We start from the raw sequence: 144,179 nt of genomic DNA, 5'->3' as shown, positions 1-144,179 counted from the left end.
CAGAGAGGTGGTGGAGTCTCCTTCTCTGGAGATATTCAAAACGTGCCTGGATGCAATCCTGTGCAATGTGCTCTAGGTGACCCTGCTTGAGCAGGGGGGTTGGACTAGATGATCTCCAGAGGTCCCTTCCAACCTCAACCATTCTGTGGTTCTGTGACAAAAACAGTAATATTGGATGAACTTTTCTTTTCTTAGACTAGAAATTACTAAGTTACTGTGGGGCCCAAGACCCACCTGGGCTGGAGAAGGAAGTTGTTATGCTCAGCTTTCCCTGGGTGACCCTCACCTCCTTGTGCTGAAAGTTACAATCCCTTCAAATTTTCCGGCTGAGCTTCCCAACATCTTATTTTCCAAATTAATCAAATTAGCTCCTTTTGAGCTACTCTTTATACTGTTTCAGCTAACTTGACTAATTTGGACCAAAGCAATTTACAGAAGACTCATATAAACAGCTTTTCTAGCAACACAAAGGAGACACTAAGCTCTACAAGGTGGGCAAACAGGCAAGTTTGAGTACAGGCAGGGGGACAGCAATATCTTCTTCTGCTGGAACTGCTTAATGTGCCCTCACATTTGCCTTCCTCCTTCTTCCACTCATGTCCAGCTCTAAGTACAGCCTCTCAGAAAGATAAAGTAGGGATTTTATTTGGAATAACCTATTTTGTAGACAGTGAGAATAGCTAAAAATTAAAGAAAATGACAAATGTTTTGTTTGAAGGGCCTGAAATAATATTTGAAATGAAAATAACTTCCATTAATAGCTGTCATATTAGTTTCTGATCCGAAAAAGAAATATATGGACCTTTCAATCACTGAAGATGACCCATTAGGACTGATATAATATAGTGGACTGGAGTGGATCTGTCTTGAGGTCTGTGAATGTGAGGTACACACACAGGCTTGCACACTTGAATATATGTTTGTGTCTCCATGATCAGTCATTGTGATGGGGAGAAATTGCAGAGTAGCGTGCATGGGAATCAACCAGATGAAGAGGAATAGTTAAGGGACCTGTAATTTGCATATGCTACATCTTGTACAGGTTTGGAAACTTTACAAAGAATGACAGATGATGCAAAATATAGTATGCATTTGAAGGAATTAAAATAAAAAGTTATTCTCTCAAAGCTAAGAAAAGGAGAGTGGGTACATGTCTGTACATAAGTGGATAACTGTAAAAAAAAAAAAAAAAAGTAAAAGGGAATAAGTTAAGAAGACCAACTGCCAGAAAAATCTAAACAAAACCAAACCCCAACAGCAAAAAATGCATTGAGACAAGTGAGAACGATCTGATGCAGCTGCCTGATTTAAACTAAAAACTAAATTGAAAACGTGCAACAGCAATGCCTTGTCAACACTAAAACAGAATATGGAGCAAAATGCACAGAGATAATTGGAGGTTTTCAACACCTCTCGCCTGAAGATGATTTTTAGTTGGCAATATCAGAAAGGCTCCAGCGATAGCCAACCAAGCCTATGTATAGAACGCCATCTGGAATGCTGCGGCTGGTAGAAAACTCAAGAGCAGACAACGATTTTCAGATCATTTCACTTTTATAGCATCTTTATAAGCAACAAGCAGGAATGTTACGGACCCTATCTATCACGAAGTCAAAAAATATCAGCAATCTTCAAACCTAGGCCCTGAAACAACTTCAACTGGAAAATGAGGTGAAGGACCTGGCTGCAGACAGATGGAATGAATCAAAGAAAGATCAAAGAACCAAGAGTAACCTCTCTTTTCTCCAATCCTCCTAGAAATCCCTCATGTAGTTTAATTTGCATTTCAAAGGCTGATGTTACAAAAAAGAAGGTAAATGGAGATTCACACAAAGAGCAGATCCTAAATTATTACATTTAGGGCGTAAATACAGCAAGGGATGTTAATGGGGTCATGCTCTTGTATGCTGCATTTGGTTCTCCTGGTTTTTCAGAACATAATCATGCAATCTTATGCTGCTCTTAAATACATTTTCTGTATGAAATTACATTTTTAAATGGTAAAATAGAAAGCTAGTAGGATTGAAATGTAATATTACTGTCTTGGAAGAGGGCTTGGCAGTTTCAATCATGAAAATAAAATTCTAGCATTTCTGACATTTTTATTTTGATTGACTGACAAATGACTTTTTATGGCTTTAAAGGAGAAAATTATGTGTATGGTTTTGGGATATAAAATACTCTGGCTAAGTGTTCAGAAATAACAGACACACAGCTCTTCCAAAATCTCTTGTGTCCAAATTTAAAATACATTATAAACAAAACCAAAAAACATGCAAATGTAAGAAAAAATTTAAGATACCATAAATGCAGCAAGTAAAATTAAGATCACTAGCCTAACAATAGAGCAACCATTAGAAAAGCAAGACAAATGGTTACATGGCAGTACAATTTGAGTCTCTCTTTACAAAAGAGCTGCACTGTATTTAGCAGGAGAGCCCTGGACCCCAAAACTCTTCTGACTGTGGCTGTACCAGTAGAAGAGCAAACCACTCCCTGCTTCTCAGTACTACCTACTGTCAGATGACACTGCTGCTCCCGGATGAACATTTCATCTGAGCCCAAATTACCCAAATTAGCTCCAAAAAGCAGTTTCAATAGTAGGTCTTTCAGTCATTTGGCTGAAACAGGTTACAGAAGACTCATGCAAACAGCTGTGCCAGGAAATCTCAGGGAGAAGTAACTGCTGATAGAGAGCCAGTGATGACAATTGATAGCACGAACCAATCCACCTGGCAGAGATGCCTCATGAAGAGGATGCATTTCTACAGCAAAGAGAAAATCCTTGTCTTGGAAAGCTGACAATATAAGTGGGCCAGACAGAAAAAAGTACATAGAAAAGTGTTGATATTTTTCCAGAGAGGAACTAAACAGTGGTGGGATTATTGCCTCTGCTCCACAAGCCACATGCACTGCGATCACCAGGACATAAATCTGCACTCAAGCGTTCTGCTCACCTGTGACCCGAGTGATTTACTTGAGGTCACTCATGGTGCACGTAAGAATCTAGTTCAGTTTCACGAGTCTTAGTCTAGTGTTTTATTGGAAACACAAACTTCCTCTCACCAAAAAAATAAATAAATAGAAGAACAGGGCTTTGGGCTGCAAAATTAATTTGGCTATCCATACTCTAGCTCCTGTTAGCTGCTAACAAAGGCAGTGTTGGGCTTTATCACTCTTTCGATATGCTTGCATCTTTTAGACGTGCTTTAGGCTGATTCTTCACTTAGACAAAACACTAAGAGCTTGTCTATATGAGGAAATCCACTGGTTTAGTTACTGCACAATACCTCTGTCCCTCCAAAGGCATTTTATTCTGGAATGTTAATTTATCTTTCTTTATTCTGGAATGATTTCCACTTTCACAAAATACATTAATTACTCTGGGGTACCGAGTACACACAGGGAGCTATTTTATGAAAGCTACTCTGGTAGTACACAGTACTTTGAGGGTGCACTAAACAAACATAGACTGAATAACAAAAAGGAACACAGATTTTTCAGAGAACACACCCATCTAAATCTTTATGAAGAATTACAAAGTCCAGTTATATATCTGAATATTTAAAAGTCTTTTATTTTTTGAGATCCAATCCACACCCTTTTCATTCAGAAATACTGCATTCTCTGTAGTAACTAGACAGAGGTATATTCAGTGTTAGCCAACTCCTGGTCTGGCAGGCAAAATTAACATCTGTTTCACGCCCATATTTTTCATTCTTGTTTTAGCAGTCATAAACACTTTCTCAAGCTGACAAAGAACAGAGTTGCAATTCAGATAAGTTAAGATTTCTGAACTCTGAAAGCTACACTTATTCACCAAATCAAAGGAAAACTGATTTTATTCCCAGAATGTCACATTCTATATGAGCACTAGACACGGTTTCGACAGTTTTGCTCACCACTTCGGTTTTGAGTTTTGCAGCCTCAAGAACACCAGTGACGATAACCTTCAGGACCATACAGTTTAATGACCTCAGCCGCAAATATACAAATAAGCACTCCAAAGTGTGGCTGGAAACCATGATTTCTTCAAAATAAGAAAATTAGTAAAAGTAAGTTGATCATCAGTGCCTTGAAAGTAGAGGATCATCGGGAAACTAACCAAATTCTTAACTTATCTTCTGCTAATACTCACAAAGTTGAATTAAAGTATTCATCTAAATATAAAGGAGCAAGGTAAAATCTGTCTTTTGAATTTCAGGAGATATGTATATCTCACATTCCTCCACTCTGACGAAAAAAATCACATAAAGACTTACCTATGGAATACGAGCACTGCAATAGCTTTCAGGAGGAAAAAATACAATTGTCAGGGAAATATCATATTGTATAAAAGGAAAAGCTGTATAGAACATACAGCCACCTCCCTTCATATGTGAACACAGATTTTGCCCCAGACAGAAAAGGATCAAACTTGAGTGATTTCATGAAGTTGGGCCTTAGATGAGTCTAATTTAAAAAAAAAAGTATACGTCCTCTCCTATGATAAAACTTTGAGTTTTGCAGGCTGCAGAGTTTTCATCATTACCAGAGATAAAACAACAAAAACACTTTTATTTCCAATATGAAGAACATTCCTGCACTCCTTTTCCCACGATAACACAGAAGTCCTGCAACATAACTATTCTCATTAAGATTGGACTTTTGAGAATTGTAATCACTTCAGTCTTACCTGCATTCCAAATGTCACCATGTTACAGGACTCAGATAAGACACCATCCTCTGAAATATTTGACTTACCATTTCATTTTGTAACAGAAGGAGCACAAGGACTGAACTGCAGAACCAGGCTAAAGTCCTAGGAAATCTAAACAGATTTAGAATTCTAAACTAAAGAAAGAAAGAAAGAAAGAAAGAGAAAGATATATATATATAATATATATAAAAACATATGTATTTAGTCAACAACACTATAATTACATGCTTTCACATAAATTATAACAATGCAAACAAGTGTGAGTTAAAAAGGAAGAGTAATAACATCTGCTGAGAAAAACTGCTTTAAATTGGATCTCAACCAGTCTAGAAATATATTCTGTAATGAACCCTTTAAACAATTGCAGGATTCTGGTTACAGTTAGGTTGAAAACACCAATTTAGCTGAGAGTGACAAAGAAATCTGTCCCTGGCCCCCTTTCCTTCTTCACGTGGCTCTATCTGGCCTACTGTAAAGACAACTAACCTGAGTCACAACCTTGGAGTCTGACCTCTCACTTTGGAACTACAGCTACCACTGGCATTCCCTTTTCTGTCTATTTAATTTAAAGAGTTTCGTTAACAGGTTTTCCAAAGCTTTAAAAAAACATTTGTCAGGGAGCTGGGACCAATCTTCTTTTCTCATATCGCTAAATGAGAAAAGGAGTTCTGGAAGTTTCCAAAGATTAAGAGGGAGAAGTGGGATGGAAAGAGTAAAAACAACTAGTTTCATAAACATGGTATATGATGATTTGTATGATATACAGACTTCAGAAGACGACAAAACTACATCATTGCCTGCGTGAGCTGGATGAACCACAACTAGGTGGTAGTGATGAATCATATCAGCAAGCTGATATCTAAAAAAACTTTTGTCAATAGCCAAAAGCAAAAGACAGGCATGAGAAAGGCTGAGAAAGATGTATACCTTTATCAGGTAAAACTGACACCTAAAAAATCAAAATCTTACAAGGCACTCAGAGCAGACTGGGAAGGTGGCTGGCACCAGCTGCCCGCAGAGCACACACATTTGTTACTATATGAGATGTCCACGCCGTCTAATCTATCCCACCCCTTCAAGATCACAACCAGAAGGTGTATCACGGCCATCGAGACTTGCATGCTGCTCTATTTCTTATGTACAGCCTATATTTGTAATGCGTCCTGTTTGACAGCCCTTGTTAAACACCTCAAGACATTCACTAACTTCTAATGAAAACAAGTTGGAATGACAGAGCTGGCCTGATGCAGTTCAGCTATCCAAAGGAAGCGAGCATGGGAAGTCAGCACCTACTCACATGTGGCAAATGTCTAGTGATTCTCTTCTAGACTGTAACAAAAGTTCAACAATGCAATACTGAATACAGCCCTGAAAAATATATTAAAATAAACATATTCAGTAAAGAAATCTATGTATTGACCTGTGTAAAATCAGCACCCATCTCTTTACTAACAAGGGTAGCCTTCAAGGTATACTGGAAGCCTTTGCAATTTAGCATGTTTCAGATCTCTAAAGAAGCAAGCTCCAAAATGCTCGCATGAAGCCACTTGCTCCTTCATTTTTATCCTGATATTGGAAAGGGAGTGAGGGAGAGATTATCAAAGCACAATTGAGTTAGGTACTGAAGTTGCCAAATTTCCCATCTTAAGCTGATGGAAATTTGGTGGCCAGGTGCCTTTGAAAACCTCCCCTCTAATTGTTTTCTTTTAATTAAAATCTTGTTGTAATTAATACTTGCTATAAAAGAATCAAAGGTCAGCTAAAGGACTGTTTTCTTTATTTCACTTCCGGGTTATATAGTATGTATTTTTATACAATGTGAATAGCATAAAATAGATAGTGCATGACCTACAGTAAGTCTGTAGAATCTCATTAATTCACACTGGCAAAAATACTGTTTTTACATTTCAAAATGTTGTTAATGTAATTCATGCAAATGAAAAAAAAAAAAACTAAAAGGGATCAGTGATTTTATTTAATTGGTTTTCCACAAACCAGGATATGTTTCCAGAGGCAAGTGTTAGTCTTTCCTGTGGTAACAGACTTTCTTTTGTGGATCCTTTTCCCAAGCTGCCAAAAATGTTTGCCCCTTGGCAGTCAGCCAGCATGGATGTTAGCTCCATAGCAGGAGTTATTCTCTCATGTGGTTGCTTTCTGTTGAGAGGAGCTTTCTCAGCATTGTGTTCATGGCTATTGCAACAGTCAGAGCATTCCTGGAAACATGCTATGGATGGATCTAAATTAGGGATGAGATGCTGAAGTATATAGCTCTAAATTTTGCACACCTTTCCTCAATAGTTTTTGAAGCTTTGAAAATGTTGCAAAATGATCTTCCTTCTCTATTGTTTTCCTGCAATTAAAGATCTCCTTGAAAGCACTGGCAAATGGCACCAGGACCAGGTAGCCCCCCCCAACCCGACCCATTGCTCCGGTCTTCCTCAGTGCAACGTCTCTTCCTTCCATCTCATCGGATTTCCCCTCAGTCTCTGCCAGCCAGCAATACTGGCTGAAAATCAAAACACCGGCTGGGATGTCAGCACAAAATGTACACAGTTAATAAGGAACAGCCTTTAGAATATATTTTTCTTAATGCAGAAAAAGGTGTGAGGTAGGTAGATAGAGCAGGGGAAAAGAAATTCTTTCCCCACCAATTAAGAACAATTTGAGAGAGAAAATACCTTCTGCACTTGCCTATTGCTCTGCCAATAGGCAAATTGCTGCTGCAAAACATGACCTGGTGCTTGGTAGCAGCTGAGAAGAGTCTTACATGCTCAGAATTTTTGTGATTTTGAGAAAATAGGTTACCAGGACCCCAGTGTGACTTCCAAAACATGACTCCATATTTTGGAAGGATTGCTCATCATTTCTTCACCACCCATGCAAGCTCATCCCACAGGAATCAGGGTCCCTATCATCCTATTTTATAAACCATCCTTTTGTTAATAAGCATAGTCGTAGCCAAATTCTGTTCTCTTGAACTACAGCCACTTGTACCACAAGCGTGGTTTTGCATGGCTTAGCTCCTGATCTTCTGCTATTTCAGTGAATTGCTTTATTTGACCTAAAAGCATTGCAGGTGAAGTTCCTTGGTGAGTGTACACAGCAAAACACCATATCATAATCAATAAGTAGATGTTTGAATGCTGAAAAAAGCTCAAACCGCCTTCTTGAAGACCTTTGGCAAGAATTCTCAGGGAACAAGATCAGATAAGCAGCATTAATCCTTTCTCTTCCTGTTGAAGAAAAAATACCTCTGCTAAATCTGTTAGAGAAGAGTTATTCATATTCCTCTGTGTCTTCCCCTGCTCCCATCACCACAAAAAATACATTTAAAAACCCTATTAAAAAATGACTGTTTACAATACCGCAAGGGGAAGCATCTGCAGACTTTCATTCATTTTGGATTGTCTGCTGTATTTATTTAGAGAAATGAACACTGAAGAGAGAAAATCAGCTTCATAACCATATTCAGCTGATGGTTTTCTTTGGCCATTAGAAAGAGAAGAACCAATAACCAGAATATTCCTGTTCTGGTTTTGTTTGGCTTAAACAAGGAGCTCTTTGTTTAATTGTGAGCTTTGTCTGTTTTAAGCGTTTCCTGGCAATTAGTTTTAGAGATTGAACTATCTTGAAGATTGCTCATGTCCTTACCAACTAGTCCAATTACCATAATAATTATTTTTAACATCATGAATCCTTGCTCCTGATTGCAATTAAACATTCACCTATTTTCTGGAGAGTGCAGACCAAGCTGTCTGTATATAAGTATAGTCCGTATAAACAAAAACTGTCTCCACATTTGTATCTTTGCATTTGCAGATACGTATTTACATAACATATATATTATATTTTTGAGCATTCTTTTCAGCAACATATTGTTTATATGAGAATTTTTTTTATCATTTTTACCACCTACATAGTATTTCACATTTGATTTGCTTCTAAAGCCAATAAACCAAAACTTGTTGTCTACCATTTTTTGTTCTGTGAAGATGAAAACAATTTTTTTTTCTTTGACTATTCTTATTAGAATTCCAAGAGAGCACTTTGCAAAATACATTTTCATAACCTCGGTATTAGTTGCAGAGCCATACGAGCAAAGTTGCTTAAAAGTACAACTATAAAGCGTAACTGTATACTCTAATCTCAGCCCTAAACCTGAGGCTTTTTTCCTAGGCAAAAATACATGGAAGTAAAAGGTAATTTGCCCAAGTGAAACCAGGTGGAAAGCAAAAGACTGTTCCTTTAAGAAAAATATGTCATTCTGTATCATTCTTAATGGTTGCATTACAGCTCTGCTACTTTTGTGCTTCAGTTGAGCAAGTTACAGATATTAAACAGAATGGCACATCACAATAGGACATGAAATAAATTATAGCATAATGAGTGAACACATCTACTGTATTATTATACATAGTCACCTTTTATGTATTATGTAAAAGAACCCAACTTGAGAGATCTAGCTCATTTTTAAATTCAAAAGAATTTTGTAGAGAACAGTTATAGTGTCAATTACTTCAGTAATAAATAGCAGATTTTTTTGGGAAGATGAGAGGCGAAGGAGGGGCAAGGAGAGGCAAGTACATCACCAATCACTCGGACAGCACCAATCCAAACAGGCAGCTGCTAAAAGCAGCAACAATAAATTTCAACCCCGTTTTTGCTGTCCAGCAGCATAACCATGCTGCGTGGGATAAATTCACATTGCAGTGTCAGGACTGACAGGCTACACGGAGGTCTCCCTGGCATCTGGGGAGGAGCTTCACAGTTATACCCACCATCCTATTTTACAGGTAGCTGCCCGCACTGATAGGGGATTTTTACTCAGTAAAACCAATGTCCTGTGGAAAATAAGGCAGAAAAAACATTCCTTTCCAGAAGGAAATACCATTCCTAGCAGTAGTTTGCAAAAAATAAGGTTGCCTGCCGCAAAGAGCGAGGCAGATTATAACTGATCGCACCTTTAAAAAGACACTACAGCGTTTTGAGGATTTCATATCTTCTGCTCAGAAAAAAATAGAACATTGGTTACTTGGACTATCAGCTACGCATCTGTGCTAACACCCAGGCCACCCAGAGACAACACTGCACAAGCTGAAACCCATGCCCATCAAAATTTACATGTACTTATATAGAAAATTATGTTTTACCTTGACTTCTCAGATTATAAAGGCCCACATGACTTTGTGCTGCTGATGCTAATAAAGTGATGCTTCACTTATTAAAAAAACAAGAATTCGGCCATAAATAAACCATCAGAAAAATGTAAAGGACAATGGAAACTATAAGCTAAACATGGTGCCTCCAAATGAAATTAATAGCTTTTTTGTTCAAGATAAAATGCTTGGTATATACTTGTCATTCATTTTTAGCTTATCTGCATACAACCAAAATGACTGTCGGATAGGTGAAACACTCAAATAGGCTAACAATCTTTATAGAGCTGGTAGCAGCTTAACCTCTGCAAGAAATATGGTTCTCTTTACAGAAATAACTTTTCGGCAACTTTTATCTATTGAAAACTGAATATATTTTAAGAAAATTATAAATATTCCTTTTCTCTTACCATGATGAAGAGTTTTACTGCAAATGTTGACGTAGCTACTCACCACACATAATTTATAATAGAAGAAGAGTTTGAAATGCTTTAATGTAAACAGTCACAGATATTCCTATGGCTCAAAGGCTGTTTGAAACTCCTTGCAAGTGACAGCGGATCTCAGAGAACATAGTTTCTGGCAAACTTCAGCATTTCCTTTACCTTTTTGCACAATATTTACCTATTGACACAATTTTTGCCTCATATCATCATGTAAACAGTGTCTGTAATAAACACAAATACATTTTTACCAGTTTCTTATAAAGCAGGCTTTGGAATAGAAATGCAGCCAAGTATGCCAATAGCTTACACCAACAGAAGCATCTTCCAACTCCTACCAAACTCCTCATCAAGGACCTTTAACCATCTCCACCCACAGAAAACGGCACTTTTACACTAACTCACTAAATAGAAAATATACTGGACTCCAAATATCATATGAGCACCAAATTTCCATCACTAACAACACCTGTTATTTTAACTGATGAGCAAAGATGCACTCAAAAAAAAAAAAGAAGCAGTTAAACACTTGCTAATAAAACTTTTATTCACATAGTAAGGACCAGAGAAGGTTTTCAACTACAATACACTCTTTGGGCAAAAATCCCGCATCTGGAATCTGGGGTCAGAAAAGGAGAAATGAGACTCCAGTTGTGATCATTATTTATTAGAAGGCTGCTCAGAGACCCACAGTAGGCTTCATATTTTAAGTTTCTGGTCTGCCTGGGAAACTTCTCCAAGCCTCCATGTTACATTAAGTCCTCCTCAGAGACTAGTATGTCTGAGAGTAACATCACAGTGCAAGGCAAATGCCAACTGACAGACATTATGATATGCCTCAGGGAGGTACCTCATTTTGCACATGATATTGCATAATGAGACACAACGTGCAATCTTTCTGGGTTCTGGAATCTCTGTAGATGTGTCAGGTTTTCACATTAGCCTGTCTTTTGGTCTCAAGTTTCCTGAAGCAGAGACGTTAAAAATATGTTTCTGTTCTCTATATAATCATCCACTGAAACGCTATGTTATGTAGCTTACAAATGAATCCCTAAGTAAAAGATAATAGTCAAACTTCCCACTTTTAATCCATGGATATCAAAGTGTCTCATAAAGAAACAAATTTATTAATCATGTTTTAATAATGGATAAAAGTTAAGTTAAAACAGTTTCATAGAAAAATGTTTATAGGCATTAACGGAGGGCATTATGAGAATATTTGGCCACTGTGGAATAATTGATCCATTATGACCATGACAAAAGAAAGGACATGATTAACATCAGTCTAATATTCCCTGCTCTGACTGCAGTCACAGCTGTGGGCATATATAAAGTAACAGAAAGCAGTGTCAAATATGCTTTTAAGATCTTCTAGCCTGGTCATAATAGGATTAATAGGATTGATACTATGCCTCCTAACCCCCAAGACAGCAAAAGGAGACCCAGACCCACAATATTCAATTGATGAGAAAGTTTATTATAACACATCAACAGATTAAAAAATGGCTGATGATTTAGAGAGCTAGACTGAACCGTGGGCCTCCTAAAGGTCCCTCTGGAAAGCCACAACCAGAATCTGACTTTTATTGGAGTTTTAGTAAAGCCTGAAGATCTCCAAGAGGCCCATGCACCACACAAACACATCATAAGCCAGTCCCCAGTTCCAAACAGGGCTACAACCTAGGAAGAGAGATAGGAAAAAGGTAGACATGCAGATGTATAATCTGATGGCTAGGGTCAATAGCCTGCCGTGTTGGCAATATCAGGAGTTCAGACTCCTGCTCTGTGTTTAGAAGAGCAGGGAATTGAACCTGGGCTTGCTATATCTTCCTATATCTTCCCTGTTGAAACCATATGGGTACTTATGTGGGAGTGGAGCTCTTCATTTCAGCAGAAATTTAATTTGGAGTCATGAGAAAGCTTCCAGATGAAAATTTGTTTAAAATATAAATTTCAATTTAAAAAATGAATTGGGTTCCATTATCTGAGGTTTTGTGAGGGGAGAACCGTAACATTCTTCTAGTTTTTCTTTTTTTGTTGTTCTATTTTCTTTTTAACATTGTAACTGTCTATAATCTGATGCATCTGCAGTCCTAGAGACAATTGAACATAAGGATGACCACTAACTTTATCAAGGACATGTTTCAAAACCAAGGAAAAAGACTCTGATAATAGAAAGACATTCATCTAGATTGGCTGGACAAGAGAAGTATGCAGCTAACACCCTGTGACTGAGTCACACCACTGAGAGGCTTGAACAGTTAACCTGGAACAACAACTCTTCTTTCTTTTTTTCCTAAAGAATATGTTGCCATGATTCTGCAGTGGGCTAGAGCACCATGTAGATATTGGGTAAAAGGTGAAAAATATTTCCCTTCACCTCCAATTGTAGAAAGGCTGCCACAAGTTTTGAATAACTTCAGTGACATTCTTCAAGAGATTAACTTTCTTACACTCTCTTGTTTGGTGATGCCAGTCTTTACAGAAAGAAAAAACAATTATGAAAGCATTTGTACTTTTTGAAAGCAAGCACAGCAAAACCAGAAGCTGCCAAACTACTGAAATGTTTTGGTTGGACACAATAGAAATCTGCACCAAGAAGCTGAAGGGCCTTCATAAAATTTATTCTTTAATAGAAGAAGAATATCAGAAAGGGATAGAAAAGAACAGACAAAGTACCTTCTGCAAAAGACTTGTCAGGATTATAGCTCAGAGGAAGGGCATATTGCAGACAAGGTGGAGATGACTGAGAAAAGCCCTTGTAAAGATTCAGAATACTCCCTTCTCACAAGAAATCCACTTCCACAACAATTTCAGGTCCTTTAGGGAAGGTAAAGGTCTTGACTCTCATACCATTACCATAGGCATGGTAATGCCCATCAAACTGGAAGTAATAGAGCTGCAGGTGAATGCAATGGGAGGAGATTACATTTGAGTAATCAAGATTACACCAGGGTGAAAGCCATGCAGTATTTATGCCCCAGAAGTAGAAGTCCCTCTGTACCAGTCATGTAACACCAAGTGAGGACAAAAGAATGTGTGGAGGAAAAAGGATGAGCAGGGAGGCACTGCGGGGCGGAACATGGGAAGGTCGTAACGGGCGGAGCACTGCTGCCGGAAAAGAAGGCAGGGCTTTACAGCTTTATAAAAGAGCAGGACGTGCTTCATTAAACGCCATTTTGCCACTCCTCATATTGGTGTCTGTGTGGTGATGGTCCGGGGTCTGGGGGAAGGCCCCGTGCCTCCTTGGTACGAGCGAGAACGGTAACAAGTGGTGACCCCGACGTGATACCGAGGAGGCGGCTCGGCCGGCGCAGGCGCCGGAAGCGTAAGGAAGGGATCCGGATCCGGAACCATGGAGGCCATATGTAAGGTAGTAATGGCCTGCGCCAAGGAATGGCGGGCGCCGCTGAAGGCGGGCGCGATACGAGCGTGTGTAGAGAGGCTCGTAAAGGAGGGAGCGATTACTTCTCCTGTGGAGATTCTGTGGGAGGAACTGTGGCTGCAATGCACAGCAGCGCTGGCGGAGTCCCCGATGAACGGGGGATCCGCGAGGGAGTTAAAGGGGTGGGGGCTGATAAGAATGCTCCTGCGGAGAGCGAGGGAGGAACGGGAGACGTGGAAGGCGGCTAGAGAGGCACTTAGAGGGAGTGGGGTACTCGCGGGGTCGACGGAGACGGAGGGAGCGGCGGAGGGGGCGGAGGAGACGGCACCAGAGGGGGGAGAGGAGTGGGTCAAAGAGCAAGGGGAGGAACAACGGGACGGAGGTCTGGTGATGCCAGCCGGGCTGGGAGAAGAGGATTCGCGTGCCCCTCCACCACACTACCCCTGGGACGAGTTGCGACAGGCAGACAGAGCAGGACAACCTTGCCCCATCGCGCCCAGTGAGCCCGAGGGGGAAGGAGAAAGGGGGGAGAATGAGCGAGAGAATGAGCGAGAGAATGAGCGAGGGAGAATACGAACACCGAATGAGTGGCTCCCCGGGGCACTCATGGTACCTGATAAGAGCTGGAATCAGGGCGAGTCGGCGGCCAAAGATGGCGCCGGGGACAGAGAAAGAGGGCGGAGGAGAGTCACCTTCGATAGTACGAGACGAGCCAGTGGGAGGGAACGGGTGAGCGAGGATGAGATGGACAGCCTTACAAGGCGGTTTCAAGAAGTCTATCGGGGGGGGGAGCGCGAGGGAGGCGTGAGAGCAGAGGAGGTGGAGGAGGATGTGGAGATAGGACTGGAGCAGGCGCTGCGGCTCATGCGGAGGCTGGAGAGAGAAGTACAAAAACAACAGCGGATGCTGCAGCGACTGGCCGACACACGATCCCAGGACGGTTCCAGTGGCGAAAAGCCCTGAGCCGAGTTATACCTGCCAGATTGGCAACTATCAGCGGGGGCGGTGACATTACGGGGTCTTAAACTCACGGCACCCCCTGAAACGCCGTCGGCGCTGCCGGTACGCCTGGCGCCCGGAGGGCTCATAGAATGGACACCCATCAACCCAAAGGCCGTGAACCATCTATCGAAGTGCGTTGCGTAGCAGGGCCTGAAACACCGGGACACACAAGCGGCACTAGACACGGTGTTCTCAGCATCCCTGACCCCCTCCGACTGCCGAATGCTAGCACGCGCAGTACTGGCTCCCTCCCAGGTTCTCCTATACAAGGACATGTGGGTTGGCCGATTGCATCAGGAGTTGACTCTGGGAACTCGCGATCCGAATCATCCACTTTACGGGTCGACCCTGAACCGCCTGAAAGGGAGTGATAATGCCATGACCACTTCGCAACAGCAGGCCGCCTTACTGACGGCCGGCGAAATACGAGCCATCACGACGGCAGCGCGCGCGGCGTATGAAGACTTAGCGCGCGTGGTGACAAAGACGGACCCATGGGTGGCAGTAAAGCAGAGGCTGACAGAGTCGTTCTCTGCCTTCTGCGATCAACTCTATGCCGCCATTGAGAGCGCTGAAGTCCCCGAAGCGGTGAAGGCGTCACTGATGCTCGAGTGCCTGAAGAATCAGGCCAACGACGACATAAAAGAGATCATCCGCCGAGCCCCGAGGGACCTGGGGCCTACCCAGTTAATGAAGTACGTGCTGGAAGAACAGAACCGGTTGCCCGTGAGAGAGATCCGAACCGTTGTCGCCACAGCCATGGCAGCACAGGCCGCGGTCGTACGATCAAAGACATGCTTCGGATGCGGCCAGTTTGGCCACATCAGGGCGGCCTGTCCGAAGGCGCGTCAGGGTCCGAGCACCACCCATGCCCCACAGATGACATGCTGGGCCTGCGGCAGGCCGGGGCACCGGGCACGGGATTGTCGCCGCGCGGCGCCGGGAAACGGGAGGAGGGGAGGCCAGTCAGGGACCCCTCCCCACCCTCAAAGGAAAGCCCCGGCCGCAATGTATACCCAAGAGGAGAGGGGAAGCTCGACAGGCGAGAGCCCAGAGCAGTGGCCCTGGTACTAGACTGCAACCACAGGCCCGGGGCCATGGTCACCCTGGAGAACCCCTGGGCCTATCCCCAGAAAACACGGCTCAAAATGTTGGTGGATACTGGGGCTGACGTCACTTGCATCCCGGGACGCATGTGGCCGAAAAACTGGCCGACGGACCAGGGAGGAAGTCTCACCGGGGTGGGAGGCAACGCGAAGGCGTACCGCTCGCGGTTCGCATTGAAACTCACCCTGCACGATCCTGACGCGGAACGGCACGGCGCGCCAACACAGGCGACAATCACACCTTACGTCACCGAAATTGCTGACCCGGTACTGGGCCGGGACGCGCTCAGCCAACTCAACATCAAGATCAGAAATTTTTGATGGGGGCCACTGGGACCGCCGCTAGTGAGATCAGGGCTATACCCTTAAAATGGAAAAGTGATGACCCAATATGGACTGACCAGTGGCCCCTGACTTCAGAAAAACTGAAAGCGGCGCAGAAGATAGTGGCTCGCGAACTGGAGCAAGGGCACCTAGAGCCCAGCAAAAGCCCTTGGAACTCTCCGATTTTCGTGATCCTAAAAAAGACTAAGGACAGCTACCGGCTATTACATGACCTGAGAAGGATCAATCAACAGATGTTTGACTTTGGACAGTTACAACCGGGACTGCCGGTACTGACGGCAGTTCCTGAAAATTGGCCAACTATGGCCGTAGACATCAAAGATTGCTTCTTTTCTATCCCGCTGCACTTACAAGATAGGGAGAGATTCGCATTCACAGTCCCATCGGTGAATAAGCAGGAGCCGGCGCGGCAATACCAATGGACGGTGCTCCCACAGGGCATGAAGAACTCACCTGCGATTTGCCAACGCGTTGTAGCCGACGCAATAGACCCGGTACGAAAACAACATGCGAAGGGGGTCATGATCCACTACATGGATGATATCTTGATGGCAGCACCCAGCACAGAAGTGCTGCAGGAAATGGCTGCTGACCTGAGGCGGTGCTTGGCTGCGGCCTCGCTGGCGATAAACGAAGCAAAGGTCCAGAAGGGACCAGGCATTAAGTTCCTAGGGCGGAGATTGGACACTCGCAGATAAAGCCGCTGCCTATAACTTTGAACCCAGACGTCCGCACCCTACATGACGCTCAGGCGCTAGTGGGGAGCCTCCAGTGGCTCCAGAATATGGTGCCTATAACACCGAGCCAGATGCAACCGCTGTACGAAATGCTGAAGGGCAGGAACCCATGGGAGGAGAAGCAACTGACCGCAGAGGCCAAGGAGACTCTGAAGAACATCTCTGAGATGCTGAGCCACCCATCGGTGCAGCGCTGGGACCCTGCTGATAAGATCATGCTCTACCCAGTGCTGAACCGGCAAGGTGGCATGGCTGTGCTCGGACAAGGACAACCAGAGCGGATGCAAGTGATCTGGTGGGTCATGCCCACGCGGCCGGCTGGAGCGTTTGTGCCGCATTCCAGCCTCTTAGCACGAATGATCACTAAGGGGCGGAAGACATGTATCTCTGCATTCGCACGTGAACCGGACGCGATTGCCCTGCCTTTCAAGAAGGGCACCGATGCACAGACAGAGACCTTCGCTGCGGCGATGGCAATGGCCATGGAAGGATTTCCAGGAGAAATCCAGCATTTCCCGCACCTCCAGCCATTGCGGCACCTGGACATTATAGAGGTTGGTGGGCCTGCTCGAGTGCTTCCTACTCCGAAACCGGGGAACACCGTTTTCACGGATGCCTCCTCAAAGACCCAGACAGCGGCCGTCGCCTGGCAGCAGAATGGAGAATGGAAAGAGGCCACCTTTCGAGCGGCAGACGTCAGTGTTCAGTACCTTGAAGCCAAGGCTGTAGACATGGCCTTGAGGATGTTCCCTGATGACCACCTGAATATCGCCACAGATTCCATTTTCACGTACAACCTGGTGAGACAAATGGCCACGCGGGGCTGGGCGGGCACGCCGATCGCCACAATGTTAGAAGACGCCTTGCAGGCGCGGACTGGCACGGTTTGTATTACGCACGTCCGGAGCCACAGCAAAATACCGGGCTACTATCAAGAAGGCAACGCGGAAGCCGATAAGGCGGCCGGCAGAGTGATGACCCTGCGGGAGGCCAGGGACCTCCATGAATGGCTGCACGTCGGAGCCAAGGCCCTGACCAAGACTTGCCACATCCCCATCTCTGAAGCCAGAGGCGTGGTCGCCACGTGCCCGTACTGCTGCAGGCGGCCTTTGCAGGAGGGAGGGACGAACGTCCGAGGCCTGATGGCGAATCAAGTCTGGCAGACCGACTTTACTTTATGTCAGAGGCTCCGACCAGATCCCTGGCTGGCAGTCACGGTGGACACATACAGCGGCATGATCGTAGCCACGCAGCACAGGAAAACCACGAGCCGAGCGGCCCAAAAGCACTGGGCGTACGCTATAGCTGTGCTGGGGCTACCTCAGACCATCAAAACCGATAATGGATCCGCATTCACATCGGCAAGCACCGAAGGGTGGGCGCAGCGATGGGGAATCAAAATAGTCCACGGCATACCATACAATAGCACGGGGCAAGCCATAGTCGAGAGAGCCAACAGAACTCTTAAACAGAAAATTGATATGTTGGGAGAGGGGGAGGGCATCCCCGAGCACTCAGCCATCCCCAGAGAGAAACAAACTGAAATTTTACAAAAAGCACTGTACGCCCTAAACCATCACCATCTACGACCATGGGACCCTGTTTGAAGATCAACAACTGATGGCGAGAGATGGGATCCACCTCACGAGGCGGGGCACACAGGTCTTTGCCAACAGGTTGGCCAACCTGGTAAGGAGGGCTTTAAACTAGGAAAGATGGGGGAAGGGGAGAGTTATAGTGACAGGGTAGTTGGCAAAAGACTGCTCAAGTCAGGATGCCTCCAACAGGTGAATGCAGCCAGGGAAGTGCACATGGGATGGGGCTATGGAGGACCCTCTTTTAGCCCTCCTGGGAAACCTGCATGCTCGATCACCTCCCTGAAATGCCTGTGCACCAATGCACGCAGCTTGGGGAACAAACAGGAAGAACTAGAGATATCTGTGCGGTCGCAGGGCCATGATCTCATTGCCATTACAGAGACATGGTGGGATAGCTCGCATGACTGGAGTGCTGTCATGGATGGCTACGTGCTTTTTAGGAAAGACAGGCCAGGAAAGAGAGGTGGTGGAGTTGCTCTTCATGTGAGAGAGCAACTGGAATGTATTGAGCTGTGCCTAGGGGTGGATGAAGAGCGAGTCGAGAGCTTCTGGGTAAGGATCAAAGGGCAGGCTAATAGAGGTGACACTGTTGTGGGTGTTTACTACAGGCCACCTGATCAGGATGAGGAAGTTGATGAGGCCTTCTACAGACAGCTGGAAGTAGCCTCACGATCCCAGGCCCTGGTTCTCATGGGGGCTTCAACCACCCCGATATCTGCTGGAAAGACAACACAGCTAGGCACAAACAGTCCTGGAGATTCCTGCAGAGCATTGGTGACAACTTCTTGACACAGGTGGTGGAGGAGCCAACAAGGAGAGGTGTGCTGCTGGACCTCGTACTAACAAACAAAGAAGGACTGGTGGAAGATGTGAAGGTTGGGGGCTGCCTTGGCTGCAGTGACCATGAGATGGTGGAGTTCAGGATCCTGCGAGGAGGCAGCAGGGCACCAAGTAGGATCGCAACCCTGGACTTGAGGAGAGCAAACTTTGGCCTCTTCAGGGACCTACTTGGAGGAATCCCATGGGTGAGGGCCCTGGAAGGAAGGAGTGTTCAAGAGAGTTGGTTAATATTCAAATATCACTTCCTCCAGGCTCAAGAGCGGTGCATCCCTATGAGTAGGAAGTCAAGCAAAGGAGGTAGGAGACCTGCATGGATGAGCAAGGAGCTCCTGGCAAAACTCAACCAGAAGAAGGAAGTCTACAGAAAGTGGAAAGGGGGACAGGCCACTTGGGATGAATATAGGAATGTTGTCAGAGTATGCAGGGATGCGACGAGGAAGGCTAAGGCCCGTTTGGAATTAAATCTGGCTAGAGATGTCAAGGACAACAAGAAGGGCTTCTTCAAAGACATCAGCAGCAAGAGGAAGACTAGGGAAAATGTGGGCCCTTTGCTGAATGGGGTGGGTGCCCTGGTGACGAAGGATGCAGAGAAGGCAGAGTTACTGAATGCCTTCTTTGCTTCAGTCTTTACTGGTCAGGCCAGCCCTCAGGAACCCCAGACCCTGGAGGCAAGAGAGAAAGTCTGGAGAGAGGAAGACTTTCCTTTGGTGGAGGAGGAGTGGGTTAGAGATCATTTAAGCAAACTTGACACCCACAAATCCATGGGCCCTGATGGGATGCACCCACGAGTGCTGAGGGAGCTGGCGGACATTATTGCTAAGCCACTCTCCATCATCTTTGAAAGGTCATGGAGGACAGGAGAGGTGCCCGAGGACTGGAAGAAAGCCAGTGTCACCCCAGTCTTCAAAAAGGGCAAGAAGGAGGAGCCAGGCAACTACAGGCCAGTCAGCCTCACCTCCATCCCTGGAAAGGTGATGGAGCAGCTCATCCTGGAAGCCATCTCCACGCATGTGGAGGAAAAGAAGGTGATCAGGAGTAGTCAGCATGGCTTCACCAAGGGGAAATCATGCCTAACCAATCTGATAGCCTTCTATGATGGAATGACTGCCTGGGTAGATGAGGGGAGAGCAGTAGATGTTGTCTACCTAGACTTCAGCAAGGCTTTTGACACTGTCTCCCATAGCATCCTCATAGACAAGCTCAGGAAGTGTGGGTTAGATGAGTGGACAGTGAGGTGGATTGAGAACTGGCTGAATGGCAGAGCTCAGAGAGTTGTGATCAGTGGCACAGAGTCTAGTTGGAGGCCTGTAGCTAGCGGTGTCCCCCAGGGGTCAGTCCTGGGTCCAGTCTTGTTCAACTTCTTCATCAATGACCTGGATGAAGGCACAGAGTGCACCCTCAGCAAGTTTGCTGACGATACAAAACTGGGAGGAGTGGCCGATACCCCAGAGGGCTGTGCTGCCATTCAGAGAGACTTGGACAGGCTGGAGAGGTGGGCGGAGAGGAACCTCATGAAGTTCAACAAAGGCAAGTGCAGGGTCCTGCACCTGGGGAGGAATAACCCCATGCACCAGGACAGGTTGGGGGCTGACCTGCTGGAAAGCAGCTCTGCAGAGAAGGACCTGGGAGTGCTGGTGGACACCAAGTTAAGCATGAGGCAGCAATGTGCCCTTGTGGCCAAGAAGGCCAATGGTATCCTGGGGTGCATCAGGAAGAGTGTTGCCAGCAGGTCGAGGGAGGTGATTCTCCCCCTCTACTCAGCCCTGGTGAGGCCACATCTGGAGTACTGCGTCCAGTTCTGGGCTCCCCAGTACAAGAGGGATGTGGCACTACTGGAGCAAGTCCAGTGAAGGGCTACAAAGATGATTAGGGGACTGGAGCATCTCTCTTATGAGGAAAGGCTGAGAGAGCTTGGCCTGTTTAGCTTGGAGAAGAGAAGGCTGAGAGGAGATCTTATCAACGTGTACAAGTATCTGAAGGGAGGGTGTCGAGAGGATGGAGCCAGACTCTTTTCAGTGGTGCCCAGTGACAGGACGCGAGGCAATGGGCACAAACTGAAACACAGACACTTCCATCTTAACATGAGGAAAAACTTTTTCACTGTGAGGGTGACAGAGCACTGGAACAGATTGCCCCGAGAGGTGGTGGAGTCTCCTTCTCTGGAGATATTCAAAATGCGCCTGGATGCAATCCTGTGCAATGTGCTCTAGGTGACCCTGCTTGAGCAGGGGGGTTGGACTAGATGATCTCCAGAGGTCCCTTCCAACCTCAGTGATTCTGTGATTCTGTGATTCTGTGATCACCTCCAAGGGGAGAATAGTCATGAACCGGTAGCAAAGCATTGGGGAGGGACGAGCCCAACGGAGGGTCCCGAGGTACGGGTCAAGAATCCCACGACAGGGGAATGGGAGACCGGGTGGAGACTACTAACGCAGGGCAGAGGTTATGCTGCGGTCGCGAGCGCGGAAGGGGGCCCAGAGACCGCGAGGTGGGTCCCCACACGATGGGTAAGGCCGCTTTTACGCAAGTTAGAAGCTCATCGAAACAACTCTGACACCTGAACTACAGGCCGTGCTACCGCGCCCTCCATCGAGTGCCAGAGGACTGCCCCCGTCTTCGGAATGTGCACTGGGCCCACCCCTGTTGCCTTTAACAGTCGAGGTTATATATGTGTCTCCGCAGATCGTGGTCCAGTGAAGGTACCCAGCAAGAACGCGAAACCTGTCTTGACTCACCATGACTCGTCCAACGGGCAGGAGGATGGGAAACCTGATGCTGGGGGTACTGCTCCCAGTGGTAATGACACTTCACAGGATTGACCCCAGGCCCAACATGTGGGTAACCTGGGCGAACGAGACGGGCCAGCAAGCGTTCTGCTTGTCACTGGCCTCAGCTACCCGACCCTTTAGAACGTGTTTAGTAGGGGTCCCAAGCTTTAGCGCGGCGGCTTTCTCGGGCTTTGCTACCGGCGATTGTAAAAAGAGTATCTCAACCGCTACCTGCAGTGCTACGCTCATTAATAGCTTAAACGTAACTCTGCCCTGGAACCTGCAAGAATTAGATCTGCTCGGGGCAATGCGTATCGGAAACTCGTCCAAAAACTGGACACAAACGTGTCTGGTCTTTGGGGGGGGGCCCGGACTTTGGAGGAAGTAGAGAGAGGATTACACCACGCAATTGGACTAATATCAGTCCTATGGACGAGCATTATCAAAACTTAAGCGCCTTTTGCGGCATCGAGGGACCCACCAAAAAACCCCTAGGAGCTTATGGGTCCGAGAACAGACCCTTCCAGGGCCCATACAATATAGGGCCCCCCAGGGCATTACCGCCTGGAGTATTTCTTATATGTGGGGACCGAGCTTGGCAGGGCATTCCTGGGAATGCGTTTGGGGGACCGTGCTATCTGGGAAAATTGACACTATTGGCCCCGGATACCAATTGGTGGAAGAGTGTCACAAGTGTGAAGATTGCTACCCGCCGCAAGAGAGCTGTTACTGGCTTATCCCCCGACTGTGATGACAGGGTGTCCCTGTTAAGCCCCACAGAGCGAGTGTTTCTATCCCTTTTTGTACCCGGGCAGCCGCCGGCGACGCCCTGAAACAGATCGGGCGTTTAGCCTGCTGGGCGGAAAAACAAGCCAATGTCACCACGCAGGTGATAGAAAGCCTGCTAGAAGACCAAAAGGGCCTAAGGCATGCCATCCTGCAAGACCGGGCTGCAATTGACTTTCTGTTGCTAGCCCAAGGCCATGGTTGTGAGGAGTTTGACGGTATGTGCTGTATGAATTTGTCTGATCATAGTGAATCCATTCACAAACAATTGCAGTGGTTGAAGGAGCACACAAGCAGAATCCACCAGAACCATGGGTTTTTAGACGAATGGCTAACTAACCTGTTTGGCAATCTACCACAGTGGCTAACAGGACTGCTCACTGAAGGCTTGCGCATTTTGCTAATCCTCATAATTATAGGCTTATGCTTGTGTGTAGTACTGAGCTGCGTTAAGAAAGCCTTGCTGAAAGTAGCGGGCCAAGTCTGGATTGCTCGAAAACAAGAAGGAGAACTTCTGGAGGAATGGCTGGGCTTTGGGGGGGGGCTATAGTCTGTTGGAACTGAGCAATCCCGCCTATGCCTTTAAGGTTTTCCCTGAACGACGAAGACAAGGACATCGCCTGCGTTAAGAATCGGGAAAAGGGGAAGCAGCACACAGCTCCGCTCATGAAGCTACTAATGCAAGGAACCACCCGATGGCGGTCCCGTCGAGACACGCCGCACTTCCACGTGTTTTGTTGCGTCCCGCTCGATATAACGAAACAACGTTGATGGGAGAGGGGGAGATGTGGAGGAAAAAGGATGAGCAGGGAGGCACTGCGGGGCGGAACATGGGAAGGTCGTAACGGGCGGAGCACTGCTGCCGGAAAAGAAGGCGGGGCTTTACAGCTTTATAAAAGAGCAGGATGCGCTTCATTAAACGCCATTTTGCCACTCCTCATATTGGTGTCTGTGTGGTGATGGTCCGGGGTCTGGGGGAAGGCCCCGTGCCTCCTCGGTACGAGCGAGAACGGTAACAAGAATGATGGCATGCTCTTTAAATTTCAGATATTTTAGTACCATCAAAACAGGTCAATACTTCAGTAAGAGATCAGCAAGAGAAACCTAAATGCTCCACAATCACTTCCTGTCCTTCCTTCTCACAAAATCTTACTCACATAGTGGGAAAGAGAGGGTTCAGAAACAAAGATGAGAGTCATGAAGGATTATCAAAACCTGCTCACGTGAGCAAGTGTATTATGGATCACATCCCTACTAACGACAAAATGTAGCTCTCCCACATTTTCAAAAGAATATGGAGTTATTTACTCTTTAATGTGCATGCTTCCTCTCTTAAATAGCTGTTTCCTGCCAAGCCTGCAATGAGCTCCTGCAATGGCTGGAGCTCAGCAATAAATAAAGTTTTTCCTAGACTGTGCCTGTGGTTTATCAAGTGCACTGAACAAAGGTGCTATATAAATGTCACTAGTTATTTCAGGTTATTCCCTAAGGGGAAAGCTGCTATAAAGGATATAAGTGTTTCCATTCCATATAAAGGAATAAGTGTTACCACATATCTGCTAGCAGTATTCATATTATCCTTTTAGGCCCCCCAGAACAATCTTCAGCAAGTCTCCTCTCATAAGCCATGGTAACAGAGCGATAAAAAGTTACACAGGAGCTACCAAGTGCAGGTGCATGGTTTCTTTTATATTCAAGGTGCAGGAGAACAGAGTGGTTTTGTTTTATTTTGTTTTGTTTCTTGAGTATGCTAGCTACTATCAGCCCCTTGGCTATTTTCAGCATAAGAAAATTCATTCATCTGCTTTTTTGTGCCCTTCTGGGTGCCCTTCTACCTACCTGTTGTATTTCAATATCAAAAGCAGTTATGTGCCTAACTTCAATTGCACCAAACTTCTTTTCCTTCATACCTAAAACCAGTGCAGGGCCACCCAAAACTCAGCTCACAATGTTCTTGTGTTGATATTGTTGCACATTTATACATTAAACAAGTTCTTTGGAAAGCTATGCAGGATGATGGGATAATGATTTCTCCAGTGGACTGATGTTCAGCTTAAGAAAATACTATGTCTGAAAAAAGAAAAAAATAAATTAGAAGATATAAAACAGCTCTCAAGGTTATCCATCAAGCCTGTACATCCATGTTCACATTTGTCCAGCTGCAGCCTTGCCCAGCTCAAAGCATATAAATACCTCTAAGAGGATATCAGAAATTTTCCTTTTGCTGGCATTAAGAAAACTCCCAATCTAGAAGACAAGGCTGGTGAGATTTAGCCTCGTGTGGGAAGGCTACCAGTGCCTCCCTTAGAACAATTTGGCTGGTAATGCCATTTTCCTCTATTCTTCCTGACGTGGTGACGGCATCCTCAGCAATCCTTGTCCTCAAGCCACATCTTTCACGGCAGTTCACACCAGGAGCCAGTACAGCCAACTGCCCAGAGCTGTAATCATCCTGCCTCCCCTCTGTGTGGCAAAAAAAAAAATCTTCCTTCTCTTCCCTTGCTCTTGTTCTGAGCAGCTTCCAGGTATCAGCCTGCATAGCAGCAGCTGGCAGTACCCACTGAGCCTGAGTGTTATGGACATGACTGGTGACAGTGCAGAGCAGCAGCATCTGCAGCCTCTCCAAGCACAAAAACATCCAAACGCTTTGGCTCATAAAAGAAACCTGTCTGGGCTGATGGAGTTCAAACCTAGAGAGTTTAAGTAGGTTAAAACAAGGTACATTAGAGCTTGAATAATGTGCAGCTTTCTGTTTAACTATTGTTTTTAGATAAGCAGTGTTGTAATAAATAGACCTGGGGAGAAGTACTCATTTTTCAGCTGCAGAGAAACACTCTGAATGAAAGTTTTCTGTTTGACAGTCCTTCTCTCCCACCTGATTCTCCCACCTCCTTTCCCTCCCTCACACCAAACTTCTTTGCAAAATAAACATCCGTTCATTTCATTACCATTATACACTCTTTATTTATGCAATTTGAACATGTAGCAATGACTGGAGAGAGCTACGCCTGTATTGAGGGATCTAGTGCCCTATTATCATACGCACTCCTTCATGAATGTATCATACTCCATCCTAAAAGCAGTTTGCTTTTTTCTTCCCCAAAGCTGGATTGGAAAGTTGCTCTAACTCCCCCCTGCTCCAACAGGATCTTCTTCTAATTCCAGGCTACACCTTTTGCCCCCACTTGTTTTTTGTGCTGGCATTACCTTTAAGCACCTTTTCATCCTTGGAGATTAGACACACGAACCATTTTTAGACAACATCCATACCTACTCTCAGTCTTCATTTGCTAGATTAAAAGAAAGTAAGCTCTTCTTATACAAAATGCTCTCCGTTCCCTTGATTTTCCAGTATTCCTAGTAGGCCCTTCTACCAGTCTCATTTTCCATTAAGTATTTTTGAACGTGGGTGACCAGAGTTGTACTCACTATTCCAGATGAGGTCTCGCCAGTGTCTTGTGAAATAGCAGTAATACTTCCTTATCTCTGCTGCAAATGCCTCTCCTGATACATCCTAGATCACATTTGTCTTTTTCATGGCCGTATCATGCTGGTGCGCTGTGCTCAGCTAGGACTCCCAGGTCCTTCTCCTCCTCTGTCATTTCCAACTGATGAGCACTTGTGAAACTTGGTAAAGCAGAAGGGTCAGCAAGACAGAGGACAGCTTGGATCACGTCTCTTTATTTAAGACTGCTCAGAGGAAGAAAGAGGCATAAATGAGCCTCTAACAGCTATCACAGCAGTTGTTATGGCCATCCAGATCCTGTGAAGGCTTTCCACTCCCATTCCTCGAGCAACCCAGGAGATCAGGACCCAGCTACAAGCTGCAGCAACTCTTGAGTGCTGAGCACGAGCTTCAGCAAATTTCTCAATGGGAGAGGAAGGAGTGGGAAAATAGCAGTCTTGTCACGGAAGAGAGTCATTAAAAAATGCTATGATACAGAGAAGCTATGCTGATTATTTGTGAAAGGTCTGAGAGAAAATGATGCAAATGAAACAAGCTAGTTTGTGAGGGAGGTGTGAACTTTTTAAGTCAAGTGAAGTGTACATAGGGAAACAGGAGGAAGACAGTAATGTTGCTTTGGAAAAATATTTTCACTGAAAATATTAACATTGCAGTCCACACCTAGGAGGTAATACTATAAAATGAGCACAATTTTTTTGTGCAATACTGCTTCATGTGTTGTAGGGGAGAAAGGCTGGTAAACTCCTTCATTCTTTCAACTTCACTATTCTCTGCAAGATGAAAAAATTTTGAATAGCCAGCCATACCATAGTTAAAATCACAAAAGCATTCATGTTCATTTATTTTAGAAGGAATACGGACTGGACTTCATACCTAATGCCTTAAAGCCATGTTGGAACACAAGAAAGTCTATTATCTTTATACCATGTATTTTAGGATTTTTTTCCCACCCCATTAGCAGCTTCCAGCAATTGGGCAGAAGACTGACAGTTTATAAAGCAGCTGTGCAACTGCCTCTTTTGAACACTTATCTTGCTTGATAAGGGGTTGAAATGCTCGATTCCTCAGAGGTCCTCCTCTTTCTTTCCCCAGCAGAAAACATCTCTCTGTATTTCAATTCAGCTGTGACAAATTTTTTTATAAATAAAGAATATCTAGCATTTAGATAACGCCTTTCATGCAGAAGAATGTAGAAACACTTTACACAGGACACGTACAAATCATTTCATTACACGCCAAGCAGCAGAAAACACAGCCTGGAAACAGATATGGGGCAGCCACTCTCTACCCTGCATCTCCTTCCTCCGACCTTGGGCCCCTATTCATCACTGAAGTACTGTTCTCTGGCTCAAACAAATCTTAAATTACAGTAAAATATTGAGACAGAATTGTTGAAATCCAGGAAAACTTGGTGAATTCCTTCATTTTGCAGCATAACCATTCTGACTATAGAACACAGAAACAGCAGCAAATTTCCGAAACCCACACTGGACAGACATCAAAATGCGTTCAAAATGTATCACCAAAAAATCCAGATTATTGTTGCTCTTGAAATAAAGTAACACCTATGATCACCAAATCACACTGACTTTTTAATGCCAATAGCACTGTTCAAAGTCCAATTTTTTTATTATCAACCATATCATTCATCCCCATTTACAGCATTACTGAGCCACAGCACATTTGTTATAAAATTCTTCAAGAATGATGATAATACAACCCAGGCAATTACTCCTCCAATCACTAACGTTGGGGTATTTTTTTAAAGAATGAATTTGATTGAAAGATAAAGATTAGCTTTAAATTCCTCCACCCCTTCCTTTATCTGAATATGAAAAGAAGGTGTAATACTGATGCTTACCTTGATATGACATTAAAAGACAGTTTGGGTCAATATAATTACTATAGAACAGGGGATTTTTTTTAAAAAGAAATCCTTAAACATTTGTACTCACTGATTTTACCCGTCAGATGCATTTTAGGATACTGAGGTAATTAGCTAAATCCAAACCACGGATACAGAAGTAGCTACTAGATGGTCCCTCCCTTAATTTGTATATTATGCATACAATATCATAGGTTAATCCCCCAAAACACGAAAAAAAAAGTGTTTATGCAACAATACTTTAGAACAGATCCATATGAGTTTAAGTGGCCCCCAGAAGAGCTTCCTTGCACTTGATGGCAGGTTTATGGACATGCTGTAAATGTCAGACTACACCTTTTTTAATAATAAACAAAGACACTATAATACTGTTTCCTTGTAACCAGGACAGAAAATCATTTGGTAAGAGTAAGAACATTTATTGGTTTTGACATAAAAATTTCTTGCTGCAAGGTGGAAATGCTGTCCTCCAAATACTGGAAGAAATGTGAAATCTCAAGGGTTATGTTCAGTAACTCTTGCTTCAAAAGCAGACGCTGCAGGTGCATTATTTAAGAGCTTGTCAAAGATGATCTTCTGTGGCACACTACTTCAGGATTCATCTCCTGCTATGCCCAGGAAGGGGAATCTCATGTAAATATATGGCAGAACTGGCTAGTTGTAGATCAAGCCCACACTGCCTGTGCTACTTCAATCCCATTGTGGTCACTACAAAATGTTAATATTAGAAAAGTTCTTCAATACTGGATGTAACTACTCCTCCCACATACCCCATGTAAGTGGAGTTTTATGGCCAAGCTTTTCAATATTCACTTGCTTTGAAAAATTCAAAGTGACAGTTCTCACAGTAGCCATACTTGATGTTCTTATGCCTATTTTCTATTGCTGTATTCAGTGTTAATTTGGTGCAATACAGATGTAGCATACTCAATGCAAATGAGAAACAGTTGCAGTCCAAGCTACTGCTTTGAATTTCCTGACTCCTGTACACACAAAAACTTGACTATATTTTATTTAACAATTTTTTTGTTTTTCATTCTTTCAGAGCATAAATCCTTGAGCAGAAGCTAGCCATACCAGGATTTCAGTTAGGATGATCACAAATAAACATGCTAGAAGAAAATCAAAAGGGGCTCAAAGGACCAAACTGTCAGAAAAACCAAATGGGTTGACTGTGTTCCATATGCAATAGACAAGAAGCTAGATTTTCAGCTGCGTAAGTCATGGGAGCATTGCTGCAGGTATGTTCATTTGCATCAAGGATCTGACCTGTGTTTCTGTAGAAGACACTCCAGGTATACATAGATCTGCCGCCATAGATAGCTGCCTTCATGTTTCTCTCATACATCAAAATCAATCACCATTTCAGGGAGGAGAAAGAATTTTATGTGTTTTGGATGCCAGAGTAAAAACAAATACACAATCCAGTTTGAACTACTCCTATAAAGACCAACAAATCCCTCATATGGAAAAATCACAGCTGGTAAAATTCTTTTCATACTTAACTGAGTAGCTTAAAAAGAAACAGAAGACAAAAATCACCTTGGGCTGAAAGGAAGCAAGAGAAATATAGCTTAAAATGGCATATTTTTAGAAAATACCATTTTGCTGGAAAGTGCTTCCCCTAAACATGTCTATACTGGACAGTCAGAAAGGATGGAAAGGTTAGAGAGATATGGCTTTCTTAATGTATCATTGCATTAAACAACAATCAGGAGGGGAAAAAGAACACAGAGAGAGCAATGGTTACATCTTAAAGGTGGAGAATGCCAGTCACAGATTTGTGGTGCAGAAAACATTTGTAAAAAAACATTTTTGCACAAGAAAAAAAGTGCTCTGCAGCAGCTAGAGAAATTAAAGAACAAAAAAGGGAAGGTGACCTGATGGGTGCTTAAACTGAAAAAAAAGAAAGTAACTCTGTACCACTTCTCATTTGCACTGAACCCTGAAGGGAGAAAATTAGGATGATTACACATTCAACCACAGTAATCCTGGATTAAGGCATTTAATTTCCTAGACTGTTTGCAAACCATCAATACAAACAATAATAAGCAGATATATGGCAGACTGCTTTAAAAGTATATTACTTTGCTGTCAAAACTAGCTTTAGTACAAATTCAGGAGGATGCAATGTGTTATTCTTTTTAAAGGAAGGTTTTATTTTAGGGGTTTGAAGTAATCTCTTATGCCTGAACTACCTCACAAAAATACAATCATCTCCTCTGCAAACATTAAGTAGGTGGTTGCTCTTTTGTTAGCAAATGGAGTATACCTTAGACTTTAAAATTCGTGAATGGCTTTGAAAATAGGTGTCTCCAAAATAATCTGTTTATAACAGGTAAATTATATCTGTTCATAGAAGAGTAACAATTAACAGAAAACATCTGTAGCATGTTTACCTTTATGAAGTTTTATTGTTCTAAATAGCACAGAATCTCCATATAAGTGAAAATTTATGTTATTTTGGCAGACATCTGGAAAATTCCTCTTTACCATAATTCTAAGAAACCTGATAGCTCTGAGAGAAAAAAACTTCAATACTTTCCTCTACGATCTTCTGTGTCAACAAGTATTACCCAAGCATTCACAGTGCAGGTAAATAAATGACCTAATCGGCCAAAGTCTGCTTTTGGTACTTTAGAAATACAAAATTTCTCAGTCTGGGGTTCATGTACCAAGTGGTCACCAAGGGTTGGCACTTCACAGGACAGACTGATATGGCTAAGAACTTCCAACATGGACAATGTCACTTTTCAGATACTGGTTACATGAAAAGGATTCAATTCCAATTCCACTTATTTTTTTTTTATTTCCATTTCTCCCATTACACAGAGTACAACTTTCTTCCCCTTGAATAGTGAACTAAATTCACTTTCCTTAAATCATTTTAACCTGTGCCTTAACAAAATGGAAGCTTGGTTAAGTTCTTAATCGAAAACCTACTGTAGTCAAGAGAAATCTTTTTACTGACATTAAAAGGTTTTATATCAAGTTGATGAGAAAACATGTGTGTTATATTCCAGTGCAACATCTCTCCCTATATCCCATAGGGCTCTGTGTACTTTGGCAGGCCATGGAGCAAGAATTATTCCAACTTTCACTCTCACTGAGGTATGAGATAACACAAATATTGTATCAGATGAGAAATACACAAATGGGAGGTGGCAACTCTTAGGTGGTATGGCTGACATCTTATGGCTGATGCCTCTAGGAGCTGAGAATCACTGCAGTCAAATAACTTGAGAAATTCTGAATTCATTGATTTTGCTGGGAAAATTTTTGTAAAAACACACATTGCCTCTCAATGATAAAATCTCAAAACATCCATCTCTATGACTGAATGCCAGTTCACCTTATAATGAACTACACTCTGCACACAGAGATTAGCACATGCAAAAAGGATGGGGGTGGTGGTGAGGAAAAAACTTAGAAAAATACATCTTAGAAGTTACTTAGGTTTAATGCTTAAAAGTCTGAATGCACAAACAATAATCTACCATTATAGAAGTACTGGTGGTCAATACAATGCATTAGAACTATGTACAATGACACGGTTTAGTATCAAAATCTTTCTACACTGTAGAGTATTACGAAACTGTTAAAGACATCAAACACTAAGCACTTAAGACACCATTTTTTGCTACCACATTTGGAACTTCAATGAACAGTTCATTTTAACTTGCAGCATCAATCCATTTCTAGTATGAAATTAAGTAATTTTCTACTTATACAATAAGATTTATCTACACAGGTCTTTTGATTTTGATCCATAGCAGCAAAGGCACTGTACATCAGCAGATCCACAGACTTAAAGATTTTTTTAAAGCATTCAAAAAAAAAAAAAAGTCACAGATCATAGTTTAACAGCAACAACAACAACATAAAAAGATAACACAATGTCTCTGGCACAATGGCTCAGCCTGCGTCCATTTTGGGGACATCCAATCAAGACTTGGATTGAACTGATGACAAACAAAGCAAGTCCTTTCCCAAGTGAGAATCCATTCCTTTTTTGTACTTCAGAATGAGTGCTCTTGTAAATCCTACCTCAGAGGTCCTTGCTTTTGTAGTTTGTATATTGGTAGGAATCCATTCTTATTTCAGTGCATTTTCCAATGAATATATCAAATATTTTTCATAATCTCTTGTAATTGAAAAATTGCCCAAAGATACATATCCCCATTTTCAAAGAAACATGGCAAAAGTGTCCAGAAGTAATAAAGGCGATTCTTTGAGGCAACTTTTTGTACTTCTCTCTACAATATAACAAAGAGAGATGTTATATTAAAAAAGCTACATTGACACCAAAATGCTTTACATTCATCAATAGAAAAACACTGAGAACAAATCTGTTCAGAAGATGCTATACTGACATTGGAAATAAACAAATTGGCACATTCTCATAAAAGGTATTTAATTTAGATGTGAACTGAACTAGCCATTCATCACAGGCATGTAAATCATATTGGCTACAGGTTGCAATTTCCTAAATTTCTGAGACTGTCTAAAATAGTTAAACTAAGCATCTCCCCACCTAATAATTATACTGCAATAATATTTTGAGGTCTCACCAAAGAATAGGACTAAAAAAATCCCATTTTTTTAATTTGAAGCTAGGAGTCTATTCAGTGTAGCTTTTACTATTTCCACAACATCCTTCTCCCCAATCCCTGTCATCCACCAGCAAAACCACAAAATATACAACGCACCTTTCAAACCAAAGCCGGGCCAGACAGCTTTATTTAGTCAGTTCATTGTTAGAAAGCCTTCTTTAAACAAAATAAATACATTACAGCTATAATACATAATTAAAGAGTCAAGTTCACTGTTAAGTATGCTTATTCCATCTTCTTCCAAGTAGATATCTGATGATTTGGTATCACAAGTTCTTAATCAGCATTCACAATTCCATAGCAAGTTAAAAGGGGAAAAATAAATTCCATAACTGGGAGGAGCATTTAAGTTCTCAGTTTGTGAAAGAAAAAAAAAAAAGGAATACACAGCAAAGTGCTACGAGAAGGAGTCCTATCTGCATTCAGATTTGTCTCTAATAAATAACTTCGTAGACTGTAGCCTTCTTGTCCCCAGAGCCAGTGACAATGTATTTGTCATCCACAGAGATATCACAGCTAAGCACAGAAGAGGATTCTTTGGACTACAAGAAAAAAAAAAAGAAATACAAATTAATTCTTTTCAATCCATAAAAGGACTTGAAGATTAATCAGAAGAGTTTACAGAGAGGGAATGCAAGAGAAAACTCATTTAAATATCACCACTGTAGATTCAAAGCAAAAGTAAAAGGGTGGCAGCTTTTGTTACAAAGCTGTTTCTCCAAATTTGTCTCACCTAAAGCTCTATGGCAACAAAAAAGGGCAGCAGAAAAGGAAGTGAATGTTTCATTTGATGCTATGGAACTAGAGATAACCTATCAATCCATCAAAAACAAGCAGTCCCTTCTACATACTTTACAAGAAATGAGTATTTATTAAAATTTTAAAAGTTAGTCTTTGCATAAAAATGAATCAAAAGCCATCTTCCTCCTCCTTCTCTTTTCTGTTTTAAACCAGAAATCCTCATGGAGAAGCACTACAAAGCTCTATCTACCAATAAGCACAAAACAGAGATTTCACAGAAATAACCACATCTCCTATCAGTATTTCTCCAAAACAAAAGAAAAAACCCTTGGACACAGGAATTTACATTTCCAGGGAGGATGCAAATATGAAAAGATACCACAGCAGGCGAATGGAAGACAGGTTACAGTAGCTTTATCTCCCCGAGCTTTTCTATCAACATGGAGATGGATCTTTCCTGAGATGATGTATATGCATGCACACTGTCACATTTTCCTTGCAGTTTTAGTGCATTTTTTCTCTTTATAACATATAGGTCCACATTTTCTTTTCTGCCCTTCACTGCAAGAGCTAAATACTTCCCAATCATGCTCAGTTCCTGCAAAGAAACCTCCACTGCACAGCACAACAGCTTCTTTCTCTGCCCCTCATTAAGAAAGCTGCACTGGGGAATTACATAGTTTTAAGGAAGATGTTTTTGGAAGGATTATTTGGGCGTTCTGTGGGAGGTTGTTGCAGAATACTTTCCACTAAGAAAGCTCAGACTTCAGATTTCTCGTGCCAAAGCAAACTGCACTGTCCCAAAAGGCAGAGACATTACAACTTTCAGTAAGGTGGAGACATGACCTTTTAACCCACAACATCAGGATTAACATAGTTCAAAAAATTCCCAACATAGAGGTAACTGTAGGATGAAGAAGAGAGGGATATCCCGAAAATCCCACTCTTCTTTAATGGCACTGAAGTTCTAATAAGAGTGGGCATAGAGGGATTAAAGATTAGAGAAAGGTTATGACTTCCAGTTACATTTGATAGGACTCCTCTGTAAGGATCAAGTCTTCAGCTCAAGAGTCCACCTGTTTAATCTATTGACTTTGCACTGTTAATACAAGGTATGACACCTTAATGCTATTTATCCACATACTTCAAACATACAAACTGTGAGAAAGCACTCATTAGCCTTAATTTGTCTCCTCAACATGCTGAATATGACTTTCAATATTTTAGCTACATTTTGGACCTTCAATGAATGCTAAGCTAATCATGTGACTTGGATGCTGTATTACAGCAATACATACAAGAAGGTGAGAAAGATACAGGCTCAGAAAGAAGAGTATTAAAAATAATTTCAGAGTAAAAGGTTACTTTATGGTAAGAGCTAAATTACTAAAATGCTAGTAAGGACAAAAGTGTATGTTACAGACAAATTATTAAAGCAACATAATAATTATCCAAGAATTTCCATTTAAGAACTCCTGAAGTTAATGGCAGACCCTGAGAAGCGTAGCTCTATTGTGCTACAATGTGGAAAATAGCTTTTAGGAGATTATTACCTGGAATATACTGGCGCCATAAGGTGTTCTCCAGGCATTAAGAAGGTTATCTTTTCCAGTGCTTACAAACCATTTGCCTGCAACAGATTGTTTAAATGTTATAGTTGTGTTTTGTTTTCAAAGAATGCACCCCAAGACAAAGATTAATCATAAAAGCAATTTGTCCACATATTAATGAAAACCATATCCAAAAACAGTCACATCTTCATCTGGTTAAACTAAGAGGTTCAATCACAACATAAGTAGTTTGTACTAAAAAGAAGTCATGGATTTTTTATTTTTTTTTAATTTTGATACGTAACATCTAGTTTTAAATTTCCCTGTTTTCATTAAAAGGTGATATTAAACAAATTTCTCAGGAGAGAAAACACTGGCAAAGAAAGCTTTGCTTACCACAGTGAGCAAACTTGAGTGACAACACACAGCTCTCATGAAGATGCAGCTGATACTTGTCCGGTTTAGTAACATGCAGCACCTCGACGTTACTGTTCTCCATTCCTACTGCCAACCATTCACCAGTTGGACAATAGCCCAACGAGAAGATCTGGAATTAGAACAGCACATGCTCAATCAGTAAGGAATGAGCTTGAGATATTCAAACCCGACTCCTGCTACACTGTTAACACTATGCAAAAACACATTTTGGTCTGCTACACAGTTTTAAAAACATGCTAATCCAATTACTATAATAATCAAGATAAATTAGTTCATGTAAACAAAGCTCAATTAAAACTGTAATAGTAAAGCACTGAATCAAGCTATAAAAATTAATGTCCTAGCTTATCTGACAGCCTTTAAAAATATTTTTGTAAAATATTTTTGAACAAGGATCTACAGAAATGGTAACAGATTGTGCACAGGAACACTTTAATCTGGTAATTCTTTTACAAAAACGATTCTCCACTGCTCTCATGGTAGAAGTACTAATCTGTCAAACAGAGTCATAATCCAGAAAGATGTTTAGCTGCCATATTAAAAAAGAGAGTGTGAGACTAAGTGAAAAATTCTTTTGGAGTTCTCTTTGAGTCTGCTTTTTAAAAAAAGTGTGTGTTTTAGAAAACCACGACAGATTTTTTGTAACATGCCAAAGCTTCTGAGATTGAACCTGTGATGTAAAGTCATGTTGTTGTAGCTGCCTCCCTTCTCTGAGGTCCCAGGATCTGACTGTATTGTCCAAACCTCCTGTCCAGAGTTTAGTGCCATCATTAGAAATGTCAATACAGCTGGCTCCATCTGTGTGGCCCTGAAATTGCCTGAAAATACCAAAAGAAGACACACTCTCACATTGGAAACAGTCAGTTCCGAGCATGTACTCAGAATACCTCATTTTTGTTTCAGCCTTGTACATACATCCAATAAATACAACTGTAACACAGATTCTAAGATTTCAGATTAAACTCCTGAGACAAGCATGTGAATTTTGTGATGAATTTATGAAGCAATCAGGACAGACAGCTGAGCGCTAATTTGGTTTTTAGAAGCACACATTAGGAGTCAGATATCCTGGAGATCTTTGCTGCTGACTGTGTGATATCCACCATTTGACAGGAAATACCACATTCCCCATGAAGGAATGCAGCACAATAGTCAAAATTCACTTGCTTTAAGATGGCAGGGTTTAAAACAGAGCAGTCTAAATGGGAGCATCAGCTAGTAAAACCCTGCCTTTATATGTAATATTGAATTACTACATTACACAGCGCAGTAGTGTATACAGAAGCTCCATATTACCGGCTCCTAGCTATCTGTATATTGGTGTAGAGTAACAACTCATATTCCCAAGATGTTGAAGTGTGCAATGCAGTGATCTACACACGTTTACCCAAGACGTGCTTGCTAGAGCACTGATTAAAGAGAATGGCGTGTGAGTACAGTGTACTTCGTGGAAACAAAGGAATCCAACTGTTCGAAGAACCTCCAGCAATGTCAACACCAGCTGATCTTAGGCAATTATAGTTCTGGGGCTGCTTGATAGGCCTGGAATTATGAAAGTCTCAAAACCTATAAACAATCATATACAATCTTATCAAGGTATTACCATGGTTATTGCCTAGCGATGAAATACTGAAAGTAGTTTTGTTGACACCAACTAAGACAAGCATATTTAAGCAGAAGAGCATGTAATGCTATGTCTAATTAATTCTTCACAATCTGATGATCCAATTCTGTCGACCTACCTTACTAACGTCTGGTTATGCAGATCCCAGACTGCAATGTTCCCATCACTACAGCAAGAGAAGCAGACCTTGGAATCAGGGCTGATAGCTAGGGCATAGCAAGCTGGAGCAGAAGATGTGAGCTCTGCCTTAATCCGGGGAGTTGGAGCTGCCAGGTCCCAAATGGATAATGTGCTGGCTTCCCCACCAACAATCAGGGTGCGGCCATCTGGGAGCAATCTGCAGGAACGGATGTAGTTATCTCTGTTCTGTGGAGACAGAAGCCATCAAGAGATTACTCATGAGGAAAGGAAAACAGCATTAACATGAGAGCAGAAATCCATAAAAGTATTGTATTCCCTTCTGGTTTTAATGAGCCATTTATACTTATGACAATGATAAAGTGTATTAATGCCAGAAAATTACATGACATTAGGGAAGTGCTTAAACTTGATCTACAAAATTCAGTAGTGAGAGATATTTAATCTTAATTAGCATCAAAATGCAAAGATCTGAACCCAACCCCAAACAATTCAAGATAGCTGCATTCAACAGCTTGTGTAGAAAGTTACATTTTCATACTCTGTTTATTTCAGTACATTAACCTCTCAGCATGGGAGAGTACCAAATTCCCTGCACACCTCCCCCTCTGTTGCAATGAGACTTGCTGCCACCATCTAGGAGATGTCAGAGAAAAATATTTGGGCAATTTTCTTCATTTGTGTAGCAATTTGTGTAGCAATTCATTATATGTCTACACGTGCTGCACAGTTCTCATTTAACAGCCTCTGTAACAAGAAGCAACATCTTACCAAGAACTGGTAAATGACATAAAAAAAGCTGCTAACAATGGTTCATCTTGTTAGCACATTCAAATAATTTGCTAATAACACTCAGGGATATTTTTAATTGTCATGTTAAGACAGGGCAAAGCATTCACACATACGAAGACACAAAATATGTGACAAGCTTCAAATATTCTCTGAGAACAGGGCTGCAAGACAGCAATTTTTAGCATGATAGGATATCAAGCTTTAAGATTGCCAATAAATGTCAAAGTTTATAAACAATATCTACTGTGTGGTCTTTGATCTTTCCCCTTACCAATACAATTTTAGGATATTAAGGATGTTTTGATTCATTGTGGGGAGAAAAGCACATGTACTACAAGGAACATAGTTCAAACTCAGTTCTAGAAGAAACAATAAAACTACAAATGGAAGATCAAGCTTTGATACCAATGACAGCACTCAGATAGCCACTGTTTCTTGTACTTTAACAGCACAATTTCAATCTTAACACAACCTGCTACCTTCTTCCACCATCACATGTAGCTGTTCACTTACCAGGCAGTCCAGCTGAGAGACAGGGCTCTTGTTGCCAGGATGGCTGATATCCCAGACTTTGACACAGCCCTTCCCACCCGTGTACACGTGTCTCGTGGGGTTGCTGATAGTAACTGCACACACGACTTCCCCATGGTTCAGAGTGTTGATCTGACGGGCATGGCGAGGGATTCCTGGACCGATGAGGGCATCGGGAGGGAAAGGTACAGGCTGCATCTGACCATCTGCGCTTACATGAAATGAATATGCTCTGAAGAAAAAAAATGAAAAGTGAGAGGGGAAGGACAGAGATTTAAGTTGTTCTTCAAGCCTTTCTAAGAAAAGAAAACAAGATGTGTGTATGGCATGTGTGTATACAGATCAACAGCCTTCCACTGTGGAAATGCACACTGTGCACCTACTGCCTTTTGCAATTTTTACACTAATTTGAAGAACAAACTTACTTAGATATCTAAAGTATGGATATCAGAACATACACTTGGGTACTTTTCCTTTGGATGTGGCAAGTCAAGGACCATGTACCAATCAAATGAGCTTTTACAACTCAGGCATCTATGACTTCTGGCATGAGCAAGGATACATGACACTATTCTCAAACTCCAGTGCATGGAGAGAACACCACAGACAGAGAAGGGAAGGAAGACCAGATCAGGGTCCCCTGGGAAGACAGAAATAGTAAGCTAGCTGTTGCAGAACTCTAGGGGGTGCCGAGTGCCTGGGGACATTTGTTTGTTCCCTTAGTGACTAACGTGTGAACTTCAGCAAGTATGCGGGAGCCAGAGTGCTGCCAAGCTGCCCCAGGTACCAAGGGTACCACATGGCTCAAGGGAAACTGCCTTGTGCTGTATGTAAAGGTGTGCCGAAATCACTGCTGTCAAGGAGTTAAGTCCTCAAGGCATGGTTGCTGACATCTGATACGACAGACTAGCAAAAACACACTGGGATTTTTTCCTTCTTCTGGGATTTTTTTTTTTTTTTTGTAGAACTGACACAACAACCACAAATCCCAGTTTCTCTTGCCAGAATCAGGACTCTCACTGAGAAAGAATGTGTTACGTGACTGCCAGTGATGCCACCTGTGAATAACCTATCAACAGCTTCATCTCAAAATATTTTCCAGGGAGAACACTTAGGTTGTGAAATTGTCTTGTTCTTAGATGCTCCCTGACACATCACATCTATTACATAGCACAAACTTTATAAGAGGGTTCACCTACACATACAAATGTGTGCTTAATGGAAGGCTTTAATTTCCTCAGACCTGAAAAAATCATAGCAGTACTAATGAAAAATCCATTGTCACAATGGTGAGGATGAGAATAGTTCACAAAAATATCATTTTATCAGAATACGTAGAAAGATTGTTTCCTTAATTGTTGCTTGAAAGTCACTGAAGAAGGCAGACTTCAGAATTCATTTGTTATTTAAGATTCACACTCCATTAATATTACAACAATAATTTTCAGCAGGATAAAATACAACTGCATTTTCACCTTTCTGCCCTGTTTCCAGAGCTTTTCACTCTCTCCTAATCCTGCCCTCTATTTCTTGTTCTGGCAGGTCTGAGTGACAGATCATATCATCAGTCTCCATTTTTTGACATTAAACACGTTCAGGAAAGGGTAGGAGAGACTTCTGTGGTTGTTAGAAGCAGCAAACTGTCTATATTGACTGGAATTTTGAGTTCAATTACTACTACAGAAATCTGAAAGATCTTCTTCACTATCTCCTATCTCCTTAATTCCTTTTCCTGAAGTAAAGGTACTAAAAGAAGAAGCAGGTGGTGATCTGAAATCTATAACAAAACAAGTGCAACTTTTTTATCATCCTTCCTAATTTCAGTAAAAAGGTTCAGTCACTCTCTGCAGAACCATGCTGATCACTTAATATATGATATTTTCATTAACCACAAGGATTTTTACATGCTTATAAAGTACATAGGGAATATATTTGAACAATTACCAAAAAAAAAAAAAAAAAAAAAAAAAAAAAGCTTAGTTCTGGAGACTGAGACTACATTATTTTCACCCTATTCATCATTCCATACCAGCACCTGTGATTAAACTGTTGCTTCTACTTGTTGCTTATTTGAAGTATTCTAAATACCTTACAAATATCTGACAGTATAAACACCTGATGAACATTTTTTTCCTTCTTTTTTTGTTAGCTACCTCTTCTAGGTATGTGTTGTACTCTCCTCAACTTTTTGATGTATCTTAAAACTAGAGAGAGAGTTATTAGGCAGCTAGATCCCTGATGTGCCACACACTGTTCATTCCATTTCAGCAAACACTCAATAGTGTGGAGAACTTACACAACTTTTGCTTTAAGAGAAGAGGAAGAGTAAATGAGAGAGCAACAATCCCAAATGATAGCTGTGAAAAATACTCCACTAAGAAATTATGGGATCATGATAAAATGACCATAGATTTCAAAAGTTTCAACTACAGCTGACCAACATTTAGCTGAAATTGTCCTTTAAAACAGTCATCAATATGTCAATGCAGTTCAGAAGTCTTCAAGATGCAACAGATCTTTGACTGGTTTGGTTTCAATTTGCATCACATCATTTTATTTTTTCCCCTCTCTAACTCAAAGGGGATGCAAGTAAGGTGGTCTCCACATCTGTAGAATTTTCCATTCTAAAGTCACAACAAGCAAAGCCTAGCAGGGTAGGTCACCCTTTCTGGGCCACTATATCCACCAAGGATGAGCTTGAATATTAAGAATATTTGAATATTATGTCTGGAAATTTCTATGTGCCCATTGCATGTGAAGGATGAAGATCTCTGCCCTGCAGAATTTTTAATCCAAACACCTGATCCTAGAAACTACTGTACACCAAGTTCCAAAATCATCTTATGCAGCTAGGGCAGAGTAACTAGCAGAAGGGCAAAGTGAGGTGATAACCAATGTGTGAAGTCTGAAAGAGTGGGATGCAGGTTATGATCTGTATGATACACTCATGTAAGAAAACTTACAGGAACTAGCATTGATCAGTTTTCCATGACATGTTATTAATCTTGTGTGTCTGCAAGTACACAGGCAGGCAAATGTATGCATTTATTCACATGCATGCAGGTGTGTGAATATTCTACCCACTCCCTCCCCCACAACCACATTCATACATAAGACAGAGAGAGAAGGAAAGGCACAAACTACATCCCCTGCCCTTCAAACCCTCCAATATTAGCCGGTCAGTTTCTTGCGAGTGTCACACAAGAAGTGGATCTTGAGGACCCTTACATAGAATCTGGATCAATATAGTTTGCAACACTGTTTTATTTTTTTTTTGCCCTAACTCAAGAGGAATGCAAGTAGAGAGTTCTTCATATCTATGTAATTCTTTTTCCTAGACTCACAACAAGCAAAGTCTGGTAGAGTAGGTCACCTTTTATGGTCAGTTCCATCAAGGATGAATTTGAACATATATACAATAATTCTTTCCAGTATTTTCAATCAAACAAAACATTTCAGTGTTCCTTTCTCTGCACACTGCTGCTTAGAGCAGCTGATAAGTTTGCAAGTGATTGCAAGGCTTTTGTGAACAAAGAAATTATTTCTTAACCTGAGAGGCAGAGTATGGCAGAGACAAAAAGCCAAGATACCATTCCATTTTGCATTTCTTTATTAAACCAACCGGTCAGATTCAGCATGCAACACCCAGAAACTCAGCTCCCTTCTGCATTTATCACCGTCTCTTCTTACCCTATACCACCCAGTACTTATCAGCTGCAATTAGTCTTCAAAACAAATTTACAAATACAATTTTAAGATTGAACAGTGTTTTTCCTTTCCTTGCTAAATGGCTATATTTATTCTTACAATAATTTTCAGTAGCTAAAGGGAATTCCAACTGGCAAGGGAACACAACTTCAATAAATGATTAACTTTTAAAGTTGAATGTTTGATACTCACGGTTTTCCTCCTGGGATGCCTGTGAGATTGGGAGGGATGCCTGGGACTCGCATGTGATGATGAGGATCAAAACCAACCTGCAGTTTTCCCCAAGCAAAACAAAAAGCTGTATTAAAGATGGAGTTACGCAAAAGAAGACAGTTTAGTCCATATCCTCCAAAGCCTATTACCCAACTTACAAACAGACTGAATCAGATTTAACCCCGCAGGTCAAACATTTAACAAACTGCTCTCATGCTCAGACACATCAATGGCAAACACTTACCACTGGAGATCTCCCATAAGCTGCGGCTGCTGCTGCTGCTGCAGCTGCTGCACTCATTTGAGGGGAAATGTTGTGTAGACCAGCATAGGCAGCTCCTGGGCTGGTCAGCTCACCGTTCATACCAGCATGTGGCACAATCCCAAATGGAGTAGGGTAAGGACATGGCACTGCCATAGGTGTCCTTAAACCTGAAGCTATAGAGGGCAAAAAAAGAAGAGAAGTTACACAGCCAGCCAAACACAGACAGAGCAAATATAGTTGGCAAGCAGTAAAAGAATATGCTGTATTGAAATGCTGTGTTAAAATGCTGAAGAACCAGCTCAGCATTCAGTTTAAGCAGCTGTAATATACAGCTTTGTCACTGCAGATTTAAAGGGAAACTGTTCAGGGCCGAATGGCTATGGTTTCATACAGTTTTGAATTTACTGATACTAACCTAGTGGGTCAACACCTGGGGGCTTGCCAGGCACAGGCCTCAATCCGGGAGTGGAATTGCTGCCTGGAGTTGGAGCATCAGTCCGTGGAGTTGGGGTATTTGATTTAGATACAGGCGTGGTAGATTTCTCATTCTAATCATCAGAAAAGATAATGAAAGATAGTTGATCAGTTATCTTACTTTTTGGCTTCTTGTGGCTGGAAAGAGAGCAGATGACAACTGGAGTGTGGTGTGATTAGTGAAACCTGGGTTTTGGCTTTAATAGTTAGTGGCAATGAAGAGAAGCATGCAGAGACACTTAAAAGGATAGAATAGCTTTGGGAATTAACTATAGCCTTCATAGCTTTCCTCATTTGGGTCAACAGTATGATTCAGAATAAGGTCAATGACTGAAAAATCACTACCATCTGACATATGATATTGGCAGCATATGCAAAATCTGTTGGTGGTCTCAGTCTGCTCATAGTGGACCTGTTCACATCATGAGTTTCTGAGTTTCTGAGAGAAGCCACTGCCATGTGGACAGGAAGAGCAAAAGAAAACTCACAACCAACCAAGAACTCATCCCCATATGTAGTGCTGGTAACATAGGTTGGAGGCAGTGATGGTATAAAGTCAGGAACTGCGCAATGCCATTCTTGTGAGAAGCTTTTCATTCGACAAACAGCTGACTCCTGGATCTGAGCCTGTCATTCCATCACCTTTCCTGAGCACTACCATCACTTTAGGGTTTGGGGTTTTTTTTTATTTCTTTTAAATAATCATGTACCCTGACCTTCAAAGAACTACGAGAGGAGTTACGGTGCAGCTCAGAAATGTGATTAACTACAGCAACAAACAGGATAGGCAAGAACACCCCCGACTTGCAGGCAGCTCTTTTTTGCATTGTGATTTGTGATGCAAGTCAAGGAAGGCTCTTGTAAATGACAGATTACTTTTTAGATAGAAAATAAAAATTATTGTTGTTGTATATGGCCTGGTAATTCAAACAAAGCTAACAACCAAATCACATCCAAGCAGGGAACTGAATTTGCTATAAACTACAGCACAAGAAAACAGCTCAAGGAACCCCTGTGAACTCTTATTTATTCACAAAAAGACAGTTTTTCATATGGGGGAGGAGAAAAACCATCTCTCAGCACAGAACATCCATCATCTATCCACACCATCAGTTAAAATAACCTCTTCCCATCCCAAAAAAGGCAATGGACTTTCTCCTTAGTATTTAATTAAGTTTCCTGAAAACAGAAACAAAAGGAATTTTATACTGATTTTTCATACCTGATACTGATAGCTTTAGAAATCCAAATTGTTCCTAGATACAAATCTGGTTAACGTGTGTTTCATTATATTATCACAGGTGAGGAGCATTCAGAGGCACTTACAAGGCTAAGTTCTTTGGATTTGGAGGAAGGAGTACTGCTGGAGGATGCAATAGATGCTGGACTAATTGGTGCATCTTTCTTCAGCAGTCGAGTCTTGTCCAAGCCGTTCTCCCGTGGAGAGTGTGTTGGACTTCCTCGGGGAGAGGAAGGATCCTAAACATCAACAACATTGGTTAGTAAGGGGGGAAGAAAAAAAATCATAGTAGCCACTAACACTTGTCTTTAGCAATTTACTCTTTGGAGTGAAGATCTGTCCCAAAAGGTGGCATGTTCATTCAATCTGTAAGTGATTTAGCTGATAAAATTATAAAATCGAGGTGGATAATTCAAGAAAACTGTTTTTTAAAGAAGGTCTTAAAATTGAATGCCATTAGCCATAAGAAATAATGTTAAAAACCTTCAAATTTTGAAATAGGCTAGTAAATCTCATTTTTCAGATGTCAAACTGAGGTACTTGGCAGTCTTGATTAAGTTCGCAAAAGAAGTCAAGACCAGAGTGAAAGAAAACAGAGATACCACTACAAGCAGCATCCTATCTGCTGTTCTGGACCGGCTTCAAATATCTCAAAGTAGACCTTTGGTTTGTGCAAGAAACAGAAGCTCTTTTGTAGAAAAAAGGTGTTACAGAAAGAAGACCTGACTGGATTCCCTCAGGAATTTCAAGCTCCTTTGTGAAGGCAAAGACTGGAAGCTTATTCACATATCTAATATATATGGAAATCACTGAAGACCTGCCCCCCCTTGCTATTATAAGGTACCAAAATAGCATTATGTGTACCTCATTGGAAACATCAACTACCAAGTTGTCATCACTCTTTTCACCATCACTGTCCTGCAATGACAAATCACAATGTGTAAAAATTAAATATATAATTCCTTATATAATATATGAAGTCACTTAGGTACAAAGAAAAAAATCCAATGAAATACAAAGCTGCTCACAGTTATGCAATATAGCCTTTACTTTTACCTAGCTTTATGTGGTAATAAAATTATATTTAGGTTTCCTAAAGTGCTACTTCTCAATAGGTGTCACAGCTGTAGCGCTCTTACCAGTTTGCACATAAGCGAATGAAGACAAGAGGATGAAAATACTTGTCCAAAGTCTCACAGCACTGAGAAGCAGAACCAAGACATACTCCAGAGCTACTGAGTTCTAACCAAAGGCTCAATGCTCATCACCTGCCTCCAGGCATTCTGTATTTATATGGTCAAAACCACTACAAATTCTGAGCACCTAAGTCTTCCACCCAGCATAATGATACTTGCAGACAGTAAGTACCTGTTAAAATTTGACCTGCAAATTTAAAATTAGGTATGCAGTATAAAATTGGTAAAGTTACAGAGGAGACAAGTTCAGCAATGCAAAATGTAAATGTTTTACTCACATAGCGAGCTGCTATTTCCTTCTCCTCTGTTTTCTGTTTTTTACTGTCTGAAGAGTAATCTGTTGAGTTTCTGTGCTTTTCTGCTGTTCTGAAACTGGCTGATGGAGATACAGAAGAGCTCTGCAGTTAGAAGTGGGAGAGAGAGAGAGACAGAAAGAAAAACCATCATCAGATGCTCACTCAAAATAGCTGTTGATTTGTCACTATCTCTCCACACAACTTAACCTGGTATGTCTTTGAAGTTGTTCTGATGGATAGCACTTTGGGTTTTAATCAGCGACAGCTACCCAGCAATTTTTTTTACGCTGAGAGTGCACAATGCATCGCAAGAGACACAGATAAAGGATATCAATTAACGGCTCATTGAATAGTTGATATCTGCAGCCTCATTGAATAGTTGATATCTGCAGTGTTAACAGAATGAAAGTAGAGCTAACTTGGACCATTTTATGAATACTGTATGTTGGCCTGGCTTTGGCTTGTTTACTCAATAAATACGCAGGGTTAATCCAATACTGAAGTCCTGGGGCAGGGGGTGGGAAATAAAGAACAACAACAAAGATTGTTCAAAGTAAGTCACACTCCAGCAAACACTTTTGAGAGAAGATTTCCAGCAAGGAGAGAAGCAAGGTCCTGAACAGTCTTGCAACAGGAGAAAGCAGTGGAGGCAAACATCTAACTCATTTTAATCTGATGCCTTATACAATTACAAGTGGTCCAGTGCCTGCAGTAGGCAGGAACACAACAGCTCCGACAGTCTCTCCTTGCTCTGCAGCCCTACCTGAGTAATGGTTACTACAGAGCACACTGAAGAGACAGATGAGAAAGGAAGATCATTTGTACTTTATGCACTGTCCTACAATTCTACTCTGCTTCTTTAAACCAGAAAGGCAGTATTTATCAACTCATACCCTATTTCCAGAGCTTGGTTGAGTCTGTATCTTGATATATAAACAAGAAAGAAATGAAAGATCCTAATTTTCCTCTATAATTGATTCTACCAGCAGCATCAGGTTTTGGCCCTAATTCAATAAAGCATTTAAGCATGGGCTAAAAATGTATCTCACACTGAAGTCAATGGTTAAACGTACAGAAGTAAGGATGTGTTCAGGCATTTTGCAGAATTAGAACTGACAGGAATGAAGATGAAAGTAATTCTCAATTGAAACCCTGCTGACTGTTTCCCTCTCTCTATCCTCCTTACATAAAAGGGTAAAAACAAATAATGAAGTAAGTCCTTACTGCTGGATTTCAGCCCTTCCCCCTCATCCAGAAACACTGGTTCTGGGATTCTCTTCAATGCATGTGGCCAGCTGTTGTTTTACAAAAAAGTGTGCAATACTCCACATTGATTTGTTTTTTTGGTTCAAGTGCACACCTAAACTTATTGAATAGCTGCTACCAGGAATGCAAACCAAGAAATTAACATTTACATTATGCAACTTCTGCTCCATCACTATTGCCAAATTACTTCTTTCCCTTGACCTATTACACCACAAACTTCTGGTAAGAATCAAAAAACATTTTCTCCATGTTGGACCACCGAGGTCCTGCTCTCCACATCACTTCTCTAAAACTTCCAACTGTTGTTAACAGCAGTTCAGATTAATGAGTGCAAAAATCTTGTGTCTATTTTTGACTGTCAATCATTAACAGCGCTGAGGGGAAATGGAAATTTAAAAAAAAAAGCTAGTGATGAATACAGCCTGTGTCTTTCCTATTTCCCTCCATCCTTCTCTCCTCCAGCACTGTAAAATAGTAGATGAGGATTTCCTATGTGCACAAATACATCTTAAAATGTGTTCACTGATTTACATTTAAAGTAGGCCATTATAAGAAACTATTATGCTGCAAAAAAATAAATAAAAGTGCTATTGTTTGCTCCGAATACATAACACATGTTAAGGCATTTGGAGACAGTGGTGACAGTAGGCTCAGAAGCCCTTAAAACAAGAGCCAAGTAGAATGCAACATTAAATGAACTGATGGCTTGAGAAATGTATTTGTTTACCGTAATGATATAGCATAGTCTTTTGCAAGAGATTTAACAGTATACTCCTATTACATTTATATTCATTTACAGTTTGGGAAGCAGTAGCTTATAATGTGAATTTAATTCATTATTTCTCAGCTTCACCATACAGAAGGCAATTTGCGTTAAAACAAAGAAAAATAATCATCAGTAAACTACAAATTAGAGTGGCGTCTGAAGAATTAAACTACTGCACTTAGTTGAATAGAAATATTTATTTCCATAAATTTGAAAGCATATACTTTCATTTTTCACAATCTAGTTAGCTATGCGCTATAGATACCACTTTAATCTTTGATTTCACTGCTTAATAAAGTAATAAATTAAAGCTACCTACTAGAATGATAAAGTAGTTAATTATCACTAGCACATAAAGGATGAGCACCATGTTGGGCACTGAGGCAATGCGTACTTCTTAATGGTTTTATTGTTTCAAAGGTTGATCAGACTTGGTATCAATATGAAAAAATCTTGCTATGGTATCCCACCTACATCAGAAGAAAGATGCAGACAACTAGCCTATTGCTTGCTGGGGGGGAGAAGGGTCAAATTAGTGGAGTGGGGAAGGCAGGCAGAATTTCTTTTCCCAAACTGGAATTTGGCTAGTGTACTAGGACTAATATTATTTTGCCTAAAGCATAAATTACTACAGGACAAATTAAGAAGTCTCACTTTAACTGTTTTCTCCCTTTTCTTGCATGGCAGCTGCAGTTACCCAGCAACACTCCTGCAATAGTGGCTTTTTTCTGTCCAATATGTAATGCATCTGCCATATAAAAATCTCTGACTTTATGGGATCTCTGGGACTGGTGCTGACAGATCTAAAATTATCTCTTATACTAAGTAACAATGGTATGTCATGTACTGCTCAGCCAAAAAGCTATGGTCTAGATCTTCTAATGTACCTAATCCCTACTGGTTTCAGTGTGCAAGGGACATTATTAGTCGCACCAAGTTCCTACTATGGTTTACAATAGCAGTTCAGCCTGTAAGCAACTGTAAGGATGTATTTTCAAGTGAGAAATACCTGGACATCATGGTATCCACTGACATCAGATTCCTACATATAAACCTGTACCCACACAAATCTCTCCCTGAGCATGTAAATCTACATATTCCAAGGGAGAAACTTATGTTCCCAGACTTCACACAAAAACCCCCATCAAAGCACAGCATTTATCTGTCAGACTTTGCTCTGTTCCTCGATTAAAACATCGGCGGTCTCCTAACAGTTGCCTTTAAGAAACTGGAAGAGGACAGCCACTTAGAGAAATTAAATGATTCAGCATTATGTCTTGAAAGGCTGTAACTTAATGGGCCAGAATTCTCATTTTAGTAACTACTACAATTTATAGAGAAATAAAGTCTTTTCACACTGCTGTTTTCTTCAATAAAATGTTTTAATCTACTAGAGAGAGTAGCATTTTCCCATTAACCAACACCAATTTTGCTCACATATAATAATTAGACAAAACACAGGAAAAAAAAAACTCTTTGGTGAAAGTGGGTTATATTTAGTTTCTGTTTTAGCAAAATGTACCAGGTTTTCATTTTCTGCTTAGGCAGAATATTTTTATTCATGCCAAATACACCACAAAATGCTGACAAAAACCTATTCAACGGATACATTTATAGAAAGGCTTAGCATGTTGCCTTGTTCATATAATTTGCTTAAGAAGTGAAACAGTTTCTAGTGCTGAATCCATAGGATCTTTTACACCAGACTGTAAAGCATGAAGCACGATGCTTCACTTTGTATTTTGTATAGTGTTGAGCACAGTGTTTAAAAAAAAAAAAAGAGAGAGGAAAAAAAAATCACAAAGCCCATTCAGACTTTCACAAAGTGGTGTGTTTTCTCTCCAACATTCATCCAGTGTTGCTCTAGGTGGAATATTGGTGCCAGGCACACACAGATTAAATGATCATAAAGAAGACAATATAAACCTCTTCTTAAGCTATAAAATTCTCACCAGTAGCAACGCAGACATCAGCATGCTGTCTACGCAGGAAAATTAATACTTCAAATTGCTTGAAAAAATCCAAGAATCACTATCATCATTTTAACCTGAACTTCCACTGAAAGTTACTTGCATTTAGATAGATGACTCATGCTGCAACACAGCGGAAAAAAACAATATTGTCAGACTGTGCAGTCTTCTGATCACTCTCAAACCCTATAAACCCTAACTCCACATATGCTAGCTCCTGCAGATGAAGACCTGGCCCAAGTAGATGAAGTGATAATTAAATGAAATCACTGTTAAAAGTAATGACTAGAGATGACAGGATGAAAAGCCCTCCCACATGATGAAGCTAGTAACTCTTTAAAGCATTCATGAACATGACCATTCCCTAGCATAACTTTACAAGTCTGCCACAATGATGTATTTGGAGTATAATAATTAAAACAATAATTCCCAACAAAGTGGGAATTATGAGATAATTGACCATCCTGAAGTATTAAGCAAACTGCAGTAAAAGCCAAGGATGCTCAACGCTAAGGTCAATTACAATATAATTATCTGAATGACATTACTGCTGTCATAAAGTCTGTTGAAAGTATAAAAGAAACTATAAAAATGGATACAATATGCATCACATGGAAATGACCTGAGAGTAATGCTGCTTGGTTGATTGGTGCCAATGTTATACATGAAGTATAAAAGCCAAAGTTAGGATTCAGGCATTGCTCCAGAATTTGGCTTGGCACTCTTAACTCTTCGAGATAAAACCTTATGTTTAAATTGGAAACACAAAAAATGAAGTGCTGTTACTTCTGACAAGTCAGGTTGAGACTGAAATTGCTTTGATGAATAACTAGGGGTATGAAGTGGGAAAGCTCCTACTTGGCAAGTAGCAGAAAAGAATGTAAGAAACATGCTCCCGGGTTAGTTCATCGTCCCATCTGGGCTCATATTCTGTATATGATGGTGGCAGCAATAGCGATGGCTTCTACAGAGGGCACACAGGGACAGCCACTTGCAGCAGTCCATTTCCTTCCAGCCTCTCCCACATCTACAACTGCGGTATCAAGGCTACTAGAGGCACATGCTGCCTTTTTCCTTTAGAAACTGTCTATAGACCTGTTGCTTGTGGTTTGTCTCATCTCTCTCTGAAGCTGCTGGTAACTGCCTTGCCTCTTATGGGAGCAAGTTTCAGAAGATCTATGTGAAGAGTACTTTCTTTTGCTTGTTTTAAATCCCAGCTTCCTACTAGTTTCATCAAGTGTCCCCTAGATCTAGAACTGCAGGATTTATTGAATACAGTTCACCTTATCAACTATCGTACAACTTTGTAAACTTCAGGCATATCCTCCCTCGGCCTTCAATGAAATGAAGCCCCAGAGCAAGGACATACGTTCCCTTTGGCTCTGGCCTTACATCAGATCAAGTGAAGGGAGAAACACACTCACTTTCACACAGGTCTCAGAAGACAAATGCTTGGGTCGCAGGGTCTGGGCAATGCAAAGGCTTTCCCAAATCCTGTACCACCACTCTGAGTTTAAGAGAGGTGTGAAACAGTCGAATGACTCCAGGAAACCCTCTTGCCTAATCTGTAAAATGATGAAATTTATTGTCTCACCTTCAGCCCAACTTCTCTTTTTAGAGGCAGGTGAAAATATTCTAAAACAATCTGCTGTGCCCACATTACGTACCCAGAAACAAAAGAAGTTCCCACATAATAAACCTTCAGTATGGATCTAAATGTAAGGGAACATCCTTCTGTTTAAGAAAATATATTCATTTACATACATGTACACACACATTTACATACATGTACACATACATTTATCAATCTGAGGGAGAGAGTGTGAAATTTTGTGGGCTGCACTATAGATACTATACAGAGCACTTTGAGGTCAACCATACCTCTATTAAATAAAAATCAAAAAACAAAAACCGGGAGTGTTAAACAGTCACTGTATCCACTCTGGTCTCAATGATTTTGTGATATTTGCGTTGATTTACCAACATCTCCCCTTTGCTCTACTCATCAAGACAACTGGATTTTTCCTTATCATGTCTTTCCTTTCAGGTATATACAGTAGGTCCCCAGCAGAGTGACAGATAGAGTCAGGAGGCAGTACTGCTTGGAGCATGGCGCTTCAGAAATGACTCACAGAATCATCCAAGGGTGGTAGCCAAGTATTGTCACCACATATATCACTGGTCACAGTGAACTTTTACTATATTTTCACCTCTCATTTGCAACTTGTTTCTCTATGCACCCAAACAGAAACCCAGCTCCCACTCAGCCATACCAAGATCACATTATTTGTCTCATTCATTGCCTTTTCCCTGTAACTGCATTTTCAGATACCAGTCTCAGTAATTGTTGGTGAAAAATGCTACCAACTAGCTAGAAAAGATACAGAACAAAGCTATTTTTAATATCACATGACCCTGTCTGAGCTAATTGGACTGAGTTTAATAATCAAGGATGTGATAATTAATTTTAATACAAACTATGATTAAAATGCAAACTTTGAAGTTTTATAGAGCATTTTTACCCACTAATTAACTTCACTAATTGCAAAATTAATGAAGTTAATTAGTGGATAAGAGTGTCATATAAAACATCAAAGTCTAGATGTGCAATGCTGCTGCAAGAACAACAAAACAGCCACAAAAAAAATCTAGAATAAAAAGAAAATGTGCATGCTCAGCAGTTAGCCTTCCAAACACAACGTCCTCAAAACTTTTACCTAAATAAAAGTGTATATATATGTGTATTTATAATGTATATGTTTGCTATTTCTTTAAAACTATCAATATAAACTATTTACACTGGTGATCTGCTTGCCCTGGTGGTACCACCATGACATTTAATCTAAGCTAATTAAAAGCATCAGAGTCTAGATGCTATAAAATGGTAAAATGAACAATAAATCATTTCAGTTTGCATGTTAATTCCAGTCATGTATTTCAACATACACTTATCAATTTGCTATAAGCTACATAGGCTACGCAGCAGAAGTCAGGGAGACCTAGCAATTTTGACGTGTAATTCTGCCAGCATGTGCTACTGTTTCTCTGGCCCTTCCTAGTGTACAGGTGCACAATGGCAAGAAAAGCAGGTAGTTAAAGCAACGGCGAGGGCTGCTGGCTAGCCCTTCACAGATGGATTTTTACAATAAATCCTTCAAAATACAGCTTCTCCAGTAATCACTGACTGAGGGACATAGCACACACAAGGCCTAATCACTACTGATACTGTGAGGGTCAGAGGATGGAGAGCAGAACCAATGCTACTTAAGTACAGGCAGTGAGATCGTAGAGGAGCACAGCTGTGAGACAAAAAGCAAAGACAGGTTTAGGTTAGAGGATATCTTAGCACAAGCACATGAAGGTAGTGAAATCAAGGAGTGCAGCAGGAATAACAAGCATCCTTTGGTAAGCAAGAGAGTCTGAACAAAGCACCTGGTTTCAGGAAGGAACAAAAATAAAAGAAACAGATGGGGCAGGGAAAGGAGTTAAACGCTCCTGATAGGTTTACAGAAGCTTCAAAAGTTCACAGATTACATTTACCATCAAGCCTGCTCTCATCCACATCTGCCAACTCATAAATATTGAATTTAACTGATGGTAACAACCCAGGCATTGTCAAACATCCTCCCTTTTAATCCATGAAGCAATCCACCTGATCTGCTCCCCATTCCACTCCCCATTCACCACCCCTCACTCTGATCTCCTCCCACTTGAACAGCCCCCAGACTGAGCCCCCACGTTTCAGCACACAAGAGCAGGCAACAGGTAATTTGGAAAGAAAAGATTTACAAGAAGGTGCTAACGCACAAATTACAGCTGGTATAGGCAATACAGTGAGCGAGCCTGGGGGCAAAGGCAAGTTGCAAAGGAATCCTGTCGCTAATGATGTCAGGAGAGATAAGCACCCTGCAATAACAAAGGAGTGGATGTGAGGAAATGCTACCAGACAGAGAAAACTGTGCTGCTGGCATTTGAGAAAATAAATGCCAAAACCCAGGACAAACCTGCATAATCACAGCATACAAAATCCTAAATGTTACTTTAACCTAAATCAGACATGCTGAAACAGGGAGGTCAAAGGATGCCGAGTTACGGAGATGCAGAAGGATGGAGGATAAACAATCATTTTTGTAAATCTGAAGAACAGAATGGTGCCAAGGAAATGCTGGACTGCACCTCTCCACTCCTCAAATATTTATTTGGGGTTCCAATTACTGATCTTTCACACTATTTCCTTCAGTAGAGATCTGAGACAGTTCAAGCAGCTCCAACAAAATAGAAACAGAAAAGGCAAGTAGAGCATTGGGAGTTAGCTAGGGAGAGACAACACACACCAGAGTGCGCAATCACAGGGTAAGAGAAAAAGCTCAACTAGCTGGAGCATTCAATGCAGCAATTTAATTGTGGGTTCACCAGCATGAAAGATAGATAGAACGATAACCACCAGTCTGTATTACGGGATTTGATTCAGCAGTGCTCCACAAGGCAAGGAAAAGCACTTGCCGTCTGCAAGCACTCTTCAAAAGATGAAGACTGACACACACAAAGAATTCCTAACATCCAACACATCTCCAGAATGTTAACACTAATTGCATTTGCACCGCAACTGAATTTAAGCAAAACATACCTGGTAATTTGGGTACTTTTAGACTAGTAAGAAAATACTAAAGAGGGAATGTTTTATGCTGCCCATTAAAAGCCTGTTTCGGTACACTATATTTTGTTAAAAAATATCTGTAAGAATCAAAAAATTCCTGTGAAGAATAACCAACTTTTGCTTCAAGCCCTCTTTTCAGACTGAGCACCACAGTAAAACTGTTATCCTTTCACTTTGCACAGTGATTAAAATGGACTGCATGGCACTGTGCCAAGCTGAATGTGAACACTTTCCCGCAGCTGCTCAAGGCACAGGGGTTATAAAAATCTCATCAGTACCAGCAACAGAGGTTAGGAGGTAAAAATACACACACCCACACTCTCCATAATTTCCATATTAAAGATTTCAAACCAATAACGACCAAGTTTTAAGCTTCTTCTTCTCCAGGGATAGCTAAGTGGATTCACATTTCAAGTGATACATCTTAACAATTTTCTCCTGGGATTTACATTCCCTATCTAATTCTTCATTTTGACCAGATGGATAACACCTAGCACTAATTAGCCTTTTTTGTTGCTTTAAAAACACACAGATCATTTCTGAAGACAGCCTCATAAGAAATTCCATTTAGCGCCTTTCAACAGACGTTCGGATCAGCTGCTTTGCCCAGTGCCCCACATTTTTAGTCTTGGTTAGATCTAACATAGGTTATATCCATAGCAAAGCCATCAGTTTAAGTTTTCACATTTGTGTTATCTTCCACTGTATACATACATATGAAAACTTTGGGAAGTAAAATACTTTTATTTTCATTCCTTCTGTTTATCTTTAAAGTATTTTAAAGTTGTCTTGCTGCAGAGGTGTCCTAGGAATCAGTACACAAACTAAACAAATGATTGTTTTTTACCGAATATTTCAAGGACAGAGCTAATGATCTCTTTCTACACTGACTCATTTCTGTCCCCCCTTTTAAAATCCTATTTTTGCCTAACCTGATCAGTAGGGAAGTGGTGGAAGAACTTCAAAAGCTCCCATGATTACAACAAACACCTTGAATTGAAAAGAAACAGTCATTTCATTTCCAGATTGCTTCAGTCAGAAGAAACATGTTCACGTTTGTCCCAGGTATTAACTAAAAGGCTGGCAATTTGCTCATCTCCTCCTTTGTCTGATCTTGTATAGCTTCTAAAGACCCAACACATTTTAGGCTTCTCCTGTACCTTACATGATTCAGGAAGCCAGAGCCACTGCTAAGCTCCCAGTGAAAACAGAATTCATTATCCGACCAGTCTATTGATTGGACAGGTGCATGAAACATGGCTGGGTGTTATTAAGCATTAGCAAATTCCAGTTCATGTTGATCCTGATCCAAAACATTCTCTCAACTGTCTATAAAAATACTTTCCAGAAAGTAATCTTTGAGCGCTACTGTTTGCGCCTTTACCCAAATAGCATTCAAGCCCATTACATCTGCCTCACTTCATCTACACTCACTTACTTGTGTTCCCAAGACTCTTGTTCAGGAAATTATCCTATTTCCTATTGAGGAAAGCACTCAAGCAGGTGCCAGATTTGAGGTACACACTTTGAACTGGGAGAAGTCACGAGGTAGAAAAGAAATCAGAGGAATGTATGGATGTGCTGATCTTTAGGCACCTACTTACGTGCTATCCATGATCAGGACCTTAGCTTGTTGCAAAAATAGTTGTCCCCAAACTAGCTCTTTAAATCAAGGGCTCTGGTAAGCGCAATGCATGGAGGAGTGATGGTAATACAAATTCTCCTATTAGCCTTAAAGTATTTACATCAGTATATAACAGTACATTATACACACAACACCTACTTTGAAGACTGAGAAAGTAAAACACACAGTCCTTCTGCCAGATTTTCAGATGCATTACAATCTCGTGAACTTCTTAGAGCTTTGCCAAGAGAAGCAGTAGTAGCTTTTATTTTGCTGGGCCTTTCATTATTTATATTAGACAGGTCATAATGTTAATTTTTTAAATGTTAAAAGCACAATGAAATACTAACTTCAGGCTAGTTGGAAATATTTTGATGTTAGCAATGAGCAGCTAATATATTTTTAATTCAGGCTAGAGAAGAGGAAAAGCAAAAATCTCTCTCTTGTACTCCCCCTACACTCTGCCAAGTAGTTAAGTGTGATAACTGGCATGCACACACATGACCTTCTGTTCTATTCAAATGAGTTATCTTAGATAATTTGTGAAGACTGCTCTCTCTCATTTAAGTATTGCATAAAACGATTCATCTTTCCCTTTGCTTTTGTTAAGGGAAGACTACAGTAATCCCCCTAAAGCAGCATTCTGGCAAATGCTCCTAAATTATGTAATTCACTAGGTTCAACTCTACTGTTACAATCATTTTCAAGGAAGATGGGTATAATACATTATCATTACAGCTACACAATCCTGAGTTGAATTTTCCTTGGCTGAATTCCTAACATTTTAATGCTGAAATTGATCTGTTTTAAAAACATCATGTGAAAGGTTTTTTAAATACCATACATGCTCAAGCTCTTTATTTTAAATGGTTTAGAAATGAGATTGTAGAAACAGAAAAAAAAGTCTTATGTTCTCTAATCTAGCATTAAGTACATTTTAAAGAACAACAGGCATGTTTCCAAACAAACTTGCAGTGTACAAATTACCCAGCAGGGATGGAGATAACAATACCTATGGTGTGTGTTTAGATCTGAGAAGAAGTTGACATTTCATCAAGGTTGTCTAGGAAACCACTTTTTAAATTTATTTATAAAGCAAAATGAAAGATGTTTATTTCAGTTTGGGATGCCTCTAGAGAAGCTGACATGTAACAAGTTTATTAAAATGACAAGTGCAAGATACTTTCCTTGTTGATTGCAAATAACCACACCATGAGCCAATTAAGAACATGGAGATCAAAGGACCAAGCAGCACAATAAACCTAGGAGTTACAGAGGTAAGCGAAAGTCTTCTCAAGTCACCACAATCCAGAAAATTCCTCCACTTGCGATGCACTCTGGCTAACACAATAGTAGAGATGAACATTTTTTAGCTCAGCGTGGAGTAGGTTAAACCACCAGCCCCCATATTTATGAGCATCTAAACAAGCAACTTGATTTTAGGTACTGGCAGGAACTATTGGAGTTGTGAGAATCTAAATAAGTATTAGCAGCTTGACAGGATTGATCCAGATGAGACTGAAGAAGCTAGATGGTGAGAAGGCAAGAAAAGAGTTGGGGACATACATAACTACGCACAGCTCTAATTTGTAAAATGAGTTTCTCAGATAAGAAACTTCATTAAATCCCAGATTGCAGCACTTTGTTAGTGCATTTCTTTCCCTCAGAAGCTGGCAATACCATGGCTTTTCACGGCTGATTTTCCAAAAGCTAGCCACGTTTGCTAATGCAAGACCTGACTGTTATGATCTCTGCACATGCCAGCTTGGACTTTGACATCAGCAGAGCACACATAAAGTGCTGCCAGCGAGTTTCTAGCTGGAATTTAAGAAGCTGAGTTGTAAGTCACAAGACTGTTTACTGATCAAGATCCCAGCTGCTTGAGCAAGAGACTCTGCTTCCTTGCAAAACACCTTGGTTGCCCTTAGTAAGAGTTAAAAACTGCCCAAATCACTAAGTCAGAGAAAATCTTTAATCTTGAAATGGGCCTTCATTACTGCTTCCTACCGTTAGAGGTTAGATTTGTTACTTTCTGAACATGACCTGTCCATCCCCCTCTATTTCATTATCTTACCTATTATAGGGGAGGAGGTGAAGGTAGAGCTCACAGAATTCATTGGGACTGATAAGTTCATCACTGTTCATTGTGTGTAGACTTCAGGCTTGACAGTAAATTCCCATTTAAAGACACCTACAGCACCAGATGGAGCCCTTTCACAGCCTGCGCAACTGTATCCAGAGCTCCAGCCCGCAGATGGAAATCCTTCTTCTGCGCCTACGTGCTCTGCCCACAGGGTAATTTCACTCATAGCAAAATCATGTTCACACATCCACCTATGGGGCTGCTCTGTCTGCAACAGCACAAGAGGAAATGGAGAGCCTTCGAGCCAGGCACCAGCCTGCATCGGGCACAATGCCCCAGAGGCAAAAGCAGCACAGTCCCGTGAGCACAGCCCCAAGCTGGAAGCAATGAGATGGGCAACAGCTCCAGGGTGCCTGCTGTGGGTGAGTCAGGGGGATACTCCATATGTGCTCCCCTTGCCGCGACTCCCTTGCTGCAACTCTCCCAACAGCACAGGGGGTTTTCGCCAGTTCTGCTACTTCTACAGCCCTGTGCCGTACTGAAGGATTTGTACCACACAAAAGAGAAAAGAAATCAAAACCCCAGTAAAGATGAAAATTCAACCAAAGCTTCTCTTCAGGAAAACATATAGAGATTAGGTAGTTGGCTGAAACACAAATCAGTCCAAAAGCATATAGCTGGCAAATTAACCCCACCATGAGTTACTAGAAAAAAGCATGGATTCACTTGCCATGAATAGGACTCAAATCCATTGAGAGGTTTTAAATGGAAGAACTACATAAAAATGGACCACAAGGTAATGTGAGCAAGAAACTAAAATTGGGAAGCATGGAAAACTGTGTGTATATTTGGGAAATCTAGGCTCAGTAGTCTGCTCTTTTGTCTGCTCTTGATCTTGTGAAGTCAATTAAGCCTCTTCATGCCTCAGTTCATTATCTGTAAAACAGGGATAATTTCACACGTCTAGAGAGCATTTCTTTCCCTTATAGGGTCGTTGTGATGATTAATATATTAAAGATTTGGAGATACTCCAGTATTAGAGGGATGGATTCGTTAAATACCTTAGACTGAAATGGACAAATATGGCAGGAAAAAGAAAGAAAATCAGTGCTTCTTACATCAGCAAAGAACAACTAGAGCAATCCAATTATTTTAATAGTGTGCCTATATTTAAGTCCAGCAACTAATATGTCTGCAAGTAATAATCTTAGCCCATTCTTAGTTGAATAAATCTATATCACACAAACATAAGAAATGTAAAAGAGGAAACACTTCTACATTGTACACAAAATTGTCATCAGCTAAACCCAGAGAAGCTAAACCCACCATATCTGATATGTTACTAACTTAAGACCCCAAACAAAATTTCAAGAAAAAAAACACTGGTCTGTTTCACCCCACTGCCAATTATCCATGGCTAATAGAGTTAAGCAGGAAAGCTGTTATCTGGAAGTTTGTCTTTGGAATTATTTTTTTCCCCCCCCTCAAACTAACCTTATGTATTTGAAATGTGAACAAAGCCAAACCTGCAGCTGCCTAATAAACTCAAACCTGTACTTCAGCATGCATAAGGCCATCTCAAAGACAACCAGCTGTGAGATATAACCGGATTTCAAAAATACAGAGCTAGTCATCCCCTCATCACTCCTTTTGCTATAGTCTATAATGCACATGTTGTTTTTTATTGTGTTATGCAATGTTTGTGCTTACTGAACTCCATAAATAAAAAAACAAACAGGGTGTGTGCTTATCTGATTAAAATCCAATGTAAATTACATGCAAAATAGGTGTAGCCCACTGGCTCATGGCAAGTTGCCAGTGAAGACCTTCTGTGCTGAAGGTTGTGCACCACTGATTTAGGGCATCATTTCTCTGTCATTTTTCTACTTCTGTCTCATTACTTTACGCTTTCCTACATTACATCATTTAATGCCCTTTCTCACCTCTGCTCTTATTTCTACCTGACCAGTTTAGCATTTTCTTACTGTCTGACACCAGACTATATAAGAAATCTTGCACCATGATACATAATCATTTTGTGATTTTAAGCGAGTCCAAATCCAATCTCAGTCTGTGTAATACAGCACTTATCTCTCTCCTTCTTACTCCTGTAATCATTCACAACTATTGTTACTCCAATGCAAGTTCTTTCCAGAAGCACTTTCCCGCTTCCAGGTCCCAGCTGCCTGAAACTTCTGCCTTCTCCTAGTAAAGCACAGCTTGGGGCCCTTCTTACAGCTCTGTGAGCAAAGCAGATTAGCCTAAAGAGCCAACTCTGTGTGACCAAGTACAGGGGAAAGTGCATTTCACACGAAATCAGAAAACTACTCAAGCTTGAATGAAAAAAAGCACCTAGGCAATGCCATAGAACATTCACCAGTTATTTTTTGTGAATTCTCTCACAATTTGGATGATCCAAAACAGGATTTCCCAAATGCTGTGCAGACATGATATGGGATATATTTGTTTTCACCGGTCTGTAAGTCTCTACCTTTCAGAGATTTCTCATTTTTCCTTCACTCAGGGTTGAAATTTGCTATGAGAATTTCTTGAGCCCCCTGCAGAATTGTTCAGGGTATTTCCTAAAGAGACAGAGGGAAAGAATTGGGGATTCATCATGCACAAGCTGATATTTACAGTAACACCACTCCCAGTACATGCTTGCTGGAAATAGCTTGATATTTCTTCACTTTCTTTTAATATTTGTAGGATTAATAATAAATTCAGGCCCTGATCCCGCAGTATTTAACATCTGGGCAAAATGCCCCTTGCTGACGTCCACAGGGCTCTGGGTTGGCACAATAAAAATACTGCATGTTACAAGAAACCTTAGTAATGGCAGCAGTAAAAGGCAATTTCTTCCTTACCTCTCTTTGTGCTGCCCTTCTTTTGTTGTTATTGTGAAGAAACTAAGAACAATATGGCAACCACGAAAATGGGGAATAAAAAACACTCATGGCTGATTGCTCAAAGTGGGACCCATATATGCAACTACCTTGCTACAGTGGCGTTTTTGTTTTAGGAAAACTTGAAACTGCATGAAGGCAGGCAACAAAAATTCCTGCATCAGACAGCTCTGGTGCTTTGAACCCCTACTGGCATCTCAGATATTACCAGACACACAGCGTACAGCAGAGGCAAGAAATACCTTTGTATGCCTTCAGACAGCTACACAAAATCACAGTTTCTCATCTCATTGAAGTGGTGACTTCAATCCTGTGAACTATATTTGCCACTTTCCAGTTGACCTGCATCACACTCAGATTGATTGCTACAAGAAAACTCTAGCTGGAATAACAAATATGAAGCACCTTTCCTGCTAAGTGATAAGACCTTCCAGATCATATACGAACTTCCTCCATGACCAGCCAAGGTAACTGTATTTCACAATGCATTAAATGCATTAAGAGTCCCAAGCAAACAACTTTCAGGGACAAAACTGAGAGCCTGAGAAGGCTAGAACAAGCCTGCAGCTTATCCAGGGCCAAACCTACCTTTTCAACAAAGATTTCCTAAACTTACTCTGTTCTTCTCCCTCTCTTCTCTGACATCTCTCAAGATTGACTTAAGATGAAAGGACAGCTGGCAAAAAAGGAATGACAAAACCATGAGTCAGACAGAGGTAAAAAGGTTAGACTCTGGCAGTCAGAAACCACATGGATAGGCATCTTAGATATGTGTTTTTAAATGCTTCCTTTCTCTCTCCTTCCTCTCCTCCTGAAAGACTAAATGAAAAATGAAATCATACAGAAGGACAGCCATTTCCCCCCTGTGCTCAATCACTGCAGTCACACTATGTTGTCCAGTAACCTGCATTGATAATTCCTCATGAATAAAATGCCAACATTATCATCCACAGCTATGTTGTTGACATACTTTTGCTATTTCACTAAAAATACCATTAATTTTCCGGCTTCACAACAGCTGAGCTACTCCCCATTTGAATATACAAAAGAGTATTTTGTTTAAACAAAATTAAAAGCGTTCCAGTAAATGACTTCAATTTTGCTGGCTATACTACCTCAGTGTATACTGTTCTATTTAATCCTCCCTTCTCCCAACTCTATCCCTTCTGCCTCCCCATCTTTCTTTTTCTTTTTTTTCTTTTTCTCTTTTTATACTTAATCCTTTCATGCCAGGAACTGGATTTGCCCAGCAAGACATCCACAGTCAGAAAGAGCTTCAAAAAATGCGATGCCAAAGAGTTAAGGCAATGGTGATATTGCCTCCGCTCAGTTTTTATTCACATGTGTCTGCCAAAAACATATTTAACAGCAGTGGAAACTAGGAGGAAGGGGAGGGGGAAGCACACAAACACTAAACACACCTTCCATTTCCCATCCAGATAAGTGTTGACATTCCCCATTTAAGTCAGAATGAAAAACACCATTACTGCCAAGCCCTCCTGGCATCTCACCACTTTATTTGTTCCCATTTGTATCTAATGCTTTTGTCAACAGTTCAACAAAGTCAAAGCAAACAACCCACTACAAACACTGGGGGTAACAGCAACAAGCATGAATCCTTCACAATTATCCAGCCCAGCTGCTCAGTGCCTGTCCAGGCTGCTTTCATTTACAACAGTGTCAACAAAAGGCTGAAACCCAATAACTAGGTGGGTCAATACTACCACTATAAACCCTCTAGAGAAGGAATGCTCTTCTCCTGCTTTACTGCTTCAGCAAACATGCAGAATAATTCAGTTAGACAAGCGCTTGCCTAATCATTTGTTGTGTGAATTATTCAAGGCTTTCCACGTAAACTACTAAATGATGGCTCTTCAAATATTTCCGAGGAACTACCAGATGTCTGACTGGAGAAAAGGAAACATTAGGCAAATTCTGACATAACAGAGGGCAGTGGTAACCTGTAATCTTAAAAATCTTAATGTTCAGAGGATTAATAATTTTTTATCCAAAGCTACTGGTGTCACTGTATAGAGACTAAATGTTTTTTTAATTTTTTAAATAAGAGTGTTAGGTACACACTGGTGTATCAGTTGCCTGATCTTTTTACAGCATAAACAAGGCTGCTGCCTATGAATTTTCTTCCTCTTTTTTTCATGCAAGTTGTAAGAGAGACTGATCTCCAGGGAATATGTAAAACGTAGATAAAACTAAGCACAGTAGTTAGTAAGGTGGACACAAAGAGGAAACATGCATTTATCCCCACATCTGCCTCTCGACTTCTCATGTGATCTCTTACTAATCATCCACCTTAGTGGTTCTTTCTCCTCACCTATAAGATAAATATTCACATGCTTTTCTCTAGAGGTCTCACGAGGGTTGATGTTTACATTTTCAAAGAGCAGCATAAACCAGTCATAGCAGGCAGAATGTTAAACATTACATTTTTCACCTCAATTCTCTCTTTAGTGTGGGAAGCAGCCACCTTCTGATGATAATTTCCTTGTTTTCATTGGCTTTGGTCATCACTATACAATTACATTAACAGATTATTTTTAAACTTTAAGAAAAAGGATAAGGTAGTTAACGTGGTGCTTGCTTTGATTTAATATTATTGGCAAGAATAACTCTGGATATGAACAACTGTTTTTTTCTAAGAACAGTCTACATATACATCACAGCTCAGTGTTGGACAGATATATATTTTGAGCTAGAACACAGTATCAAATACACTTATAAATATTTTATTTTTGACATCCACAGTAGCAGTTGCGCATGCTGAATATCTAGTATTCCAATGAGAATTCCTGTCAGTTTTGAGATTTAGCAAAAGAGTAGGAGAAATTCTGTCTACATGTCAAATTAAAACACATATATTTGTTTTTATAATTAAAATCCATGTCATATTTTGTTTGTAAAACAGTATTGATCGCACTGTAACAGTCTCTGGAGTTCTTTGTTGTCAACATAAAGAACCATCTTCAACTGAAAAAACTTTTTTCCTCTTCCTGCCAAAACAATTATGAAACATTGGTTATTAAGCAGCTGCAGCTCTGTCACCTTGTGGTGAGGGTAGCTATTCCTACGTATTTCAGACCTGCTCCGTGTGGTGGATGACTTCAGTTACGTTTACTATCATAAATTAAGTTATCAATGCATGCAACACTAAGTTTGCTCATCAGTATTAGTAAGACTAGTGCCTTCACTGGCATAGTCTGTTAGCAATATTTGTAAATGGTTTAGGGGCCACAGGGATCAAAAATACAGCAAAAAGGTAATAGAGAACAGAAAGCATTTGGTATCAAAGAGGTTGCAACTTGCACAGGTTAACTGGGAAAAACTGTACAGTCCTATGCTAAATACTCTAAAAAGAACAGGGAAGAGAGACAACATCACACAGAAGCATCTCCCATTCCTCATCCCATGGAACAGGAAGAAGGGTGAAAAATGGCATTTCCGGCCTTTGCCACAGCCAGAGACAACACAGTCACCAGAAAACCTTCATGAAGCATGCAAGTGTCCTACAGAAGGCCTGCTAAATATTTAATTGCTTCCAAACACCCTGTGGTGTGATATAAAGCTTTCAGGCTACCCTGGTGGTGAGCATACAGTGCTTTTTATAAAGACACCAAACTGACCCTGGACAGGCTGTCTTTATGTTGAAAACTGGGTGCCTTTGCTACTGTAATGCCAATTATGTATGCTGACAGAGCACTTGGAATAATATGTTACTTCAAGGGAATGGCAGAAAAACAGTACCTCTCTCTCCACAAGGTTTATTGGTAATTGATTTTCAAGTGCTTACTTTTAAATTAGTCAGATGCACAATTCCTCTTGCATTTTGCAGTATGGGACAGCAAAGCTCATTTACAAAATTATATTTGCAGATCACTGTAAGGAACTACTTTCTTGAAGCAGGGAAGGAAAAGATATGCAAAAGTATTTGCTTCCTCTAGGGCAAAAAATAATTTGAGAAACCAAGGTGGGATAGAAATATAGCATCAACAGGTATGAATTCAGCAAACATATCAAGAAGAGACGAGAAATATAACCACACAGTTATAATTACAGCAAGCCATTCACAATGATTTACTAATGTTGGGCACTGTAACATCACAAGGCATGTGATGTTCATGTTATTTAGGTCAACGCTTGCTTTTTAATTCAATGCAAGCAATGATTACTGTGTAGTCTGGCCACTTTGTCATGAAAATAAAATGAGCAAAGGACTAAGCAATGTGTTGCTGTAGCTGCTAAGTTTTGTACTGTCTGCAGTCTGAGCCAGACTCCTACCACTAGCCCCTATGAACAACCCTTCTTTTGGGTGAAATTGCAAGCAAAAGACACCACTCCTGGCTCTTCTTCCATACACCTGTGCTGCACCCCTGCATTACACACCAGTCTGACAAAACAGGACACTGTCAATAAAACCCAGCTGCTAAATTACTTTGACCTACCAAGATTAATATTGCAAAGAAAATACTTTCTATCCTGTTTCGAAAATATAGTGGCTTGTAATACTTCAGCTTCGCTGCACTATTTGGCCTTGCAGATAAGCCACAACAGACAACTTACCCTCTAAACAAAAAAAGGAACAAACCATGTTGAAATTTTTCCCTTCTCCCTCCCCTCAGCCCCATTTACTCATAAGTGCACATTAAGGAAACTCCCGCAGCTGCATTCACTGCCTCTCGAGAGACAGAAAAACAGAGGTACAGCTGTACCTGTTAATATTCGTATGCAAACAAGTCAAGTCCAACTGGCTGTAATACCTCACTTAAAAGCACCTTGGTATTCTTTGATAAGCTCATAGCTCAAAAAGAAGCGATACAGAGCAATCTGTTGTCCTCTTAAAGCAATTAGCAGATTAAAGCAGCATTTCAATTTCAATACTTCATTAAAATACTGACTGCATCCAGCATTAGCTGATTATATGACATACGTAGTGTTCCCCCTACAGTCCTCTCAGAGACACAGTGGAAAACGGCGGCACAGGCGAGCTGAGCCGTTTGCAAGTGAGCAGCTGGTATTGACATTAGGAGCCGAACACAAAACCTGCAGTGCAGGGTGCTCAAGGGGTGAAAGAGGCTGGCGGGGAGGTGAAGGGAAACCGGTGCCTCCAGACTGGGGACAGTTGGATGCTAACTACCTCCATGCTGACACGTGGAGCGATTAGTCGGGGAGATACCCTCCAGCTCATCACTGCCTCTTACAGAAATCACCTCTCAAGTTTTGAGCCTCTAAAATATAGTTATGCTTGGACCTCTCGTTGAGTCGGTTGTTGGTGCTGATTTTGGTTATACATCTCCATTTTGCGGTTTCCCTGAGACAAACTAGCCCTCAATTTTTATTCTCTTATTTTCACTCTAATCCAATGAGAGTGAACCATAGGAGTGGTAAAGTCCAGTAAATTGCAGTATAAACACAAGTGATTATTTCAATTTTCTCCTCAGATTATTTTTTCATGGCAGAACAATAAACCCAATAATGCCTAGATTTACTAGAAAAATTTTTATACATTTCCCAGCGCAGCCAAAAGTAAGCTAATAACATCCCACCGAGAGTGCTGTCAGGCTAAATCCCTCAACTACTGAAAGCGCTGCCTGGATAAATCTCACTTCACTTTCCATTCTGCCAACCACTTAGGGCAGGGCCCAGGGGGACTCTTCAGCTTATCCCTCCTCACGCAATGTCACAAGCACAAGCCGGAGTGGCCCAATCAGTGCCAAGAAAAGAACAAACTAAAAAAGATTAATTCACAGATGTTCATGCATTTCACATACACTGTGCCCTATGGTCTGTTGCTAGGGCAACAGGAGACCACCAGTGTGCGCTTTATTGGCTTTAAGAAGTGCATCTGGGGGACTATAGTCCAAGAAATGCTGCATGATAATAGTAAGGCTTTTCAGAAGCCTTGTTTTGTGTTTATCCACATTTAACCCTCTGAGTATTATTAAGAGCATCGCTATGCACATCTTACGCATCAAAAAAAAAAAAAAAAAAAAAAAAGCAGAGATTAGGAGGAGGGAATATGGTCTCAGTTTCCAACCTTGAAACATTGGAAAACATGTCCTAAAAGTCCATTCCTGAAAGACCTCTGTTAAAGTTTTCACCTGTGGGCCATAAGTTAATAAATGCTAGCGTTGTGTTTGTACAGTGCTTAGCACAACGGGGTTTGGGTCCAAAATTGATGCTGTGAAGTGCAAATGCAGCACAAGTGACAAATTAGAATTACAAATTATTAACTGCAGACACAACATCTTTTCTCAGTAACTTCAAAAGAAAGGAAAAAGAAAAAGCGCAGACTTCCTAGCCTCATTATGAAAAAAAAATTATAATCTCATTTTGCATCCCAAAGAGTATCATCAGTAATCAAGCAAAGTATGAACCTTTATCAAAACCCTTCCAAAGTTGCAGTCCCTGTAAAAGAGAAAGAGAAATCCTCTTTTCAAGCAACGCTCCGTGTTACAGTGTCAAGGACTACAACATAATCTATAAATTCATGCAAACAAGCAGGAGCAATAAGCCATCTCCAATGTTGCTGCTCCGCCTCCCCCATCACTGATTTTCATCCTCGCCTTAATCCAACTTGCTCTCTCTCAACGGGCCTGCGACACTGCAGCCCAAGATGTGTTTTGTTTGGTTTCTTTTTCGCTTGTTGTTATCAGAGGAGGTAGAGAGATGGAGGGTTGGGGGTTAAAATCACAAATGTCACAACTCTTAGAGCAGCAGCACATATCAAGTGTTAATCCAAAAGAGAGCGGGAGAAAGCAAGGGCTGGCAGAATAGATCAATAGACGAAACAGCTTACATTCAGATTCACAGGAGAAAGAACATGCAGAGACAATCATTTCCTGGGAAAAGCTAAAGCCTAATGAGAATTTACTCTGTCTCTTTTATTCAGACAACCAACCCTTTTGTGGCAGGGGCTTCCTGAGTGACAGGATCCAGGGCCCCTTAATAGGATTTCCATATTATTTCCAACACCTGCCTAGAAGTTATTTGTTTACATTGAAGGAGGCAAGATTCTCAAATCAGACATCTGCTTCTAGTTCAGGCATATCTTAGGAAACCATCTAGAAAGATGCTTTGTTGCTATGGAGACATTTTTATTTTCTTCCCTTAGTTGGCTGAAAAACATTAGCCATTTCCAATTTTTTGTTCTTCAAAAGGCCAAATGTCGCTCAAGAAAACACAGAACTTTTCAAATTGCTTGTTAAATAGGCTAATCAAGCTGCAGATAATTAATTAATTAATTGACTTAATTAGAATTGTGTTGGAGAGAGGAGATATGGTGCAACTTTCCTGCAAATTCCTCTCAATGGCTGATTCCTTCTGGTCAGCATAGTAACACTTCCCTCAAAAACATGTTTAAAATTTTGCAAGTCACAGTGCACTTATCAGTCTCTCATAATAACTTATGAATCAGTCAGACCATTCACTTCCTCCAACTTCTTCTAAAATCAACCTAAGAAACTGACAACACTCCAACTGGGAATATAGTTTTTTCCTAGTGTGGGGAAAAGGCACTAAAAGCAACTTAATACAAATATTAACCTACTATTAGCTTTCAGTGACTTTTAGCCAGAAGACAGAAAGTTGCAACATATTTCAACTACCCTTTGATTCTAGAAGGTAATCTGTTTTCTCTTTCTCTTTCTTTTAATACATAATTAGAATACTCAATGAATTAATTTGCATTAAAATAAGGTATGATTCAAGTTACTTTGAACTTAAAGGTTTAAAAGACAATTTAAAATTAAAACAGTACTTGCTCTATACAGGGAAAAAAAAATGTATCGCCAAGCCAAGAGAAATCTGTAAAGCAGAAAACAGCCATCTAATTTGTGTCCTGCTTTGATAAAATTTCATCAATATCGTCTATTTTCTCATTACTTAGACTAAAAGGTATTTAATCCAAACTGCAAGCACACGCTTCACTCCAGACACATTTGCCGTAAATTGTTGCAAACCATGAATGCCAGCATCCAAGGGATGATTGTAATTGCACCCTTACATTACAATAAGGAGAACATCAAGAAAGACAAGAAACAGATTCATTCCATCCATTAGCTCTTTTCTCACAGCTATTACATTCCTGAAGACTTTGTGCTGGAGAAGACCTTTCCACCCACCTCCACACCCCAGCAAACTTCCTCTTCCTACTCTACAAGGTGAAGTCATAAGCCTGTATTATCAACATCACTGTCTGTTGCCATGGAAATAATTAGACATGACTGCTCAGGTTAGAAATTACAACCCATGTAAGTGTTTGCCTCCTGGGTGAAGAGAGCATCTGGAGAGAGAATATTTGAGTTACTCTAAATCACAGAGTAGCAAAACAAAGTTTGATAGGGAGAAGCACTGTAGGAGTTTGTCCAAACGTGGGCACGCTGCTGAAGAAGAGTCACCCTGTGGTAACAGGCAAAGTAAGAGGCTAGTGTTCAGCTTATATATAGGAACAGGAAAAAAATTATTGCGTGGGAGAGGTGAAGCCATCAAAAATGGCAGAAGCAGCTAATTCTTTGAAATTGGAGTACATGCTGTTACTTTCATAGGAATACTCTACACTAAATTAAAATTCCCAGACGACCTCATTAAAAAGGCAAATGATGTGACACTGAAGGAAAGAAAAAAAGAAATGTAAAACTGAGGTTTAAAAAAAAAATAAGGAAAAAAAAAGGCACCAGGGAGATATTTACCTAAGGTTCAGTTCCAGGTTTTAAAAAAAATCTGTTGAAAACAGAGACCTGAATGACTTGCTACACATCTAGCCAAGAAAAATTATTTAAAAAAAAAAGCCCAAAAATCATCTCTATAAGATAGACCAAGACAACAAACAGGATCCTGCTAATTAATATTTGTTCTGCTTCAGCAGACAGTTACTAGTCAAGACTGCAACAAACAAGCATGTCTCACCCAATCGCATCATTAATCCACTCACGTTCACCACCTGAGGACCAGCTATGCCCCAAAGATATTTATTCATCTGTTCCACAAACAAACAATTACAACACATTTTCTGGAATTAGGGCACCTGTTACATTCTGCACAGTTTACATGCCCCGAGGCAGATATCAGTTAATACTGAACAAATTACTGTATTGCAAGCCAACAGAAGTTACTCATTCTATTTTGATAATGCTACCCCCAAAACACCCATGAAGATCTAAACACAACTCTTGTGGAACAAAGTTTAGTTCAAACATGCTCAACTTAAAACAACCACTACAGAAAGCTAAATACATGCATTGCCTTGTTTTTTGTATGGAGAAATACACACAATCTGTGATGTGAATGTGAGATGTTTTAATTTTAACAAACACATGAAGTGATTCGCAACTGAGTGGTGTTAATGTAGCAAAATAATAAAATGATCAGAAATAAATTCTGTAACTTTCTTTGGATGTGTAACAGATAACTATGTTTCTTTAACTTGTTTAATACACACTGGATGCAGTAACATTTGGAGAGAGACTCATGCCATTAGAGGAAGTCTCACTTTAAAGAAACGTGACTATTTCAACAAAGTCTACAGTGGTATATCATGTCAGTTTATGCGGTGCTCCTCTGCCAGCAGAAAAAATGAAGTCACAGGAATGTAATTACATTTGGTAATATCAAAAGTAAAACAATACATTTTGGACTTTTTGATTTTAAAATACTTTGTTCTTTCCAGAAGCATTATATTCATAAAACTTAAAGAAAAGAAAAAGTATCAAATTATAACTGCAAGAGCGAGCACCTTACTTTTACTTACATACTAATGAACAGAGGCCTACACATTCAATAGCGGCTAACAACCCAAGGAGCTAAATAGAGATAGGCTCAGGTTTTAGCAAGCACTGGAGCATCTGCCAACAGAAATTTAGATGGAACATAGATATCACACCAGTCCACTTTCTCTGTATTTGCCACATCTATACAACTATTGCCCTTCACATAGATTAAGGCAAAAGTAATCTTACTGCTAAATGCACTTGAATTTTTCTTGACAGACTCTTCCTAGTTCGTTAACATGCTGGTCAGAAATTCCACTAAAATGTTCATGGATACAGTTGATGCATCATATCAGAAGCAAAATTATCCTTTCCACTAAGCCTTTTTTCCAGAGGAGTCTCAAACAGGCTATTTTATTTCTGCAATAAGACTGCAGCTTTTAATTATGGGCTCTTATTGCTGTGGAAACAGTAACCCCAAACACCAAGATGCACACAGTCTCCACTGTGCTGGAATGCCCTACTACAGACATGATTTGCCCCAAGTAATTCACAATTCAAGTGAAAAAAAGGTGATGCACCAAATGAGCATAACAAACAATAGAACTAGCTTAACAACAGAAGGGGAAAAAAGTTACACAAGTTCAACTTTCTGTACAAGGCACTGATTTGAAAGACTGAAATTTCTGAAAACACTCTAAGAGCTTCATTGGCTATCTCTGACCCACAACTCAAGTAGCATTGGGGGGATGCCTTACCCTAGGTGTCATTGCAGACAGCAAGAGTCACAGGAAGAAACTGCTAGTGCTAAATTACTTTCTGCCAGATTATACCTTCTTCTACAAAATGCTTACTTAGTTTCTTTACAGGATAACTTTTTTGCAGAATGGACTTTGTTAGGGACTGGAGAAACTTTTGTCAAACTTGTCCCAGACAGGGTAGGTGAGGACCAGGGCTGAGACAAACAACAGGTCTCTTAGACCAGCAAGTCTAACAGGAGGTGGAAAAATCCTTGAGTGGCATGATTTGCAAGCAAGAATCCACGGCAGAATAATCTTAAAATAAACAAATAAATAAGGTTTTACTGCTTATGAAAAGGGGTCACACAATCTTTCGTGAAAAGCCACACAGTTAACTGCAGAGCTGTTTGTCTGTCTCTATCTAAACACATTGTATTCCCTCAGAGCCCTTAAGACACTTTCAGAAAAGCCTTCGTGTTTGTCATCTCTTTCCTTCCTTTTGTCTGAGGTGCTGCCTTACTAGCTGTACAAAGAGCAGTGCTGTGACCCAGTTTACAGGGTCTAGAGTTTTCCCACACTTCAAACTTTGCAAAGGATTCTGAGAAATGAACCCAACACAAAAAGCAAAAAGCTCCTAAAGCTGCTTTCCTCCGCAGATCCTGCTGTGCTGACGTTGATCTATTATTTAGGAGTAGCTTCTGGACATCTCATGGTATCAGGAAGGTCCCTCTTCGGTTTCAGCAGCGAACTGCTGACTGCAGAGAGGTGTCTGGAAGGAACCAAATCCAGTTTGTTTTATCAGGCAGAAAATGTTGCATTTAGAAGGGTGATATAAACTGCAACAGGACTGTGCCTGAAGAACTGGCTTTTGATGTCAGCCTGTCTTACTTCGTGGCTCCAACTGCTGCTCTTGGCTTCAGTGCTCAGCAGTGACACAAATGAGTTTTCTACCACACTCCCTGAAGAGCCTGTAAAACCATGCGCACAAGAAGCGTTACACAGCCCTTCCCGTCATCCACTCTCCCTGCTTGTCTGAAGGGACTAATCTCATACTGCGGGTCCCCCTGCTAGGATGGCAGTCTAAAGTTTCCAGGGCTGGCGAATCAGCTGTTGCCTACATCCCCAGGCACAACTAGAAGGAGGGTCAAGAAAAGCATAATTAGAGACACCAAGTTTAATGAAGAAAACTGTCTGACAAGTCAAAAGCACTGAAATTAGTGGCAAGAGATTTCCAAAATGAGGGGAACAGAACACTTCAATTGAACTTCCTTTGTATCAATGAGTGGGGTACCATAATTACCCAAATCCTATAGTAAAGCCTAAATTCACACTTCACAAGCTATTCTAAAATCTGCCCTGCTTAATAATCTGTATCGGCAAGAAAACACTTTAAAGTGTCTCTCACAATTAAACCCAGCCACAACCTTGTATAAATCAAAATTTTGCTACCATATCAAAATGTTACACTGGGACTGTATAACGTTGCCCATATCCTCATTACATGCTACACTAATTACTACCAGCAGATTCAGAATTTTCTGCACATTAGAGGCTTTTAGAGGAGCTATAAAAAATTTCAGGCACCATTAATTTAAATTTGTATTGAAATTTCCTTTTGACAGATGGCCAAAAATTACTTATTATTTAGAGTACCAGAGCTGCCTGTTTGCACATTAGAAAAGGGAAAAATTAAAAGCAAGAAGGAAATTTATGTCACGTTCATTACCTGTTAAATGTTAAGCAGCATTATCCTTCATGAATAAATTATTTCATACAAGCACACAGACTCCAGCTGCTGGCAACTGGCATGTTCTGGCTGACAAAAACCATCTCAACTCACACAGCAGACAATCATAAAAAGCCTCTCTTAACCAGGAGCCACTTAAGGGAGGATAGATCGATAGAACAAGCGACTAACTGCTAGTCTGGGCAACACTGAAAACATTCAAGGAAATTAGCAAACTATTTCACCTTGCAAAGCTGGATGCAAGCCCCATATGCTGACACACAATCCAGCTCACAACCTGAACATGAACAAGACAAATATCTATTTATAGTTACCATTTCAAAATAAATCGGTACAAAATAGTCACACCTTCCTCCCAGTCCCAAAACTGTAGGCATAATTGTGCATTTGAGTCATTCTAAATAACTGCAGATGAATTAAACAAAATCAACCTTTTTGATATAAATATTCCCTGTAATATGCATGCCAGCATAAATACCTCAATATCCCACAAACATTATAGGAACAGGACTAACATATTTTCTTTGAAAACAGTGATTAGTATACATTATATATTAATAGTTCTCTTCATTCACTTTATTGAGCGAAATGTTTGTGGTTCCAGCTATACAGGTATGCAGACTCACTAAGAAAACCAAGTACTTTCGTATTCTCAGATTTAGAAATCTGCCCTACCTTTATTTATTTGTTTGGGTGCAGGGGGTAGGAAAATCTACTGACCTATTTGTCCATGGTGAACAGGGGATGTTCTAAGAAAATGATCATTAAGTTGTGTACAATTTGCATAAAACAAGAATCCTAGTGCCGAGCCCTTGTGACAAGAAGTTGAAGTGAAAACCGATGCTCTGTTGTCTTATGTCTGCCAATAGACAGCTTCGGTGCCTTTGCAACTCGCAGTAAAAACTGACAGCTCCTGTCAGCTCCTGGTTGTTATGCAGAGCCATGTAGCTAACAGTAAAACTGACAACAATCAGCTCAATTTCATTCTGCTGGGACCCAGCAAAGTTGCCGATGGCAGAACAGACACGCTGGGGAAGGGTACAGGACATGACCCCACCTGAAGCTGCCAGGAAAGCAAAGGAACACCCCTTCACACCAAAGCCTGCACAGTGGCAGATCCCTGGTTGGGGCAAGGTTGAACCCTAGGCAGCGTGCTCCTGCCCACTCTACCTCGGACACACACATAACATCTTCCTGGCAACTATTTGGTAATCGTGTCAAACACACATAAGATTTTGTTTAATTAACACCTCTTCTGCCATTTGGCCAATCCTAAGTATGAATTACTTATTTCTAAAAAGTACCATTGAAAAGTTGACAAATTGGTTCCAAGTGTTCAGTCAGTTGGGCACGTATGTCTTACTCTTTGTGAGATAAGCATCTCTTATTTCACACTCACCATCACCTAAAAAGACTTATTCGTACGCTCCTAAAAATTAGGAGATCCATTCAAGCTCTGATTCATAAATATATTTAATTACTCAGAAATACATAGGTAACTGTTTAACTGGCAACAACTGGTCTGCTGTAACTTGGTAAACTGCCAGTGGCAGCTAGGAAAGCAGAATGAGCTAGGAAAGGGCAGAGAGAAGATGTGCTTCCACTTGCAGCATAAAAAACCACAGAAGTCTCTATGAGAATTTGATAGCTCTCAAGAATGGACCAGCACCCAGGCACATATGTTGAATCACAGTAGTATATATCACAGAATGCTCAAAATTATATAAGCCACAGTTATACATCATGTTTCTTTATAAACACTACTATTTACAGAAGGGTGCACGTATATACACTACAGAGTCATTCAGTGTTTGGAAATTAACTTTTGTGAGTGGAATACAAGAGCCTTAACGTGACTGCCATCTTTTGTGGACTAGAGAATAACAGCCCTTTCCTCTCTCACTGAACTAACTACTTCTAAAACAATAGTGGATAGAAGTCACTCCTTCCTAGGAGTGACTGATCTTGCTATATCTGTATTAAGAGCACACTATTAGGATATATCAGAATTATAGTTTTACAGTCTTTGCAGTTTTAAAACTATTCTTTCTATTTCATAACCTCACATAAGCACACAGAACAGCCTTCCCTTCCCATGCACAGGAACAGGCTCAATTCTGAAGAGTCAGCCTAGGAGCAAAGATGGGATCACTGGATAGCAACTCATGTGCAATCATAGTTATGCTATAATCAGCCACGTTCTAAATGTATTACATAGTCTACATTTCTGCTAAACAACACACATGTCACAATCCAGTTTCAGTCTGTGACATTTTCCACAATTTCAGTTCATACTTCAATAAAATGCAGTGTGCGGCTCTTAAGTCCCTCCTTCCACCTATGAAATGGAGTCCTACCTTGATGGAGTCTCTGTCTGCAAGCAGAACAGTCACAACAGGCAAGAAAGGGAGGAGGAAGCAGTGGCAGCAGCAGCAGGGGATGGGGAGGTGGGGGGAGAGAGAAAGAGAAAAGCACTAGTTAGTTTACATAAAATTATACATTTATCCTACTTGGAAGAATCCTGATGTCTGTTAAATAATAAATTGCACAGATGTTAACTTTTCTGTACAGTTAATTATTAATACTGTACAGCCAGATTTATAAAACCTGATTTCTACCATTTGAATGCACTTTCCGACTACAATTGGGTAATAAATACTGAAGCAGTTAGCTTCGAGTTCCTGCGATTATTATTTTTTTTAAGAGGTGTGTTTAAAATACAAGAAAAAGAGTCGCAAAGAAAAATTAACAAAGACATGCACACATCTGGCAGCACCTACCTCTTTGGTGATCATTTTCATGGTGCTTCTTTTCATCTTTAATCGGTAGGTGAGACTGCCCACCCAGTGCACTAGACAGTGCCAGAAGGCCAGCACTGCTGCCAATGGGTGGGATGGCTGGAGGCTGCAAGCCTGAGGGGTGCGGGGTGAGAGGCACAGGGAGACCATGTCCATGCGACAAATGCTGAGCCTGGAGTTGTTGCTGCTGTGAAAAATGAAATGCAGATATTGAATTTGTTCAGGGAACAGGGGGTTGTCCGATTGATCATGTACATCAGATGTAATTGATCAGATCAATCCATACACCTGATTGATCCAAACAGATGTAAGGTCACACAAACATCCTGGCATTTTTAAAATGTCCACAACACAATCTGTGAACCTCACATTGAATTAAACCACAACAAAAATAAGAGACTGAAGTAAAGGAATTTTCCAGTTTTGGTGAAATTCTTATTCTTCTGACAGAGCTATTAGATTTTATTCTTCCTAACAGAAACACACCACGTACGTGTCTAATCAAAACATATGTAACTATAAAAGCAGTTATATAATGCAAAAAAAAAAAAAAGCTGAAAATTGAGAAAATTAGTGTTAAACAGTTCTCCCAGCGCTAGTGCACAGCATGCAGTGAGAGTTAATTTGAAAGAGGAAACCTGAATTAACAATCCAGAAAAGGAAACTGGTTGCAGCCACCGTTTTAAGCCCTTTAAGTGTCCTCAGCGGTACTTGAGCAAATTACTAAAGAAAATCTAATGTAGCAAGGCTTGGGTCCTCCTGTAGGCTTGCTCAATAATGCTGAAATAATTGGGCACTCTGTGCACGTTTAGTGATGCTCGAATGAAAAGCTAGAGGCCTGCCCTTGTACTCTTCTCTAGCTGCTGACTCTGTGTTGTGACAGGTTTATTTGAGTGGGACTGTGATGCATGCACCAGTAACTGCGCTGACAAGAGTTTAAAGTCATTTTTACCAGCACATTGGCAACACATAGAGAAAGCCCTTGAGAGGATCGAATTGGAGTGCTTGACCTCAACCAAGGCTGCATCAAGCACTGTGCTATACTAACCATTATGGGGTAGATAGTTTGTTTGTTGCTGTTGAATGGGAAGGTAGGAAAAAAATTAAAAAGGAGAAGTTATGTTAAATATATCCTGCGAGAGATCTGTTCAGGTCTAAGGCTTGCCCACTAATCATCTAACTGCTGTTTATACAGTTAGTAGCTTTGAAACTTGCTTTTAGCTTTTAAGCTGCCACTTCTCAAGACTCATGGTAAATCAAATCAAAAGTCTCCTAGGATTTTACTCTCCCCTGCATGTCTTCATAAAGGGCTTTGGAGAAGGAAGAAATAAAAACTTATTTTACATAAAAACATTCCATTTTAAATTCCTAATTGTGAAGACTTAAGTCCTACTTTTATTTGTTTTTTCAATGGAATCGAAATTCATTTCCCACCTCACATCCTAGCTCTTTAATCAAGAAGCAATATGCTGTTCACTTAGTTTTCTCCTCTTCTCCCTAGCATGAGTTTTTGTTTAAGGATGACTTGAAAGTAAAAGAATGCAAGTCACACAGCACAATACACAGCTCATGCAAAACATTACACGCAATCTCTCAATACCTTCCTGTGAACGTACAGATCCTTTTCTTACTTTTCAAAATACAATCCACGCTATGGAATCCAAATGCCAATGTCAAGTATATGTCATCCAACTTAGCCCAGAGTCAAGTAAAGGAAGAGAATGATCAAGAAGAAAGGGGGGAGGGGGGAGAAAAAAAAGAAAAAAAAAGAAAAAGAAAAACATAACAAAACAGAAACGAGATTCTTCTAGGTGGAAAAGAATCAGTCCTTTCCCTGCTTGCAAGCCTATGTCATTCTAGTAGTTTCCCCTTTTGCAGAATGTATCAAACACATTTTGTTTGATACTCTTATGGAAGGATGCTTCACTGCTCAGAATTTAAAACTAACTACAACAAAATGGAACAAGAGCCAACTGTGTATTGTTTAGCTTCAGGGGCTTAATGGGGCTGCCTTGCAGCCACAGAACAAGCTGGCACATGGGATTTGTGGGAGGGAGTGGGGAAGGTGGCACAGAGGAGAGAAACAGAGAAGAGGTAATAGGAGAAGAAAAGAAACGGACAAAACATCCTGTGTTCTGGACTCTCAATTTTCATTTTAAATATAGAATTTCCAGCTCCCATTTGTGAACATGATATAAACCAAAGCAAGAAGATGTCTGCCTGAATCTGCCAGTGGCTTGAAGCACTAGCTTTGAGAAGGGCCTGAGAATATTAGCAGTGACAGACTGCTCCCATCATTAACTGTATCACCAGTGATCCAAGGATGCAAGATAAGGGACACTCATGGCACTGTACTGTACAAGCTACATAGCCCACTGTACAAGCCCACTAATTTACACAATTTGCATTATTTGACCTCCTCTGTGGGTACAGGATGGTTTGCAAAGAGCTCTAAAAAAAACTGCATCATCAATGCAATCCTTGTTTGACTGATGTGTGTTGGGGGTTTTTCTACATAGCTCGCAGAGCCTGTACTGCTGTCTTACTAATTTTGATGTACCAAACGATGTTAACACTTTCCAGAAATAATATGGATGCTGAGGGTACTGTGTGTGATGACACCCTATGGTTGACAGCGCCTTGTAGCTTGAGATCACCCATAACATCATGTTTGACCCAAACTCTGCTGGCCAAGAACTGATGCATTTTCCCTGCAAGTTGGATTGCAGAGCACTGAAAATAAGTGAAGAGAGGAAAAAACAAAACAAAACAAAAAAACCCCAAACCTGCAGCCCTTCTGCTGTGGAAAACCATATGTACAAACTTTTATGAATAGATCAGGCTCTTCTATGCAAGGTAACGGGTGGGAACTTGAAATCTGGAAAGAACATGGTTCCCACTGCCATGAAATTGTTATTCACTGGCATGGCAGAAATTTGGTTCAATTTAGCCACACGCACACACAAACCACCCTGGTACAAAAACTAAATTGTTAAATAAATCCAAATAGCATGCAAAATTCCATTATTGTCTAAGATGCCTGTATATAAAACCACAGAGAGACACAGACAAACTGATGGGACTCCTGAAAGTCATTCATTTTGTTAGACTGGAATGGGACTATGGGAGTAGCAGTTTAACAAGAGCAGGATTGTGAATGATGATTGCATTGGTGCAAGAAAGGACCCTAACCTTCTCTAACATGATACACAATGTTGTATGGCAAAAGTGAGACATTGGTCCAAAAACAGAAACGAAAGCAATCCAAATGAAATACTGGGCAGACTCTTGCCCTCAGAGTACAACCCATTGTGGAGACAAAGCTGGCAGTAATCATGAGAAGAGAGAGGGAAAAAAAAAAAAAAAGTAGTTGGTCACATAATTAAGCATTGTTTGCTAACACACATATTCAAGAAGGCAGAGATAGAAAGTGACAGCGCATCTCTAACTGCCATTTCCAGATCTTTGAAATCCATTACTGCATTCAAATTCCCACAACATTCACAGTTTGGTTTTGCTTTTTCACTGCCTAGACATGTCATTAGTGAGCATCAGCTTGCAGGTGACCTGTACACAGCTGCTTGACTACAGAGAAAGTTAGAAAAATATGGGGTACTATCTTATCCACTGGGCACCAGGTTAGTGCTACAAGTGCTAGAAAATGTGGTACCCTCTGTAGTTCTCAAAATGCCAGAGATATAGAGCAGTAAGACAGCTGGTTTTACACTGTCAGATATTCTCCCCAAACAGAAATATTCTACTATGGAAGAAAATTTACACTCGTTTCTGCCTATATAATGAATTTAGGAGATCATAAAATCTGATACAATTTAAAAACTTGCAAGGAGAGCCTAAAAGTGAGCCAACTGAGCAACCATGAAATTTTTTGATTTTGCTGTAATGCTTTTCCCTTTTTCTCCCCCGTCTCCGCGTTTTAATGCATTATCCTTACTCATGTCATTTATGAACACTTAGCATGTGGTTAACTTTAGACAATCCTAGCACAGTTGACTACAGTATACAGTATGCTTAAAGTCAAGCATGCATGTGCTTTCAGGATCAGTGAGTAACTTGTGAAGGCAGTACACCAGGCTTTATTACACTGTAAAATTCCTAAACTATTTAAAAATGAAAACAGCAACAGTTAGCTACCAAGAATACATCTTACACAACACTATTAGATTGCAATGTGTTTAGGAAATGTCCAAGATGCAAAAATATAATAGCAAGGGTAATCTATGGAATCAGAAAGAAGCAAAAAAAAAAATGTATTTTTTGTAGTAAGTTTACAAAAATGCTTTTTTTTTTTCAAATCAGCACAGTATCAAAACTGAAGTAAAACTTCCAAAACTTATTAACATATATATCAAATAAGAGATAACATCTGTTTGCTAGTAATCTGTTCTTTAATTTTCTCAGTACTCTTCTATATATTCTACAGTAACACAGGGTAAAACAACTAACTCCCAATGCCACATCTAAACAAACAGGTAAAAATGCTTTGTGAAAGGTTCTTATCCCAGTATCACTAATTTTCACATCTGCAATTCTAAATATTGATGTTTAGTTTAATTCTTTTCTCCACACATCTTAAGAGATCAAATTTAAAGTAAAATGTGACAATAAACCCACTAAAAAATGAGCTTCTAATGCTCTCTAAGTCAGCACATTCAAAGCCTATTTTCCTGGAAAAGATTCAAGTTTTTACTGGATACTTTCCAAGTAGCTCTGTGTCACAGTAATCTACTACTTTTCCCCCTTAAAGACCATGAAAGCTCACAGCCATTATCCAAACAACCTGAACATATTCCTCTAACCTGAAGACATTTCTAATGTTAACAAACTAATCTTTCAAAAACATATTTTAGATCTACAAACATATGCGTATTACATGTACCTGCAATACTGCTGCGGGTAGAACCTCCAAAATAACTGGATAAAATTGCTCCATGAAATTTTTTTAGGTGAAGTGATTGATTGCTCAGAGTGAATCATTAGTAAGACAGGACACACAAAACAGCAACCAAGATGAAGAGGAAAGAGAAAGATAAAAACAATGGCTCAATAGTACACAATGTCAATACCTGGTTCAAAGATCAGCACAAAAAACAACAGAAATGAAAGTACTTTGGCACACACAAATAAGGGTGTGTTTAGGACCATATGCGTTTTTGTACAAGAGGCAGGTTTGCACCAGCTGACACAATAAGCACTATTTTTTCTTCTTCACACTGTTCTCTCTCTAATGGCCTAATATCACCAAACAGATTCTTCTGGTGTTAAGACATGGCAAGAGTCTACAAAGAGAGTCATGCAGTAGCTCCTCCAGTTAAACAGTCCTGGAGCTACAACCCTATATATCATAGGATCAGTTTGCCATAAAGATACTGCAGTACCCAGGTAGGGTGGAGCAGCCTACTACCCTTAAGGTCACTCTTCGAGAGTGATCATTTGCAAATGGGTGTGCTTGGTGTGAAAGGAAGGTATCAGAGATTGGTGGGCACGCTAAACATTCATATGCAGCTAATCTACTGGAAAGCACAGATTGCATTTCTATTCACAAAGGGGAATGACTGCATGGGTAAGAAAAAATCTGGTAAAAGTTAAAAACAATAAAAAAGGAGAGAAAGAATAAAGACTAAATTAAAAAAAAAAAAAGCAAACATCAAGGTTCTTATTCTCTGTGAACCAGGAGTTTCTGTCTTTGAGGACGTCGATTCTACAGGAGGAAAGCAAGCTCCATTGAGAAAGCTGTGGGGGGAAGGGAAAATCAATGGCTGTCATTAATCAGAAAGGGAGCATTTAGAACTCCTACATAAATAACAAAGAAACTATCAGAATCATATCTCTACAAATTGCCTCAAATATCTTTTAAGTGATCCAGGCACAAAAATCAACTCCAGAATCACACTGTGGGTTGAAAGGCAATATATGCAGAGAACATTTCCGCCTTAATCATATATATAGGAATATCTGTTAGGATACATGTTTCACCATTTGTCCTCCCTTCCCCCCTTATGACTATTTTTCACTCAGTGAAACAGCCATACAGAGGACAAAAAAAGAGGGGGGAAAAAAAGAAATAAAAGTATCATGATATAAAAGACCTGGTAAAAGAGGCCAGCATTCTAATAAAGAAAATAGTTGCTTGCAAAAGGCCAAGTGCATTTTTTTTTCCAGAATCTGGAAGTTCAGGAGTTCATTGTTCTCCTCGCAAGACTTCTATTTCAAACATTTTCACCTTGGGAGTGGAAGGAGAAAGAATTAGGCTGTTTAGAATGACTTTCTATTATCACTTAATAAAGGGCAGAAATTCTTGCATAAATCATGTTACTTAAGCTTTCTTCCCTCCCTCTCCCCCCAACCAACCTGGTAGCTAACAAAAAAAAACAAAAAAACAAACAAAAAAAAAAACACACCTCTTCTGCAAGAAAAGGCAGAAAGCACCAAATGTAGCTGCGCTGAAGGTCCTACCGTGCAGAGTGCTGGTGGCCTCACAACCACCGCACATATCAAACTTGCACTTAAAGACATTTTTACATAGACCAATACAGAGAAAAGAATAACAATGGCAGCAACGGTTCATCTACACTTACATGCAGACAGACTGATTGCAAAAAATGCCTCTAGACACATGCACACTGGTTGAAATGCCTAATTTACCCAACCGCTCCACTCATGTCCTACCCCTGGACACTGGGTGGCATCTTTATGACTGTCTCTCATCTGGACTGGAAGCAGGACAACACTGTCAACTGTGACTTTGTGAATCTTGGTTCTATTCTTTATAATTAGACAAGGAGAGTAATCTCTACACTTTGGAGAGTGCTGTCCTAAACCACCTTCTTCTAGGGTACTCATGTGAAAAAGTTTCTGTTCCCCTGGGCTATATAAACATGACCAAAAGGTGACAAAACTACCATCTGAGTCAAATAGTAAGACTGTTAAAAGCTAGAAGAAGAGTTCAGCAATGCCACTGGTCACATAGGCCTGAGTTGTAAACTGTAGGCAAATCTACCACCCAAGTTTTTACTGTGATGACAGTAATTTAATCTAAATTTTATCATGAAGTGTCATCAACAACAGCCACGTAGTCTTCACATAAATGTGTAACATGCATTTCAAACAAGAATATGCATCTTTTAAAAGTCAATCCTTAGTAAATCACATTTCTGGATGGCTTTATGGATAAGCACAGTCTCCATAATTCTTTAAGTGCTAACGTTATATTTTGCAATGCTTACAATACACAAATATCCATTGTGTTGAATTCAGCAAACTTTCTTTGGGATAAAAAAAACTGGTTAGCTAGCATTGATCCATTCTTTCCAATCCATTCTGTATCTTTAAAGACATTTGCCTGCACTGTGCTGAGAAGTCTAACAGGGTATTTCTCATACAACTCTGTGCCTGTGCACACCACTGTAATGCCCACTCTTTTTGGCAGTGAGCAGATCCATTCCACAGAACAAAATCTGATGCTAGGATATGTGGATCCAAATCTCTCTCGCCAACCAGATTTGATGGAGAGCTTTGTTTCCTTATCACTAGGAGCACCACTCATGTTTAATCTCTTTAATGCAGTACCCATTAGTCAAATAATCAAAACTTAAAGATTTTTTTTTTGCCTTAGTGCAGTTTCCCAGTTACAGCAACTTGGATGAAGCAAGGTCTTGACTAGGTTCGAATAATCTCAATTTAAGCCACAGCTCTGTGACTGTGAATGGTGCATTTGTTCTAGGTGCCTCATCCTCTCCTACTGTAAAATGGGGAAAGTAGTACTTCCTTGTTTCAGAGACAGATTACTGGAATAAATTTATTAATGCTTGTGATGAATTTATATACTAAGGCAATGTCTGTGAAAAGTCCTTCTAACAACATGCAAGGAATTGTCTCACTAACACAAGTCAAACATTTAATTCCTTCTTCCCAGACTAGCTTAACATCTGTAAATATTTTCCTTATGCAACATTTTAGACTTCATCCCAGTAAAGCACTAATGCCCTCACTTTACCATGTGTGTAAGACTGAAGACACCAAAAGAACTACCCATGTACCTGAAGTTAAGCAAAAGCTTAACTGATTGGCTGTAGGGAGATTTGGTCCACATTTATGGCTATAAACAACAGCCTACAAAATGTTGTTGTCTAAATGACAAATATAAAACCCTGTTAGGGGTGATTTCAGAACTCTGTGGCATGAAACCATGACATAATAATAAATTCCTTTAGTCTGTACTGTATGGGTAAGGATATTTAAATAAAACGGACTGCATTTCCACTGAACACACAGATACTGCTAATTTTTCAATGAAGCGTTTGCAGGAAACTCCTAGACTTCACAATACTTTCACAGCCAAAGAGGGTCTTCAAAGACTTTTTCTCTTCTTCTGAAGCACCAGTATAAGGTCACTGCTGAAGGCAATATATAATACCTAACAGACAAAGAGTCTGATGGAGTATAGCAAATCTGTATTTGGTTGGAGGCAGCTTCCATATACTGGAGTATGGACCACCTTGGCAACAGTGTTTCCTCCTCTTTCTCTCCTGCGTGCAAAGTGAGAGTGTGCAAAAAGTCAGAAAGTACTGCAACATGTGTTGATACTATAGAAGGAAGGAAATTCTCCACAGGATTCTTCATATCTGCAGTGACTAATCCTAATTCAAGAAAAAAATATGGTGGTCACATAGCTGTGGTGTCAGGGTTTGGAGGACCTTAGAAACATGGAGGTGGAAGCCAGGTCTCCTGAATGTGAGTTTTAACACTCATGTCATATGCACTGATTTAAGCATAATAAGCAAGGCCTCTGGCATCAGCATATTGGCAGTGGGATGTAGTAAGTGCTCTGCGCTTCACACAGCAACATGTTACTGACTGCTCCTACAGTGATAGACCAATATAAATTCAGTAGCTACAACAGCTTGTGTAAGGAGGAAAATAGTGGCAACTCATTCCAAACGTAGCAAGAGCATTTAAAATCCACACTCAGAGCAGTTTTCCCGTAAATATGGAACCCCAAATTATTTACATTCTAATTACTTTGCTCAAAAATCCTTAAAAAGACCTTGTGTGCCTCACTGCAGCTTTTCTGAGTTCAGGATGATGCTGCATATGGAAGGGACTTATTTAAATCAGGCCTCAGCTGTAAAACTCTCTCTAAAGCTGACACCTGGGAATGAGGGGAAGAGAGGAAAACAAACAAACAAACAAACAACAGAACATCTCTTTTCCCCCAAAAAAAGCATAGTCTAACTTAGCCAGACTTCAGATGAATAATTGAAAACAAAGTGTTCACCCAAAAGCCTTTTACATCTACAATTCCTTCTCCAATTCAATTTCAGGGATTAGATATCTTAAAGAAATAAAATTAAAAAAAATTACACGACCATATCTTCACCCACTCGCAATATACAAACAATAAATAAGAGTAATTAAACAGGGAGGTATCAATTTCAATGTTTCTTTAGGCAGACAGTGCAAATAAACACAACTCAAAGCACAGACCCATTAAGTCAACCTCCTCTGCCACCTTCCCACTATAACAATCTGTGTACAATATACAGCAGGTGGCCAATTCGTTTTACAGCCTTTAAGCTCCAACCATCGCTTCATAGAAGCACAGTCTTTGATCAAACAATACAAAAGAGCCTGAGAGATAAGTGACTGTTGCACCCATGCTACAACACTTTTACCAGTTTTACTGCACCTCTTCATCCTCTCTGAAGTTCCCATTTTTGAATGCACACATTTGGCAGGAATGACTTTACTATACAAAGTGGAATCAAAATATTCACAATTAACACAGAAGAAACTTTCCTAAACCTCCCTCTATTAACCAGTCTGTCTAGGCACTTGGCATCAGATGGGAAAGCGCATCCCCTCTCCCTATAAAGCTTCAGGGCCAGATCTTCAGCTTTCCTCTCTCAACTTATAACCAGCAATATCAGCTACAAATCTGTTCCCCTCACGGTGGTTTGACCAAAAAAATCTTCTCTTCCTCAGAAGAGAATAAGCAGACATGTAAGGCAGAAAGCATCCACTCTGCATGAGGAGACAGAAATTCTTCTATATGTCAAGCAACAGTGCAAGGCCTTAGCATTTAGCGGCAGGAGCTCTGCACCACTGGCAACACAGGAATAATAGCATGCATTGATGCTAAGTTTTTATTAGAATTTGTGTGCACTTATCTACACCACACTACTTTCTAAGGTTCACATGTCTGCAAATGTATAAAGGATGACATATTGTTTTTTTAAGAGGCATTGTTCTCCACATCTGTAGAAATGGACTACTCACTTAAAAATACACAAAAAAAATACACGCCTTCCAAGAGGGGGCAAACATGCACTTCAGCCTCAAACATAGAAAAGAAATTTTGACAGCAGTGTATTAAAGAAGGAACTTTATAGCTTGATAATTATATGTCACAGTCCAGAAGGAGTCCTTGCTTATTTTCAAAAAGATAATAAAACTGACATAATAAAACAAAATGCTTAAAAATTAAACCAAAGCCCTTTTTTTCCACTCAAATGTATAGAATGGCAAAGGCAAAATCATTTAAATCATTTCCTTAGTAATACAAGTAATATTTAAATAGATTTAATAGTGCTGCTCCAAACCAATGAATTATGAGTTTAAAACCTATTAAAATGTAATGTTTTTTTCCTGAGCTGAGGGGAGAGAGATTTAAATCCACTGAATTTTAATATTTCAGCTTGAGCTGCAGGAGGTAGAGAAAGTCCAAATGAACTATTCCATCAGCACCATTCAAGCATGAACATTTTAATCAGTTTTACTTCCTTGGAGTTCTCTAACACAGTTTACGCTGTCATTCTGAAAGCACTTAACACAGAGAGTGTGAAAAACCACCAAGGCTTGTTATTGCCTTCACAATTGATGGCAAATAATTTTGCAGGCTTCCTATCATTAAAATGTCACTGCTAAAAATCGAGGTTCAGCATTTCTTGTGCTAAACTGCATTTTCTTTGAACACCATCACATACCTGTTCTTAAGTTTTTGGTACATTTATCTCTCTCTATGTGATAAACAGACACACAAGCAGTAGCTTTCATTTCTCTGTTACTGCCTAAATGCAGTTGAAAACTGACTATTTTAAACAGGAAAAAAAAAAAGACAGACAAAATTCTTGTAAAGTTGCAAGTTAATTCCCTGGTTCCCCTATTAAAACGTAACCACATTCAACAGCATGTTCCGATTATATAGTATAATGGCTAAAAAAATAATAATAATAATAATTTAAGAGAGTTAGATTACTCAATTTAATAATACAGGAAATGAAAACATCATTCCGAATTAGATCATATTATTGATTTAAGGCTACAACTTGTGTGTTGTTCTAACAGTGTGATCTTGCAGTTTCTAATTTAAAAACACTGAGACTCTGACACATGACAAGATCAACTGAATACATAAGATTGCTCATCCCCCTACAGCCAACCTGGAAAGGAGCACCCAGAACCTGCACTATATGTAGACCAAGAATCTGGTACAACACAGTACTACAGGGCAAATATCAGATGCAAAGTCTGAATGCCTGCAGATTTACAATCTTCTTGCAGTATATGCTTACGATGTATAGTTTTGCTTTAGTTTTTCTCCCCATATCTCTCAAGAAGATAGATTATATTTAACTTGTTTCAGTTTGTCAACAGTTTTAAACTGAACATGACCTGTGAAAAAAGTCATTATAACTGTGTTTCATTCCATTAAACACAACTAGTTTATTGTCAAGAGAACAAGCAGTCTCTCCAGGTTCCAGGCTCACTTCAGTATTTTGCATTTAAACTGCATGGATCAGTGATTTGGTTCATTTACCAATGAAGATAGATAGAATAATATTGCAAAGTTAAAAAGGTGCTTCATCAGATTCCATTAAATCAGGGTACATTCATATAAAAAAAATATGTGAGACACAAGAGAGACATGATTTGTGCACATTCCATTTTTTCTTGTGCCATATTCCACTCTGATAAAACTCATTTTAAATTCTAACCAAGGACTCCTCCATTCTTTCTAAAGAGGTTTAGCATGAGTGAGGCAAACTGAACAGGCCTCCCCAAAACCACAGAGAAATTTAAGCTACAGTTATTTTAGAAACCTCAAACTACAATACTACTTCTGTTTTCTTCTGATATAGAGCTCAATGATTAAAAGATATATTTTAAAAAAAACTGTAAAGAGCAAACAAATATTAGAATATCAGAAGCTTTTAAAATATCAGTGTTACAAGAACACAAATTCTGTCATATCCAGCAAACTGCAGATTAATTTAAGACAAAGAACATAATTAGAGATATAAAAAAGCAGTAATTTCTAATTATGTTCTTTGTTTTCTTTATTGCTATTCATTTTGAAAAGTATGACAAGATTTTTCTAGGTCTATGCCATGTTTTCTCTAAATTCTCTCTTTCTTCAAGTGCAGACATAAAATTATTGAGAATATTCATGCAACTAGAATTTAAGCTCTTTTGATACCTTGCTATCCTATTTACTCATTTTTTTCCAATAAATCTCTTAAAGATTTAATTAGATTACTTTTCTTACATAATAATTTCAACTTGATGAACATGAATTTTTCAGTCAGTATTGTTACTGTTTGTCTAAAACTAAAGGGAGACCTGCACAGCATTTCCCAAGTCAGTATAGAACAGGAGAACGAAAACAGGAAGTAGAGCAAGTTAAAAATCACTCTTCTGAGAGAGGTGAGAGCTATCCTTTTTTAATGCACGCACACACAAAAATCAGGTATTATGAAAATTTGAAGCAACACAATCTCAATCGCCTTGAAAAGATAATTCAGGCAGCAACAGACAAAATAGAAAGTTTACTTCTGCCTGGTGGGGGAGGACCAGCTGAAGGATATACCAGGCTCCCAGACAAGAGTCTAGTCTCTTTATATTTTTTCTGTGTATTTTAGTGGTTCATGAAAGCAGGATAAACTATAAATAACAAGCGCAATATGAAGTATCTCTAACATCACACATTCTACATCAATAAGCTTGTTCTTTACTAGAAAGCAAATGACTTTTTGCAGTCCCTCTAACATATGTAATGGTGAATAACAAAAATGTACACAAACACACTGTATAGTATTCTTATGCATGCCTGTGCACATGCACACACACACACACACACAAAATACAGTACAGGTATATACACACAAACACTACATACACACATGCAGCTATATATAGAAGAACTTCTTTACAAAAGAAGCCAACCTTTAGCAACTAACTTTATGCAAAGAATGTTAATAGCAGGCAATATTTTTGGTTAGGTAATGAAAACTAATTGGGAAATTATTCATCTCCCACTCTCCCCACCGGAGCATAAAAGACATACAACAAATGTTATTCATGATTCTACATGACTCGCTCTGATTCACCCCCTTCTTTCTAACGGGCACTTCAGAGGGAATAAAGGTTACTCTTTTCCATTTATATCTTCTAATTGACTACCAGTGTTTTCTTGTGGTCAGAGGGATACAAAATAGAGTTAGAAACAGCCTATTAAAAACAAGCTACAATCAGACCATGGCTCTACACTACCATCAGCAATGATCAGAGTGTCCTGATTTCCTTGTTAAAAGACAGAGGCATAATTGAAGCAATATCTTCACTTCAGATTGATTATTCGGCGACCCTTATCCACATCTTCACACAGCAATTTGAATTTTAATGAAAGTAAATGGAATAATTAGCATTTCAAAGTGTGTTTGATACACTGAATAAAAAAAAAAGGAAAGACTTAATGTATAATCTATACACAAAAGAAAAAGCATTTGGGAGGGGGCAGAATAAGGGAAGTACAGTTGTAGTGTCTTCATTAGAATAACTTAAACAACTGCTTGCACCAGCTGCATAATTACACATGTGAATAATGTGCTATTAAGCTATGACTTCTCACCTTTATTTTATGTACTGTGAACAGCCAAGGCTTCCTTGTTATTCCTTTCCTCTGCAGTCATAAAATGTAAACACGAGGGCTGCCCACGCCCATAAATCTCACAGGACTTCCACATGAGCCAACATGACTGCTAGCAAAGTTTTTTTTTTTTAAGAGGGGCTCCACACACCTGTGTTTTTAAGACAACTGGGAGGAGAGCACCTATGACCATGCTGGTGAAGGGTCGTTTCGCCTTTTTTTTTTTAAGCAACTAAACTTTTTTTTTTTTTTAATGTAACAGGAAAAAATGTTGTGGCTGTTCATGGTTCCTGGCCACCACACAGAAAACACCATGAGCAGCAGTGAGGGATAAAAAACCCTTGGTAAAGCACAGTGTCATTTGAAGGCTACCCGTTAAAGAGGCTGCAGAAGCAGACTGGCACACAGTTGTGATGTCTCTTAAAAAACACAACAAAATAAAAAACAGATATCCACTCAGCCTGGGGGAATGGACACAACACAGACATTACTCCATTGGTCTTCTCAGCACAATCCATAGCGTAAAAGTTTCCAGGCGGTAACCAGCATTCATGAAGATCAAGCTACTGAACTTCATCACTGCCCACCAATTTTGCCCACTGGATGGAAATGAGTTCATAAAAGAAAGAAAAAGAAAACTAATTACAAACACTATCATAGCTAAAACAGAAAGACCACATACCCCAATGATTGCGTTCAGTTCTGCCATGGTCACTTGCTTGGCACGTTCCACAGCCTGCACCACTTGTTGCTGGTGCTATAAATGAAGATGAGAAACAGAATAAAATTATTTGTTTTCTAAATTATTAAGCACAGATTTTTTCCCCTTATTTTATTTTTTGCTTTTCAATCGCATACAGGGCTTGAAATAATTGTTCTCTAACAGACACTCAAATTCTGTGTTAATGTGCACGGGTAACAGGTGAGGGGCAGATTTTATTTATGCCATTGCTTGTCAGGAATTATACCCCGTTCCCAAAAAGAGCTATTTTACAACCTGGCTCTAAGGGGGAACTGTCTTCCTTTTGTTCATCAGCACAGTGTGTGCTTGAATTTATATGCCACCTTAAAATGCAAGCCACTATTTTTTACAGTCACAGAAACTTTTTGAGCCAAAATAAATAAATAAATAAATAAATAAAGGCATACTGAAAAAGAAAGATATGTATTTTCAACAGCCACACGGTGCCCACATCACTGAAGCATATGTAGATTCTCCTTCTTGATACATTTCAAAGCAGCTCAACCACAGGAAGAAAATTTAAAATGCCATTCACAATTCTGTCAAACATGTGAAAGAGAACTATTATTTCAATCCCCAACATGTAAATTTTAAGAGCTTAAAAAAGTCCATCAAGAACACATGGTCTAATTAACAACACAGTTTACAAGCTTCAGTGGTTACATTATCTCAGTTTGAGTGATACTGTGCTCCTGTACTCAATTCAAAATTGCTGAACGCTGAAAACTGATTGATATTTAGTTGAAAGCATCAACTACAAATCAAGTAAGTTCCTAATCTTGCAACCACATCTGTGCTTCAGGATCTGTGCCTGTGGAGCTCCGCTGGTAGGAAATTCATCTGTACAGGTAGCCTTGGAATCTGGATTGCAGATGACAAATTGGTGCAAAGGGGTGAGGGGGGTGTCGGGGAGGACTGCAGTAGCTTGTATGAACTCTGTTGGGAGTGAATCATCTCTGATCTATTGCCATAGGTTGAACAAAGTAAAGCATGAGCTTTTGCCTATAGTAAGAGGTGCTGAAACTATAACAGGGCTCTGCTCCAGTGGAAAGAGAAATAGTGAAATGCCAGCTCTGGAAACTGTTGTCTAGATTTTCTTCAGCACAGAGTTAAGAAAAGAGCTGAGACCATCTTGTTAAGGCCTCCTAAACATGAAGTCCAGTTTTCTGGGCCCGTGGCTGCTGGTTCAAGTGGGGCAGACGAACCCAGACAGCCCTCAGCTCACAGGACACAGCTGCCCCCTCCTTCGTCCTCCCCAGAGGCAGCACTGTGCGCACAGGCTCTACCTCTACTGCTCGATGCTACAAGTTGAAATACTCACATTTAAAAAGCAAACAAACAAAATTACTGTTTTTTTACATGGACATCTCTCCAGAAAAAAAGAAAACTTCCCCTTTCTCCTAATCACAGCCTGGTGACTAAACCTTGACCAGCTCATATTATCATACGATAACTAAGGGTGTAATCTATGTTAACTGTGCAGCTCAAAGTTGTTTTCAGCTTCTGACAAGCAAACATGTCTGGGGATACACATCAGTCCCATACATGTTGATTATTATCACTGATTTTTTTTTTCTCTTTGTAATTGGCACGTAGAACATGAAGGAAACAGAAAACTTCCTATTTGCTGCGAGAGAGGTCAGTAGGGCCCTTCTATAGGAATCTGTGGGCAGATCATACTACAGTCTCAGGGACAACATAAAATAAGGATGGAACCCAAATTCTCAGGATTTCCTCCAAAGCAGAGTACCTAAAGAGCAGCAACTCTAAGCAACAGTGAGCTGGGAGAGGAGGGTCATAAGGAAAGGCCCTGCGAACTCTGGGGTCTGGCATTCTCAGATATACCAGTTCTTAGTGCCTTCCCCCGCTCTGTACTAAAAGGGCCCAGAATCTGCAATACACGAACAAAAATGGCATTTTCATTTATAAATTCTCTCTCATAAAAGCTCTCAGGGTGAGGAGAAGTAAGCCTAAAAATCCATCTTTAACTAACAGAAATGCTGACCTCAACAACAACAGAAAAAAGGATAAATAAGAACAATGAAGGAGGAAATTTGGAAACACTTCTGGAAGGAAGAAAATGGTTGTAAGGCTTGTTTGTTTTTAAGCAAAGAAAAATTAAATGAAGGAGATGCCAGGAGAGCAGATAACATACTGTTGCAAACAGAATCACAGCAGTCCCATTTAGAGTTTTCTAAAGCAACAGTGCTAACGTAAACCAAATCTGTCACTTATAAGCAGCCAATGTAAAGAACAAAATGCAGGCTGAATATGAGCAAACGTGTTCTTGGCTTTTGGAAAAAAAATGCAGTTGTTTGTCACCATCACGGATAACCAGTAAAAAGGAAATTACAATACTCAAGCCTCAAGTTCCTGATCACACGTTATCATCTCCAGGTCATCACACGATAAAGACAGGTGCAGCTTACAACAATTATGTAGCGGAAAGCCCTATCTGTGACACACCGCTTTAAACTGCAAGAAGGCAATCAAAAAGTTACACCATCATTTTTTTCTGGTGGTAAATTACACCAAAAAATGGGTCATAACATTTTTGATTGTGTCATTCAAAAAAAAAATTTTTTTTTTTTTATTTCATTGACCCGGAGGTTAGCCATCTTTGCATTCCCTACCACTTTCTAGACAATGCTTTCTGCACTGGGATAAAAAAAAGAATCTATCTCTTGATATTTCTTTGTAAGCATTTTGTTTTCCAATTCCAGTACTCATTTATTTAAATACTGTTCCCAGGGACATGGGCAGGAGAAGAAGAAGAAGAAAAAAAAAAAAAAGGAAAAGAAAAATTTTAGAAACCAACAGAAGGCTGACCTGAAAACAAAGTTATTGTAGAAATAACTCCAATTTTCATCCAAGTTCTGGAAAAATAAGCCAACTCCACAACAGTTTAAATGGTTTTCTTTCCTTTTCAACAAGCATATAAAGGATGGCTCCAAGGAATATTTGGGAAAAATATTTCCTTCCCAAGTGAGAAAAAGAAAAAGTGGAAGGCTACAGTACTCAAAATTTTCACTTTAAGATTTTTTTTATATAGCTTATAAATAAACTCTGAACAGGCATAATAAGACACAAATTCCCTAAGCAGTCACATGAGGCATCTTTCAATGATTCTAATAGGTTTGGGATCAAGCCTTCACAGAGGGAAAAACTCGCGGGCCTTATGACAGTGAGCCTTCATTAGGTATGGTAGAGACAATTAAAACTCTACTATATCCAGCTGCTTTAACATCAGTTTAATCTTCAGGACCATAGTATGCAAAACACCCAAAACAGATGTGTGTAATTTGCCTCTCTGTCATTTCCATCTCAGCACTGCAACAGGATCCAGGCAGGCTCCGTTTGAGCTCTCCTGAAACCCCACTGAGGGTCTGCCCCAAGTGACCCAGAAGCTACTTCCAGTCACACATGCAAATAACACACACCAATGCATTAAAATAAATGAAAACAGAATAATCGCACTGCACAGCAAGGTACTGGCTCCTTCTCTCTCTCCAGTTGTGAGGGGTAGTGTGTGACAGAGTTTGAAGAAAATACAAGCTTCCAAAGGAATCGCTACCCTTGCACCTTTTTGGCAGTGAGGGCCGCAGCACTCATTTGAACCTTTTTAAATGCAAGGGGGCTCCTTTTTATTGATCACAACTCCAATAATGTGTGGAGAGCCCTATATGTAGGGCAAACAAGAAGGAATATGATAGACCCCCGAGGACCCAGCATAATCATACAAAAAAAAAAACAAAAACAAAAACCCACAAACGGAAGGAAACACAGACCTTGAATAGGATGCCAGCTGGCTAGCCTAAACCACATGTATATTAAGAATTGGTTTCTTCATAGTTTGTGCTTAAATGTCTTCTCCTGCAGATGCTTTAATAAACAGCATTATGTTAAAAACCAAACAGCATCCAACAGCCTGCCCGCCAAGTGATCAAGTAAAGATTTATAATCAAGTGAAAATTAAAAAAAAAAAAAAAGTACTTTTTTTTCCATCCAAGTAAAAGCATACGGACACAGGGTTGCAGCTTTCATGCACACTTTAATACTAGCCTTCCTCCTTATGCACAAGGGAAAGACAAACCAATTTTCTTCATATACAAGAAAACAGTATTTTGCATTGCATCAGACAGGCTGGGGCAATGAACTCACTGCCCTGCCCTGCCTCTCATGCAGACTAGTATCATTTCTCCTTTTTAACTTCTTCCCTGTGTCTTCTCTTTGTCCCTTTTTGTTTTATCTAATGAGTGCTGTCCCCACTACCCATGCACTGGAAAAATCCTACTTTCAGTCTCATGGTGGGTAGCTACAGCAGAGACCACAAGAAGGATGTAAGCGTTTTCACCATCAGACTGTTTCACCATATTGTCTATCATCTAGCCCTGACTCCAGCACATACATTGCAGCATGGTGGAAAATACCTGGGCTTTTTATACCATTTCAGAGCTCCCTGCTGTTTCCAGTGACAGGGGAGCTGTGCTGATGGCAACCGAGCAGTGGAAATTCCCCCCGACATACACATGCACAGAAGCTAGTGCTAAAAATAATTTTGGCCCTTCTCCAGCACCACTAATTAGATCCAAAGCAAAACTCACTAAACAATTCACATTGCACAAGCAAGGAGGTTTTGCTATGTTTTATTCATATTATTTTATTGTTGCATTAGCTGTTTAGAGGGAGTACAGACCAGGTCTTACTTAGGAACTGCAGTAGTGTTATTTTGAAAAGCCTGATCTAGAGACAGCATAATAAAATGAAGCAGCGCCAAAAACACTAGTGAGAACCAAAGAGCAAAAACACATTTACACTGGAGCACAGCACACACTTAGAAAATTAAAAGGGACCAGCAGGGTCACTGAATCCGGGCACGGTAAGTCAGAAAACATATAATAACCACTTCATAAAGAACAGTAAGAAAACTACTAGCAATATATGCATAAATTGCTAATAAGATGCCTTCCATGGTAGAAGGATTACAGATCTCTGACAGCTTCCTTGTACGTACTGCTTCAGACCTAGTCTTGGGAAAACTGAAGATGGAGGAAAAAGCTTTTTTGCAGGAGGCTTTTTCAGCCTCTCACATATCAGACCAACAATGCTTCCTTCTGAACAATGTGGAATGACTTGTGCTCTGCTTCTACATAATGGATCTCATACTCTTCATCCAAAGTTACTGAACTTTGCAAGCATCTTTAGGGAATGTACATACACAGAAGAGGAAATGCATTATAGCCCATATTTATCTTGCAGAAGGAAAATCATCCACTAATATTAAATGTTTGCCAGGAAAAGTCCAAACTGTGTATGGTAACAGAAGCATTCCCTTTGTGGAGGGAAGAGGGGGGAGTGCATGCGCGCGCATGTGTTAGACATCTTATGGTAGTTCTAAGTACATTTCACCACCTTATTTCGCATGAGAAGCTGAAGTTCCCTACTAAAGAGCAAGCTTTCTAGCTTGTTTTTAGCTGGTTCACTGGCAGTTGGAGGGGAACGTGCACCTTCAGAAGTTTCTTGTAGACTCCTCTGGCCTGCCTAATGCTGAGAATGGGGCATGGAAGTTGCCAGGGAATGATCCCATGAACATTCATCTGGCTTCTCGAGCAGCTTGTGCTGAGCTCTGGGTTGCCACACTACACTGTTAGCTCTAAATCAGCCAGTTTGTGTATGTCTGCATGAGTACAAAAACAGTCAATATTTACTGAAAAGAAGGTAACCATGATATATGAACATCCCTAGTCGCACCAAACAAACATGACTACCAAGCACACGAGGTACCTAAGGTCTTTTGGCACTCAAGGCACGCCAGCAAGGTCAAAAAAAGATAGCCAGTTTGCACCCACCCACACATACCACATTGGCCAGGTGGGAACCAGCCTCGTCTCAAACACTGCAGGTTTATGAGCGTCACATTTTGCTGCAACTGATAAACTCAGCTGAGAAATTAGAAAAATTAGCAGAAGCATAATCCACAGCATTAGACCCAAACTGAATTGTGTCTCACTGGCTTTATCATTAGATGGTATGAACTTTCTGTATCTATACCAGTTATATATGTTACTATGTTATCTATAGTTTTGGTCTACCGCAACTGGTAAGTTAACTGAGTGCTAACAACCTCCAAGTATTCACCTAGACACTTGTAGACCCCCCCCCAACTCCCTTACATAATAGGAAGTACTTCTCACAACATCACACAGAGGTGGAAAGCAACTGTTGCAACACAGGAAGTCTGTAACAGTGGCAGAAATTGAACACGGATCGGCCCCAACGTCCATCTCATGCTTTGACCAAAAAGTCATTCTTTCGTATCAAAATGGGAAAAAATGGGAAGCTTGTATTTCTTGGTGCCTTTTTTTTTTTTTTTTAATACAGTCTTGCCCCCCAAGTTGGAGTCAACACAAAAACAAGGTACCATTTAACTGTGTATTTAGGCAGGTTAGAAACTTTATTTTCAACATAAACTTTGGTAATGGACAGCACAGTAAAACTGACTGAAGCCCTGCATGTAGAGAACTTCCTAAATACTTTATTGAATTGCCCCTGAAACAAAGCATGTAGTATATGGTGACATATTATAATTGCAATCTTTTCATGAGATCTCAAGTGATTTTGGCCACGATTTCTTTCTTCTGAGTGAGTTATCACAAGCCATTGATTCCTTACGAAGTTAACAAGCAATAAGACAAGTTAACCTGGTGCTATTATGAGGCAATAATGTTGCCATCAGTGCATGTAACCACTGTATTTTGTTCATTTTTCCCTCAGGCACAATACAAAGGAGTCTGATCACATTTTGCAGCCACTATTCCACAATTAGACTGTATGCAAAATGCATAAACAGCAAAAGCATGCTGCAATTCAATTCTCTATTAATCTAGATGATGAAATAAAGAGGCTTCCATTAAGACACACACTTTTTAAAGATGGAAATTAGATAGAAACCAAGACTAGCAGAATACTCAAAACTGGAGATTCAGTTCTCTTTTGCCTCATCAGCATATGCCAATACAACTTGATTTAAATAAGTATTGCTACTAATAGAGGCCATACAATTACCACAATTTTCTTAACCCCAGTATGAAAACTACTATAATCAGTGGCACTGCTAAGACATTTAAAATTCTTTTTTATGCTTCCCCTTTCAAACTCTCTTTCCTGTCTATCCCCTCTCCCCTCTTGCTAGATGAGCTAAAAAACACACTTGCCTCCAAGCAAGACAAATGTGTAAACTGACTTTTTGGAAATGTTCCCTTTTCTCTTTGTAAATACACATAAAAATCCTGAAGTTGTGAACTTTTTTTGAACTCTCCATTTCCTTTTTAGCCTGAAGAGCTTTGACACTGTGACAGCATGCACACAGAAGAAGCTATAATGCTTGGTAAATGCAAAAGAATGAGACGTGTGTGAACAGGTGAAGGAAACTTTACGGGCCAAGGTTTTAAAAAACATACAAGAGCTCATTTTCAGATTTAAAATTGCTTAATTCAAAGGTCTGATCTAAAAACCTAACAAAGTAAACAGCAGTCATTAAGCACACCGAATTTGGTGTGCCTGAGTCCTCCCTGGGTGGTACTGTACTTGTAACAGAAGTGGGGCATCATCATTTTAGTAAATTTACCATCTGGATCATCTCAGTTGTCTACCTACATAGTTCTTAAAATAAGCATATTAATGAGAATCTGCTGCAAAGGTTAAGTTCGTAATTATTTTTAAATTGCTCCCCATGCCTACCTTCATGGCCAGGAGGTTGTTAAACAGCAATCAGGGCCCTTGGCTCATAGTTCGCTAGTTTTTGTATGTGAACCCCACAAGAGAGATTCTCCCTGACTGAAGAAAAAAAATTAAGAAATATGATGTGCAGCCTTCATAATGCCTCCTGCCTTCAATGCAGGCACTTAAAATGTACCAATATTAGCTTTCAGGAGAATGACTCCAGGGTCATTCAGCTCCAGGGACAGAAGAGCACAACGCATATGGAACAGAGAAAAAGGAGAGAATCTGTGCTTGTCTGAGTCAGACACCAGTAAAAGTAAACCCCCCAAAATTTAACTTTTCTTTTTTAATTTCACATGAGCACCCAGAGAGGGTGGAGGCTAAGATTTTCAAAAATCAAAGGCCAAATCTGCCATACGTTGTAAATGAAACATTTTTCCTTCAAATATATTCTAATTCTAAGCTCATGTATCTCCCTTGTCTAATTCACAAGAAACATACCTCCCCTAAGAGAAAACACGGGCTAGGTTTGTAGAAGTACAAAACACAGAATAATGTGATTTGTGTACTGAAATGAAGATTTCTGTAGGATTTCATCTGAAAATAGCAATATCACTATCAGTAGTAATAAACTGGTGCAAAGTTTCTAAATACTGCACAACATACTCTAGAAAAGATGTCACTGTCACAGAAATGCCAATCCTATGCCTTTGCCAAGATCATAGCTTTGCCTGCCAAGTACTCACCCCTGCTTTTGTTTCAAAATTGTGTCATTTAGTGCTCATGAGTATGAATCAGTTTTACACCTCATTTTTATACGCTGTGTTATTGCTGAACAACAACAAAAAGCCCCAATAACTACATGTATAGTGTTTCTGTAGCAGTTGAAGTACAAAATCATCAGATTTTCATTTTAGATTGGGGCAGGACTTGAATTCCAGTCCTCCAGCAATGTAGCTGGAGATGCATGGTATAGATCATTATACACCATTTAGTTTCCACAAACCCATCTTTATAAGCAAAGAGTACCACAGCGTATGTGAATAATGTCAGGTTCTAGCTTTGGTAGTGTTATTCTCATTGTTTCAAACACACACAGACACAGACACACACACACACATCCAGAGCATTAGCTGAATGCTAACAACAAACACGTGGCCTCTCATATGTAGCAGGATGAGCAGCTCTCTTGAAAAGCAATGACACTTTATGGAACAATTGAAAAGGTGGGAGAAGGACTCCTAGCATATTCTCAGACATGGATGCAATGTTTTACAGATGCACTACAAAGAAATACAGCTTACAGCTTTGACTTCTCAGCTACTAATTCTACTGAAATGAAATCACACATTACACAGATGCCTGCCAGCATGTATCAGCAGCCCCCACTTTCCAATCCCTTCCCTCCAGTGGGGTGGGGAAGTTGCTATGCTCCTGAAGTCTCCTTTCATGAACCACACTTTCATTTTACTTCGCACATGCCTGTGAGAAGGCTCAGTCACTAGCACCAAACAACTCCCCCAAATCCCAGGTCCCCTCAAAGCATCTACAGTGCTCTCAATATCCAAAAACCATAATTTTGAGAAAATTAGTGCTTAGAGAAATTAGCTCACAGCAAGCTTTAATCTTCTGTCTATATTCCCCAAATACACAGGAAATTCAAAAGGATTTAAGATAGTAAGTAATCTGGGATGGAAAGAGGGAAAAAAGGCAGAAAAAAAGCTGCATTAGTATGTCTATCATGCTGAGCATCACTACTCAACAGACCAACATAGAAGTTTCTGCTGAACTTTAAAGCCCACTGCCAAGAATGTAGCACAAATCATGCCTTTCTAGCATTTTTGCAAGCTACCCTCTGATTCCAGATTGACAAAGTCATAATTCTGAGCAACACTGCATTTGTACATGAGAGCAAAATATCTAAACAACTAAAATCTTGCTTAGCACATTACAACACGCTCCATTACATAAATATATTTAAATGATATAATAACAGACCTGGAGAAGATAATGAAGTTACAATGAGAAGAGCACAGTGGAAAGTCATCTACAAGCACCAAGAGATTCATAAGGAAACAGTCTCGACACATAGTCCCACCTTCGTAACAGATATGAAAAGGCAATTGTTTAGATCAGTACCAGTACAAACTACTATCATACCTCTTGGGATAGGAAGGGAATGACTTGTGCACATATAGCATTCAGCCTCTTGACGATTTCTGCCTGCAAATGACAAGAAGAAAAAAGTGTAATTATATCAATTTTCAAATGTGATTGTCACCCATGAAGACAGAACACACATTTGTTTGTTTTCATCTCTAGTCATCCTCTAGCCAGGATAGATTATAAAAATAACATAAGCATTTGGAGACCAATTCAACAAAACATAACAGCTAGTGTTAATCATTTCTGGCAAAAAAGGTTTTTCTTATAAAACTACAGTTTAGAAGTTCCATGTGACACTAAGAAAAGTTTATTTTCCTTATGAAATCAAACACATTTATTCTTCTCTAAGTCTTCAGGAGATGTAACAAGAACAAAAAAAATGATACTGTGTACCAAACCAAACTTTCCCCTATGAGGCAAAAAAGAGGACCATTTGAAATTACAACAACGTAAGTGTAAGTGAATGGAACAAATAAACTAATAACTTCTGTGCCAACACTGTGTATCATGAGACCATTAGCAACACAATTTGCAACATAACTGATAATTATTTTACCACAGTATAGCAAAAATATTATACAAGAGTACAATATTTTTTTCTAAAATATCAAACCCAAGCTTAATACTAGTTACGTTCACACTGCAAGTGTGATAAGGAATGGCCCATATACAACTTTTTATTTTCATATTGCAGATCAATTCTTATTCTGTGTATCTAATCTGCAAATCCCAATAGAGACAGAAGAGATTAAGAGAGATAACATAAGAATTACAGCTCCAAAGACAAAATATTTACAGCCACATAGAGTTTCTTATAATAAATTATAACCTGAGTCAGTTCCTCATTATATGGTAGGACAGTATGTTCTTCTTATGAAGTCACTAACTGTATGACAAAGATGTACAAACTTGTGCAATTTAGGCTTCCTTCTTTTATCAGCCACCTTTCCAGCATTTTTGCTACACAAGCTTTTAAATGACAAACCCCTAAAAACATACCTATACAACAAAAAGGCTCAGAAAGACAGTAAAAAGGTGAGAACTACATGTAAAATAAATCTGTGTTCAAAAAATATTACAGTTACACCGCTATGTAACCAGCAGACCTGGTACACTAAAGCTAAGGGTACATGTGAAACTAACTCTGCCCCCTTGTGCGTACTGTGATACACTTGAGCTAACACACACATACTTTCTCAAACAATACAATTTCTTGATTTCTTTGAAATACATTTAAACTCCTGTAGGTTATTTATACAGCAATTTCAATGCTACACTGTCCCAGTACCTCCTCACTGGTCTTGACTGTTTATGCAAGTTCCTGTCTCATTAAAGTTATGCATTTTAATACATTTTCATCATTCATCTACTATACACTTTCTGTTTATTCAGCAGCATAGATATCTTAAATGACACTTGGGAGTAGATTCAGTTCATCACAACACTAAATTACCTGCTAATTTCAATGGTCTACATATGCCTGTGTCAGATAGTCTACACTGTAAAACTTAAATACGCTTTTAAATAAACAGCATGTACTATTACTATTTTAAACTGAGATTTATGAACTGTTTGTTATACAAAGCAGTACAGAGAACTATAAGATGTGCGTCTAAGCTTCAGCAAGAGAGGCTGCATGATCTAATATTGCATCATTTGAGAAACAATATTTGATTATGGAACTGTAGACCGTAAGACAATACAAAGCTCCAAAGAGCCTGTACCGCAGTTTTCGAGCAACATTAATTTAAGCATTTCCAAATTTGGGGTCTTAGCCATGCTACTATTTTTTAAAAGGAATCTCTTGAGGGCCTTAAAAACAAAGAGAAAACTACACATCCTACTCTTCAAGGCTTTTCCATACGAAGAGAAAGCTCCAAAGTGCCCTCCTGATTTGAGCAGAGTTCCCTTTGGCCCACCATTTAACACACCATCTACCCATCTTCTGTCCTGGATAAATCATTTGAAGATGCACACTCCACAGAACATCCTTAGTAATAAAAGGCATATCATGCTTTTCTCCACTACAAAACAATTCCTCCCACACATCTTTAAAACACATGTAGCAACCTTACCCAACTCCTGTATAGCTGCTGAAGTCAGCTTATGTAGTAACCAAGGGTTTCCAGTGTGCCTTTGCCTCAGTCCATACTTGGCAGAAGACCACTTTTCACCACAACTATGTTAGCTTGGATACCTTTACTGCACTATTGAGGAACTAAGAATAAAACTTGTAAAAAGTGCAATGCAAATGCTTAGAATGTAATTTTAAAAAGCTTGTAGATTCATACATTTTAAAGCCAGAAGTGACTATTACAATCATCTTATCAGATCTCCTGAGTACCACAAGCTGTAAAATTTCACCGATTCCTGCATCCAGTCCATAATTTCCAGTTCCGCTAGAACACAGCTTAGTTAACAAAACAATTTTATCCAAAATACTTTAAGGCATTTCTCCTCAATTAAGGTTTATGTTCATATTGAATTTCAACATTCAACCCCACATTTCAGTTATGATAATGGTGTGAGGTTTTTTTAAATCACTCCCGTACCCTCCCAAAGAAGTACATTTCTCTCCTACTCTTCTTATGGCAAAAAAGTTGTTGAAACATTTTTACTCAATATTTATACAGAATTACCTCAAGAAGATTCCGAGCCTGGGAAATGCCAAGCTAAAAAGTGGGTTCCAAAAACTTACAAGCAACTGAAAACAGGTGATCAGATATGAACAGTTATAAAACTTTAATACACCTTTCGGTATCAATCCCACCAGAATACAAAATAGTGAAAGTCTTTTCATGCTGTACGCAGAAAAATGAACCAATCGAAATAGCACCCACCTTTTATGCAGTGTACAGAGAAGAAAAAGAGCTTCCTAACGGCTTCAAGAGATGCTGAGACATCCCTCAATAGCATATCTTAGCTAGTTGAAAGGGACCCCACCAGGCTAGTCAGAAGGGAACTAAGAAACCCCTGCTATTCAGAGCTATTTGTTAACACTATTTCTTTTTTAAAATTGTCTTTATCTCCCTCAACAACAAACATCCATTCTTAGTTTGGTGGCTCTGTGTACAGTTCTATTTTGTCACCCCCAATGGCACTACACTTTGATAAAATTTACAGTAATTTCAGGGACTACAGACACTTTGCTGAGCAAAAAGATGACTACAAGGCCTGGTCAAGAAAAGCATAAGGAAAGAGGAAAGCAGAAAGAAGCATTACACACCGTTCCAGGGTACAGCTGCCTGAGCAGTCATGAGAGACTCATCTGATGAACAGCAAACCAAAATATTGGCACTGAGCAGGACATTTCACCTTCCACAAAGCAGATCTCTCCTCTGCAGCAATGCTGGGCTGCAGCCGGACTCTGCCACAGCTAACAAGCAGTCAGAAAGAAGAAAATACTTTGACTGAGTGGCTGTACTTAGCTAACAGACTGTAGAAGTTCAACAGGACTGAGACATGTACTACTTATTGCTGGAGATAACAGTCAACAGGAAGGCAAGAAGGAAAACACCGTGTACATGCACCAATGCTAGGAAGGATGTTAACAGTTCTGCATTCTGAAACCTCAAAATACCTTGTCTCCATTGGTCTCCCAGAGTTAAAGACACTTCAGAAAGGATACACTATTCACTACTTTACTAACCTATTAGGCCACCATGCCTTGGCCTGGCAATTACAGTTGAACATCCTCAGGATGTTATCTTAGGGGCCTCTTTGTATTGCCAGAACAGCTTTTGAAAACTAAAAGCAAGACACTGAGCTACTCTTGAATAATCAAGCATAAAAATTTTAACAATTCCAATCTTGCAAATATTCCAGAAAGAATTAGCTCCTTATCATTAGCCCTCTAATGCCTGAAGCTATTCTGGTAAGACTTGAATTTTACTTAAATCAGGAAAGAAAAATTAAAATCAGGTATTGTTTCCAGACCAAAGTTCACATAGGTTCAAGATTTATGTTAAGGCTACCTGTACATCATTTGCCTGTACACCAGTGCACACAGCATGGGGAACAAACAGGAAGAACTAGAGATGTGTGTGCGGTCGCAGGGCCATGATCTCATTGCCATTACAGAGACATGGTGGGATAGCTCGCATGACTGGAGTGCTGTCATGGACGGCTACGTGCTTTTTAGGAAAGACAGGCCAAGAAAGCAAGGTGGTGGAGTTGCTCTTCATGTGAGAGAGCAACTGGAATGTATTGAGCTGTGCCTAGGGGTGGATGAAGAGCGAGTCGAGAGCTCCTGGGTAAGGATTAAAGGGCAGGCTAGCATGGGTGACACTGTTGTGGGTGTTTACTACAGGCCACCTGATCAGGAAGAGGAAGTTGATGAGGCCTTCTACAGACAGCTGGAAGTAGCCTCATGATCACAGGCCTTGGTTCTCATGGGGGACTTCAACCACCCTGATATCTGCTGGAGAGACAACACAGCTGGGCTCAAACAGTCCTGGAGATTCCTGCAGAGCATTGGTGACAACTTCTTGACACAGGTGGTGGAGGAGCCAACAAGGAGAGGTGTGCTGCTGGACCTCGTACTAACAAACATAGAAGGACTGGTGGAAGATGTGAAGGTCGGGGGCAGCCTTGGCTGTAGTGACCATGAGATGGTGGAGTTCAGGATCCTGCGAGGAGGCAGCAGGGCACCAAGTAGGATCGCAACCCTGGGCTTCAGGAGAGCAAACTTTGGCCTCTTCAGGGACCTGCTTGGAGGAATCCCATGGGTCAGGGCCCTAGGAGGAAGGGGGGTTCAAGAGAGCTGGTTAATATTCAAACATCACTTCCTCCAGGCTCAAGAGCGGTGCATCCCTATGAGTAGGAAGTCAAGCAAAGGAGGTAGGAGACCTGCATGGATGAGCAAGGAGCTCCTGGCAAAACTCAACCAGAAGAAGGAAGTCTACAGAAAGTGGAAAGGGGGACAGGCCACTTGGGAGGAATATAGGAATGTTGTCAGAGTATGCAGGGATGCGACGAGGAAGGCTAAGGCCCGTTTGGAATTAAATCTGGCAAGGGATGTCAAGGACAACAAGAAGGGCTTCTTCAAAGACATCAGCAGCAAGAGGAAGACTAGGGAAAATGTGGGCCCTTTGCTGAATGGGGTGGGTGCCCTGGTGACGAAGGATGCAGAGAAGGCAGAGTTACTGAATGCCGTCTTTGCTTCAGTCTTTACTGCTCAGGCCAGCCCTCGGGAACCCCGGACCCTGGAGGCAAGAGAGAAAGTCTGGAGAAAGGAAGACTTTCCCTTGGTCGAGGAGGAGTGGGTTAGAGATCATTTAAGCAAACTTGACACCCACAGATCCATGGGCCCCGATGGGATGCACCCACGAGTGCTGAGGGAGCTGGTGGATGTCATTGCTAAGCCACTCTCCATCATCTTTGAAAGGGCATGGAGAACAGGAGAGGTGCCTGAAGACTGGAAGAAAGCCAGTGTCACCCCAGTCTTCAAAAAGGGCAAGGAGGAGGACCCAGGCAACTACAGGCCAGTCAGCTTCACCTCCATCCTTGGAAAGGTGATGGAGCAGCTCGTCCTGGAGGCCATCTCCAAGCATGTGGAGGACAAGAAGGTGGTCAGGAGTAGTCAGCATGGGCTGACCAAGGGGAAATCATGCCTAACCAATCTGATAGCCTTCTATGATGGAATGACTGCCTGGGTAGATGAGGGGAGAGCAGTGGATGTTGTCTACCCTGACTTCAGCAAGGCTTTCGACACTGTCTCCCATAACATCCTCATAGACAAGCTCAGGAAGTGCGGGCTAGATGAGTGGACAGTGAGGTGGATTGAGAACTGGCTGAATGGCAGAGCTCAGAGGGTTGTGATCAGCGGCGCAGAGCCTAGTTGGAGGCCTGTAGCTAGCGGTGTCCCCCAGGGGTCAGTCCTGGGTCCAGTCTTGTTCAACTTCTTCATCAATGACCTGGATGAAGGCACAGAGTGCACCCTCAGCAAGTTTGCTGACGATACAAAACTGGGAGGAGTGGCTGATACACCAGAGGGCTGTGCTGCCATTCAGAGGGACCTGGACAGGCTGGAGAGGTGGGCGGAGAGGAACCTCATGAAGTTCAACAAAGGCAAGTGCAGGGTCCTGCACTTGGGGAGGAATAACCCCATGCACCAGGACAGGTTGGGGGCTGACCTGCTGGAAAGCAGCTCTGCAGAGAAGGACCTGGGAGTGCTGGTGGACACCAAGTTAAGCATGAGGCAGCAATGTGCCCTTGTGGCCAAGAAGGCCAATGGTATCCTGGGGTGCATCAGGAAGAGTGTTGCCAGCAGGTTGAGGGAGGTGATCCTGCCCCTCTGCTCAGGCCTGGTGAGGCCCCACCTGGAGTACTGCGTCCAGTTCTGGGCTCCCCAGTACAAGAGGGACGTGGCACTACTGGAGCAAGCCCAGCGAAGGGCTACAAAGATGATTAGGGGACTGGAACATCTCTCTTATGAGGAAAGACTGAGAGAGCTGGGCCTGTTTAGCCTGGAGAAGAGAAGGCTGGGAGGAGATCTTATCAACGTGTACAAGTATCTGAAGGGAGGGTGTCGAGAGGATGGAGCCAGACTCTTTTCAGTGGTGCCGAGCGACAGGACGCGAGGCAACGGGCACAAACTGAAACACAGACAGTTCCATCTGAACATGAGGAAAGACTTCTTGACTGTGAGGGTGACAGAGCACTGGAACAGCTTGCCCAGAGAGGTTGTGGAGTCTCCTTCTCTGGAGATATTCAAAAGCCGCCTGGACGCGATCCTGTGCAACGTGCTCTAGGTGACCCTGCTTGAGCAGGGGGGTTGGACTAGATGATCTCCAGAGGTCCCTTCCAACCTCAACCATTCTGTGATTCCGTGATTCTACCTTATGCTTTTATGAGCAGCTGTCAAATGCACCAAAAACCTTGCAAAGTCAACCCTTCTTACAGGCATTAACCATTCTGATACCCTAGAGAGAGGCTGCACCCACACAGAACTCAAGTAGAAGAAGGAAGCCCGGTTTTGGGGTCTGAAATGAGATGTCCAAAGCAGCCTGCAAAATGTTAAGGGGGATTTGCTTCTTTCCTGTAAGTTTTCATAGAAATAATTTCTCTGAATAATAATTTCCTGCCAAGGAATTTGTTTCTTTAACCAGCAACAGGAAATTAGAGTAAGTAGCATGGCTATGCTACACGTTCACACAATACATGTGTCAACCTCTAAGACTGAGGAGATTATCAGAGGAAGGAGGAAAAGACTAACTTGATTTGAGAGTTCAGAATACCTTTCTACAAAGCAGACAACACCTGGAAAATAAAGCCATGCAACTAAAACACAAAAGTCTTCTGATGCTCCCTATATAGTTGAACAGCTAAACACAAAAGGTAATAGGCAGCTTTAAGCAAATGCTTATTATTTTAAGAATCCTGTAACGTCCTAAATTGTTCAGAGGTAGAACTGCCTGAGGATACTGCCAATCTTGCACTGGGAATACTGTCTGCAATAAACATTACTAGTGGCACAGAATTTAACAGTTAACACAACTCTGTGATACTAGAATGTTTCCCTCATAACCTTGCTCAGTACAAGGTATTAAATTAATGATTCCAAAAAGTAACAGCTCAAGAACCAAAACAAACCTTTTGTGTATTTTTGCTGTATATGATAAAATAATCAAAAATCTTAAACCAGATATTTTCATGGAATAAATACAAAGTATTCTCTGTCTTGACATTGCAACATTTTCTGCAATGAACTTTAGGGAATAATAAAACAGCACCATGCTTAACTGTTTATTACCAAATATCATTAAATCATCTGACACTAGCTTAGCATGTGTTTCTTGCTAGGCCATTCTAAAGCCTGAAGGTGGAGACTCTAATAATGTAGGTTAGTATCTCAGGAGGCTTCTTCTTACCGCCATTAGATCAAGCCTGAAAACTCCTACTACATTCTTCTTTGCATAACATGCAAAATAAAAATCTGCATCAAAGTAAAAGACGCATATTTTATTTTGTGTTTTAAAACCTACATTCAAAAACTAGTTTAAGATCTTTCCTTTTAGATGTCATGCCAATGGGGTTTTCATGGTCAACCTAATTGGCAGGACAAGGAAAAACTATGATTTCATAAAATAAGGCAGCCAATTTCTCACATTGAAAGCTAAAGTTGCCTCGGAAACACTGCTGCTTCCACGGTCATCTAATTTTGCCTCTTTTGTCCCATGAGGCCAAGCTTTTGAGAGGCATCATTTATTTACAGGCTTTTCCACTGGGCTTCAGTTATCGGCCAATAATACTGTGGACACACACTTCTAATGGCCTATGTTTTGAAACCGAGTCTAATCTAATGACGCAGCGCCCAAACTCCTTTTCCAGCATAGCCATTAAAGGATGTAGGTTATTGCTGTTGTCACCATTGATATTTGTCATTGTAATGTAATTAGGGCCCTAAAATGATGCATTACAGCCCTTGGCACAGCTTCTATTAAAATCTTTTCTTCTGCTCACTGAACTGCGACCTGCTTTCTGATGAATAACAGACAGACAGCTTTAGGGTGAGGAGCAGATTCATCAAAGAAGTATTTTTCAGCTTTGGAAATAAAATAAATAAATAAATAACAGGGGGCAACCTAAGAAGAAAAGCACAAGAAAAAAAAAAAAGCATACAGCACATTTGAATTTCATCTGACCACCTGAAATTCTGATTGCATCTGATGAATTTTTCTTAGGACAATATACTCCCAGCCTGAGAATCACATGGTTAATCAGGGCTCTAATCTGCTATCCATCAGCCTATGCCAGCACTGTAACTTCCAATCAAATTTATAGGTTATGTGGGTCACGCATCCCTGAACAACTACATTCACGGATATCCCATTTAAACCGGCACAGATTCTGAAATGCTGTTATTAGGGTTACTGAATGTTATAATACTATTCAAAGCTTTATGAAAGCTCCTGATAAACAGCTGCTAAATTATTGCCTGTGGATGCAGCATGATGCTCTGAAATAGCATTAATGGCCCAATAAAAGGGCAATTGTTCATGCCAAAATATAAAAAGGATAGTTTTTGCTGCCATAGTTTGTCAAATATATTAACAAACATCGACATTTCTATTACTCTCCTTTCCCTAAACACAAAAGATGTTTGGTTTTGCATAAAAACTCATCAACATTCAACCAAAAAGATGAGGGAGGGGCAGGCAGCAAAAGTTCGATCTGCAATTGTGTCATTATTTATCTTACCTAACATAAGCTTGTATTGTCTGCAGCCTTTGGGAGACATCTACAAAAGACGCTATTTTAACATTAAGCTCTTTCCATAACCATTTACATGGTTGTTTCTTTTTAAAAAATGATTAAATATTTATCAACTACAATGTTAATAACTTTTCTGTTATGTTTTGTTATGCATATAAGGAAACAATAATAAAATAATTGTGCCAGAATCTGATCCTGATAAAGGAATGAAGATTTGTGTCAAACAGTAGTCCCTCACCATTACCGAAGGAAAATAATACAAGAGTGACTGCTTGACTCCATGATTCAGCTAACAAAATCTTATTGACCAAAGCAATTAGGGAGCAATGTTTAAATGGTATTTAATTAACTAAATACATAGATAAGTATATTTAAAAATCTGACTTTAAAATATGTCAATGCCTATAAAAACTTAGGTATTTTTGAAATGTTTTCAAAAGACAAGCCTGAGGGCAAGGCTACACAAAAGTTCCCGTGAGATAACTCAGCCCCTGAACACACTTTCAGCACAGGCTGGTCCTTGGGGTAAGAGTACCCATGAGGCAACTACTGCAGAGCAACTACCACACTGTATATAAAAGAGAGCATGTGGACAGACTATTAGACTCCTAAATCCCTTTGAAGATGGCACTTAGGAGTTTAATTTAATTTACCCTTGCTGCACACAGCTAAAATTGGACTTAAACACACAGTAAAATATAAGAACATGTTTAAGTGCTTTGGTAAGTATTTTAGCATATGTCTGAATTCTTAGCACAACTGGTGTCGAAAACAGAAACAAGAGTCATATAAACTTCAGATATTAAAATACTCAGAAATGTTCTGACACATAGGGAGTTCAGAATCAATTTGTTGCTTAAAAATCTCCATTTGCACTCCTTTTTAGCAGAGAAAAAAAAACAAAATTGGGATTTTATTTATAGTATGTAAACTTTAGGAAAATATTTCCACTATATTTCATAAAGTTACATAGTTATTACAATTATAAAAAATTGCTGGTAAAGAATTACCACTGGAGGCTGTAGGTCTGTCAGTGGAATGAAAACAACACTACTATATATGTGTTGTTGAGATAAAACAGAATAATAAAACACTATTGGGAAACCCATTTCAACAGCCAGTAGGAAAAAATATATGCAATTACACTTTCAGAAAAATAATCTGAAACAACTGTTACTTCAGGTTTAATTTGTTTTACACAATGCAGCCTTTACCAAAAAGATCAATCTAGTTTATTAAGTGCTTACCAAGTGCTTACCAAGAACTCATGCACACACCCATAATATCTAAACAAGCATTTCACAAATTAGCAAGAATAAAAAAAGATTACTACACTGTATGAGACATACTACGATTCTGAATAAAACAAGCAAAAAAGCTAATCTTAGTATTCACAGAAAATTAACTCTTCTTTCATAAAGAAGAATGTGTTTTGTTTTAATCACAGACTGTTGTCGCGAAGTGCTTACTCCAGTTCTACAGAGCTGGAGAAAATATTGCAAGCCCTGAATATAAAACTTCTCTTCAGCCATAGAGGAATGCTGCTTGGAAACTGAGCCACAAAGAATCTAGTCTTACAGTCACAAGGAAGGTGGGAAAGTTCTCTAGTGAGAAAACAGCTTCTTCAATAAACCAATTGCTCAAGTTGAGAAGACTGAATTTTTAATTCTATATAATGAGCAATGCACAGGAGAGCCGAATGAGGTGTGAGCAGACGACTCTGTCAAACAAACACAGGTACCTTCTCCACCTCACTTTCCTATCAACCTTCTCTATAAACATCCCAATTAAATTCAAGAAGTACTGTAAACTTGATACTCACCCTTTTATAAACTAATTTAGATGCTTATTTTGCACAAAATGCTGCACTCCAGCAATAAGCTGGAGTGGCAGAATTTTCAGAATCAATTTGCTAATGTACATCCTGATCTGTGGGCTGCTGAAGTCAACCAATAAGACAAGGCTTTTATTTAAGGGCTCAAGAACCATGTGAAGATCAATTTGAGTATGATTCAATATGCATTTTTTCTTTCATATCATTCATGATTAAAACAATAAAAAGCAAATCAAGTAAGGTGACATATAAATACTCTTCAAGCCTGTCACTTCATGAAGGGACAGAGTGCACCCTCAGCAAGTTTGCTGATGATACAAAACTGGGAGGAGTGGCTGATACACCAGAGGGCTGTGCTGCCATTCAGAGGGACCTGGACAGGCTGGAGAGGTGGGCGGAGAGGAACCTCATGAAGTTCAACAAAGGCAAGTGCAGGGTCCTGCACCTAGGGAGGCATAACCCCATGCACCAGTACAGGCTGGGGGTTGACCTGCTGGAGAGCAGCTCTGCCGAGAAGGACCTGGGAGTGCTGGTGGACACCAAGTTAAGCATGAGCCAGCAACGTGCCCTTGTGGCCCAGAAGGCCAATGGTATCCTGGGGTGCATCAGGAAGAGTGTTGCCAGCAGGTCGAGGGAGGTGATCCTGCCCCTCTGCTCAGGCCTGGTGAGGCCCCACCTGGAGTACTGCGTCCAGTTCTGGGCTCCCCAGTACAAGAGGGACGTGGCACTACTGGAGCAAGCCCAGCGAAGGGCTACAAAGATGATTAGGGGACTGGATCATCTCTCTCATGAGGAAAGGCTGAGAGAGCTGGGCCTGTTTAGCTTGGAGAAGAGAAGGCTGAGAGGAGATCTTATCAACGTGTACAAGTATCTGAAGGGAGGGTGTCGTGAGGATGGGACCAGACTCTTTTCAGTGGTGCCCAGCGACAGGACGCGAGGCAACGGGCACAAACTGAAACACAGACAGTTCCACCTGAACACGAGGAAATACTTCTTGACTGTGAGGGTGACAGAGCACTGGCACAGGTTGCCCAGAGAGGTGGTGGAGTCTCCTTCTCTGGAGATATTCAAAAGCTGCCTGGATGCGATCCTGTGCAACGTGCTCTAGGTGACCCTGCTTGAGCAGGGGGGTTGGACTAGATGATCTCCAGAGGTCCCTTCCAACCTCAGCGATTCTGTGATTCTGTGATTCTGTGAAGTCAACACTTTTTTTAATATCTATTCCCACCAGCAAGTAGGGACACAGAAATGCATAGCCTGGATTTTCACATACACCCTCAGTTCTTCCAGATGCCACCAGGTAGTGAGCTATATTCTGCCTTACACTACTGTCATATGCACCAACATATCATCTAGAAGAAGGGCTGCAAATGGAATTTAAAATGGCAGAAACTGACTTCAATCTGCCTTTCACTAACATAGCAGGAAACACTTGCTCAAAAAGCAGACAAAAACAAGGAAAAAGGGGACGCTGCCAAGGGATGCTGTGCTTCAGGAGAGCCATAAGAATAGCTCTGTAGTTCTCCTAAGTACTACCTGTCACTTACTAGCAAGCCTCAGTGCATTTCACAGCAACACAGTATTTTGCGAAATACGGCCTCATAGGGATGAGTAGTTTCTATCTCTCTCTATGAACTGGCTCCATAGTTTACAGAAGGGGGGGGCATATAAAATTGTGGTATCACAGTAAGGCAGTTTCTGCTTTGAGATCAGTTTTTTTGCCTCTGTCTCATAATTGCACTTAGGTCAGAATTTCCCATCTTTGACCATAAAAACAGAAGTGCAGCTGCACATGCACTATCATTGCTCTCTTACTATTTGATTCTTCCCCTCACATATCCTTCCAAAGCCTCTGACCACAGCTCTACACCTACTGGAAATGACACAATGAGTCAGTCTGAACCCATCCTTATAACTATATGTATATAGTGTTTTTACTGTATGGTAAACATGCCATAAAATATACAGTTTAAATTTAATTGTATGCGATAAGTCCCCTATTTATTTACACCAGAAGGTCATGTGATAGAAGTAACAGCAGTCAAAGAGAAATATTGCAGATGAGTAGTTTCAATCTGTGCATTGTAAAGAACCAAGAAAAGGTGACAGAATCAGAGACTATTCTCAATAGACTTGCATTTACCTTGAGGTGTCTAAATGCCTTGGAAAAAAATTGGGGAGCCTGCATTTCATCAAAAGCTGAAAATCTCTAGCAGCTGAAGTCTAGAAGAGACCTTACTTAGAAAATTCACATATACAGCGCTTTGGAAAAGGGGTGCTGATGCTGTTTTTAAATGTTACCAGAAAAGAAATACTAAATCATTTTCCCTACAAAATACGTGTGGTAATGCCAAACTGTCATTTCTGATTCCTACTGGCACTTAAGTTTTCATTTACAAATACACAAAAAGTAAGATTCAAAGGTGGCTACAGGCCCATTATCCTACATCCATTCTCTGTATTATGGTTATAGTGCTTACATACTGCTCCAAATGTTAATCACTGAGAAGCTGTATATTATCAAGGTTGAGAACTATGAAGATTGTGCCAGACTTCCAATTACATGCACAAGGTCAAATTGTTTCAATCTTGAAGCTTGCAAAAAACACTGCAACCAATATTATTACATTGTATTCCACTCTTCTGCAGACAAAAAAGAAGAAATTGTACTTTCTCCAGCAAGTGTCGTTCCAGCTTTTAGAGAGCTAGGTAAAGGTAATCAATAAACTTATATAAAGGACAACCAAAAGTCCTCTATAAAAACAGAAAAAGCCATGTGACTAGTGAACTCAATTTATTTTCTTCCAGATTGATCTGGAGGCCAGGAATCATCCCTTCTGCATCAGAAACGATGCTATTATTTCTCTTCTACTTCTGGTTTAGTTAGCTCATGAGCCTCAACCCTGCAAGTCATGAGAGGTGGAGCCCAGAACCTGTTAGATTCATTGATAATTACATTTGATTATGTTTTCTTCTAAGAAAGATAAATATAATGAATCAGCACACTGATCTATTCAGTGGATTTGTTAGGTCTAGTGGCAAAAATTCTTGCACTGTTTAAAAACTATGTTATGTTTCACTTTCAAACCATCAATCCCTCATCTCTGCTTCCCAACCAGTGATTCCATACCATGTGGTGGCTAGCTATCAATTAATTAAGAAGTCCAGCAAAACATACATATTTAGACCACTTTTCCTTGAAAGATGCAAGGGAAACAAAACAACTCCTTTTCTGTTGCATCTTCCTCTTGTATCATGAAAACGAGCAATATGCAGATGTGATTCCCATGAGTTATGGTAACACATTTCTGTATTTGATATAATTTGGTAAGTAAAACCTTGCCCCTTTTAACCTGCCACACAAAAGTATAATTTAAAAAAAATCCCAGAAAAAGATGAAAGAATAATGCAGTGGATTTTACAGCAACGCTATAATCAAGCATCAACTTCAGATCCTTGCAGTAACACAAATTCAAATAAAGCATGTTACCATCTCAAGATTTTAATCAAGTAAGTTACCTATTAATTCTTTCTTGAAAATAAATAAATGCTTCATACTTTTTTTTTTAAAGTAAAATCCTAGTTTCTGGAACAAAGTAACTGTCTGAGAGTCAGACTTCATTTAAAACACATTTATCTCTTTCCCACCTAGAGAACTTTTTTTTTTTTTTTTAAACACATAGAGGAAAAATTGACATTCAAAAAAACCATAGGAAAGTTATCTGCAATGCTATAGGTGTATGAGCAGGGGACATTTTCTTTTACTCTGAATTTAAATGCAAGTTTAAACTTGAGATGTTGACTGATGACTTCTTCATGTTTTGAGATGACAATACCAGATTTCTACTGAAGTACCAGCTGTGAGCTTCCACTGTAGCACCCTAAGGATGGGTGAGCTAGACAGACCTTACATAGTATTGTTTATGATGACAGGATCCCAATTCCTTTTCTCTAGCACAGAGTAGGCTCAGATTAAGTGGGAAAATATACTGAAGGTGACAAACTGAGCATATTTATCCAAAAACAAAACACTAAAAGTCCCAGCATTGCACATATCCCTATCACCACTCAGATGATACTGATTCATATTCATATTTTTCAAGTAAAACATGCTCTGTGACTATTAGCTTAACAGGAAAGGATTCTTCATGTAGCAGAATGCTGCTTTTTAGTGAGCAATGACAAAATAACAGTCTATAGCTGTGAATCCTATTGAGGAGAAAATATTGATATAAATTGTCATGGCTCATAATCTCAATCATTGTGAATCATAACTACTCCTGTTGAAAAAAACTCTATTTGGATTTCAGCATTTCTGCAACTTGGTTTCCTGCAGCACTCACCATTTTTGCCTGTAAGTGGAGGAGGACAAGGAAAGAATCATGTAATTTTATCTTTCAAAATGTGAATATTTAACAAGTGGTAGTTTCACTAGTGAAGTACATCTAAAATAATCAGGCTGTTTATGATTGCCTTTTTAACCTTCTTAAGAAGATACATTTCCAAAGCAAATGTTAAGACATTTGTAAGACATGAATGCTGAAATACATTCAGGAAATTCACTTGTCCAAGACAGCTGGATAGACTAAGCACATCTTGATGTTCAATTCATTTGAATGGCATTCCCCCAGTAAAACTCCTGCCAAGACAGACTCCGAGTCAAGCAACACTAAATGATGTTTTTCTTTAAACTACATTGGCGTTACTGAAATCTTCAAATACTCTTCATCCAAGAGAGACTTCAACTTAAAATAAACTTTTTAAAGAAACCACATACAAAATTTAAGAAAATGCCATAAAAAGTAGAACAGGAGGTATGGAGCAAAGGAGAATTCTGTTTGAGAAATACATGTCGTATACATTTCATGAAACCTTTTTCAGTGCTGTAACTCCCTGTGAGATCACACTTTGTGTGGAGAGATACTATGAACTGCATTAATTTCAGACAAATGCTCAAGATACGTCTATATGCTAAGTGTGCTCTTCATTGCACTGCATATATTGACTGCAATAAACAGATCTAGAACATGTAAAGTAGGTCACACATAAGCAAATCTTCAAGGAGTTAATAATGAATTCTATACAAACTGATTAACTATCTGGCATCACCGTGTGAGAATAAAATCAACGCATCCCTCCATTGACATATATTGTTATCACAAAAGGCATCAAACAGGATGCCTTAATAAGGTTTGTCCAATTCAGTGTCCATGATTCTGCTATAAAACCAGCTGGATTAGAAATAAGGATTGCGCTCCCAGCAATTATACTGCCTCTGTTCTAGAGACAGAAAAAAGGCTCTCGCCGTAGTTTCACATGCACTTTGAACTGGCTTGAAAGCTGGCACTGCCACTGAGGAGGCTGTCCCCGTCTCCAACTACTCCTCTTCATCCCACCCTTATGCCACCAGCATTTTTGTGGCTATGTGGTGAATCATGCAAGGAACTTAGCCAAATTACCCACACACAGCCCAAGTGATTTTTAATATAAACACCATTCTCAGACCTAAATCATTATGGGGTCAACACAGAGAGGATGTTAAAGGGCAAAGGTAGGATCACCCCTTTCAGCATCGAGGCCACCTTCTGTCAATTGTACAGAAAGCTACAGTCTCAGACACCCAAAACTACTATAGTGAGACTTTTTGTGAACACTCAGCACCTTCCTCCTCTAAGTTAGGAAACAAGAACAGGGTTAAAAGAGCAAACTGCACAGCAGCACTCTTGGCAAGCTACTCATCTTGTGACATATACTGATGCTTCTCTCGGCATGGGAAGGCACTCTGTTTCACATCTTCCACTACCCTGCAATCAAGCTGTACTGCGATCAACCACATAATAACCTTTTCACCTCTCGGGCTAGCACCAAGATCTGCTAGTTGCAAGCTTCTGACTTGTCTTTGCAGCCAGGCATTAGATCATTTGGTAAACCAAATCACCAATACACAATAGCACAGTGAATTTAAAATAATAAATGAATAAAAACTGGTGTAAATTAGTGGTGAGTGTACAGGCTTGGTAGTCATCTGACAAAGAAACTAAATGCTGTGGTCAAAACTGCAAATGAAAAAAACTCATAGAACAACGTATGTTTTTTCAGTTACAGCAGACAGCGTGACAGAGAGCAAAACCACATTTCCATGTTGCTGTTGTTGTTGTTGTTGTTTTTAAAATGGATCTGTGGCTTTTTGCCACGGAGTAATTCTATGGTTTACCAAAATGCAGTCTCTGGGCTTGTTAATTTCACATTTAGTTAGCTAGGTTTGTAATCCTGCCACCCTTTTAAGCAGACAGGTTTGAGGCAAGTGTTTATATGAAAAATACTCATTCAAATCCTAATATTTTTACCCACAAAGATACACAAAGGCTGCATCTATTTTTGTTTATGAGTGTCTGTTTTGCACAAAGTATTACAATTATTCATAAACAGTAGATCCCAAGACAATTAGAGACTTAGCTGTGCTATTGTTTGCATTAGAAATTTGCCAGAATATATAAATGGAAACCTGAAAATCACGGAACTACCTACAGATTGTTTGCAAACCTGTTTGTGAATAATCACTATCTGTTATTCACAAAGACAACAGAAAACGCTGGGGGGCTGGGAGGGAGTAGGTTTGATGACTAGTGGATTTCCTTTGTGCGAGCTTCAGTGAAGATAAAAAAGTAATCTGGAAAAGATTAACCTTTAATATAAAGGCAAGCCAGTTTAAAATGACTGATTTCTTTATTAATAAACTCAGTTTTCACTGCCGTAACATACCACATTGTGTAGGTGAAGGCAAAGGAAAGAAATGTGAGAAAAAGTTCATTTTTTAACAGACACCCACAAAGAGCACATCAACTTTACCATCACAGGTGTAACTTCAGCTCACATACAGATAACTGAAGTTGCCTTAAAACAGCTGCAAAACAGCCCAAGAAGCTGGAGAAATACACAGCACAGTGAAACTCTGCCAACTCCAGGCTCCTGGGCTGCTCAGTTAGCAGGACCTGAGCAGCTCTGCTCAAAGGTGGTTAGAAATGCCTGCGAATACCTTGGTCACACTCCTGAATACCACAAACATGCACCTTAACTCTCTACCTATAAACAGTTTTAAAAGCAGATGCCGTTTTCAACCAAGGCAGCCTAAATCTATACAAAATTACTCCTAATATGCATTGCAGAGCCTTAGTAGAGTTCATTTGATCTGGTTGTAAATTAGGTTTTCTTCACCTCTACAGACTAGGCTAGACTATAAATTGAGAGATATTAGAGTCTTACTAAATTCACGGCTGTTCTGCCTCCGAAATTAGCACCCTTCTCAGGAAGGGTAACTGAGAAAGGCAAAGTGATGATCTGGTCAAGGAACTGACCTACTTTACCTCCTAAATCCCACTGCTTCACCCAAGCAGAAAAGCACAGCAGTGCTTCAATAGAGAATATTTGACTTCAAACCAACACATTTCACAACCTATCTAATTAAAAGATGTGTGTGTGTATATATACATGTCATCAAGTATTTCTGAAAAGATCAGTTACAATATTTACATGCCAAACAATTAATAAGAAAACCAGTCTCCTTTCTCCAATGTTATACTGAAGACAGCTCTCAGACTAGTATTTCTTTTCCAAAAATCCAACTTCTGTTTATCCTCAAAACTACATTTACAGTTTCTTACACATGTGGGTGTTCACATGCTCAGGAGTGAAGACTTAACCAAAGCTGTGATCCCCACTGTTTAATACTAAGCAGGTTTGCCTAATCTTTTCACAAGTCATATTGTCAATATCCCCTTCCAACCTCTGCAACAAAAAAAATAAAGAGCCTGTTACAGCTTCTTATTCTAATGAGCAGGTAGAAATTAAGATAAGGTTAAAAAGGGTCTGGGAAACTAGGTACTTGAGACCGACACCAACAGCTTATTCCAGACTAATTGTGCTTAAACCAGGAGGTACAGAAGCATTAAACAAAACCTGTTTTTTCCTTAACTTTACAATATAATCGTTTTTACCAGAGAATCAAGATCCCACTGTGCTGCAGCCACTCTGTATTCATAGCAACAAGCCCCATCTCTGGCATTTCTTACAGTTTGGGCATGCCTGCCTCCCAGTCCAGGTTAGGGGCATGCAGAAGGAAGTTGGAGACACACTATCACAAGGTAAGAAAAGTTCTTTTTTCCAAAAATCCTCTTAAGGTAAGAAAGTAATATTATCCCATTTTCCAGATGGAAAACAAAGGCTGAGAAGACAGATTACTAGGGACAAATCTTAATACAAATTAAAGCATTCACTGCTTTACCACTATGAGAGACATCCCTGAAGCACGCTAATTGCCAGCTGGGATGGAGAAGACAGCAGAATTAACATGGGAGACAAAACCAGGACAAAACTGTCTTAGGAAATACCATCCTGTCCCAATCTACAATCTTACAATCTACAGAGATAAACACAGCCACTTTTAAGTGGCTCTCATGTAATAATATCTCTGACAGAGAACTGAGGCAGTGAAGGCCAGAGGTAAATTCTCAAGAAGACATGTAATGGGATTTTTAAAGACACATAAGCAGACTACACACCTTACTCATGCAGAAAGTCAGTAACAGATAAATGTTAAAGAAGATTTTCAAGAATGTCTAAGCACAGGAGGCACCTACCCACACCACTGTAGATACTTAAATGTACTTTTGCACCTTAAAAAACATGGCATGCCAAACACAAAGGCTGGAGTACCAAAAGGATTTAGTCATTAAAATCCGACATTGTAATCTTCTCCCCCTTGTTTTCTCACTTGGGGTATCACATAATGCTGACGTCACCAAAAGCACATAAGAGTCTCTGTCTCCAGCACTGAAGCTCCCCATTAAGTATTGAGCTCCCTTTCTAGACGTGTTCAGAAGTGTCTTTGGCTTGACAAAGCCAAGCACTTTGGCATCCAACTAAGGCTGGGCAAATACCCCCATCCAACACAATGCTCCTCCACCCATCTCCCTGAGGGGGCTGAGGATCCCTGCCAGAATTATTCCCCCAGAAAACACAACAGCAGTCACATTAAAAAAAAAAAAAAAAAAAGAGCAGAGAACAGAGAGACTTTTATGTAACAGTGGTTAAAGAGTTTAATCTGAGTATTTCTATACATGACTTTAATTCTGGCTTTACTTCTCCTTTCCACCTCTTAGGAGAATGCCCTAGCTACTAGAGTACTGTGAACTCTGGGAGGGAAATAGTCCCAATTTTTCCACTGCAGCAAAAAAGTCCCTGTTCCAGTCCCACTCAGATTCACTGTGCATGAAAAAACAACCCTAGGCTAAAACACACAGATGGGTTTGGGAGTGGGACTGGAACTCCGCACAACTCATTTCAGCTGGCCACAGTCTTCCCAAAGTCATGGCAGACCAGGCATCTCTCTTGGTTCTAACAAGCCAGTAAAAGTATCCTATGCAAACTGAACAGCTTTCTGCTGGATATTCCCAGTCATTACATCACTTTCCTGGGAGAAGGAAAACATGGGTCTTGATAGCAGATAGGTTATCTACTCCAGTTTTGATTTTAGAAAAAAAGAAAATTCACTAGGTTCAAATTGTGAAAGAAAGTTTATCTGCCAGTCTTCAAAAAAGTGATTCTGGGCTGAAACTCTCAAGCAAAGGCAGCATCTCCTGGCAGCATAGAGTTAGGTGGCTCACCCCTCAAGCAGTGTTAGATTTAAGACACACCTCTGACCTCAACATTTCCCTGTTTGCTACCTTCAGTATTTGCTGTATTTCTTTGGCTCCATCCTGAATCACTTGACTCTCCACATGCATTGTAAGCTTCATTCTGCCAGACCCGAAGGTAAGTGGTGCAAAGGTTTCCACAGTGTTGCTTCAATCTCTTTGTGGACAGCTTCCAAAGCAGATTGCCCACGGTCTCACAGAAGTCTTTGGCAGAACAGAAACTTGCACCTGGATCTCCCCAAGTATCAGATCCTGATGGCTGAAACTCACTTACCTAGAAGCCTTCTGCTTTGTTTCACATTAACACTGAGAGGTGTTTCTTGTGTCTACAGACTTTCAAGTTCTCCAGGTTTGTCACAGGCTTAAACAAACCTCATGACCCTTAATACAGTGCATACTTACAGCAGTATTTTTCTTTGAAAATGTGTAAATTAAGATTATCCCAAGATTCTTCTCACCCACACAAAAAGACCTATTAAAATCAACACTGTAGAAGAAACAAACCTGAGTTCCAGAGAGAAAACAGAGCTACACAAATTGCAATGAGATAAAGAACAAAATATGATCTTTTTGTATGTCCATAAGGCATTTATGCCCATTCTACTGAAGGTATATTTGAAAAAAAAAAAAAAAAAGTTTGCATATGCAAAGAAGCTGGGCATTTGTATCTTCAAATGAAATTCTTATGTAACAGAGGTAGGGTTTGAAAGTAGGAGATAATGAGGCTGCTACTGCTAGTTTGAAAAGCATCTTGTATACACATTCAAAACATGTCTTAAAACGGAAACCCACAACCTCAGATAAAACCCAACCCACATGTATCCTCATGGGGACTCTATTCTTGTACAATATTGTGGTGCTGGTGTTCTTTACATCTCTATCTACATGATCAAAGCTTAGAATAAGAACAATTGTTATCTTCAGTCAAACATGGTTTTAGAAAAAGCTTCAGAAACAAAACTGTTCCTCAGAAATTTCCAGGGTGCCACAGGCACAGAATGTTAACATCTCCCTTATGGTGCCAGCTGAAACAGGAGACAAATTTTGGTGTCACCAGTTGGTAAAGATTAACTAGAAAAAGTTGTGAGGGACAGTTAAATGTTTTCTAGAGATGCATGGAAAATGTCTTTCTCCTCACATTGTCCACTTTAAAAACATCCTATTAGCTCTGTCTCCCCTTACAGCCATCTCTAGAAAAACATGGAGAGATGCAAAGGAAAAAGGATGCTATTCTTGACAGTATTAAACCAAGAGTTTATATGCTTGGATTTTTCATTTGTTTTGCGGAAGACTGAGAAAAGAAACAGACAGCTTCTTCCCAGAAATGAAGGAATACTAACAGAAATTGTAAATAAGCAACCTGTTCAAACCACAACAGGTTTTTGCAATTAGGATAGAAAGTCTACCAGTTAAACCAGGTATAAGAATACACAATTTCTTCTTTGTTAATACACCAATAAAAGCATATGGAGTGTATTTTATGCACAAAGTCTTTCCAATCTTTTTGTGCTATTCACTATAGACTGATATTTTAAGAAGAGGTATCTGTTTTGTATCAAGTCACATGCTTTATAAAATTATAACAAGCAGACAGTAGTGGTGTTGTAGTTGACTTTCTCACACATCAGCACGTTGCCATCTTTCAAAGGGGCTACTGTGAAGCTGGATGGTTGTCATACAGAGTGAATGGTACTGCAGGGAAATATGAGACGTGAGAAGAAAACTAATTAAGCGGTTTCCTCCAATTGCTCCTTGTTCTTTGCCTCCGCCCTTAAACCAAAAGTCTAGCACATGCTTTTTTGGTCACTGCAGGCCCTAATCTCTTTGCCTTCCCTCTCCAAATGTTATCACAGAACCAGGCCCCCCTTTCCAACATTTATCTCCAAATACAACTAACGCAGTAGTAGGCATTCAAGTACCTTTAGTGTTATCTACTGTAACCTCTGCCGTACAAGGACAGATAAAATTTCATAACAGTTACTGTCATGTCCAGCACTGCTGGACCCTGTTAGAAAAGCTGACATGGATTTGGAACATGCGCTCTTCTCTCCACACCAAATATATATTCATTCAATATTTTGTGACTCTCTAGGGTCTCTCATTTAATAATGGACGTTAACAAATGAAATCTTACATCACTTCTGTCACGTAAATATCAATACCAAAGAAATGTTAAGAGACTTTCAAAAAGAGTGGCGGAACATATTCAGAGTCAGACTAATCACAACTGCTAATTTTTCCAGTCATATGGTTTAAATTAAATAACCATTTCCCTAGATTCAGGAAAGCAAAAAGGTAGACATTTGTAAGTATCCAGAGCACAAAATAGCACAAATATCAACACTGATTTTTCTCTTCAGATCCTTAGTACTTCACAAAGGATGAGTACTGAATTCACATCTCCTCATCCTGCAGCTGTCATAAAAATTCAGTGGAACCTCTACCTCTAAAAGCTGAAACCACTACGTATCTGTCCCTTTTGGCCTAACTACTGGAATTAAAAGACCTTGTGGAGTTCATGTTGCCATTGACTTCTTGGCTGTCAAGCAGCTGGACAGTCGTTTATCCGCCTCAAATCCCACCCAGAATCTCCAAGTCAGACAGGAAGCCAGCCAGAGAAACCTCTCAGGCTATTTACAGAAACCTGACGTGGCACAGCCCCTGGTGAAGCGGCTTTCATGAAAACTTGTGGACAAACATGGAAGAGTCCAAGCTTTACCCCCTTCCACAACCCTTAGCTGAACTGCACTGCAGTTATTTTGGCTCTCTTGCATGTATTAATAGGAGACAGAATTCCATTGTTTTCAAAATGAAATCCACAAGTGTTTTGGCCATGAAGCATTGCTGAAAATGTCTTATTTGTCCCTGGGAGAGGTTACAAATGGGAAAAAGTGGCTGTCAAAGATTAAACTTTCCTCAGTGACAGCATGTTCAGATTGCTTCAATTTCTCTCCATTTTTAGAAGTTAAAATTTTAATCAAGTGCTAAACATGAGTAATTCCTTGATCACCAGACAAAAGTTACTGAGATAGGTAGGTTAACTGCATGTCCAGATTGATAAACCTAGAAGTCCACACTTAGCTATCTGTTTCGTGAAGAATGAGGAAAAAAAGTTTCACCTCTACTGCCATGAAGCAGAGAGATGAAGAAAGAAAATGAGTGATCAAAACACCTTCTTCTCCCTCAACTCAAGGCTACAAACTCATTCCAGTAAGCCTTATGATTAATTTTAAATGATGCTGTCATGTTAACATGGTGAAATATGGCTTCAGCCATCAAATGGCTGTCCAGAAGAACATCCTGCAACTCAGATTTTCCAAACACTGAAATCAGTACACCATCATCCAAGTTCCATCTTCTGTAAAAAAGACCTGAAGAACACACTGTTGTGCCAGGTTAGTGGACTCCAGCTCACCTACTCTGTCCTCATCTCCCACCATGTCTGTCATTCTAAGCTCAAAGCCACCCCATAATCACTTTCTACAAAACTCTCAGTCTAGAAGACATAATGGACCTACACCAGAGCTTTGTTGTTGTTGTTCTTGTTGTTTTTAAAACCCTGCCTCTCCATGACTTACCAGTATGAAATTTCACTAGCTTTTGCTGTCACTGCCTACACGTACCAAAATGTTTTATTTAGTATTTGCAGCAAGCATATGTTGGCCTTGCTGTCTTTTGATTTGTTGATTTTGTGTTCAAACTCTGAAAAGAAAGGAGAAAGGGGTCCCTTTGCTGCCAAAGGTCTTTTTCTGAAACAATAAATCTGTATCATTGGCTATGCATGTAGCTGAAATCCAGCTGATGGATTAACCACAGACTTACCATAACTCTCATATACTAATTGTAGGGGGTGCTAGTATATTACTGGCTATTCAGTCCTAGGACTTACATTGCTCTTACTGGGTAAGTGAGGACAGGGGCTGTAGGGGCTTTTTATATTTTCAAATTATCCAAACAGCCAAAGAAAGAGACAAGAGACACTAAGAGAATCCAGTCACATAAGTAGTCAGTAAATAAATGAGAAGAGATTTATTGTATTTAAGATGGATGAAAGGAACGTTTTTATAAATGAAATGCTTTCAGTGAACATACACAATGTGCACACAGCACACGACATGATGTAAACCAAACAAAATCTAGTGGCAGGACCCAACAGACTCTTTATAGCATGAATGGGACAGTTTTTGACTTCTGCTCAACTGTGAGATGCTCTGCTGAGGTTTTTGAGCAAATGCAAGAAAAAAGAAAAGCACACATTCTCATTGCCAATGTTCCATATCCCAAACATAACAGTGAAAGGTTTTTCTCCTTTGAAGAAGTTGAATCTCATCTAGCAAGCGTCAGAAACCTCTGGCAGCATAAGATCCTGCAGAGAAACCATTTAAGCAGACCAAAAGGAAGAGGCTAAGTTAGAAGACCTCCACTCAAAACTTCATCCTGTGTTCCCTCTCTTTCTATCACACAAAGAGGAATGAATCACCACCAGCACGGCTGTACCATCATATCATATATAAATCCACAAAAACTTAACAAGCAATTACAGAAAGAATATATGCTTTTTTTAATTTGGTATTATTTTTTCTCAGTAGAGTATGCCTCACACATTTTCAGAGAACAAGAAATTATGATAAAAGGTACCAACCATACACATATTTTTAACACCACATACCCTTCTCCCTTGATTTTATTGTGAATCTCTTTACTAGCGACAAGTGATTACAGGAGAATGCTAGAGCAAAAACTAAGAAGCACGAGCCAAGTGCAATTTGACAACTTAAAATTAAAAGGAAAATAAAAAAGAACCCCACATTTATTATTTTTATCTCTTGATTAATTTTAAGCCAGTCTCATGGTTTTCTGGAACTGGCATGATTTAACACTTAGAATTGGCAATACAGCATACCATACAAATACATAATCATAAAGAGACCAATTGAAGTTTACTGTGGGGACTATAACTTTGACTTGCCTGACATCTGTGCATTTAAACATCTCAGCCATAACACCACAGTGTTCAATACCAAAACATTACATATCTGTCCTGGGCTAAGAAAGATGATTCCATATGTCTAAATCCTATGTGCACAACCCAGAAAATACTGTTTAGAGTTCTGCTTACTATTTGTGACATATTTCAAATGTATTTAAAATATATATATAAAAAAAAAGTTATAGGCACCTGCTCTTGATAACGTGCCAAAATGCTTCCCACTGCACTTAACTATAAGAGCTTGTGTCACCACTAAGACAAACAATGGAAATATTTTACTTAAGTACTTGAAGCTAACAGTGAAATTGCAAAAATCATCTTGAACTAAAATAAAACCTGTAAAAATATATAGATAGACAGAGAGACAAATAGATTTTCTTAAAAATTCTTCATATTTTGACATTTTAAATAAAGACCACTGTTTCATTCAAACATTCAGTTTCTTTCCTAGAATAGAATTACTTGAAGCCCAACATATCCATACTCAAGAACATTGTGATCAGTTAGCTAACACAAGGATCCATTTATACTTCCTGTGTTTCGCATTATCATCTTTGTTCTGCTCCCTCTGTGTCTTGTGGCTAAGTTGGTTTTCTGAAAGTCAGTGGCAACAGACGTACCCAATCTGTAGACAGCAAAAGAAGCGACTTCTGTAGCAATTATAATCACTCTGTTCACAAACTGGCCCATGTTTGTGACATAACTAATTCTCTGGTACCTCCACAAACAGCACATCATAGCTTCTCATTTAAAATGGATAAATAAAAATAAGACCAAACTGACAACACTGAATTCTCAGCATTTTACAGCCTCAGTATTTGAGTCACAAAATCTACTTCCTTGTTTAAATTAACCAATGGCATGGTATACACAGTGATTGGCCAATGAGAGCATCCTTCACTACGTACAGCATAAAAAGTAAAGCAGAATCCCTGCTTTGAGGAACTTACAATCTCAATTATTTCACATGTCTGAATCTTTATATTAAAAGTTATTTCAGTTGCAGAATCAAGCAGCCAAACATTTTAAAGCCAGATTTAGCCATCTCTGTAGCCTTAATTCTGCTTTCCTAATGTCTATTCTGTGCACAGAGAGAAGTCCTCTAGGAAAACTGGTAATGAGATCAGTGAGTGTGTAACTAAAAACTGCACCATAACACACATACACAATGGGGCAGGACCAAGCTTACAGAAATCACCGTAAACCTCAGACATGCTAGCATCTGAGTACCTCATTTTGAAACCTATCTGCTAACTAATGTTTTTCCTGCATTGAACTTCCTAGGCACTTCTTTTCTGCCCCCAAAGGGAATGAAAGTGTTATTATATAAAATGGTGCAAATGTTGTTTAATCTAATGGTGATGTAGCTTCCCTCTTTTCCTCTGTTAGATCCATTGCAGATGGTAAGTTTTGATTCTTCAGCACGAATCTTATGCTAGAGTTACATTTCCAGCCATATTAGCTGACAGAATGAGCTAATGGCAGTGCCAGGCAGAACAGAGGTCTCTTAGTGTTGAGGTGCTGGGTGAAGGAAAGTCTGGCCTGGGTCAGATTATCTCTTTCTCTCCTTCTTCCTTTCCTCTCCCCCACCATTTATCCAAGGAGGTTGGGGATTCCTGCCAGGACTATGTCCCTTATTGCAAACAATAAAGGAGACAGTTTCTTCCAAGAAATGTTTGCAGTAACTTTTTCCATAATGGAAAGTATTGGGCAACCCCCGCCATAGGGTCGCCATCGGCTCGCTCTGTAATTACAAGCACAACCATAAACTAACATAGTCAGTAAGGCAGCATCATGGCAATTAGCATCTTTCATAAAGAGAAAAATGCTTTTATGTTTAAGCACTGTAGAGTATAGCTCTTTGCCACTAAAAACAGAGCATATGTCTTAATTTAAAAGTTTGCTCAGCATGTTTTGTGCTATTTCTTGTGTCTTAAGCATCTGTCTGAATTGCCAAAACAAGTGGGGGAAAAATGACATTTTCCTTTGCTTATGCATGGCAAAATCAGAATGAAATGAAAGTTCTTGTCCTAATATATGTTCTTCTGCAGTTGGGGGGGGAAAAGGTTATTTCAACAGTATCTCACAGACAAGTAGAAACAGCAAACTTCTTAGTAATTAACAAGTTCTCTTCACAGAAAGGTTGTCTAACATCTATACCATGAAAAAAGAGCACAGAATCTCACTTCAGAACTTAGCAGTTATTACAAAGCAAAAGGCTTTTGGTTTAACTGCAGAATAATACATTTTCCAACTTTTCCTAAGCTTCTAAGCTATTCAGCTGGCTTCAGAGGCTAAGTAACCTGAAACTGTGACAAACAAGCCTCAGTTGTCAGACTGATTTGACAACCGTTTTTTTATATTTTGTGACTTTGATAGAAAAGCCACTTGCTCTTCTCTCCCTCCTTAATAGTCCTGTATGAGCTGCAGTCTTCAAAATTTCACTTCTAATCTCTCTCATTTTTAAGTTTCCCAGTTTAGTTCTGACTACCCACTGCCTGTACCTCTGTTAAATCTTTCCTACTTTTTATAGTGGAGAGCAAATTCAGCCAGTATAATTTTAGCTGGGTGTCCAGCTATTCTTCAAATGGAAGACAGTATACATTCAACTACAGAATGCCTCAAAAAAAAAAAAAAAAAAAGAAAGAAAGAAAAAGCATTCACATATACGCATTCACACACCAATTCACACAGAGGACAGTTCCTTGCCATAAAAAAAAGAGAAGTACGTTTCTGTTACATATTTAGCACATACACAGACCAGTTCTCTGTGATATATGGATTTTATGGCCATGAAGTTGAAAAGTGGTCAAAACTCGTCCCTAAATTAAACAAATTGATTCCCATCTTTACCCTTTTACCAAAATAATTTAGTAAGGCAAAAGAAGCAAGCAGATTCAAGGCTGGGATGTCATAAAACCCATATATTAACTCAGTCAGCAGTAAATCTCCCCTTACTCTCCAAGCTCCACACTACTTTCTTAAATGGCTCGCTATAAAGCCCCAACCTAATTAAAAACAGCTTTCTTGGCAACAGTGGCCTTGATTTCACTTATTTACACATTAACTGCAGCCTCCGTTTGGCCAATCCAGTCTATTCCCTGCACCACGCAGGGCCTTTTATCTGCCCTGGACAGCATTTTCTCCAGCAGATGAAGTAGATGCCGATTGATTTGCTGTCGAGCATGGTAAATTAATAGCAACAAATTGCTGAGGGCCCCATCTCGCTGCTCCACCATGCTTCGGCAGTTTTGCTTTATTTGCTCCATGATGGGCAGCAGTCAGGCCTCTTCAAGTCAATTTCTTCTTAACAACCTGCAATACTTTTCAATGGTGAAAATAAAGCCATTCCTTGTAAGTCAGAAATCAATATCCTATTGCCCTTAGAAAATGCTAAACAAGCAGTATTGGCAATCCACTTGGTACTACAGGGTATCAGATATAACGCAAATCCATACCGCTTCCCTCCTTGTAGTTATTACAGTTTGCTAAAAGGTTCCTAATGCCATTTATCATCATTTACCATCGACTAGTGCAGCTATGATTATGATATCCTATCAGCTAGTAGAGCCCTTTCATTTCTATCCAATTAATATTTTAGCAGCACTCAAATGGTTCTTGCCCAAGACTCGTAATAAAATTTACATGGATGGGACTGAAACAGGGGGTTTTCCTACTGTGATTAAAAAAGGTCTTTTCATTTATTTTTCAATATCCAGCTTCTTGAAGATCTGAACTTTCTCTCAAAAATGCTAAAATCCTACATTTTTTCTTTGACAATTAGTTCAAAGACAGAGGTGTAACCAAAAAGAATCCGAATTTATGGTCTGCCACCTCCAAAAACGTAAGCAAAATTAAAAGTGAATGCTGTATCCTGTTTATGTTCTCCATCAGTCCCATTCACAAATGTCTGTTGTCTGTAGCCAAATACAGACACTTGTTTTAAGTGATAATTACAATACTGAATTAAAACCTTCAGAAAGCATGTTTGATTACAGCAATTTAAATAAACTATTTACCATAACATTAAAACTGCCTAATTTCAGGAATTAAACCGAATGACCAACAACAGCAAGTAGCAACACTGTATTAGAAACATAGAGCAGCACATCCACTATTCATTCATAAACTATGCACTGAGCCTCTTAAAAACAAATGTTAAAAAAAGCAGCTTAGTAAAAAATGAGCATTTCCAGGCTCATTCAAATGTTCACATATATTCTAATACTGAAATTTAAAACTGTAGGGAACTATCTGTTCATACTGCAACCCACAATCCCTGACTTTTTGGCTTTTCTTTGGAATGTGTCTGTTTTGAAGCTTTATTGATCCTACTACAAAATATCAAAAATTAGGTTAATATTTTAGACTATAACACCACGTCACAACATACCCCACACGTCTTTAAAAAAATACAAATGACTAATTCTACCAGTCTAATGTTATTTACTCAGTTACCAAAATTTAAATTAATTATGTTCTCAAACATAATTGTTAAAAATTGGCAACATTATGCAGGCTTAATTAAGATTAAATCCAATTTACTAAATGTACTTTAATTGGTACTAATTATATTAGCTTTCCTTTCAGAATGACAGATTCCCCATAGGTTTCACTTTAATAGTCTTCTATCAAAATCAACACAGGATGACTGATGATGAGCATCACATGAGGGTTGGGAAAAGAAATGCTCTTCTTCCCTCCTCCTCCTCCCCCCAATACACACATGCACACACACTAGCACTGCTCTGTGCGTTTATCCTTTTATCAATTTGCTAAGTCACAGAGTCATGACTCCATCACAGCCATCATTTTCTGTTCCAGTGAAAAATTTCTCTAAAAATAAATACTCTGTGGCTGGGAGCAGCCAAGAAGAACAGAAGCTTTAACAGAAAAATACACAAAGGTTTCAAATATCAGGGCCACCAATTACTAGGGTACTTCCAAGGACTCCAGGGACTCCTGCTCTTGAACCCTTTGAGACGCAAATCTAACAAGTGAATAAGCCTAACCTGATCTTGAGAACTAGGCCCAATTATGCCGAAGGGCAACTTCACTGCATTATTGCCTGCTTTCCATTACAAGGGCATCCAGTGAGTACATCTGGAAAACAACCTAAGAGGAACCAAGGCTGTCTGCCCAGAAAAACAAATAAAGACAGATATGCCTCTGTGCTAAAGTGAAAAAAAAAGAAAGAAAATATAATAAGTAGGTGGTTTGCAGAGCTGTCTGTATTTCATAATGTGATAAACTGCCCTCAGGATTTTTGATATGATTGAATTTAGCAAGCTTAAAAAAAAAAAAAAAAGTGAATCACTCAATTTCAGCTGGGCACAATTCAAAGATGGAGGAGGAGGAAGAAAAGGGAATTTAAGGTGGAAGGCTAAAAAAGCTTCTCACACATCAAATGAAACAATCGACACTACATATACAAAAATAGGACCTTAACACTGCGATCCTAAAGTAAAATGGGAAATATTTTGTAGTTGATGAACAAAAAGAGAAAGGAAAAAAAATGCTGTGGTAACAGAAGGGAAAACATGAAAGATATAAAACTAACATCAGATTTAAGAATGACAGCAAACAAGTTCCTGACTTGCAATTAATTTGCATCAACATCTGACAAAAATATTTAAGTGTTTTTCATGAGAGTAAAATACTTGCATTACAAGTAACAGTAATGGAAAATGGTGTTTAATTAAAACTCAGTCCTTTGTAATCCCCACATTTATTTGTAATTATTATTTAATTTCTCCAGAATATTGTTAAAGTCTCCACTACCATAATTGTACACAGTATCTGAACTATTTAGAATTTAAAAATTAAAAGGGTTTTGTTTTTGTTTTCCCCTCAAAAAAAAATATAACTGCATATCTGACATTCATACAGACTTTGTTCTACATACAGAATTTTGTGGAGTCAGTTTAAGTCTACATACAACTAATTGCTGTAAAAACAGAGTATCTAGCTATATAAACAAGTCTGATTGCGATGGTTGTCTTCAAACGCCTATGATAATTTGCTGTGTAGGTGGCCTGCAAGGACTCTGGACTTTATGAATTGTTTTTGCATCTACTACTTTAGGTTCTTTTAATAGTACCTGAAATAATCTAGCTATTCATTTGAGAACAGCTCCAAAACATCTGAGAGTTAATGAACAGTCTTTCCACTATTACCAGTGGCCTGAATCAGGTCCAGAGAGTAACCATATAATTAGAATCTGATCAGCTAGAGGAACAGTCTTTTACTCTCAACTGTTTGTTAAACACACTTGTTGAGTCTTTATGGGTATGTACCACATTCATGAATTGTATGTTTGAGCTCAACAGGGCTACGTATGTCTGTAAAATAATGTATATGTACAAAGTTCCATAGGTTTGGAGCTGCAGATCAAAATGCTTTGAGGCAGGAAAATTCTGCTATCTCCGTACTGTATGCCATCTAGCACAAATGGTCCTAATCAGTACTGTGGCACTGGGATGCTAATGGGATACAAAATACAATAAATAACATGAAAAAACATTTGACTTACATGTTTGCTCTCAACAAGATAAAGAAAACCTATTTCCACAACCCAGAGAAGTTCCAAATCCCTTACTTTGAACAGAAATGCGTACAAACCAATTTTAAGATGGTCTTTCTTCTCCCTTTCAACCATTTCTTTATTTCTGCAATTTACAGTACCCAGTAACACTGCTGAATTGCTCAACCGTTTGCTAAAATGAGCTGTCAGTATTAAGCTCCCCTATATACAAAGTTTCCTCACTAGGAAAGAGGTCAGATGTTTAATTCATTCTCCTCTAGAGAAGATTAAAAACACATATTACTGAATAAGAAATTCTGATTTACACTACCATGTTCCATCCAACTAATCTCCTACTAATCATGGCCTAAGTGCTAGACTTCAAGGCACAAAACTGAGCGGGCTAACATCCTCATAGAGAACTCATTTACACTTTAGAGCTTGAGTAACTAAGACACTACTTTTGGACAAAGGTCCAAGCAAGTAGCTTGTGGAAATAGGAACATATCTGTGCATCAATTTCTTTTGCAGTTCCAGCTTAAATCTGTCCAAGTTAACTGAAGATAACAGTCTTTTTCTATACACAAATACACAACCGTTTACACTTCATATACGTTTATGATGTAGCTATTGTTCCAAAAGGTAAACCTCAAACATTAGAGGTTAGATAGATCCGAAGTTACAACCCATGTTCCCCTCCCTGCTTGCACAGGTACTCTCTTTGTAGTAAGGCCACTGCAGAGATCACATGTGGAAAGTCAACACAGTAACACAAAACTGGGAGCCAACAAAGTAACCTAGGTAGAGCCATGTATCATATACAAGATGGAAGTTTCAGGCCATTGTGGAACACAAAAAATATCCAGTGCACTTAAGCATGCAATTAAATCAACTCTCACAGAATACACATCTGTTTTAAGACTGATGGGAGAAATTATACAAAACATGAGAGAAATTATACAGAACATTCTTACACAAAACAAAATATTTGCCTACCTGTTTATGCATCTCTATATTCAGCCCATAGGACATCTCGTAATACTAAGAAAGAAGAAAATGGCTCTATTAGAACTTGAAATCATGAAAGTCATTCCAAAATTCATTTTGAATCAAACATCATCTGTATAAAGACATAAAGACCTACAAAACATTTACTAGCCTTGAAAAGCTCCTGGAATTTGAAAGGACATTTCATAGCAATCTTTTTTTTCTTTTTTGCTATATCAACATTGCTTCTTGTCAAATTTACAAAGAACAGCCATAAAACAAGAAAAGATAGACAACAGAAAAAATCATGAAAAATAATCACAACCAGAGTTAAAGATTAGAAGCAGAGAAAACTCACAGAAAAGGCTCAAGATTTTATTCCATAGCACACACTGAAGATGCCAAAAAACGCCTGAAGTGCTTGAAACCAGACACACATATAAATCACCAATGTCTAACAGACCAGTTATTCAATATTTTGAACTAAAAACACAAAAAAGACACAATTAAGTTGCAGGGATACAAAAAATGAAAGAGCATTGAAATGCAGAGCCAAAGCAGCTATTCTGTTCTAAACATCTCCTGTTATGTATGCCTCAGTATCAGAGGGAACTCAGTTCAGTGTGTAACATGAGCACCAAACAATCTCCAAGACATACCAGAAAAAGACAAATGTGAGCCTCAACATCTTTTTGTGCTCTTGGTAAACAGTTTTTTCAAGGTTATTTACTGTTTTTGTAAATATAAGAATGATATTTGTCACGTACATATGGAAAACAGCTAATCCTTCATAGACACACAAGACAGCAGATAGCAAGAGCGTCTCTGGAGTCGTCATGATCCATCATGCAATTATGTATTTAGAGATTTCTTCATATGCAAATTATTTAACCAGACAGGCCACAACCATGAAGGAAATTCCTTTCACAGCTCCAATCCCTGATATTCTGAATTTAGTGAAACAATGAGCCAGCAGCCCAGAAGAAATAGTTCTAGGAAATAGGCTTCAGTTTTATATACATACATATAAAGATTTTGATTCAACTTCTTCATAGAAAAAGGATTATCCTGAACTGCTTTACGGGGATATGATAGTTGTGAGAAGTCATCAAAAGCAAGATCATCCCTAAATATACTTAAGAAGTTGTGCATGCCTTTAAAGGGCTAACCAAGTAATGTTAGGTTTTTGAAGAAATATCCCCAATTTCTCAGAACATTAAAAAGCAGATTTCGCATAGAAACTAATTGCTACAAACAAGTTATAAGCCCCCGAAACTAAGGATTTATAGTAGAAGCTACTGAAACAACCTCAACAACAACAGCACTGCTATAATCTTCCTGTTCACCTCCAGCAATTCAAATGTATTTCAGTTTCAGTATACCAAGTTAATAGACATTTTGAATTTGTTAAGCAGCTTGCTTACCATGACATAATGTCGCTGCATCTCTGTCTTCTCACTGGCAAGTTTTTCACATTCTAGCTTTAAACTGTTCAAGACCAAAAAAGGAAAAAGAAAAGAAAAAAGCATGAATACTTCATAATGCAAAACTGACATTCTTCTGAGCACACGTTTGCTCCCCTTTCCAAGCATTTCTCCAACAAACAAATAAAAACCTACAATCTAGCTCCTGCTTGGGAGTTAAGGGTGGGGTTTGTCCTTTTCCTCTCTCAAGAGATATTGTGCAACATCCTCATCTCCTGAGTGCGCTGTACGCAGTACACAGGAGAATATTTTTCTCTGACAAAAAACCCCCCACTGGTTGACAGAAAACGCAAACACCATGGTTCATACTTATAACTCTAAAGCTTCAGAAGCCACTTACAAATTCGTAATTTAGTTCTCTGAGCTTTTATTTAAATGAGTTTTAGAAACACCTCTTGCTTTCATTCAAACCACAGAGGAATCAAACGCGTATCGTCACTTAAAGGAGCAAGAAGTTGTTGGGGGTTTTTTTGTTGTTTTTCTGCTGCGTTTGATGACAGACTTGCAAGGCGGTTTAAGGGATGCCGCGGCCAACACCACCACCCCCTCGGCCGGCCGCTGTGCTTGCTTGCGGGGCGCGCTCCAAGCCCTGCGAGAGCCGCTTGACGCCGCGGGGCCACCGGGCTGGGCCACCGGGCTCGGCCGTGGGGTCCCGCGGCCGGGCGCCGACAGAAAAGCGCGGCATGACCCCGGCCGGCCACCCCAAAAGTGCCTTGCGGCCCGGGGGGGGGGAAGCGGAAAGCACGGACAACGCGCTGCCACCGCCTGGTGCGAGCGCCCGCCCCGCGGCGCTCCTGCCAGGACGGACCGCGGCCCCCGGCGCGGCAGCGGGGCAGCCCGCCCCGCAGGGACCGTTACGGCCGCGGGGGACCGTTGGCGCCGCGCGGCGCCACGAGCGGAGCCGCCACGCGGCCCGGGGAAAGTAAACACGGGCCGTTACCTGTGGTACTGCGCCTGCAAGAACTGGAACTCCTCCTTAATCCGGTCGCAGGACTCGGAAATGGTGAATTTAAAGGGCTGCGCTGGCTGGTGAGGCGCCTAGAAACGACCGACAGCGGGTCGATTAATCGCCCCCCGCTCGCCCGCTGCTGCCCGCCGCCCCCCAGCCGCCCTCCCCCCCCGCCACCCCTCGAGGCTCCGCGGGCGCCGCGCCGCGCCGAGGGGAGGCGTCGCCCCGGCCCCCAGCGGCCGTGCCCTTTGCCGGGGGCCGAGCCCGCGCCGCGCCGGAGCGGGGCGAGGGGAACCCGGAGGAGGCAAAGGCCGCCGCGGAGCCGGGGACAACAATGAGAAAATGGCTCCAAGCCGGCGGTGCCGCCGTCCCCGTCCCCCCGCCGCACTCACCGGGTGCCGGGTCTGGGGGTACATCTTGCTCAGGTCGCGAATCATCCAAGCCGGTCAGCGGGCGCGGGCGGCCGGAGCAGCGGGGCTCATGGGCTGCGGCCGCAGCGGCACGGCGGCGGGCAGGGGCGCCCCGGCCCCCACCGTCCCGGGGCTGGCGGGGCACCCCCCGCGGCGGCGGCGGCGAGGCGCGGCGGCGGCAGCGACCCCGGCTCGCGGGGGCCGCTGCCACATCCCCCGGGGGCGCTCAGCGGGCCGGGCAGGGCCGCGCCGGCGGGTCGCTGCGGGCGGGCTGCGAGCCCCGGGCGGCGGCGGAGCGGGACGAGGAGGAGGAGGAGGAGGAGGAGGAGGAGGAGGCGGAGGAGGCAGGGAGGAAGGAAGCTCCCCTCCACCGGCACCGGCGCGCGGCTCACCCGGAGGATTCCCTCTCGCAGTTTTTCCCCTTCTGCAAACTTTTATTGGTCTCGGCTGTTATCCCTCCTACACGCGTTCAGGGGGGAAAAAAAAAAGAAGAGAGCGGAAAAAAAAGAAACAAAAATCTCCTTTCTTTACTAGGAAGAGAGCACCTCCTGGGCTGAAAATGTTTTGCTGTCGGTTTTGCGCCTGTCTCTTCCCCCCGCGCGATATTTGCGTCTTCAGAGGTTTAAGTGCAGTAACCTTTTGTTGTGATGGGTTTTTCCTCTTCCCTATCAGCCAGATTTCATTTCCCCTCTTTTAGTCTTTTTTTGTTTGTTTGTTTGTTTTTTAGGAGAAGGATGAAAAAGATACGGTCCGGGTTGCTTTATTTATATATATTTTTTCTTTTTTTCCTTCCTCCTCGCCTTTCAGAAACTCCGGGAACTGGAAGCAGCAGCACCAGCAGCGCCGCGCAGATCGGATGGGATGGGATGGGATGGGATGGGATGGGATGGGATGGGATGGGATCGGCGCGGCCCGGATCGGATCGGATCGGCTAAGCTCAGCTCGGCTCGGCTCGGCTCGGCTCGGCTCGCCGCTGCCGCTCCGCGCCGCTCCCCCAGCACGTTCTGGCGCGGTGACTTCTTTGACCAAATTTAGCAGCGGCACATCATTAACATTCTGATACATATTCACAGCAGCCGGAAGGCCGCCGGCCGTGGGGCGGCCTGGGAACTGTAGTTCTTCGCGGCCGAGGTCTCCCTCTGTGCCACCACGCCGCCGCGCCAAGGACTACTCCTCCCACAAGGCACTGCGGCGCCGCTCGCCCCCCCCGTGCGGATATTCCGCCGCTCCGCCCATGAAGGGCGTAGACGACGACCAATCAGCGGCGGCTGCACATTAATCGCTGTTCTGTATTAATGCCCATCATTTCGCCGCTGACAAATGGGCACACAGGTCCGAAAAGGGAGGGTGGGGGCGGCCCCGGCCTGGGCCCCCACGTGGGGACCGAACATTTTAAGGGGTGGCAGCCAATCAGGCAGCTCCTCCGGCGGAGGCACGCCCCCCTCTGCTCTCCTCTTCCATTTCCCCATCGCCCGAGGTGGAGCTTTGAGATCGCTGACGTTCCATAGCGCCGGCGTTCGAACAGGGGAAACATTTGTTCAGCTGTCAATCAAAGTAACGTGGGGTGGTGTCGGTTGTCGCCGCCGCTGCTCCCGCGGCATCCCGTACGCTGGGTGGCGGCACGGCAGGAGCAGGGTGTGGCGGGCGGCCGGGCGGGGGGGGGGGTGCGCTCGGCCCCCCCGGTGCCGCCGTATCGCCCTCGCCGCGAGGGACGCGCACTAATTAGGGGGCAATGTCTCCTTAAAGAGACAAACGCGGTCTTGTGTAAAGTGCCGAAACCCCTGTTGAGACAAGAGGGGGAGGATCGCGCTGATCCCTCTCCCTTCAGCTCACATCAATTTTACGCGCCGCTGGAGCTGGCATAATTTTCATGTGAGCGGGGCTGAGTCGCCGCGCTGCTGGGCGCGGGGAGCGGGGGGGCCGGCAGCCGGCCGGCCCGTGCCCGCAGCACCCGCGGTGCTCCCTCGGTGCGCGGGGGAGACGGCGGGGCTCGGCCCCCCCTCGCCCAGCCGGCACTGGCCGGGGGTCTCGGGGCGAGGGCGCTGCCTCCGCGGGCAACGCCGGGCTTGCGCTGCGCCGAGCGGGCGCGTAACGGCGGCCGCGCGCAGCCGTTGCCGACCACCTCCGGGCGGCGGGGGGAGGGCAGGGGAGGGGGCGCGGCCCGGCGCCGCTCAGCCGCCCCGGCCGCCGGAGCGTGGCCGTTTGTATGAGCAGTGCGGCGTGGGGAGGCCTGCCGGAGCCGAGAGAGCCGGAGCAGCCCCCGCGCTTTAGGGGCGCCGGAGCCGCGGCCCGGCGGGGAGAGGGGAGGCCGCGGCGGCGGCGGCGGCGGCGGCCGGTGCGCCCTCTGTCCCGCGGGCGGCACCGGCACCCTGGCCCGGGCGGGGAGCGCCGTGGCGGTGTCCCTCCGCGCTGCGCGGAAGCAGGTTGCAGCCGCGAAGCGGCTTCATTTCCCTCCCGTGGAGGGACCCAGCCTCCGATCGCAGGCTCGGCGCTAAACTGCCTCTTTCATCATCGGCCGCGGACAGGCTTGCGCGTGCTTTTAAGTCTTTTTTGTTGTTGCTGATTAACAAACGGTTGTGTTCTGAGGAGGGCCAGCCGACACGCCACATCTGTGAAAAAATATCCCGTCATATTTTGCACGATAAATATGCAATACTCGAGAATCTTTTACACGTTGGTTGGGAGGCTCATCCACACTGCAGAAAGCTAGACATCTTTCTCTTTAGCGTTATGTTAGTGCATCAATTGCCATACCGCACCACAGTCTGCATTACCAGAGATAGGCCTCACTTTAGACCTTGTATCCTGTATTATTTTAAATTATTTACATCTGAAATGCAAAGCCACTGAAACTGAGGCTATAAAACAAATACTTATTGATGTCAGAGAAAGCAATCCCACATCATTTAAAGCATCCTGCACTGTTATTTTTCTTCTGTGCCTAGTTGCATGGTGTTCCCACAATACGGCTTTGGCAGGTTGAGATGTATAATGTTTATAGTTACTGAATGCACAATAATTTAAGGCTTGTTCCTACTAGCTTTGCTTATGGGACTAAGTCTTCACTCTTGGAAGTGGTTCCTCTGAAAGGACGTTATTCTCAGCTACTCACAAGACTAAGGCTTGAAGATATGACCTTTAAACAATATATTCTGAAGATGCATTGACATGCAACAGAACATTTTTCTATCAGCATCAAAAGAGAGGACTGCTCAATCCCCAAGGGCCAGATATTTGAAGGTGCAATAAAGGTATCTGGAAATTACCCAGTGTAAAGGAATAGATATATCCAGTTCTACAGGCAGTTAGGCTGTGGCTGCAGTGGCTTCTGTGGTCTGCACGCTGGAGAGCGGACTCACACAAATGCGTCCCCTCCGGAGGCCTGCACGCCTCCACATTGCTGCCACTAGGGTACCTACAACTTTGAAAGCCTAAATGCCAGTAATACAATTTGCACCTACTAGTGCTGTTTCCTAAGAATACCCCAGAACAATTTTTCTGCCAACCCTCATTGCAGACGATACCATGCATTGGCACACCTGCAAGGGAAAGGCTCAGACTTTCTTCCTTTCTGTGCCTCTGAAGCTGAGATTTGCCTTCAAGCAGTTTTTATGCTTGATGAGCTGCAGTTTAAACCTGCATTTCAAATATAGTCTAGATGTGGTTTTAATCATTTAGTCATTTATGATGCCTGTATTCCAAATTTATGGTCTCAAAACTTTCATTCAGCAACAGTGACCTAATAATAGTAGCTAAATTATAAATATTTATATTTTAGTAGTAAAATCTCCTTACCACCCACCTTTCTCTGGCTAAGGCCTGCAACATCTAAGCACTGGGAGGCCTGGATGGGATGTTCCCTCAAGGTTTTCCCTTCCTTATCTGACCTGCAAGGACTGGGCCAGTAGCCAGTAAATAGGGTATTGGTGGTATTTACGGAGGTGGTCATGACGTCCAGCTTCTGCTGTTGCCTAGGGCTCAGAGATGCAGGCAGTCCAGGAGGGATATGCTTCTCTTTGGTTTGAAATAGGGTTTGTAACCAAAATCTGCTTCCTACATGGTGAGCACTGTAACCATTAGGATCTAGAGTGTTTTGTGACAGGTGATTCTGTATTTCTCCCACTGAAGTCATTTCTGCCTAAACAAATAAAGGATAGTCACTGGGAAATATACCAAAATGTGGCCTTCTCACCTTTTGTCTTTCTGTGACTAAAAAATGTCTAGAAGTTAAGCATCATTAGGCACTGCAATAGTGAGCCTTTGTCCTACTTGCAGATTTCATTTCCACTGAAATTTTCACATTTTCAGAATCAGTATTCCAGTGGGATTTAGGCCTCTAAATAACATTTGAAGATGTGGACAAAAAGCACCTATATAATTCTGATAATACCACTTGTCATGTGTCTGAATCTTCGAGAACCAAAAATGCTTTTAAGAGACTGGTTGTGAGCATCCTTTGCTAGGCAGTGGAGCACCTTCAGCTCCTCTGAAATAAGGACATTCATCATATGCCAGGACCAAATCTTGACATACAGAAATACAGCTGCCAAATCTGCAGATGCTTAAATGCCCATCACCTGCATGCATGCAAGCTTTGTTGAGCAGTGTAAGAATAGAACATTTACGTGATTCTGCAGAGTTGTAAGTGTTTCTCAAAATGTGCTGGGCAAACTAAGCCTCTAATTTCATGATCAAATCCTAAGCCTGGAGGAGGACTAGTCTTGTTATGAAATAAACACCATATCTGATGAAATTAAATTCTGAAATTAACAACAGGGTTTTTTGTTCCTTGTAGCCCTTCATTAGTTGGACATGAGGTGCAGAGCTCCAAACCAGAATGTATTTAACACTGTAAAAGGCAAACACACAAATTTTTGGTTGAAGCAACCCCTCTTCTTCCTTTGGAGAGTGATTCACCAGTGATGCTCATCCAAACTGTGTCCACACAACACTATTCACTCTTGCTTGCCCATTGTCTTCAGTGAGTTTGTGTGGCTAAGCAAGGAGGGTGTTTGCTTTGCTAAGCTTTAACGAGATGTATATATGTATATACTTAAGTTAATGGAGTAATCACTGTGCATAAGGTAAAGCAGGTACACTTTTTTTTTTTTTTTTTTTTTTTTGGCAAGATCATGGTCCAGTTTTGCAGCATTCTGGCAAGATCCATAAAACTCAAAAGTTTAAGCAGAAACTGCTCCATAATTTGCCATTTTAAAGTGATGTGAACTGAGATCAGAATGTCAGTGTCATTCTATTTTCCTATCTTTTGTCACTTCTGACACAACCTTGATGGGTCTTTAAATATAGATTGTTTTGTATTTAAAAAGTTCCTTGTTTTTTCCTTCTTTTATGAAAAATCTTTTATGGTAGGTTATATAACCTGAGCTATTATCTAGCAAGTAGAGAAGGTAGTTTTTAAATGTTTTACACGTCTTGCTAAAGATTTCTCACAAGTGAACCGACTGCAAGAAATATTTAGGCAGTTTTATATGCACAGTAAGTGTATTGAGTTTTGACTGGCATAGAAAATCCCTTATGAAATATTGTAGAGGAACCAGTGGTTGCTAAATATCTCATCCTTTTTTTTTCTCCTATTATCAAGAAAAGCAAATGGTCATTTCAGATGTATTAATTCTGAACTAGTTCATTTTTAATTACATTTAAGGTCTAAGCTTTAAAATGAACTGATGTGTTTATATACATATTTCACAGGGTTGGTAAAAGAAACAAACTATTTTCATGCCAAGATTTTTGTTACTCACTCTCGGACTTGGTGATTTTTTATAGTTGAGTCATAAACTGAATACAAAGATTTATCAGGGCCAGAAGACCCTTAAAAAAATACCCAAACCTGAGGCCACTTTGTATGTACCCTTACAGATATCCTCTCTGGAATGACTGTAGCTCAAGTCCAATGGAGTTGTGCCTAGCACTGCAACTTATTACAATTTATTTTGGGACCAAGTTACAAGGTCACCATGCTTTGTCAGCTGTGTACCCCCCCACACACACACACACACAAATAAAGGTGTTAAGCTTTTTGATAAATCAAGCAGTTCAAAATGCCTCATAGTAAGTCTTACATTAGTCCACACATTTAAGTGCACTGTGTAACCAGCTTACAAAAAGATAGACTCAGTGAAGTTTTCAGGTGAATTGGTACCAAGTTCTCACTGTTTAAAACTTTAAATTATGGCGCTAAGCCGGGTTTTTCTGGTAGGAGAATGTAGCAGCATGACACCCGTTAATGTTCTTGTGTTTTACAAGTGCTATCAAGTAACCTTGTCTCAGGATGCTTTTAAAACATTCCGACGTACAACTTTCTAAATTAGTCATTAGTGATCTTAGGGGCATGTGGTAGTTAGTAAGCAAATTAAGAGAATTTATGGTACTATGAATAATATGATGATTCATACATTAATTTATATGTAGCTCTTTCACAAAACAAAAAGTCTTTGCAAAATAGTCTGAGTGTTCCAAACTTCTTTTTAATAAATTCTTTACATTCTTCTTTAGCTTTAACATTACCAAAGTTCTATTTTATTTCGTTCTTTTATTGGTGTGGGTGTTTTGGACTCATGGTCTTATTTTGTTCATTTCTGCAGGGGTGCTTGATTGCTTGATAGATCACATGCAAACCTTACTTCTTGCAATGACACAATTCTGCTTACAAGAAAAATCTACAGCTCACTTGTTAGCATGTGGCAGGAAAACCCCTTTTAAAGTCAACAGAAGTTTTGTCTGCAGAAGGGTTAGTAGTTTAGGGCCTATCATACACTAGAAGCTCAATTTGCAAACTCTTGCAATGCAGAATGGCTTTGGCAGATTTTTGAAATTAAAGTCATTTTTCGTAAGGCATACTCCTCTTCTCACTGAAATCTATGAACCACCAGTGAGGAATAGTTTTGTTTCTGTGAAAACCATGAAAAATCCTTTGGGAAGAAAACTTCCTTCCTTTCAGAAGTCTAGTAAAAAGCTTATGCATCACTAAAGTTGCACTTATGCCTTAATACCAGATTTGAGATATGAGTGCTCCATAGTCACCCCCTTGCTTTCTGTAAGGCCCACCTGGAATATTGTGGATGTAGCCATAAGGCTATTTATCCCTGATTTTGTAGAAACTTTCTTCTAGCTTGTCATATACATGGAACTATTACAGTATGGCAAGATCTGACAAAGCTGAGCTTAGGCAAAGTGCTTCCACATGA

The 144,179-nt window shown here is 40.6% G+C and overlaps 1 protein-coding gene across 4 annotated transcripts; it reads right to left on the bottom strand.

The window, feature by feature from the left end:
• Positions 1 to 31,657: 31,657 nt before the first annotated feature.
• LOC106489152 (transducin-like enhancer protein 4) lies at positions 31,658 to 137,035 on the bottom strand. 4 transcript variants are annotated; one of them, XM_067316536.1, is made up of 21 exons: positions 136,954 to 137,015; positions 136,553 to 136,650; positions 135,553 to 135,616; positions 134,138 to 134,182; positions 100,881 to 100,943; positions 90,939 to 91,013; positions 76,294 to 76,498; positions 75,871 to 75,887; positions 46,018 to 46,137; positions 45,408 to 45,461; positions 44,630 to 44,782; positions 43,245 to 43,377; positions 42,809 to 43,002; positions 42,544 to 42,620; positions 38,626 to 38,875; positions 37,301 to 37,548; positions 36,229 to 36,376; positions 35,517 to 35,667; positions 35,124 to 35,200; positions 32,926 to 33,371; positions 31,658 to 32,472 (listed from the first exon to the last, which is right to left on the bottom strand). In XM_067316536.1, exons 1-20 carry the CDS (start codon positions 136,996 to 136,998, stop codon positions 33,264 to 33,266), a joined length of 2,325 nt encoding a protein of 774 aa, XP_067172637.1. In that variant the 5' UTR covers positions 136,999 to 137,015; the 3' UTR covers positions 31,658 to 32,472; positions 32,926 to 33,263. The 4 variants fall into 4 exon arrangements, with proteins under 4 accessions (XP_067172637.1, XP_067172638.1, XP_067172639.1 ...); XM_067316537.1 differs by having other exon boundaries at positions 76,294 to 76,495; XM_067316538.1 differs by lacking the exon at positions 136,553 to 136,650 and having other exon boundaries at positions 136,954 to 137,035.
• Between the last annotated feature and the right edge of the window lie 7,144 nt (positions 137,036 to 144,179).

This window comes from Apteryx mantelli, chromosome Z (genome assembly GCF_036417845.1).
Source record: "Apteryx mantelli isolate bAptMan1 chromosome Z, bAptMan1.hap1, whole genome shotgun sequence".
NCBI classification, from domain to species: domain Eukaryota; kingdom Metazoa; phylum Chordata; class Aves; order Apterygiformes; family Apterygidae; genus Apteryx; species Apteryx mantelli.
Note: the sequence above shows the minus strand (reverse complement) of the source record. Positions and strands in the feature narration are given on the sequence as shown.

Excerpts from the sequence above, each read along its gene's own strand:
- LOC106489152 (XM_067316536.1), bottom strand. The coding sequence starts at position 136,998 with ATGATTCGCGACCTGAGCAAGATGTACCCCCAGACCCGGCACCCG. Across the intron at positions 135,617-136,552 it reads TTGCAGGCGCAGTACCACAG|TTTAAAGCTAGAATGTGAAA; the intron begins GTAACGGCCCGT and ends GGTCTTGAACAG. Across the intron at positions 44,783-45,407 it reads TAGTTGATGTTTCCAATGAG|GATCCTTCCTCTCCCCGAGG; the intron begins GTACACATAATG and ends GTTGATGTTTAG.